The following is a 137,045-nucleotide window of genomic DNA, read 5'->3' as shown; positions in this document are numbered from 1 at the left end:
GGAATGGGGATGGAAACAAGGATTGACGATGGGAATGGGGACAGGAACAAGCTTAGGGATGGGAATCTGATGGGAACAGGGACAAAGACTGGGATGGGCATGGAGAGAGGGAAGGGACAGAAAGGGAAAGGGAGCAGCCTCCTTCCCGCATTCCCGCCGGCTGCCGGCTCAGCCGGCTCAGGGAAGGAGCAGCTTCCCTACCCTCGGCTGCCCCGCCTGGGTGGGGAGGGTTTTTCCAGCACTGAGGGTTTGCAAGTGAGGCACCAGAAAGCCGACGGGAAGGAGCAGGTAATTTTTATCCCCATGAACTCAGCGCTGTCACTTCACTTGGAAAACCCATGGATTATCCTGCTGTTTGCTCGTGCCCTTTGTTCTTCCTCATCCAGTTACCCACAAGAGGGATGGGGAGACCTGGAGGAGCTGGGCAGTGTTAATGGGGCACGTTGGGTCTGATAGGAATCAGGTCCAGCTCTATCTCATCTCTGCTGGAGAAAAAAAAAAATCTCATTTTCTTTGGCTTTGCTGATTAAGGTTTAATTACCTTGAATGCAAATGATTCATCAAAGGAACACAGATGATTTTTTTGTGAGAAGTTCATGTGTAGCCTGGGAAGGAAAGTGTTTATTGATGTGCTCTCTGAGCAGGTTCTGCTCAGTGTCAGGCAAAGCTTTTGGGCAGAAATAGGGAAAAAATTACCTTTGCTCTGCTCCCAAATCGCTTTCCCTTCCCTGAAAGCTCTCCCTGAGCACTTGACAGCATCACACAGCCCATTGCACAAGTGACTTATATTTTCCTGCTCTCCAGGTCTGCAAACCTTTTGCTGGGAATTGCCCAGACTGGGGGAAAATGGGGCCTTTGCTGGTTTTCCGTGTTCTTTGTGTGAGTTCATATGCTGGGAGATCTGATTGCAAAACCAGTCCTGGATTGAGGGAGACAGAATTCCAGGCAGGTGTTCCCACTGCACTTGGGGAGCCTCTTCTTTTCTTTTGGGGTGTGTAACTCCTTTATCTCGCTTATCTTTCCTAGAGATGCCTCTGTAAGCCCAGAGTGAGGCTTGTAGGAACTATCTGATCCCCCAAAATTAAAGGGAATGACAGTGTGGGAACACAGCTTGGGGCGCCAGTTAGCCTGTGCTAGGAAAAATCACCTTGGCTTTGTATCCTGATGGATTTAAAGCAGGTAAATGGCTGAGGAGGGGTTGCCACCATTTATTTACAATCCCAAGGGAGCTGGTCCTGCTGAGATGGGGCTATGGAGGGAAAAGGACCTCTCTGCACAATTCCTCCCCCCCATAAAAACCCCTGGCAACAGAAAACAAAACGATCCCGTGTTTCTTGCCCTTCCCAAAAATAACCCCAAAGCCTCTGGAACATCCTGTGCTGCTTATCCAGCTCCTTCCCACTCTCCCACAGATGTTTGTAGGAATGAGGTGCTCAGGGGCAGCCAAAATTCCCCTGAAAACCCCAACGTGGGGAATGGGGCCCGTGGATGTAGCAACACAAGGATGCTGGCCTCAGGTTGAGGGGCAGCCATGCATCCATCCCCCCAGGAATCAGACATTCCCAAGAGCAGATAAAAGGGATTGGGGCTGGCTGCCTGCCCATGGAAAATCCCAGCCCAATCTTCTCACCTGGAGCTGTTTGCAGTCTTCTCCCCCATTAGCATAAGCAAAGCTGCCTCGATGCTGCCTTCAATCCCACTCAGCTGCTGCTCCTGTTGGGATTTGAGGCTGGTTTTAATGTCATTCCCTCCTCCCCTGTGGCACCTGGAGCAGGACCAGCCTGGCACCTCCTGGCCATGGGCAGACAGGTCCCAGTGGCCTTTCATCAGCTGGGCACCAGCCCTGCCCTGCAGCCATCGCACCCATCCCATGGGTCAGCCAGGGAAATTCCAGAGCCAGCCATCCCCTGGGCTGGCCACTCATGCTGGATGCTGTGGGAATGATGCTTTGGCACCCCTAAACACCCACTTTTCCAGCTCATAGCAAAAAAACCCCAAACCCCATTGTCCAAGCCCCCAAACACCACTGCACTCTGCAAACACAAAATAATCGATCTGCCGGTGTTTAGAATTCATTTGCATAATGCAAAGGTATTATTAATTGCCAATTAGCAGTCAAACAGCACTAATGGCACCTGGCACAGGGAGGGACTATGCAGCTGGGCCTCTACAACTGGAAAAACACCCAGCCCTGTGTAATTAAATGTCTTCTCCAGGCTGACCCCACCCGGCTGGCCTGGGCACTTGTGTGGGAAGCTTCCCACGCTGCTGGGATGGGGCAGTGCTGGGATGGGGCAGCTCCAGGATGGAATTCTGCTGGTCCCACAGATGTGTTGTCCTTTCCTGGTGTTGCTGGGATGAGCGGGGAGGAAAGGATCTCTCCATGGTGTGTGGAAGGAGCAGCACCATTCCAGGAGCTGGTAGGAGCAACCCCTGCACAGGGTAATTGGGGTGTCTGAGGGGTGAGATGTGGCTTAGGTTTAGGCTTAGGCTTAGGCTCGGTGTGAAGCCCAGCTCAAGGGAGGGCAGGCCTGGTATTCCTCATGCAGCAGCTTGAGATCCAGCCCTGTCATAAACACAGCCATGGGAATGTGATAAATCCAGGCTGGCTCCTCAGGTAGGGTTGTTTGCTGAGCTCGGAGGGGGAGGAATGGAAAAGGCTTTTTGTGCCTTGGAAAGTGGCCTGATTCTACTTGAAAAACAGGGATTTATACTTGGAAAAATAAACTGTGAGTGTTATTTTCTCTACTTTGTTTAGCTGATCGCCTCCTAGGAGCACTGGCCGGGCAGATGTGTGTCTGCAGCAGCATTCCGTGTTCCTGAGAAACTGAGAAAGCCTCAGGCACTGGGAATATTGCTGTAGAGAGGGGGAAATCCCCACTGTGGGTGAGGGTGGTGAGGAGGTGGCACCAGCCTTTACTCCACAGGCCTGGCAGAGGCTGTGCCAGGCACAGGGGTCCTGGCTGCTCCAGGGAGTGATGCTGCAGCTCTTTCCTTACACACAGAGCACAGAACTGGCGACTTTGAGATTTTTTTTAGCTTTCTTTGGGAGGGATTTTTGGTTTGTGGGTGATGAGCTGGGGACCTCCAGGCTTTCCAGAACACTGTGGGGCTGGACAGAGCCGTGAATTCCTGCTCTGACAGCCCAAATCCCTCCTTTCTTCAAGGTAGCATCTCTCTAATCACTGGTGGCATAAAACAAGGGACTTCCAGAGTGTGCTGAGGGTTTGTGGACGTCAGGGGAGTGGGATGTGCTGCCACATCCAGTGGGAGGATTGGGGATGTAAATGGGAGGATTTTGGGGTGTAAATGGATTCAAACTGGCAGAGGGCAGGGTTAGGTGGGATATTGGGAAGGAATTCCTGGCTCTGAGGGTGAGGAGGCCCTGGTACAGGGTGCCCAGAGAAGCTGTGGCTGCCCCTGGATCCCTGGAAGTGTCCAAGGCTAGGTTGGACAGGGCTTGGAGCAGCCTGGGATAGTGGAAGGTGTCCCTGCCCATGGCAGGGGGTGAAACTGGATGGGCTTTAAGGTCCCTTCTATCCCAAACCATTCTGGGATCCCATAAATTGGGGGCGGCTTGATTAGCGGGGATGGCTGAGCCTGGGGACTCCCCCTCTGCAAAGCACCAAAATTAAGGAATTCCTTCAGAACAAGGGCTCTGAGGGCTGAGTTTGCACCAGGAAAGGCGCAAAGGGGTGGAGAAAATCATGGCTGGAGCTGAAGGCATCTGTGCCTCCCACTCTGGGTTTTTAGAGCAGGATGGGATATGGGGTGAGCCAGGATGGGAGTTACTGGGTGGGATAACGCAGCAGGACCCCGGTCCCTCTGCAAAAACCACGTTAATTTTAAGTACAGCAAGTGCTGATGGAGCAGGGGAAGCTGGGAATGCTGCTCTGAGCAGGGTTTCAGTGAGGTGACAGTTCCCCAGTGTTTTCCTGGGATGCCCGCAGCATCCTTTGTTCGGGGAAGGCCTTGGACAAAGCAACATTGGCACAGGGCAGAGTTGTGCAAACATGAGGTGGGCAAGGCTGAACAAGGCACACCTGGGATTTCTCCCTCACTGCCCATCACGGGCTTCCAGGCACTTTATTTTTAGGATTTTCTTAAAAAAAAAAAAACATTGGAAATAATCTCCTGGGATGGATGAGAGTCAGGGCACTGCATTTCATGCCCCTGCAGTAACGGCTGTCAGGGTTCTCCTTTAAACCTCCATTTCCCAGGGATCATAACAATTCAGAGGAGGGAGGAAGGAAGAAAGGAATTGCATAAAAGGGGGTAAAAGGAGCTCGTAGCCACAGCTGCTTTTGGTTTATCGTGCTCACAGAGCTCATAAACAGCTTGGGTTTGGAAGTGGAGGGGGCCAGGTCCAGCTGCTGTGGGATGTTTGGGGTAGGAGCCCAGGGATTTTGAGGGTGCCATGAAAATGTGAGCTCATGGGAGAGTGGATTGAGGTTTTGGTGATTGGGGCTTGCCCTGATAATGCCCTGCCCAGGGATGAGGCGAGGGGCTGCAGCACCTGCTGGTGCGGTGGGACCCCAAAATGGGGTAGAATCCTAAAATCCCAGAATTATTTGGGTTGGAAGGGACCTTCAAGACCATCCAGTTCCAACCCCCTTGCCATGGGTACGGACACCTTCCACTATCCCAGTTTGCTCCAAGCCCCATCCAACCTGGCCTTGGACACTTCCAGGGATAGGGCAGAGGTTTGGGAGCTGCCAGGGCAGCAAGGGACATTTTTGAGGTGGCCCAGATCCATCCCCAAAGCCGTGATTCCTCCCTCCTGCCTTGCACCGACTCCCAGACACAGCCCTGGGGAAGGGTGAGCCGGCTCTTTCCCTCCCAGTTTGCTTTAATGGAACCAGTGCCTGGGTCCTGCTGAGAATCCCAGCTTCCCCAGACTCTAGGAAGGGAGGGAGGGATCTAAACATGGAGAAAATTCCCTTCTGGAAGTGCAGGACCCCGGGCTGGGGTGAGCACTGTCTGCTCCTCCATCCACAGGGTGCCCCCAGCACCCACAGTGGGTGGCTTGGGCGCCGTGTTCACCCCGGGATGGAAATCATCTGTTCCTCCCTGGCCAGGCTGCTTTGGGGCACATCCCTGAGCCTGACCTGGCCTTGGTGTCCCCTCAGCCCATCCAGCTATCCTGCACATCCCAGATATGAGGGAATGATGTCATTTCAGGGCCACGTTGTCCAGAAACTCAATTTGGTGCTGGTCTGGGTGACAACATTCTTCCAGCGGGGTTGTTACCAGCTTCCCGAGGGATAAATACTTTCGGAGCAGGATAACCCTGCTGGGTGAAAGCTGGGGATGAGCATTTTGGCACAGGGCAGTGCCTGTGCCTGACTCACTGCTCAAACATGTCCTTTCCTCCGTGCCATGGATCGGGAGCAGTGTGTGGAGCTGGCAGTGGGAAGCGGCCGGAGATGCCGCAGCTGCTGCTTCCCAGGGAAGTGGCGTGTCCAGGAAAGGCTTCCACTGAGAGTTGCCCCTTCAAACCAAACCAAAACGATGCCTTTTCCTGCTGCAGAGAAGGGAGGGAGGGCAGCGGGAGTCATGGAATCATGGAATTCCAGAATGGTTTGGAATGGAAGGGACCTTAAAGACCACCCAGTTCCAACTCCCTGCCATGGGAAGGGACACCTTCCACTAGCCCAGGTTGCTCAGGTTTTAGATTTAATAACCAAATGTTCTATATACATATCGAAATATGTATATCCACATTTCCACAGGCTTTCCTTGCCAAAGGAGCACCCCAAAATCCTGCCTGGAAAAATACACTGCAATAATGCACCGTGGTTTTGCAAGCCCTCCAAATGCATTTGCTCACTCGCAGGTTTACAAGAACATTCCTGGTATTAATTCGCAGCTAAATAAGCAAATAAACACATGAATAAAGTGTTTACTGCAACAGCAGGGAGATATTCCCAATCCATGACTAAAGCTGTGGGGCTTCAAGGCTTTTTGGGACATGGTGCCAGCTCCAGAGTGCCCCATGGGTGCCAGAGTGCTCAGTGGTGCTGCCACTGCAGTGAGATTCCCCAGGGAACAGGACTGGGATAAAGCCCAGCCAAAGCTTGTGGTTGTTTCTGACCTGGTGTCCAGTGCTGGTTCACTGTGTGGCCCCAAAAATGGGGCTTTTAGCCCTGGGAGTGATGGAGCAGAGGGGGATTCCCTTGGGGTGGGATGGAATGAGGGAGGGGGAAGGAGAGGCACTGGGAGAAGTGGGTGGCCATAGTGGAGGGATGCAGGAATTTGGGGAACGCAGCAACGTGCCTGGGGAGCTTGGAGACCTGGGGACCTCAGGGAGCTCAGGAACCTGGGGAATCCAGGGAGCTGAGGGACCTGGGGAGCTTGGAGACCCGGGGAGTTCAGGGATCCAGGGAGCTTGGCTGCAGCTGGCTGGCTCCTGTCTGCCATTAATAAACACAAAGGGATTAACGAGCTATTTGTGGGAGCCCATTAGACAAATATTAGCCCAGCTATGGATCCTCCTGGAGGCTGCCTCAGTCCATTTCATAAAAATCGATTCTCGTTTGGGTGGGCATCGGGAGAGGCCACAGTGGCTTCAAAAAGCACAGGAATTGCACAAATCCTGCCCGACAGCACCGGCACCTTTGAAACCCCTCATGTGAGGTGCCTGTTTTGATCCAACCCCAGCATCCCACTGCCAGTTTTCCTGGGACTGGTTTTAGGCTGTGCTGGCCGCTGTGTCAGTGACCCTGGTGGGAAGCAATTCCCGCTGTCTCCAAAGGGGATTTTCAGCCCTGCTGGGACTCAAACCCTGGGCAGGGACTGTTGGCACCAGCCCCATAACCCCTTGGGGTGCCAGAGTGGGATCAAGTGGATGTGGAAGGGGTTAATGGAGTGAGATGAGCTTTAAGATCCTTTCCAACCCAAACCATTCCATGTTCCCACGATTCTGTCCCCAGCTGCTCCAGACTCCTCGAGCCTGGTGGGCGCAGGGATGCTCAGGATGAGCCCATGGTGCTGCTGGGGTCTAAGGGAGCTCTGCTTTTCCCTGCCTTGCACTCCCAACCCCTCTCCCCTTTGGCATCCATCCCTTCCCCTGCCAAATGGAGTGCTGACCTTGGCCGGGGCCGCCGGGAAGCCCCGGAGCACAAACAGCTCTTCACAGCAGCAGTAAATCATTGATAGATGGCTGATGGACACATGGGGCCACGGCCAAGCTCCGTGGGCTCCCTGGGCTGCTTTGTCCCTGGGGAGGGAGAGGGGGACGGGTGGCCTGGGCTGGCTTTTCCCTGCTGCAAACCTGTTTATGAAGCACGAGGCCAGAGCCTTGTTTCCCTGGGCAGAGAGGTGCCTGCCTGTTTTCCTTGGGGATGCAAACAGCACCATCTGCTCCCCAAAGCATCCCAGACAGTCGTGGTAGCACCAGGAAAGCACATCCCGGCAGGCCAGTGCCACCCCAGGGCACGGTGGTGGGGATGGAGGGAATGCTGAGCCCGTGGGAGCCTTTGTGTCCTTCTGTGATTGGAGCTGGGGTTTAAACGATGGGAAAATCCCAATTTAACTGGCTCAGGGCGTGAAGGTGCGACTGGGGTCGCTCCAGGAAGGGCACTGGAGGATCTCCAGCTCTCCCAGTGCGGATGTGGTGCTGGTGCAGGACCCCTCGTGCTCAATTCATGCCTGATGTCGCTGCACTTTGCGCGGGCACAGAGAAAACCCAGCCCTGCTCCCCTGACCTGCTTGGCACTGGCCCCTTATCCCGGCTTTAGCCCCCAGCCATGCTTCCCTGGATCAGGTTTGGGGCAAACCCTGTGCTCCATTCCCAGATTTCACCCTGGCTCCTGCACACTCGTAACCAAACCCTGCTGCCATGGCAAATACCTGGATCCAGGTGAGCAAGGAGCTGGATCACCAGGATGTCAGGGATGGAACCCTCCTCCTTTGGAGCACCCTGATGGATACCCTGGCTCTTTGCCAGTCTTTCACCACCCGAATTCCACTTTTTTTTTCTTTTTTTCCAGCAGAGGAATTCCCAGTTTTCCTCCCACCTCACCCCACCGAGAGGGGGGGATTCTCTCATGTCTCGGGGCTGTTGGTGACCCCCTGAGGGGGCCCTTGCTGGGGTTTCTCTGCCGTTCCAGCCCTGAGGCATCTGCCCCTCTGTCAGACGGGATTGGAGTCACGGAGTGGTGTTGAAGCCGGAGCACAGACGGGCTAAAAATATTCCCCCGCTCGCTCCTGTGATCTTTCCTCCCCGTCCGCCCCTCCCCGCCGCCCTTTCCTGCTTTACAGCACAATTCTATGGGATTTCAGCAGCTCTGGCAGGCTGAGAGCAAACTCTAGGAACAACCCCCAGGCCCAGAGCCACGGAAAAGCCTTTGGGGGCCCCGGAAAACGGAAAGGATGGGGGAGCTGCGGTGGGAGGGGGGACAACGGGCTTTTTAAAGGGGCTGTGGAAATACTCTGTGGATTTGGGAAAGAGCCGGGGAGGAGGGCTGTGGGAAAACCAGGCTTACTGCACAGAAAATCCCTGCCCACCTCACCCCGGATTTATCAATAATTTGGTGATAACCCCATCTTGGCGCCCCAGGTTGGGCGAGGATGGGGGGGTTCGCTTTGGGGGACGATCCCGCCTTTCCCTCCAGCCATCCCGAGGAATCTCCCGGGCTCAAATCGCATCCCGCTGCTGCGGAGGATGCTGGGCTGGAGGAGCTGTGAATGCTGCGGGGTAGATTAGCAGAACGCACCGTATCAGCAGTGCCGAGCCGGGGGGATGCTTCCCTGCCGAGATGCGCGCTTGGATTTTCTTGATGGTTCCAACATTTGGGGATTCAGGCTGGATTTTCTCGCTTCCCGGCCTCGTTGGACTTAAATCTCAATGCAGCTGCTTTTTATTTTCGTCCTTGCCGACTCCCCAAGCAAAGGCTGGGCACAGTAAATACAGAGGGAGATTTGAAGAGCTGGTTAAATATTGTAACATCCTCCCCCAAGTAAAATCTGATGGAAAAACCCCTCTGGGAGCATCCCCTGAATTCCCAGGGAGCCTGGGGTGGTTTGGCATTGCCAGCATTCCCGAATGCTCAAGGAGCCATCCGGCTCTCCACCTGGCTCCTGAGCTGGGGTGTCCCCAGGCCACTCCCAGGGATGCTCTCCCTTTCCTGGCACCATCCAGGACTGGCTCCTGCATGCTGGGCACCGGCTTTCCCAAAATTCAGCTGGCATGGATGGAGTTGGAGCTGCCCCCATGTGGGAAAGAAAAGTGGGGCAGCACTGGGCCAAAACCCCTGAGGAGGGATCCCAGTGTGTGCTCAGGCTTTTTATTATAAACCCAATTAAAGCAGAGGCTTGATTAGATCTCTGTGAATTGGGTATTTATGGCCAAAAATCAGACGGAATTCTCCCAAACATCCCAGAAAATGCCGGAGAGGGTCCCACCAACCTGTGCTGGGGGGACAGGGACTCGCCCAGCCCAGCCTGGATAGGGAGGGAGGAAGAGCTTCCTTGGAAATCCCCGTGAAATGCAGGAATGGGAGCGAGGTCCAGCTCCTCTGCGGAGTTTATAGCAACGCTCCGGCTGTTGTGGCTCCGAGCCGGGGTTTCTTTATTTAATTTCTTCCCCTTATGGGCTGAGAAACCTTCCCAGCCCCAGCACAGCCTGCTCACAGTAGCTGGGATTTGTTTTCCTCTCTTGTCCAGGCAGGAATTTCTAAATCCCAGCTGCAGCCAGAGCTGGAGCCCTGGAATATGTTGAGTTGGAAGGGGCCCACCAGGATCATCGAGTCTGATGCTGTGCCAGGTGTCATCGAGCAGCGGTGACAACCCTGTCCCCAAATGCACCCCACAAGGCTCATGGTCAGTGCTGAGGTCCCCGTGCTGCTGCTCCAGGATAAATTTTCCCAGCAGGGCATCCCGAAAATCCCTAGCAATGGATGCTGAGCACCAACAGCAGCAAGCTTGGGTCGGCACCACTGATCCATCAGCCTTTGGGAAGGGAATGGGATGCAGAGATTGGGATGGGTTTAGTTGTTATTCTGTTGCTTTGGGAATAATTTTTATGCCACTAGCAAAATCCGAGGGAAACTATGAGATAAGAGAGCTCCCACGTCTCTGTGTCCATCCCTGCCAATGACAATGCTGGCATTGAAATTCTGGGATGGGAGACGCTCAGCTGGTGATAATGCAGGATCGCAGTGAGCCGCTGCTATTTCCTGTCCTCTCCATATAAATACATCCAGTGCAAGAAAAATCCCTGTATTTTATGGGAATGGTATTTTCAGTCCTAACCACAACACCTTTTTTTTCATTAGTATTATTAATTTTGAGACAGGCCTAGCAATGCCATTAGCTAGGCAGAAAGAAAAAAAAAAAAAACCAACCCCAAAAGAATTCCATTCTTTTTTCCATTCTCCATCTGCGTTTCCGCTCCTTGGGACTCTGAGCGAGATTAAATCCAGAACTGGGAGAGAAATGTCACCGCAGTCTTTGGGCTTTTCCTCTCCCCGAGAGGAGAGGCAGAGCGGACTCTGGCTGAGGTCCATCTTTCCGAGCTCTCCCCACATCGCAGCCTGGGATGGCTTTTCCCAGAGCGTCTCCTCCGGCCTTGGGAGCATCTCCCTTTGGAATGAGCCGAGACATTTCTCCCGGCTCTGGAGCAGCGCTCGCACCCGCGCCATCCACGTCGGTGTTTATCCATCGCCTCGCTGGCATCCGAGAGCTCTTCCTGCTGCTTTATTTAGCCTCTGCGGCAAGGCAGGCGCTGGGTTCCTGTATTCCTGTATTCCACAGGCCTTGGAATGGGGCTGGGGATGGGCTCAGCAGGACTGACTCGTCCTCCTCAGCACCGCAGCCGTGGGGCCGTGTCCCGCTTGCGCCTCCCCGCAGCCCTAAAATGTTTTATGGGTTTGGATAAATGAGACAAAGGGCGGCTTTGCCTGGTTATCCCCCTGTGTTAACTGCAGGACGGGTGCTTCCAGAGGGAGTTTTTTGGGAAAAAAGACATATCTGGCTGGAATGACAGGCCCTGTTTGGACAGGATGATCCCTGTGCCCTCGGCAGTGGCACCAGTGGCTTTGTAAGGACTCAAGCAGGAGGTGTGGGGTAGAAACCCTCTCCCAGTTCCACCTGGCATGGACAGGAGCATGAGAACGAGCCCCAAACCAAGGGTTTTCCAGCCCCAGCTCTGCAGAAAGCCAGGTTGTTTTTTTCCATGAGGAGAGCGGCGCGTTGGATTCCCAGCGCTGGTACCGTGCACTCCCATAATGTAATTACCCAGCACGATCTGTTGAGCTGCAAACAGATTTCAGCGAGGAGCGTCAGGGTGTTCACAGCAGAGCTGCTCTTTATTTAGGGCTGGGAACAAGCGGCTCTTCTCTCCCGGAGCCTCGTAGAGACTGCGGGGGCCGAGGCGGCCTCGCAGGTCAGCGCGAGAAACGCCTGTAGACGCTTAAAAGTGAGGAATAAATAACTCCTCCAAAAACAATCTCGCCAGATGGCACTTCTGAAGGAGGAGCGGCTCGGAGATGCTTTGCTGCTAATTTATGGTGCTGCTGCTGTTGCTATTCCGGGCCTGGGTCACCTATGGAGACGGGTCCGTGTGTGCATCGGCTCCGAGGGGTGGCCAGGCCTCCCAGGAGTGAGCCCCACTCGCCTTTATCCAGCTGCCAGGGCATCAGTGGGGGATTTAATGGGAATGGGGTTTAATTCTGCTCCTGCCTCAACCTGAATCCTAAGAAATGGTTTAATGTGCCAGTGGCACAGCCAGGGCTGGGGATACTGGGATGGGTGTGGGGGGTCCTCTATCCAAGGGTGTTTGGATGCCCACAGAGGAAATGTGAGTCCCTTCCCTGGGAGATCACAGAATCCCGGGGTTGTATGGATTAGAAGAGACCTTAAAAAACATCTCGTTCCACCCCCTGCCATGGGCAGGGACACCTTCCACTAGCTCAGGCTCCTCCAAGCCCTGTCCAGCCTGGCCTTGGACACTTCCAGGGATCCAGGGGCAGCCACAGCTTCTCTGGGCACCCTGTGCCAGGGCCTCCCCACCCTCACTCCCTCATATCCAATCTAACCCTGCCCTCTGGCAGTGGGAAGCCATTCCCCCTTATCCAAACTCCCTCTCCAGCTCTCTTGGAGCCCTGCTGGAAGGGGCTCGAAGGTCAATCCAAGCCGAACACCCCCAGCTCTCCAGAGCTGAGGTTCCCCAGCCCTCGGAGCATCTCCGTGGCCTCCTCCGGCCTCGCTCCCCCGCGCTCCCCGCAGGAGGATGCTCAGCTCCGCTCCTGAGCACGTTCGGGTGCCTCAAGCCCCGCAGGGACGGTGCCCGTGTGCCCTCCCGGGGGATGCTCGGGCTCTTTCCAGAGCCTTTCCTGGGCACCGTGGCGGCGGCTGCCCGACTCCCCACGTCTCCTCCGGGGCCAACACTCGGCTCTGCTGCCCGGGGCCCCCCCCGTTGCCGACCCTCTCCCCGCTGTCCCGGGCACGGCGCCGGGGCGGGAGGCGGTGCCGGTGCCGCTCGGGGCGGTGCGGGGCGGCCCGGGAAGGGGCGGGGGCGGCGGGATGGGCTGGGCTGGGCTGGGCTCGGCACGGCTCGGCTCGGCTCGGCACGGCGGGGTTCGGCTCGGCACGGCTCGGCTCGGCTCGGCTGGCACGCAGCGCGCTCCCGCAGCCGCAGGTAGGTGCGTGCCCGGCGCCCCGCACCGCGCTCGGCTCGGCTCAGCCCGGCTCGGCTCAGCCCGGTTCCGCTCCGCTCAGCTCGGTTCGGCTCGCTTTGGCTCAGCCCGGTCCGGCTCGGCTCGGCCCCGCGGGGCTGTGCCGCGGGTGGGCCCGGCGCGGCCGCTTGTTGCGCTCGGGGGCGAGTTGGAGCCGGAGCGGTGCGAGCGGCCCCGGCTGCAGGAATGCGAGTCATTTCCTCCGCCCGCCCGCGGGAGCTGCGGCTCCGCCGGAACCCCCCCACGGCCCCCGACGGCCGCGACACGGCCACGACACGGCCGCGACACTGCCACGGCCACCCCGGACCCGCTCCGGCGCGGGGCGCGCTCCAGGGGCACGCTCGCCCACGGGACCCCTCGCCCCTGGGTCACACTTGGCCACTGTTCTCGCTCACCCGTGGGCCACCTCGTCCCCTCACCCACAGGTCTCGCTCACCCATGGGACCCTTTTCCTTGGGTGACACTCACCCACAGGTCCCCCCACCCATGGGACCCCTTGCTTTCAGGTCACACCCACAGGTCCTTTCACCTGGGGGTCACCGTCACCCTTGGGTCCCCTCATTCGCGGTTTACAGTGACCCACGGGTCCCCTCGTCCCTGGGTTACACTCACCCACGGGTCACTTCACTCGTGACACCCCTTGCTCTTGGGTCACGCTCACCCCCAGGTCCCCTTGCCCCCAGGTTCCCAGGTGCCCACGGGTCCCTTTGTCCCTGGGTCACACTTGCCCATGGGTCCCCTCGCCCCTGGGTCTCACCCACCCGCAGGGCCCCTTGTCACTGGGCCACATTCACCCAAAAGTCCTCTTCCCCCTGGATCCCCTCACCTCTGGCTCACACATCCCCTCACCTGCGGGTCCTCTGTGCCTGTGCCAGCTCCTTTCCATGGGCTGTGGTGACCCATGGGTCCCCTCAGCCACAGTTCCCATCCTCTCTTGGTTCCCATACCTGTGCTCCTCTCATCTGTGGATCCTCCTGTTCCTGGGTCACAGCCCCTGTGGGACCCCGTTGTCCGTGGGCTCCCCTCACCCACGGGTGCCCCCCACCCCGTGGAGGTGCTTGGGGTGCCAGCTGGTCCCTGGTAGTGTCACTGATGGCCTTGTCCGTGTTTCCCACCGGGAATGCTTATCCCTGACACGTTCTGGAAGCAGCAAGGATAAATCCGTGCAGCTCCTAAGCTGGGCTTTATCTGCCACAGTGCCCTCGTGGCAGCAGGGAAATTGGACTGAGCTTTCCCAGGACCGTCCTTGGTGTTCCCGTGTCCTTTGACTCGCCCGTGGGAGTGAGGCACATCCCGACCCTGCCATGCCCCTGGTCCCCCGCCACCTTCGCTGCCGTCTCCCATTCCTGAATCCTCCTCTTCCTGCTCATGGCCAATGCCTTTCTGGCCATCAGGATGTTTTTCCCTCTAAGCCAAACTCTGCTTTTCCAGAGATGCTTCCGCGTGGCACTGATGGAGCTTTGCTGCTCTGCCTAATTCCGGGCTGGTTTGTGTTGGTGTTTTTCCACAGGGCTCGCTCTCCCTTCTCCGAATCTCGGATAGAGCTGGGATTAATTCGAGCTCTCTTGCCTGAAAGAGATGTTGTTCCGTTTCAAATTCCCAATCCCGAAGGCATATTGGAGTTTGGTTCTAGGTACTGGATTTTTACTATCGGTTTTTAAAGGGGTTTCTTTTTTTAAACTGGGTTTATTCAGGCTCTTTAAACCCCGAGTCTGTAAGCAATTATTCCATTACATGAAAGTCAGGATGCTGAGAAAGATTAATTCAGACCAGATGTAAAAATAAATGGGAATTTGAAATTAAGATGATGTCAGTTCCCTCCTGCTAAAAAAAAAACCCGGCAGCCTTTGGACTCCAGATGGAGTATACAAACCATGGCACTGGTTAAAATATCTGCCTGCTCCTTAATTGAGTTTTATGCTGCTTTTTTTCCCCCCCTTGGCTGAAAAGTGGGCTTAGGATATTTCTCCCAAAAAGCTTTCCCTGATTGTGCCCTGGGCATGGAAGTTGGTGGAGGCTGTGGGGTGGCCGAGGAGCTTTCCCAGCTGGAAAACTGGAGAGCGGCGCTGCTGAGGGAAGACAAATCTCCCTCTGCCCGCCCCAGGAATAAAAAAATCAGGAACTTGGTTTGGCTTCGTTTTGCTGGATTTGGAGCTGGAGGCGAGGACGCCACAGAGGGCAGCGGGAGCTCCACATAGTCCAGGCATGGATTTGAGTATTTGGGCATAAAATGGAGCTGGTTTTTGGGTTCTTGTGTGTCTGCAGAGCACTTTGCATCCGATTTTTTCCCCTCTGTGTGCACCAAGCACTGCACATTCCCCAGAGTGGGAATGGGTTTGGGCACCAATCCCGTATGGAGTGTGCCTGTGGGCGGGATATTGGGAATGGGGCTCTCCAAAAGTGCCCCATTCTGGGAAGGAAGGGTTTGCCCAGGGTCAGAGCATCTTGGGGGTGTGTTATTATAGAAAATAACGTAAATATTCATCGTTGTATATTACTAATATTCATATTTACGTGACATTATTAATTATATAATATTATATTGTTAATTAAATTTAAAATATGACTTTAACTTACAAATAGGGAGCTCCACAGTTTAGAGACTCAGGGCTGTGCTTTCTGTGGCGCAGGGATTCGGGATGGTGCCTCTGCCCCTTAGGGCGGCTTTGTGGTCCAGGGATCCTGCAGCCAAATCCCAAGGGATTTATGGCAGCTGCTGCTGGTGTGGGCTGCAGCCTGCCCACGGAGAGGGGAGCCAAGGCAATGCTCCACATCCATGGGCTTCCTTGGGAGTGATGCCTGTCATCCTGGGAGTGGGATCAGAGCTCTGGGAGGTTTGGGCTTGCTGGTGCTGGAGGATGGTTCCTAAAATGCCTGGGAACGCGGCAGGATGGGCTCTGGAGCTGGATGGGAGAGCTGGGCTGCCCTGAGCACAACCCTCTCCAACCCAGGCTTGACATTGTTCTAATCCCAAAGGCTCAGGCAAAGTTTCCCGGAAGGAAATCTGATGGAAGGGGCTGGTTCGGTAGCAGAGGAGGGAAGAGGGAGAGCAGGCGTTGTCCCTCCCTCGCTGGAGTCCTTGCCAGGAGAAATCCATCTCTGTGTCCACCCCTGGCAGAGGCTGGGACACTTTGTTTATATTTTAGTGTTCCAAAGTCAGGGAATGGAGAGGCCTGGGATGGCTCTGCTGTGGGTTGGATGGAAAATCAGCACTTCCAGCCTGGATTCTGCTCCGTGCATGACAAGAGAGGCAGGGGAGCAGTTTCCTGAGCTGCCATGGCTCAGCCTGTGTTTCTCCATGGAATGTGGTGTCCCATGGGGCTCATCCCAAGCAGGAGGGGACATCATCCCATTTTTAGGATGATCCACATGGCTCAGCCATCCCTGCCCATCGCTGGTGTCCCACTGCAGTAGCCAAAGGGGAGGAGGATGAGGAAGAGGGGGAATGTTGGAGAGGTAGAGATGGGCGAGCTCCTGGAGGAACTTTCCTTGGAGAGGCTTCTTGGGTACCCCCAGCACTCGGGGGCATCTGCTGGGGCTGGTGGGGGCTGGCCCCCCACTGCCCAGGCTGAGTTTCCAGCATCCAAATAGCTTTCGTGGCGGATGAAGTCATGGAATATTTATAACCAAGTCCTTTTTCCCAGTGAAGGTCTCTTTCATCTGCCTCTCTTCATTAGGAGGAAACTGTTGAGTTCATGAAGAATTGGAGACGATTTTAATTACGGGGCAACCGCAAGCAGGAATTAATCTGGCTTTTGGGTTCGGAGAAGCTGCATTAAGGGACGGCCCTAAAACTTGTAATAACAGCTCTGTGCATACCTGCGCCTGTGATGTGGGGTGAGACCCACTCCAGACTCTTCAAAACAAGAAATTCCTGCCCCATGAATTCATTTTCCCATCTCGCCCCGCGCTCTGGGCAGCCTCTGGCTGCGGGATGGCCCCTGCCTACGTGTGGGTCCTGGGCTGGATCCCTTCCCTCGCCCCTGGGGTGCTGCAGGAGGGCTGGAACAAAAGCCTGGCAGTGGGTTAGAATCAGGGAATCGTGGAGTTATTTAGGTTGGAAAAGGATTGTCATCAACCATTCCCCCAGCACTGCCAAGGCCACCACTGCCCTGTGTCCCCAAGTGCCACGGCCACACGGCTGTTGAATCCCTCCAGGGATGGAGATGTCTGATAGGGCTGAGTTTTTTAAAAAGCGGATATTTTGGCAAGGAGGGATGGATTTGGGTGATGGAGAAATGGGCAGGATCTGCCTGGAGGCTCTGGGTCATGGCTGGGTTGAATGTGGGGCACTGGGATGTCTGGTGGGTACCACAGAGGGACAAACCTGACCCAAACCCACAAGGACGGCAGCTCATCCGCTTCTTTAAAATCCATTTAAATCCACGGAGAGGGAAAAACGCTGCACATCCACCCAGCCTCGCTTCACATCCACGGAATCTGGGAGAAAACCCCACCTCAGCCAGCAAGTTCAAGCCGTGTTCAATCCCCACCCTGGAATTACATCCAAATTCCTATTTCCGATGAGAGCCTGCTCCAGCACCTCCGTCTGAACCGATCCCAGGCTTTGCCTGCCCTTGGATGTGTTTGCAGGACCCCGGGATGAACAAATCCCTCGCCGAGTCAGCAGCGCCAGCCCCGGCTGCTTTTCCCAGGTTTTTCACGGGATGTTTTCTTTGCAGCAGAGCTTTGCGACGGGATTTATCCCATGGCATCAGGGAGGGAGACGATATTCCAGCAGCCTGGGCCTGGAAAACACGGTGGATCGAGGAATTTTCTCGGCGTGGCTCTGGAGTTACAAGCAGTTTGCAGTGCCTTCCTATGGAATTTTAATGCTCTTTTCCCTATAGCAGGGAAAACATGGCTGGAAGACCTGGATCTCCTCACTCTGTTGATCCATGCCCAAGTCCTCATTCCCAGTGTGTTTTCCAGCTGACTTTGCTCTCTGGATGGAAAACCCTTTGAAAAACTCCTTGGGGTGGAGGTTCCTGCTTGGAGCGTGGGGTGACCTCTGTTGCCCCCTCTGCTGCGGGGCAATCCAGGGGGGCTCTCCCTGCAATCCAGGATCTTTCCAGCTCGGAGGCGGGAAGGCTGGGCTGGATCTTTAAAGGTCCCTTCCAAGTCAAACCATTCGATGCTTCCATGTTTGTGCCTCCTGTCAACGCTTCCTCCGGAGCGGGAGCGACTCGGCGCGGGATCCCAGGGAATCAAAGCCGACATTGTCGGAACGAGCAGCAGATGCTTGGAAAGAATTTGCTGGCGTCTGGCTGAGGTTGCTGCAGGCACAGCACCCTGGAAAGGGCTTTGTGTGTCCCCTCGCTGAATCCCCGCAGCTCCCAGGGCTGGCAGAGCCCCTGGGAAGCGCCTGGAATTGAGGGAATCGCCGTAGGGACCGTCTCTATGTGGTGGGCTGATGGAATGTTCCCATTCAGCAGCAGGAACTGGGATGTTTTCTATACAAATACCAAAATGTACGGTTTGGGGTTGGTTTTGTTTTTTCCCTCCAATGTCTGTGCTCTGCTGACGCCAGCTCGTGCGGTTTAATCCCTGGTGCTCTGGGACCAATCCAGGCTGCAGGAGGAGGAGGAAATGCAGTGACTGGTGTGGGGGCAAACAGCCCCGGAATGCCAGAGAGCGGCAGGACAAGGGGGAATGGTTTTAAACTGGCAGAGGGCAGGGTTAGATGGGATATTGGGAAGGAATTCCTGGCTGGGAGGGTGAGGAGGCCCTGGCACAGGGTGCCCAGAGAAGCTGTGGCTGCCCCATCCTTGGAAGTTTTCCATATTGGGCAGGGTATGGAGCAACCTGGGCTAGTGGAAGGTGTCCCTGCCCGTGTGGGGGCTGATATCCAGGAGAGAATCCCAGTGATGGATTCACCAGTAACTCAGCAGTGCGTGCTGCCGGTGGCTGGAATTCCAAGCTGGCTGTAGCCTATGGAAAAAGCTCTTGTGCACCACTGGGACTCGAGGAGCCCTCAGGGTGGGAGCAGGACACGGAGGGTGCTGGAGGTGCCCCGGGACACGGCTGCTTTGCCGGGAACCCGGCCCCTCCCCGGCTCAGCCTGTGCAAGTCCCATCACGCTGGTGCCCGGGAGCTGCCGGTGCCCGGCCGGGCCAGGACGTGCCAAATCCCTTCAGCCCCGTTGCGTGCACGCCAGGCTTCTTAATGAACCCCAAAACCAACCCGGCCATGGCGCTGCCGGCTCCCGTCGGGATCATCCACGGCCGGGCACAGCCTCAGAGCAGGGATACCATGGAGAGGTGCCAGGCACAGCCACGGTGCAGGGATGCACTGCATGGATGCCACGGTGCTCCAGCACAATGCGTGGATACCACAGTGCGTGGATGCAGTGTGTAGGTGCAGTGCATGGCCATCCAGGATGCACGTCTGTGCTGCGCAGATGCAATGCATGGCTGCCATGCTGTTCCAGCTCCATGCGTGAATGCCACAATGCATGGATGCAATGCATGGCCACAGCGCACCATCCCAAGGCACGGATGTGATGCAGGGATGCCACGGTGCTCCAACACAATGCATGGATACCACAGTGCACAGATGCAATGGTGCACCACTGCAATGCATGTGTGCCATGAGGTTCCAACTCAGCATATGGATGCCACAGTGCATGGATGCAATGTGTAGGGGCAATGCATGGCTGCCAAGATGCACAGATGCAATGCGTGGCTGCCATGATGCATGGGTGCAGTGCACAGGTGCCATGATGTTCCAACTCTGTGCATGGATGCAGTGCAAGGCCATGATGCACACGGATGCAACGCAGAGAACCCGTGATGTACCACCACAATGCATGGATGCAGTGCATGGATGCAGTACATGGCCCCAGTGCATGGGTGCAATGCATGGCTGCCAAGATGTTCCAGCTCAGTGCATGGATACCACAGTGCATGGATGCAGCGGAGGGCCATGATTCATGTGGATGCAACAATGTACCACCAGAATGCATGGATGCAATGCATGGATGCAATGTGTAGGTGCAGTGCATGGCCAGGATGCATGGATGCAATGCACCATCCCAAGGCATGGATGCAATGCATGGATGCTGTGATACGTGGATGCAATGCATGGATGCAATGCACCATCCCAAGGTGTGGACACAACGCGTGGGTGCTGTGATACATGGATGCAATGCATGGATGCAATGCATGGATGCCGTGATATGTGGATGCAATGCCTGGATGCAATGCACCATCCCAATGCATGGATGCAATGCATGGATGCCGTGATACATGGATGCAATGTCTGGATGCAATGCACCATCCCACGGTGTGGATGCAATGCATGGATGCCGTGATACATGGATGCAATGCATGGATGCAATACATGAATGCAACGCACCATCCAAGGCATGGATGCAATGCATGGATGCTGTGATACATGGATGCAATGCACCATCCCAAGGCATGGATGCAATGCATGGATGCAATGCACCATCCAAGGCATGGATGCAATGCATGGATGCCATGATACATGGATGCCATGATACATGGATGCAATGCACCATCCAAGGCACGGATGCAATGCACCATCCAAGGCATGGATGCAATGCATGGATGCCGTGATACATGGATGCAATGCATGGATGCAATGCATGGATGCAATGCACCATCCCAAGGCATGGATGCAATGCATGGATGCCGTGATACATGGATGCAATGCATGGATGCAATGCATGGATGCAATGCACCATCCCAAGGCATGGATGCAATGCATGGATGCTGTGATACGTGGATGCAATGCATGGATGCCCTGCGTGGACACAACACGTTTGAAATCCATGGATGCCACACACGGAATCCACGATGCACGCACACAACGCACAACACACGGACACGACCTCCCTGGTGCAGTCCCAGAGTTCCTTGGCGATGGGAAAGCATCGCCTCTGGATTTCCCAACTTCTTCAAAACCCCAGGAACCACCAACAAAAAGTCATCTCGGGGCACTTTTTCCCCCGTGCTGCTGCACAAATACGCAAATTCCAGGCTTTCGGAAGCCAAAGGTGCTTCCATGTAGACCAAAGCAAATATTTGGTGACAAGGGAGACACTCTGCCTGGGTGCCAGCGTAAATCTGGGGTAGGAAAAGACTGAACTAGGTCAGAGTTTAAAGTCCATCCTCGTGGTGTCACGTGGGAATTCGCGTCCTTGTGGATGGTGGGGTAAAATGTGCTTTGGGAATGTTCACCCTCGGAATTGAGAATTTCCTGGGGACAGTGCTAGGATGGATTCATCGGCTCTGCATGGCAATTCCCATCTGCAAATCCCTGTTAGTGCTTGGATTGGTTTTTTTCACCCCAGTAAAGAGTCGGAACTGGGGGGAAGGATGTTGGAAGGAATGTGGGGGTCCCCCTGTGGGTTTTCCTTACCTTTCCATGGCTGGCAGGGAAACCTCCCGCTTCCAGCACTGCTCCTTGCTGGCCCAACCGGCTTGTTCCCAGCGGATAAACTTTTATTTATTTTAATGATGCCAGAAAAGCCTTTCCTGAGGTTTTTCTGAACTCAAGCCAGGAGAATCAAACTGCTGGCTCAGGTTTCTGGGGCCAAAAACCATGGGGGTGGCTGTGGTGGGGTGTGCTCAGGGGTTTTGGGGGACACCCCATCCATGAGCCCACACCGTGTGGGAGCATGCTGGTGGCTGGGAAGGATGGGGGACGGGGATGGGGAGCTGAGGGTGCCGTGCCCAGGGCTCATCCCCCTTTTTCCCACAGGGATGGCGCCCGCGGGGCCCAAGGCCGCCCCGGCCCGCCGGTGAGGTGCTCCCCACCAGCCACCCCGAGCCCCCTGCCCGGAGCACGATGAACAAGCTGCCCTTCCACAACAACAGAGTCATGCAGGACCGGCGCAGCGTGTGCATCTTCCTCCCCAACGACGACTCCCTCAACATCATCATCAACGTAAGGCGGCGCTGGGCAACCCCCGAGCGCTGCCATTTCCATCCCCCCCCTCCCCTGGGGCTGTGTTTGCACACCCTGGGTTTGCTCCTGGGTGTCATTTGGAGCCTGCCTGGCCTCGCCCTGCCGGGGAAATGCTCATGAGTTATTCCCCCGAAGGCTGCGGCAGCGTTTTACGCTCTCCTGCCTCTCCTTGCTCGACGTGCTGCTGGCAGCAGCGGGGTTTGGGGAGGGTGAGCTGCTGCTGGCACCCCACAGCGTGGCATGAGCCCCATCCTTCAGCCTCACACCACAAATCCCTTCTGGATGGCACTTCAGCCTCGTCCAGCCCAGGGAATAAACAGGAGGGGCTTTGGCTCTGATTGGGATGGAGCATTGAATGTGAAATTCCCCCACTTTTTGTTCTATTTTTTAAAATTCACCCCCGCCCAATGTTGCTGTTGATGCAGGAAAATGTTTAAATTCCTTTCAGAACTGAAAGGGAGCTTATCAAAAAGATGGAGAGAGATTTGGAAAGAGGCAGATAATGATAGGATAAGGGGAATGGTTTTAAACTAAAAGAGGAAAGATTTAGATGAGATAATAGGAATAAATCCTTGCCTGTGAGGATGAGGAGGCCTTGGCACAGGTTTCCCAGGGAAACTGTGGCTGCCCCATCCCTGGAAATGTTATAGGTCAGGTTGGTTGGGCTTGGAGCAACCTGGGATAGGGGAAGGTGTCCAGAGGGTGGAACGAGATCAGGTGGGCACAGATGCATCCAGGGCTCACAGAAGGGATTTTTTGCAGGTGAAGATTTTGTGCCAAGAGTTACTGGTGCAGGTGTGTGACCTCCTGAGGCTGAAGGACTGTCACCTCTTCGGGCTCAGCGTCATCCAGAGTAAGTCAGCGGCTTAAGTGTGCAACTTACCCCTTTTGGTGGCCTCGTTAGGTGACGAGGAGGTCACAGCTGGGTGACCAATGGGTCGTGGTGGGAGGCAGGGGACACTGCTGATGCCCCTCTGTCCCTCCCAGACAATGAGCACGTGTACATGGACCTGGCCCAGAAACTCTACAAGTACTGCCCCAAGGAGTGGAAGAAGGAGGCCAGCAAGGTCAGCGGTGAGGTCTTGCATGGAGAGCTGACGGCAGTAAGGCCACCTCTGTCCCCGTCGCAGGTCACTTCCAGGACCCGGGAACGCTGCCGAGGGGTGGGGGGGCATTTAGTCAGTGTGGGGCTGGGGGGTGGATGTGCAAAACCACATCCCTGGGGATGGTGGTGGTGGCATCCCTGGGGTTGTCACTGCAAGTGCCACCACGTGCCCCAGCTGGGGGTGCATCCTCCAGGCTCAGTCTCTGGAGCTTGGGGTTTTTTTCCTGCCTTATACTTCAGCAGAATTTTTAAGGGCCCTTCTTCCAAGTTCTGAAATCAAATTGGGTTTTTTTCTCCCCAAAGCACCTTTTCATTATTTCAGTGCCGAGGGGTGTCCAGGCTCCGATGCTGGTGCTGAGCTGGTGGATGATGGACTGAGAGAGGGAGAGCAGCAATGAGGGGTTGCAGAACTCCTGGGCTTCTCAAACCCAACCAACCTGCTTCTTTAAAACCAAATCCCCTTCATTTCCAGCATTTTGTGGGGGAAAATGGGTGCTAAGCTCTTAATGGAGGAACAAAAATGCCATCGGTGCCATGACAGGCAAGGGCTGGCTGTGACAGACATGACCCCAGAGAGTTGAGGTGAGGGGTTGGGATGTGATGCTGGGATCCCCACAGGATTCCTGAAATCCTTCTCCATTCCAGGGGATCGACCAGTTTGGGCCGCCGATGATCATCCACTTCCGAGTGCAGTACTACGTGGAGAACGGGCGGCTCATCAGGTAGGGTGTGCCCACCCCCACGGGCACCTCCTGGCATGGCTGTGCAGCCTCGGGGTGCTGTGGGGTGCTGAGCACATCCCAAAAGCTGGGGCTGTTCGTGGGTGGGTGCTGAGTGGCTTCTCACAGGGGCAGGTGGGGACACCGCCCCCAGCCAGCAATGGCAAAGCCTTTCGGGGGGTGGGGACATCGTGTTTAGGGGTTTAGCACAGCCTGATTTGGACTTAGCTGTGGCTGGGTGGGAGCTGCAGGTCCTGCTTGAGGGCTAAAACGATTTCCATGGGTTTGGGGACACAGTGGCACCTCCACAGATTTTTTCTTGGGGGTTTATTCCACCTGGCTGGTGAAGCGGCTCCGCGTTCGCGCCGCTGAGTGGGAATTTTAACCAACGGGGAAGAGGGAGCAAAACCCCTGGGTGACGCCTCCCTGAGGGCTTCCCAGCGGGTGTCCCCTGGCTGCTCACGCCTCCCTGTGTCCCCTGTCCCTCCCCAGTGACAGGACAGCTCGGTACTACTACTACTGGCACCTGAGGAAGCAGGTGCTGCACTCGCAGTGTGTGCTGAGGGAGGAGGCCTATTTCCTGCTCACTGCCTTCGCCCTCCAAGCCGACCTGGGAGACTTCAAGAGGAACAAGCACTACGGGAAGTACTTCGAGCCCGAGGCCTATTTCCCTGCCTGGGTAAGAGATCCTGATGTGCTCCCTGCTCTGAGCTTGGCGCTGTTCGGAGCCTTCCCGGCCGGATCCCGGTCCTTGGGTTAATCCTGGTTATAAATAACCTGGGGCAGCTGTGGGGATGGAGATAGCTGCAGCTTGGGGTTGGTGTGGGGCTGGTGGGAATTCCCTGTGTGCTGTTGGGATGCTCCCCGGGGATTCCCTGCGGGCATTGGCCCACCACCATCAGGTGCAGCCCTCTGGGAACTGGTGGCACGGAATTCCAGAATCCCAGAATGGTTTGGGTTGGAAGGACCTTAAAGCCCATGTTGTTCCATCCCCTGCCATGGGCAGGGACACCTTCCACTGTCCCAGGGTGCTCCAAGCCCCTTCCAACCTGGCCTTGGACACTTCCAGGGATCCAGGGGTGGCCACAGCTTCTCTGGACACCCTGTGCCAGGGTCTGCCCACTCTCCCAGTCAGGAATTCCTTCCCAATATCCCATCCATCCCTGCCCTCTGGCAGTGGGAAGCCATTCCCCCTTATCCTGTCATTCCAATCCCTTGTCCCTCTCCAGCTCTCCTGGAGCCCCTTCAGGTGCTCAAAGCTCTCCCTGAAGCCTTTCCTTCTCCTTCCCAACCTCTTTCTTGGTTTTGTCCCAAAATCTTCCAGCTTCTCCTTTTTTCACACACATCACCGGGGAGTGGTGGCCCTGGGGCCATGTCCCCAGCCACGCAGGGAGTCCATGTGCGACTGTCCCTGCCCCAGCACAGGTGCCACCAGTGGTGTAGGCTCCATGGAATGGGCACACAGAGCACCCTTCCCACTGGGAAATCCCACTGGCAAGAAGTCACTGGCTGCTGTAATTATTTAATTTTTGCTTGGAGGTCTCTAGAACAAAGCTCCAATTCCCCCTTTTCCCTTGAAACCACCACTCCCAGGAGCGCTGAGGATGCAGCCCTGAGCGAGCCCGGGGCAGCTGGACAAGCTTCTCTCCTCCTCCTGACAGGTGGTTGCCAAGAGGGGCAAGGATTACATCCTGAAGCACGTGCCCAACATGCACAAGGACCAGTTTGCCCTGACGGCCTCGGAAGCCCATCTCAAGTACATCAAGGAGGCCGTCAGGCTGGACGACGTGGCCGTGCACTACTACAGGCTGTACAAGGTGAGCCCTGGCCCTGTGGTTGTTGGGATCTTGATTTTGGGAATGCCCTCCCTGAGAAATACAACCTGGGTTCTTCTCCTGGGAACGAAGCCGTTTGTTTGCTGGGAGAGCCGGAGGTGTTTCAGTTGAATCTTGGAATGGTTTGGGTTGGAAGGGACCTTAAAGCTCATCCAGTTCCACCCCCTGCCATGGGCAGGGACACCTTCCACTGTCCCAGGTTGCTCCAACCTGGCCTTGGACATTTCCAAGGGATGGGGCAGCCACAGCTTCTCTGGGCACCCTGTGCCAGGGCCTCAGCACCCTCCCAGCCAGGAATTTCTTCCTAATATCCCATCTAAATTTCTTTTAGCTTAAAACCATTCCCCCTTATCCTGTCAGCATGCAAAGTCGCTTTCCATTTTTCATTTGGCACATTAATCACAGAATGGTGACTGGGGTGACTGCAGGAGGATCCCTGGGCTGAGGTGGGGTGGATTTATCCACTTCATGCTGCAAATTGTATATCTAAAACCATTTCTCCCGCCTTAGGACAAAAGGGAAGTGGAGGCTTCGCTGACACTGGGGCTGACAACACGAGGCATCCAGATTTTCCAGGTAGGTGACGGAATGAAGGTGATGGCTCAGCTCAGCTCCCTGCCAGAACCCTCAGCCATGGCTCCCTCTCCTCTTTTTCGCAGAACTTGGATGAGGAAAAGCAGCTGCTCTACGACTTCCCATGGACAAATGTGGGCAAACTGGTTTTTGTGGTGAGTGCCACCTTCCCCACCTGGAGCACTGCTTCCAGCTCCAGGGTCCTCGGCACAGGAAGGACATGGAGCTGTTGGAGCAGGTCCACAGAAGGCCATGGAGATGCTCCAAGGGCTGGAGCACCATTTCTTAAGGAGCCAGGCTGGGAGAGCTGGGGGTGCTCACCTGGAGGAGAGAAGGCTCCAGGGAGAGCTCAGAGCCCCTTGCAGGGCCTAAAGGGGCTCCAGGAGAGCTGGAGAGGGACTGGGGACAAGGGATGGAGGGACAGGACACAGGGAATGGCTTCCCAGTGCCAGAGGCAGGGTTGGATGGGAGATTGGGAATTGGGAATTCTTGGCTGTGAGGGTGGGGAGGCCCTGGCACAGAGAAGCTGTGGCTGCCCCATCCATGGAAGCATTCCAGGCCAGGCTGGACAGGGCTTGGAGCACCCTGGGATAGTGGAAGGTGGAAGAGGATTGGGCTAGATGGTCTTTAAGGTCCCTTCCACCCCAAACCGCTCCATGATTCCACAATCCCCAGGCAGGGCATCTCCTGGGCTCAGCTGTGGGCGTGGGATGCCGTTGGCACAGACCCCCAGCAGGTGATGACAACCCATGGGGTTAACAAGGAGCTGCAGCAGACTGGGTGAGAATGGGAACATTCTCCTCTTCGGGGCTGTGCTAGTTTGAAAACAAACCAGGGGGAGGCACCAAGTCAGAATAACAATTTAATGTAAATTAGAGAAAATGAAAAGAAAGTAAAAGAAAACACTGACAGAGTCAAGATACAACCTGAGTCCCTGTTAGGCAGGGTGGTGGTAGCAGTCCTCTGAAGTGGTGATCCTGTAGTAGAAGGGGTCTGCTCTTCCTCAGAAAGTCCAGTGGTGGCTGTGTAGCTCCTGTCCTCTGGAAATCCAGTGGAAAGGGTTGTCTCTGGTGTTAAGAGTCCCAGATTATATCCACGATGGGATGCTTGGTTCCTCCCTCTGGGTGGAGCATCTCACAATGGGGTAATGAGTCATGAGGCCAAGTGTTGATTAGGCTCATTAACAGAAGATATTCCGGAGGGAGTTATCTGGGAGTCATTAACAGCAGATAGTCCAGAGGGAGTTATCTGGGAGTCATTAACAGAAAAAATTCCGAGGGATTTATCTGTGAGTCATGCGGCAGGACAATGATGGGCCATTAACAGCAAGATAGTCTGGGGGGAGGAGGCAAGGAAACACTGCCCCACCTGATTTCCACAGCTCATGAGGATGGTAATAGAATACACCTCAACCCAGGACAGGGGCTGATGTCTCCCTTGTCCCACCCAGGGCAAGAAGTTCGAGATCCTGCCGGACGGGCTGCCCTCGGCCCGGAAGCTCATCTACTACACGGGCTGCCCGCTGCGCTCGCGCCACCTCCTGCAGCTGCTGAGCAGCAGCCACCGGCTCTACATGAACCTGCAGCCCGTGCTGCGCCAGGTCCGCCGGCTGGAGGAGAACGAGGGTAGGTGCTCCAGGCCCCAATCCCGCCGGGACGGGCTCCCACGGGGCGTTTCCACCTGTGAAAGCACCTGGTGCTTGTGCCAGCCCCGTGCCCACACCACCCGCACTGCTGTGGGATGGGCACAAGCCCTGCGGCCACCCCTGATGTCCCAGTTCTGCCCGGTGCTTCAGCACAGCTTTCCCAGTGCCCCTCGTCCTTGTGAAAGCTTAAGGTCTTCTTGCTCTTCTTGCTCTTCTTGCTCTCCTTGTCTTCCTCTTTCTCTTCCTCATCTTCCTTTCTCCTTTTCTTATATGTTCTTCTTGTCCTGCTCTTCTTCATCCTCCTCATCTGCCTCAACTTCTTCCTCCTTCTCATCTTCTTCATCTTTTTCTTCCTTGTCTTCCTCATCTTACTCCTTGTTCTCATCTTCATCCTCCTCTTCTTTTGTTTTCCTCCTTCTTGTCCTTCTCTTCCTGTTTCTCTTCCTTCTGCTCTTCCTCTTCTTCCTCTTCCTTCATCTCCTCTTCCTCCTCCTCTTTCTCATCTTTCCCCTTCTCATCTTCCTTTCTCTTCCTCATCCTCCTCTTTCCTCTCCTCTTCTTCCTCCTCCTCATCTTCTTCCTCCTCATTTATTTTCTTCTCTTCCTGCTCCTCCTTATTTTCTGTCTTCTTCTTTCTCCTCTTCCTTGACATCTCTTCCTCCTCCTCTTCTCCCTCCTCCTCCTCCTCTGTTGGAGGGACAGCCCATCACAGAGCACAGCAGGTTTGGGGCTCCTGCCCCACCATCCCTCTGTCACCGTCTCCAGCTGTGCCACCGCACTGGGCTCGGGTGACAATTCCTCTGGGTGCCAGCGGGTCCATGCCCTTCCAGGGGGTCCGGTTTCCCTGGGAGTCGTGGGAATCGTGCTGATTCCATGCCCCCCTTGCAGAGAAGAAGCAGTACCGGGAATCCTACATCAGCGACACCCTGGACCTGGACATGGAGCAGCTGGAGAAGCGCTCGCGCGCCAGCGGCAGCAGCGCCGGCAGCATCCGGCACAAGCGGCTGTCCCGGCATTCCACCGCCTCCCACAGCAGCTCCCACACCTCCGGCATCGAGGCCGACCCCAAACCCCGGGAGATGGGGCCCGAGGACGGATTCTCGGGCACCGGTGCCCACCGCAAGCTGAAGACCTGCAGCTCCATGACCAGCCACGGCAGCTCCCACACCTCCGGCGTGGAGAGCGGCGGGAAGGACCGGCTGGAGGAGGATTCCCAGGATGACGGTGAGGCGCTGGTTTGAGTTTTGCAGTGATTTTGGGCTTGGAGGGTGCTCTGAAGGTGCACACCTGACTCCTCGTGTCCTGCAGAAATCGAGATGCTGGTGGATGATCCCCGGGAGCTGGAGCAGGCTGGGGAGATGGAGGTGAGCCCCGACATGTGCGTCTACATCACCGAGGACATGCTGCTGTCCCGCAAGTTCAACGGGCACTCGGGTAAGGTGGTGGCCGCTTCTCTTCCCAATTCCCCAGTGCAAGTCATGCCTTTGGGAGCTGGAATGAGATGATCTTTAAGGTCCCTTCCAACCCTGGTCATCCTGTGGTTCTTTGGCGTTTGGCAGAGTGGAATTAGCCCAGGGTGTCCACTGGGACATGAGGAAAAGCTGTTCACCCAATGGGTTGAAGGAGAGGTGGGGTAAAGAAAAGAGGAACCTCTCTCAAGTTGTGCCAGGCGAGGTTTAAATTGGATATCAGGGAAAATTTCTTCCTGCAAAGGTTTGTCCAGCCCTGGCACAGCTGCCCAGGGCAGTGGTGGAGTCCCTGTTCCTGGAGGGATTTAAAAGCTGTGTGGATGTGGCACTTGGAGACACAGGGCAGTGGTGGCCATGGCAGTGTTCAGGGAATGGTTGGACTTGATGATCTTCTCTGGAGCTGCACCCAGAAAGTCACCTGCATTTCCAGCTCTGTGCTGGGAGCTACTGGGAGGTATTTGGGATGCCAGGCTCCCTGGGGACAGCTTTGAATGCCATTTTGGGGCAAATTTGGGAGGCTTTGTAGGTAACACTGGTTGCAAGTGGAGCTGTAGGGCTGAAGACACTGCATTGCACTGAGGGAGCCCTTGTCCCCATGGACAGCAAGAGTGGATCCCAGCAGAGCTGAGCCACCCCAAAATAACCTTGGCACCCTCCTCTTCCTCTCTCCTTCCTGCAGGACTCATCGTGAAGGAGATCAGCTCCTCCACCTCCAGCTCCTCGGAGACGGTGGTGAAGCTGCGGGGGCAGAGCACCGACTCCTTACCCCAGGTACGTGGGATGAGGGCTTTGGGATTCCCCAACCCCCTGGGCTCCCTGGCAGACCCTGAGCCTCCTCTTGGCTTTTCTCAGACGACGTGCAGGAAACCCAAGACGTCGACGGACCGGCACAGCCTGAGCCTGGATGACATCCGGCTCTACCAGAAGGACTTCTTGCAGTTGGCCAACCTGTGCCAGGACACGGCGCAGAGCTTCACCTTCGGCTGCGCCCACGGCCTGGACGAGGACGGGCTCTACTGCAACGGCTGCCTGGCCCAGCAGTGCATCAACATCCAGGACACCTTCCCGGTGAAAAGAACCAGCAAATATTTCTCCTTGGATCTGACCCACGACGAAGTCCCTGAGTTCGTGGTCTGAGCGTGGGGAGGCTCCGACGCCGCCTTCCCCCCGCCCCGCCCCGCTCCCTGCAAACCATGGGAACCGTGGCACTGCACCGGAGGATTGTCCGGATAAGGGGCGGGATGGGGGTGCCCGGGCACGGAGTCGGTTCCAGAGGAGTTTGTGCCAAACACAAGTTGTCTTATTCCGACTGGGAGGAGCACGGCTCCGTCTGAGCCGGCAGAAGCCCACCCCTGTTTTCTCGTGGCCTCGTGGCGAGGTGGCCTCTCCCCCTCCTTGCCCCCAGGTGACTCCGGGGCAGCTGGAAAGTGCCAGACTGTCGTGTTCAAGCCAAGCCAAAGAATTGTAAATAACCCTAAAGGCCAGTATGGGATGGGAGAATCAAGCAATAACCAGCCAGGGATCTCCGGGCACGGTGATTTTCCATGGAGGAAGGCACGGCCAGCAGCTCCTGGGGCAGAGCATGATCTCAGTTTGTCCAAAAACCCGAGCTGGAGGTCAGGCCGCAGCAGTCCCAGCCAGGTGGATGATGGCTGGAAGCTCTCAGAGCCATTTGCAACTTGTTTTTATCTTTTTCTTTAATTTTTTTTTTGAGAGCAAAACCCCCAAAACCAAAAAAAACCCCACCAAAACCCACCCCCCCCAAAAAAAAAAAAGAAGAAAGCAAAGGAGGATGGAAAAAAATAAATCCCCTGTAAGGATAATGCAATAATGCATCCCAAACATTGACTATCTAGAGAATACATATATAAATATATCGAGGTATGTATGTTTATATATGTCTGGATCTTATAGACCCATTTGTGTTTTACTCCTGCTCTAAAACATCTTTTATACAAAGGATCTGCCTCTCTTCTTTCACGAACTCTGTCAGCAATCCTGTATTTTTCCTAAGCACTAAGGTGAGAAAACAGACTTTCCTCTCGAGGAGAACGTGCATCCAACCGCCTCGTCCGTGTGGCTCTTCCCGCTGCCGTCTCCGTTCCCGTTTCCCAAGGCTTTCCATGCGTCTTTCGGTGTCTTACAGTTGGAATCATTCTGCCAGAGGATGATGGTGACGTGCTAGGAAAATCCCAGGGTGGTTTCTGAGTGTGTCCCAGGGAAGCCAGACAGCCCAGGTGGAATATTTGCCGTCGGTTCCGGAGGGTGAAGCATTGCAGAGTTGATGATCACAGCACAATGCCTTTGTAGTGGGTATTTTTAATTAGAGTTTAGCCATTGACAGCCAAAGTTTTGCCATATTTTGATATAGCACCGTTTTTGGTTTTTTTTTTTTAAACTGGAAGCTTTTTCTTAAAAAAACAAACCAAAAAAAAAATTGTAATTATTTTATAAATAAGCACAATCTTATTTTTATAAGAAATGTTGGGGGAGGGAGCCGAGAAAGGGGAGCTGGTACCAAAAGAAATGGAGTGTAGCTATAGGCAGAGTGCACTAAAAAATCCCTTGGGATGTTGGGATATGGGAGAGCTGCTGTGGGACTGTGCCACTGGCACCGTGTCCCCACCCCAGAGCTTGATTTGGCCCTGCCTGAGGGGTTTTGTGGGAAAAATGTCAACATCCAAATGCCCACAGGGCAGGATGGTGATCCCTAAAGCATCCTGCTCTCCCTAAATCCCCACAGGGCAGGATGGGGTCCCTAAATCCCCACAGGGCAGGATGGGGTCCCTAAAGCATCCTGCTCTCCCTAAATCCCCACAGGGCAGGATGGGGTCCCTAAAGCATCCCGCTCTCCCTAAATCCCCACAGGGCAGGATGGTGATCCCTAAAGCATCCTGCTCTCCCTAAATCCCCACAGGGCAGGATGGTGGTCCCTAAAGCATCCTGCTCTCCCTAAATCCCCACAGGGCAGCTGGAGCGATGCTGCCTGGGGCTCAGGGCTCTGTATCCCGCTCTGGTTTGGGGGAGACCCCACCAAACACCCCAAAAATCTCTCTTTGGGTGCCATATCCATGGCTGGAATAACGTTTGTGACTCCAGACCCCATCCATGGCTGGGTTTGCAGTGTGTGCACCAGCAGCGTGAGCTTCCATGCTGGCACAGGGGGGAAAATTCCCCAAATTCATCCCCAGACTCTTTTTCCCCCCTGTGGCAGCCCCTGGGGGCTGCAGCACCACCCTGGGTGCTCTCCATGGGATCCTCACCCTGCAGAAACCCGGAGCTGGAGGGAAAAAAGGGATAAATCATGTAAAGAAATGCTCAACGCTGCTCAGAAGTGGGGAGGGGGCAACCAAAGCAGGGCCTCTCCTTTTCTCCTCCCCATCCCATTGTCCTGCAGTCGAAGCTGGAGTGATGGGATCGGAGTGATGGGGTTGGGATGTTGTTGAGGGCTCTGATGGAGCTTATCCCTACAAACAGCAGCAGTGCCAGGGAGCAGGGGGACACAGAGGTGCCATTTATTCCCAGTTATTCCGCAGGTGGCCGGGGCGGCTCTGGCAGGGGCCGGGGGTGGCCGTGCCCGCCTGCACTTGGGGCCGTTCCCCCTGCAATAAGGAGCTGTCTGTCTGCACAAAATAGTCCTTTCTGTGAAAGGATCTTCCCATCAGGGCGATGGGAGAGCCCAGTGACTGTGTTGCAAAAGGAAACAAACAAAAAAAAAAAATAGAAAACTCAAGGAAAATGATATGAAAAGCCCCGGAGCGAAATTCTTTTGTACCAATGAAGTTTGTTGTGTGCCTTTTGCAGTACGGCTGGACGTGACAATAAAGTGACAGTTGTTTGCATCACTTTGACTCTTGGAGATCTAAAATGCTCCCAGGCTTAAGGGAGAGCTGGAACACGGCTGAATTTAAGGACAACGTTGCATTTATTGCGTTCTCTGCTCCGGCAGTCCTGGCTCCAGAGAGCAGGTTAAGGCAACTCCTGCCCCAGGCAGGGCAGTGGATGGGCTGAGCCTTTCAATCCTGATTTTTGGTGGGTTTTGTGGAAGTGACAGCCAGTTCCAGCGCTCTGGAGTTGGGAGGAGGCGAGGTGGGAGCTCCTGATATACGTGGAGTGTCCGTAGTACAGATCCTGGTGAGATGCTCAGGGCGGTCCCCAACCTTCAGGAGCTGTGGGGATGAAGGGTTGAACCTCTCCTTGTGGAGCTGGCTGGGCAGAGCCTGTCCCAGCCCCCCAAGATCCCAATCCTGCTCCCCACCTCGGGCAGGGGACGGGCAGCACTCACTGTGTGATGCTTCCCTTTCATCCCTCTTCCTTCTCTGCTTGGAACCAGCTCTCCGCAGGGACACTGGGATGGGTGTTTGGGAGCAGCACCCAGCTGGGGTTTCCCAAGGGAGGGAGCTCCACAGTGTTGGTTCAAGATGTGATTCCGAGCAGGGTCCCGAGTGGATGTTTTTGGGTGGAGCACGTGGATTCTCCAGTGTCTGCTGGAGGGTTTGTGCTGCCTTTCTCCTCCACAGCACCCAGGACCACCCTCCCGTCTCCCACTGGTGCTAATTAAACTCAGAACATAACTGGCCAGTTCTTTTCCTTGTGATTTTGCCAGGTTTGCTGATCCTGGCACCTCCTTCCTCCAGCCAAGGAAAACTGTGGAAAGTACCAACACCCACAACCTTTCCGTGTCCCCATTCCCAGTTTCTGGAGCGTCTCTTGATCCTCAGTGTATTTATCCTCTCACAGGGAGAGGGTGTGGAGTGCCAGGACACAGGGAATGGCTCCCACTGCCAGAGGACAGGGTTAGATGGGATATTGGGAAGGAATTCCGGGCTCTGAAGGTGCTGAGGCCCTGGCAGAGGGTGCCCAGAGAAGCTGTGGCTGCCTCTGGATCACTGGAATTGTTCCAGGCCAGGTTGGATGGGGCTTGGAGCAACCTGGGATACTGGGAGGTGTCCCTGCCCATGGCAGGGGTGGAACAGGATGATCTTGAAGGTCCCTTCCAACCCAAACCATTCTGGGATGCCATGAAGATGATGATGAAGATGAAGAGCCTGTTTTCCCATGGAAGAAGCATCAGTAAAGCTTCCAGAGTGGTTTCTCCTGGCACACACCACTGTCCTGTGGCCCCTGGATGCAGCCATGTCCCAATTTAAGGCTGGGGCCCAGGGGCTTGGAGCATCCCTGGATGCTGCCTGCTCTCCATCCATCCCTCTTCCAAACCCCCTGGGAGAGGGACAGGGATGGAGATGTGGGGCTGTGCCCCTCTGGAATGCCCCACTGCCCCCCTCCCCTGGCACCTTCAGCATCCACAGTGCCAGGAGCATGCAGTGCCTTTTCCACAGGCTCCAGAAATAATTGCATGTTCCCAGCAAATTCCCTTTGTCCTCTATAAATATCCCTTGGCCCCGGCGAGGCAGGCGCTGACCATCCGCAGGTCTGGGGCCCTAATTGCTGATTTCTGCTAAGATGCAACATTTTCGGGGCAGGAGGGAGGAGCACAAGGGGATGAGCCACTTCTGGGAGGGGGACTGCATTGTCTGCTGCTAACTATAGCCTCCAGATTTCATCCCTGCCCTATAAAACCCCGGAATTTTCCTCAAACCAGATGGGGAAGGGTTTGTTGCACCGGCCAGCCCTGGCTGGCAGGGGTGGGGGGGGGGGGAGCTCTCCCCTCCCCTTGGGCTGTGCTTAAGAAAGGCTAAATGGGAACGAATTTAATGAATCCCCCTCCCTCTGATGACTTGACCTCCATTCCTGCTTCATCTCAGCACGGGGGAGGTCCCCAGGGGAGGGAAAGGTCCTGGAGTTCCCATCCCGGCGTGTCCCCAGGCACCCACGCTGGCCTTTTCCCTGGGATGCTCCCTGCTGCGGGCAGCCCTCCTGCTGCTCTGCCTTACCGCTCCATGCCTGACTCAAAGGCTGCCCTGGGGCCGTCTCTTCTCCAGTCGCTCCATTTCCGAATTTCGCAGCTCCCCTCACTATTCCGGGGCGGCCGGAGAAGTCGGGAGACTTTGGGTTTGTGGGGTGACCACGGGCAAATGCCACTTTCGTGGAGCCGACTGCAAAAAGATAAATGTTGCACTGGCATCCTTAGTTTTTTAATTAATTTCGTGACCAGATCCAAACGGGAGCTGCTTCCTCCTGCTGTTAAGCAGGGGTGGGTGCCTGGCCCTGCACCCTCTTCTTATCAGCCCCTCCCAAAACAATCGCGGCTGGACGTGCCCATCAGCACCACCCCAGTGAGGCAGCAGGGACTAACTGGTGAGAATCACAAAAATCCCCCGTGTGCTGGTGGCTTTTTAGGGAATTTTTGGCACCCTGAAATGATCACTGGATGCAACACTTTTAATTAACGCAGGTGCCCTGCGCCGTGCCGGGGTCACTGTGCAGGGCTGGGGGGACCCTGCCAGCTCCATGCTGGGTGTCAGGGGCGTTCCAGGCGGGTGCCAGGGCTCCAGGGGCAGCTCTGGGTGGGTTTTTGGGATGTCGGGGTGCTGTGCCAGGCTGTGCAGGGCAGCGGAGGAAATCAGTCATCGAAGGAAATCAGTCAGCGGGTGTTGCTGTGGAAACGCGAGGGGAAACCCGGACCGTAGCAGCCAGCGCGGCTCTGCCAGGACCCTGCGGAGCCTGGCCGGGGGAGGGGTGACACACAGCCCCCGTGTCCCCCGCTGCGGCCCCGGGGGGCTCCCGATGTCACCCTTTTGGGATGTTCCCACAGGGAGCTGCATCCCGCGGTGCTGCTGCTGCTGTGGGCGCTGGCAGCGCTGCTCTGGGGACACAGGAACTTCTTTTCTTATAAATCATGGAATTCCAGGGTGGTTTGGGTTGGAAGGGAGCTTAAAGCCCATCCCATTCCACCTCTGCTATGGACAGGGACACCTCCCACTGTCCCAGGCTGCTCCAAGCCCTGTCCAACCTGGCCTGGGACACTTCCAGGACTCCAGGGGCAGCCCCAGCTTCTCTGGGCACCCTGTGCCAGGGCCTGCCCACCCTCACAGGGAAGCATTTCCATGAGGACACAGCTGGGCTGGGGCAGGTGGAGGAAAGGGAAAAGCCACCTTATAAAAAACCCATCAGCTCCCTCCAAAGTCTTCCACCTGGAATCCCCCAAACTGCGGTGTGGGCTCAAATTGATTGAAAAGAAAATATAAAATACTGAGTGATCCTCCCCTGAGCTGGGCCCTAAATGGGAGCTTTTGAGTGAGGAAGGGTTTGAGGGACAGGGAGGGGTCTGGGTGTGCCAGAGGGATGGGGGCTGTCGGTGAGGGAAGGGATGGGAGAGATCCAGAGTTTTGGGGGGCTCAGGGGACATGGAGAGATCAAGGCATGGGGTGCTTGGAGTGGTGTAGGGGGTGAGAGGGGGCAGGGATGGGTTCAGGGGGGCTGTGGGTGCAGGGATGGGTGTGTGGGGTTCAGGGGGTGTGATGGGGTACGGGGGTGGTTTAGGGGTGGGATGGTTCGGGGGGGGATGTATGGGGTTCAGGGAGTGTGATGGGTGCAGGGGGTGTGTATGGGGTGCGGGGGGGGTGGGTGTAGGAAATGTGGGTGCAGACGGGTGTGGGGTGCAGGATGGGGGTACAGCGGGTGGCTGTGTGGGTTGTGGGGTTGGCACGTAGCGTGTGTGGGGTGCAGGGTCGGGGCGTGAATGGGGCGGATAAGGGACAAGGGGCGATATAAGGGACAGGAGATGGGCAGAGCCACGGAGAGGGGCCGGCGCGGGGTGCGGGGCAGGGGAGGAGGCAGAGGGGTCTGGGCAAAAGCGATCCGCACAACCCGGGGATCGCAGAGGAGAGCAGGAGGAGGAGGAGAGGAGGAGGAGGAGGAGGAGAAGAGGAGGAGGAGGAGGAAGTCGGGGCTGAGCCGCTTCCTGTAGGCAGCGGGATGAGCGCAGACAAAGCTGGGTGGGGACTCGCCGCTCGGGGCTGCTGCTGACCACCCTCCTCCTCCTCCTGCGGCCGTATCCCTCCGGCCCTCCCTCCTCCATCTCTTCCTCCATCGCTTCCTCCATCCTTCCCTCCCTCCATCCATCCATCCATCCATCCATCCATCCCAGCGTCCATCCCTCCATCCCTCAATCCCTCCATCCGTCCGTCCGTCCCGCCGCCGCCCGCCCCGCGGGGACCGGGGCACCGCCGCCCGCTTCCAGGTACCGCCGGGCACAGGGGGGAGCGGGGCTGGGGGCACTGGGAGCACTGGGAGCACTGGGAGGGCTGGCACTGCCCGCACCGGCGCACGGTGGGGCTGGGCAGGGCGGTCCCCACCCCCGCCACTCGCTGTCACTGACCCCCGTGGGGACCGAGCCGCTCCTAAATCGGCAGAAAATCCCCCCAAATCCCGCAGGGAGCCAATCGCCGCATGCCCCGACCCCACGGGGACCCCACAGTCTCGGGGGGCGATGGGGCGCGGGGGTCCCAGCCCCCGGGAGCCGGGAAGGTGCCTTGTACAGGGAGTTCAGTCTCCCAACAAAGGTTGGATTTAGAGGGTTTGATCCTCCTTAATCAACTGATTTGCCATCACAGGCAAGGCTTTCTCCGCGGATGAATGAGGCGTAGTGTTCTTTCTTTCCCGATTTTTTTTTTTTTAATCACGGGAAGGAAGGAGAAGGGAGACTTTCCCAACCCCAAATCCCCGCAGAAGCCTCAGCTGCGATCAGCCCCAGCCTGGCTTGGAGGGATTTGGGGTGATGTCCACGCAGGTGGAAGGGCATCCGTCCTGCCATCCCTTACAGCACTGTCCCTCTCCCAGCGTTTCTGCCAAAGTCCGTATTTTTCCCAGCAGTGCTTTGGGTGAAGGATTCCCGGGAAAATCGCCGGGAAGATGAGCTCAAGGAAAACTGGTCCAGGGCTCGCTTGCCCCAGTGGGAGGGGAATCCAGCAAAAAACTGCCAGAGGGAAGATTTGGAATAGATATTAGGAGGAAATTCCTGGCTGTGAGGGAGGGGAGGCCCTGGCACAGGTTTCCCAGAGAAGCTGTGGCTGCCCCAAATCCCTGGAATTGCTCCAGGCCAGGTTGGACGGGGCTTGGAGCAACCTGGGATAGGGGAAGGTGTGGATGGCACGGAACGGGATGGGCTTTAAGCTCCCTTCCCACCCGAACCTCTCAGTGATCCCACGATTCCAGCCTCCTTGGTGGAAAATGATTTATATTTAAGGAGAATCCTGGCGCACAGCGATGCCCCCTCATTAATCAATTGCTAATGAGTTCCTAATGAACTTCGAGCACGGTACCCAGAGGGCAGTGACTCGGAGCAGCAACGATCTGCCACCGCTGCTCCTGCTGCCGCAGGTTCCATGAATTATTTCTTTCCCTATTTCCCCCTTCCCCCCTGAATTGCCCACGATCCATCTCCTCACCAGCGATCCCGCGCTCCTCACTCCTGGAAAAGGGATCCTGGAAAAGGGGCTGGGGCCGTGTGGATGGATGACAGCAGCCTGGCAGCGGGCTGGAGCCAGGCACTGAGGATTTTTCCTTATAACTGGATTTCCCTGGATGCAACTGGAGCATGCGATTTTAATCCTCTTTCCTACCATATGGCCGCTGGCTGGATTGAAATATGACTCAATTAATTATTGCCAGGAAAGCCCTGGGGCCAAGCCTTTCTCCAGGAGGAGGTTTGGAGGTGCTCCCGGGGTTCTAATGGAGCTTTTCTCACCCTGTGCCGTGGGATTCATGGATGTGGCTCAGCCCCATCCCACCCCAGCTCCCGTGTTGGCCCTCCAAGGCCGGGCACCGCCCCAGCTGCTCCTTGGCACCAGTTTTGGGGCTTTTTTCCGGCATTTCCAGCCTTGCAGGAGGAGGCAGGGATGCTGCTTGATGCAACGTGCTGCCGGCTGCTCACCTGGAACGCGGGTTCGGCATCACCTGGATAACGACTGGAGGCAGCCTCGCCTCCAAAATGGGATATTCCTAGTTTGGGAGGACCTGTGGTCCTCACACGGTGCCCGCACGTGCCCATCCTCTCTCCCAGATTCCCTGGGAGCTGCCAGCTTTGCTCCCAGTGGATAATACACCAGCACGAAGGATCTCGTGGGGTTTTCTCCTCGCAGCCATGAGCTGGTGGTGGCCTCGTGGGGCACATTTTGGATCTGGGGGAGATGATAACTGAGGCTGCTTCCTGGCATGGGGGTTCTCAAGGCCAGGAGCAGGCAATCCCGGTGGGATTCCCATGGATTGATGATGGCTGCGAGCCGGTGAAGAAGCTCTATTATTATTATTGTTGTTATTATTTATTAATCCCCAAGCCCGCCTGCTGCTTTGCCATCCCGTGCCAAGTGGAAAATGCAATAAAAAGGCAACTTTGTCGGGGTGGGCAGTGCCATCCCACCTGGCAGCCCTGCGGATGCTCCCGCTGGAATTCCAGGGGCTCGGTGGTGGCTGGGGTGCTGCTTCTCCCCCTGAATCCCGGTGAGTCACCGAAGGAGGACAGGCAGGCGCTGATGCCAGCTGTCCCTATAGTAATTAGGGCTGGAGAGACGGTGCTGGAGCCCCACGGACCCCCCCGTCCCCAAAAAGTGCTGCCCAGGGGCGGCTGTCCTGCTCCATCCCCCACATCCCAGCCGGGATGCTCCAGCCCGGGACGCGTGTGGTGCCACCCGGGACCACGGGACTGCTCCCTCCCTCTGGATTGCCCCGTTTCGGGTTGGGAATAAGGGGTTCAATCCGGGAAAACACACTTTTAGGTACAAGTGGCATCAATTCTCAGCGTGACTTGTCCAAGGATCTCACTCCTGTGCCCGGAGCGTGATGGGAACGCGGGATGGGAGCGCGGGATGTGTCCGTGTGTGTTCACAGCCATCACGGGAGCAGGAGGAACGAGCAGAGGGATTAGGTTGGATTTTCAGTTTTTCTTGCTTTTCAGGCTCTTTTCTCGCTGTTCTCCCTCTCTGGGCTCAGCCCCTTCGTGGGGAGGAGGGATGGGGGCAAAGGCAGTGGGAGGTGGAACCTCATTCCACGGAACAGGATGAGGTCCATTAACCAGGGAATTTTTGTGCCTGCCTTTCCACGGTTTTATTCCCTGCTCACTCCCAGCACAGCTTTCCATGTGCATTTTTCCTTCTGGGTGCCACATGCATGGTGCAAGCCCCCCCAAACCTCTTCTTTTGGAGCAGCCTTGTCCACCCAAAATCCCGGAGGGAATGGCTGGGGGGTGTCCTGGTCCTGAAGCTCGGGATGGCTGCAGGGACAGGGGCTGTGGCTCCCGGCTCTCCGCACACGCTTGGCACGAGCTCCGTGGAGAGACAGGGAAGGACAGGATCCAGCTGCCGGGAGAACACGGATTTGGCTCCCTGGAGAAGACAGGCTTGCTCCAAATCCCCTCCAGAGTGGCTGGGACGGTGTTGGTCGGGCGTGGACGTTGGGTCAGGCCAGTGATTGATTGATTAATTAATGATGCCTTCGATTAGAGATGTGCAAGGGAATCGCCGGCGCTTGACGCAGGATCGGGGAATGAGGGAATCACGGGGTGGCTGGGGTTGGAAGGGATCTAAAAGACCATGTGGGATGGGCGAGGGCACAGCCGTGCTGAGGCTGGAGTCTAAAATCCCTCATCTCCTGCATCTCACGCAGGAATGCTGGACTCCAAGCACCAACAGGACCACTGGGAATAAAAATCCCTCCTGAAATGGCATTGGACCAAGCTCTGAAAAATCAGCACCTTGCAGCTGGATAATTCCTGGGAAGCAGCTGCACCAGCACCTGCTTATCCTCCCAAACACAATTTGTTTTCACCTTATCTCGTCCTTCCCTGGCTTTTCACTCAGCAGTTTCCTTCCCCCGGTGTCTGGCATCATCATCCTTGTTAGAACCCGGGTTAATTAGTTCATCCAAGGGAAGCTCCAGGTGCTGCTGGATCGTGGTTGGAGTTCTCAGGTGTGGGTGATGCTCTCATGCAGCATCCCCGAGCCAGCTGAGCTGCAGGTTGGTTATTCCAGGGGTGCTGCTGTGCTTCCCAAAGTGCTGCTCCTGGCACGGCCGGACACCCGGAGCTGCTGGATGAGCTCCTTTCGCTGGGCTGGTGTCTCAGTGTAACAGGTTTATCTTCCTGCCCTCACCTGCTCTCCCGAGGGATTTGGGAAGGAAAGTTGGCTCTGTCCACCCCTAGGAACAGCTTTCCTGGCTGGAGAGGTCCTGGATGGGCAGCTGCAAGAGGGATCTGTGTGGGAAGGGCAGCCTTGCCCAAGCCTTGGAGCTCATCAGGGATCCGTGCTCCTTCCTGGAGATCCCTCCAGAGGGGAAAAATCCCTGGCAGAGCATGGGATATTCCCACTGCAAACTCCTCGGTGTTGCTGGTGTCACTGGGCTGCTCAGCATCCTTCCTGCTGCTGCCTACAGCATCCCCTGTCCAGGGGGATAAATCCCTGCTCCAAAGCCTGGCTGCTTCCTGCTTTTCCTGTGCCTTCCAGCTGCCTGTGCCCATCCCTGCAGGCAGAGCCAGCAGCTGCAGCGGGGACTGCAGGGACATCGGTGCCACGGGGACATCGGTGCCCTGTGCCACCACCAGCACCTCTGTGCAGAGACACAAACCTGGTTCTGGCAGCTTCCAGAGAAAATCAGTGCTGAGAATCCCCCTGCTCCCTCTCCTCCTGCACCTGCCCGGAGCCCCAGTGTTCCCAAGGCTGGCACCTCCAGGAAAACGGTGACACTGCCGGGGTGGGTTCATGTGCTCATTATGGTCATTATGGTCATTATGGTCATTATGGTCTGGTCAGTCGGGTGCTGTCGTGTCTCATGTCAGCCCTGCTATACCGGGAAACCTCTGGCTTAGAATCATGGAATTGCTTAGGCTGGAAAAGCCCTCTAAGATCTTCAAGTCCAACCATTCCTCCAGCACTGCCAAGCCTGCCCCCAAGTGTCACATCCACACGGCTTTTAAATCCCTGCGGGGGTGGGGACTCCACCCTGGGCAGTGTGTGCCAGTGCCTGAAATTCCTGTGCCGTTTTTACCAATTCCCTTTTAATAATTGGTTTTCCCGGTTCCTTTGCCAAGGAACAGACGTGGTGCTGGGCCCCTGCAGCCAGGGAAAAGCCACCATCGTGGTGGGACCCACACAGCTCCCTGGGGACAGGCAGAGTGTCCCTCTGCAGGGATGTGGAGGAGCCCTGTTTTCCCTCGTGTTCCCATCCGAGCTATGTCCCAGAGGAGAGACCAGGAGCTGGGTGAAGTTCAGGAATATTTAACCTGTTGCAGCATTCCCTGGGATGGCACAGGGAGTGCTGCCAGGTGTCCACGAGTCACAGCCTGAGGCGTGAGCCCCTTAAGGGGAATTCTGAAGGGATGCTGGAAGGAAGTTGAAGGGATTCTTCAGGCTTCAGTTGTCTTAAAATCCTCCCTGAAGCCGTGACTTGCTGTGCAGGAGGTGTGGGTTTGGAGGAGTTTTGGGGTCATTTTGGGTAAGGAAGCACCCAGCTGTCAGCAGATGTGAGATGCTCAGCGTAGATTCGATTCCCCTTTGGAGCCTTTGGTTTTCCTTTGGAGCAGATGCAGGGAAGGGAAGGAAGGAGGATAAAGAAGGTGTTGAGAGTCAGGAGTGCCAGAAAAATGTCTCCACAGTCCCGCTGTCACCAGGAGACACCAGGGCAGTGCCAGTGTGTCTCTGCCTGTGACATTTGTCATTGTTCCAGCTTTGTTATGTCTGCAGCCAAAGGTCCTCTGCACATAAACCTTGGGAGAAACAGGCAGGGCTTGGGCTGAGTCTCCTGAGGACAGGAAAAATTCCCAGTGCCCAGAACAAGTCCAGAGGAGGCCACAGAGCTGCTCCAAGGGCTGGAGCCTCTCTGCTCTGGAGCCAGGCTGGGAGAGCTGGGGGTGTTCACCTGGAGAGGAGAAGGCTCCAGAGAGAGCTCAGAGCCCCTTGCAGGGCCTAAAGGGGCTCCAGGAGAGCTGGAGAGGGACTGGGGACAAGGGGTGGAGGGACAGGACACAGGGAATGGCTTCCCAGTGCCAGAGGGCAGGGATGGATGGGATATTGGGAAGGAATCTCTGCTCTCACCCACCACTCAAGGTAGATCAGAGCTGTCCCCATGGCCATCAAATGAGTCCATGGGGGTCCAGGTATCCCCAGGATGTCCTGCAGGAACATGGCCAGGTCTTCTCCATGCTCCAGGTCTTCTCCATGTCTCTGAGTGCCTTCTCAAGGACTTCCTACGCCCCTCGCTGGGTCTGCAGCAGTTTGGGGTCTGTAGCTGGGGGATCACAGCCTACCTGAACCTTTTCTAATTCATCTCCAGGCCTGTAGCTGCTGCCAGAGCAGCTCTGATCCTGCTGGAAAGTGCCCAAGCAGAGCTTTCCCACCCTGGGAAACGCTGCACATGGACCAGGCCTGGTGAATTCCATGGCTTTGTGTAGAACCTTGGGAAGAGGCAAGGACCTGGTGGGGACAGAGCTCCAGCGTGACCCTGGGACAGCTTCAGCTGTTGGGAAAGGCTTTGGGCTCAATTCTTGAAGCCTGCCTGCGCTGCATCCCTTGGATTTTTGAATATCCTGGAGACGTGGAGGTGTTTGTGCGGCGCCGGCAGGGCCGGCCCCGTCAAAATCCCTGCATTATTTATCAGCTGGTTTAATAGAATTGCTCAGCCTCACATCCTTGCTCAGGGATTTGTATCCGCCTCCAGTGCTTCCCTCACTCCCCACTTAATGCCAGTGGCGGCGGGGGGGACTCTCCCTCCTCCTTCCTCCCTCCACACCATGAACAAAAACAGGGAATGAAGGGAATAAAAAGATTATTTTAATGCAGCAAGCCAGGCTTAAGGAGAGGCATAAGCAGCAAATAAGGGAGGCGCTGATTATTATTTTTTAAGCCCAAAATCTAAGCCCTGTGTAAGTGTTTCTGTTGAATGACGGAAAAGTTAGGCTGGTTTTGAATCCACGCTGCTCCTACATCCTGCCTGGAACTGAGAGCCCACAAAGAGCAGCTGCTTCCAGTGCTTTTACAGCTCAGGAAACATATAGGAATCCACTGGAGCTGAGGTTTTCCCAGCAGCAGGTAGGCAGGGAAAGGTGTTTATCCTCGGGAAGGCAGCTCGTGGTGGCAAAGGCAGCGATTCCAGAAGGATCAAACCTCTGGGAGAGGACATGGAGGGTGATAAATGGAGCACGTGAGGCCACGGCATGGGTTGATCTCTGGCACATGAGGGATCCGTGCATGGGAAGGGAGGGAATCCAGCTGTCTTGTGCTGCTTAATCCAGGCTTTGCAGCCTTCCTCGGGCTTCCAGTTCTTCATCCTTTATTCTTTTTTGCCGTGTAAGTGTAAAACCACCGCCCAGGCTGGCGGCTTCTCCTGCCGCCCGCGTAATCCTGGGCTGTGCTGAGCATGTGTCATTCCACAGCCGGGATGGTGGGAAAAGCAAGGCCCTTGACTCAGCAGGAAGCGTGGCAGGGATGTTCTGCCAGTGTTTTAAGGGGAAAACAGGCTGGTTCAGGGATTCAGGGCTCTGTAGGAAAGCTGAGATGTTGTGTGTGGAGGTCAGTAAGCGATGAGGGTGGGTGAGGACGGAAAGGCTCCGAGGGCGCAGCTGGAGAGGGAAAAGCCAATTCTGCTGGTTTGCAGGAGCAGTGTGGTCAGAGAAAATGTAGGTGGGTCAGGTCTGGAGCAGAGGGAAGCTGCTGAGCACACGCTGCTGCTGCTGCTGCTGCTGCTGCCTCTCGGCCCCGCGCCACGTCCCTGTCCCAGTTCTGCCACGCCGGCCGTGCCCTCCTCTCCTCATTCCACAGGAAGGGCCCAGGTGTACTCGCTGCCTCCGTACCAGGGCCTACTTTAGCCCGGAATGCAGCAGGGCACAGGGGAAAAGGAGGCAGCAGAGGGGCAGGGAGTTAAATTTAATTGGGATAATATGGGTCAGCGCGGCGACCGAGGGGGAGCGGCAGCACCGACAACCTACTTCTGCCTGCCCGCCCAGCTAACCCGGTTTGAGCTCTGCCAGGGCTCCAGCCCTGCCTGCATCGCTGCCCCGATCCACACCTGCATCCCTGCCTGCATCCCTGCCTGGATCCCCGCCCACATCCCTGTGTCCCTGTGTACAGCCCTTTCTCCATCCTTGCCCAGATCCCTGCTCGCATCCCTTCCTGCATCCCTGGCCATATTCCTGTTCACATCCCTGCCCAGATCTCTACCTGCATCCCTGTCTGGATCCCTGCTCGCATCCCTTCCTGCATCCCAGTCTGGATCCCTGTTCACATCCCTTCCTGCATCCCTGTCTGGATCCCTGTTCACATCCTTTCCTGCATCCCTGCCCATATTCCTGTTCACATCCCTGCCCAGATCTCTACCTGCACCCCAGTCTGGATCCCTGTTCACATCCCTTCCTGCATCCCTTCCTGTATCCCTGTTTGAATCCCTGCCCCCATCCCTGTATCCCTGTCTACAGCCCTTTCTCCATCCCTGCCTGCATCCCTGCCCTCATTCTTGCTTCCATCCCTGCCCAGATCCCCACACGCATCCCTGTGTGCATCCCTGCCCACATCCTGCTCACATCCCTGCCCAGATCTTGTCCACATCCGTGCCCACATCCCTGCCTGCACCAGTTCCTGCATCCCTGGCCTTCTCCTTGTTTGCATCCTGCCTGCATTCCTGCCCTCATCCCTGTGGAGCACCCCCTCTCACAGCTTCAGCTTTGCCAGGCTGGGAAATGTCAGAGCCAGCACAAGCCACAGTAAATTCCTTTTCAAAATTCTGGGTTGCGGAAATACAGACTACACAGGGAATTTTTTCCTCTTTTTTTTCTCCTTTTATTTTTACTTTTTTCCCCTCTTATTTCCTCCTTTTTCCCTTTTTTCTCTCTTTTTATTTCTCTTTTTTCCGCCTCCTTTCATACCCTTTTTTCCTCTCTTTTTCTTTTCCCTCTTTTTTTTTTTTCCCCTCAGAAATCTGCTAAACCCTCCCCCGCTCCATGTGGAGCCTCCACCTGCACATTGGGATGTGGCCCTCAGCAGATGCTTCACTCGCTTCACGGCTGTCTCAGGGATGTGAAACCCTCACAGCCCCACGACAACAGGGTTTTACCCCACAACCCACGCCTAAAACACACCAAATCCCCCAAAATTATCACAGAACTCCCATCTCCGTGTGACGCAGCTGCTGTTGGAGTAGTGGCTCTAAAGGCACCAGCTCTGGATGCTGTGAAAAACCTGGAAATAAACAGAATCCCTGAATGGTTTGGCTTGGAGGAGACCTGGAAATCATCCAGTCCCACCTCTGCCATGGGAAGGGACAATTCCCACTATCCCAGGTAGCTCCAAACCCCATCCAGCCTGGCCTTGGACACTTCCAGGGGTGGGGATAAAGAAGGAAAATCAATAGACCAGATTGCTCCAAGCTCTGTCCAACAAGATCCTAAACACTTCCAGGGATGGGGCTAAAGAAGGAAAATCAATAGACCAGGTTGCTCCAAGCCCCATCTGACCTGGCCTTGGACACTTCCAAGGATGGAAGGAAAACGAATACCAAAAAAAAAAGGTAAAAAAAATTCCCAGCCTTGCTCCTTCCATGGTAAGGATGGGAAGAGGAACACCAGGCAGCAGCCCTGGGAATTCTCTCCACACTCTCAGCTGGGCTGTGACCTGTTTGCTGTATTTGAAGCTCGAAATAGAGCCTTATGAGTAATGTGGTTCAGGTGCTTCTCACCAATTAATTAATTCTTTTGCACGCTGGATACCTAATTAAAGCAGTCTCAGGTAATTCCTGGGGGGGGGGGCTCAAACTAATGGGGCTGCTGAACGGGGTTGTTTCTCTGCTGATGTAACTCACTGGGTGATTCCCAGCGGCTGCAAAGGGTCACTGGGCTCCCTGTGAGTGTTACTTAAAATAAAATTCTAATAAAGGTTTGATCGGGGTGAAATCATCCGAGGATGATTTCTCATCACGAGGATTTCTGCAGCCCGAGGCTTTGCCTGCTGCAGGAGGTTTTTGGGGGGAAAAAAGGTGAGGCTCTAGCCAAAAAAAAAAAAAAAAAAAGGGATTTGGGGGTTTATTTGAGCTGAAAACTGCTTTGCAGAGGGGTGGGCCCAGCAACCTGGCACGAAAATCCACATTCTCCTTCCCATTCCCTGTGGAGGGTGCCCCCTAAAAATAGGATTTTTGAGCCAAATCAGGGCAATGTCTTGTCCCAGTTCCTCTGGGGTGGCTGTATCCCCACGCCAACGAGCAGGGATTGGTAAATCACAGAACCATTTAGGCTGGAAAAGATCCCTGAGATCATGGAGCTGAACCATTCCCCAGCCTTGAATTCGGGGTGATTCATGTGAGGCTTGGAGTGGGTTTGTCCCTTTCCAAATCCTCCTGGAAATGTGGTGTTGACACAGCCAAATACCCAAATCCTCTTGGAAATTTGCTGCTGGGAGAAACAGCTCCATTTGCAGCTCTCTCTTCATCTTCCCTTCCCTTTCAATCCTCATTTCCCATCTTCCCATCAAGATCTTGATCTCGACCCTGGCCAATACTTAAGAGCGGGATGTTAAAAACTGAAACCCTAGACTGGATCTGTTAATTAACATGAAATAATAGGTCTTGGCTGCTTCCCTTAATTAAGGGTCAGGAGTTCAGAGCTGGATGAGCAGATAAGGAAGAAATTCCTGCCTGGGAGGGTGGTGAGGCCCTGGCCCAGGTTGCCCAGAGAAGCTGTGGATGCCCAAACCCTGGAAATGTCCAATGCCAGGCTGGATGAGTAACTTGGAACAGTGGAAGGTGTCCCTGCCCTTGGCAGGGGTGGAATGGGATGAACTTTAAGGTTTCTTCCAACCCAAACCAGTCTGGAATTTTATGATCTGTGTGCAGGAGATACTCCAATCCACCCACGGATTTCAGGGAATTTCCAAAGCCGTGTGCTCTCCTCTCCTCCACTCCTGTGCTGCAGCAGCCTCCAGTCTCCCAGTGGCCTCTGGGTGCTGTTTAATGTTTTATTAAACCTTAAAAACCCAACCTCACCAAAAAAAACCCATTAAACCTTAAAGCATTTTCATTTTTGGTGAAGTGCAGCTGTGGCAGGGCTGAAGCCCTGGTGGAGAGCACGGGGTTGGAGCTGGGGATGGCGTGACAGGATGTGTGCCCTGGTCTGTCCCTGCTGGGGTGTCACAGCGAGTGACAGCCTGGGCCCCTTCCCTTCTGTGTCATAGCAGGAGGAGATGCCAGCCTTGCTCCCCAGTATCTGGGCATCCTTATTGCCCAGTATCTGGACATCCTTATTCCTCAGGATTTGGATATCCTTATTCCCCAGTATCTGGGCATCCTTATTCCCCAGTATCTGGGCATCCTTATTCCCTGGTATTTGGGCATCCTTAATCCCTGGTATTTGGGCATCCTTAATCCCTGGTATTTGGGAATCCTTATTCCCCACTGTTTTGGCATCCTTATTTCCCTCTATATGGGCATCCTTTCTCCTCAACTTTTGGGTATCCCTGAATTCCCCAGTATTTGGGCATTCTTACTCCTTGGTATTTGAGCAGCCTTATTCCCCAGGATTTGGGCATCCCTATTCTCTGGTATTTGGGCAGCCTTATCCCTCAAAATTTGGACATCCTTATTCCACCCAGTATTTGGGCATCTTTATTTTCCAGTATCTGGGCTTCGTTATTCCCTGATATTTGGGCAGCCTTATCCCTCAATATTTGGAGATCCTTATTCCTCAGGATTTGGACATCTTTATCCTTCACTATTTGAACATTCTTATTCCTCAAAATGTGGACATCCTTGTTCCACCAGTATTTGGGCATCCTTATTCCCCAAATATCTGGGAATCCTTATTTCCCTCTCTATGGGCTTTCTCATCTTTCAGTATCTGGGCATCCTTATTCCCTGATATTTGGATATCCTTATTCATCAGTGTTTGGGCATTTTTATTCCCCAAATATCTGGGAATCCTTATTTCCTTCTACATGGGTATCCTTTATTCCTCAGTGTTTGGGTATCCCTGAATTCTCCAGTATCTGGGCATCCTTATTCCGCAGTATTTGGACATCCTTATTCCCCAAGTATCTGGGAATCCTTCTGGAATCCCCTCGATGTGGGCATCCTTATTCCTTGGTCTTTGGGCATCATTATTCCCCAGGTATCTGGAAATTCCTTATTTGCCCTCTGTGTGGGCATTTGTACTCCTTGGTATTTGGGAATTCTCATTCCTCAGAATTAGGGCATCCTTATTCCCCAGTGTTTGGCCAAGGTCAGGGCACACCCAGAGCCTGATCTGCTCCCACCACTGCGATTATCCCTTGTGCACCAACACTTTTTCCCAGGGTTTTCCCCCAAACAACAACCCTGGAGCAGGCTGGGGGTTTGCTCAGCTATCAGTGTATCCCTAGTGGCATTCCCATGGTTCTGGACCCTTTTTCCAACTCTGGAGCAGATCTGTGCTCCCTCCCTGTGGTACTGGGATGGCGAGAGCCAAAATCTTGTAGGAATGGTGGCAGGAGGGATGGGAGCAGATGTCCCAGCGAATGAGGGAGGGACTGGAGCAGATGTCCCAAGCTGCTGGTCCTTCACCTGAACAATCTTTATAAAAAAACTATAAAAACCCTAAAAAACAAAAAAAGGAAGTGGAGGTTGGTTCCTGTTTGTCTCGGTTTGAGCCGTTAGGGGCCTGAGAGAAAACAAACAGCTGAGGTTCCCACTGCACGCGATGCCCACGGGGCAGGGGCTGCTCCAGGGAAAAGGGACAGACCGGGAATGTGAGGCTGGAGCCTCCTGACTCCATCTGGGCTGCGGCCGTGGTCAGCTCTGGCACACGAGGTGGGTGAAGGGCACATCCCGAGCCAGGCTCTCTGCAGAGCCAATTCCAGTGCTTAGCTTTGCCTTGATAATTCCCACCCTTGGAAATGCCAGGTTGGACACTGGGGCTTGGAGCAGCCTGGGACAGTGGGAGGTGTCCCTGCCCGTGGCAGGGGGGTGGCACTGGGTGAGGTTTAAGGTCCCTTCCAAGCCAAACCATTCTGGGATCAATAACTGGGACTGAACCGGGCGCCCATCCCACCTCTCCCGTTTGGCAGGAGGGATCGGATGCTGCTGGGATAATGAAGCTGTTTCCATGGAAACAGGCTCGTTTCTCCACTCTGTCGTCTTTGAATCCATTTATTTATTTATTTATTTATCTGCCGGCGCGTCTCCGACCTGCAAGCTGCTTCCCAGGGATTTAAATACCATATTGGATATCTGGGATAAAAAACTGGCTGGGAAAGGGAATAACATCCCTGTGGAGAGGGGCTGGGAGCTGTGGCTGGAATCACCACTCAGGATTAAGGTGCTTTGCCCCAGGGAAGCCCACAGGCACAAACCGAGCTCAGACCATTAAGGAAAGAGTGAAGCATTTGGAATTTGGGTGTTTTAAGGCTCCTTCCCCAGCCAGATCTGTAACTCCCGTTGGGATCGGTGGGACCATCGCATCTCCCACCCCCTGGAAAACACGGCTCTGCTATTTTCTATTTTGCCTGTTGTATTTTTGTACTTTTCTGGGTATATTTAGCAATTTTTTTTGCAGCTGAGCCACCTATTTTTAGCCATGGCTTTTAGCAAAAGCCACAAGATGCCTGGCAAAGCCATCCAGCCCCTCATGAAGGATTCCCACGCTCCAGCCGGACGGTGACCGGCAGCATTCCCAGTTCTCCCTTCTGGATGCTGCATCCTGGCTGGTTTTGAGGAGGAAAAGGCAGTTTTTGGGAGAGCCTGCAGTGAGGATGCAGTGAGCTGGGCTGGGCTCAGCTCTTGGGAAGCGCAGGGACACGGAGAAATCCCAGCGTGAATGAGATCTGGGACAAATCCCTCCATTACAACACCCAGCCTGGAAAATTTTCTGGACAAACCCTCATTTTCTGGACCAAAAAGCTCCTTTTCTGTCAAAAAAACCCCACCCCTTTTCTGAACCAACCTCCCTCCTGGGTGATGCCTGCCTGGTAGGAACAGGCCTGATCCCTGCTCTCCCCAAAATCCCAGCTGTCCCAGTGGGATTCCCCCACTTTGCTGTAACTGAGTGGAAAATGCCGGTGCATCAGGGATGGAAAATATGACTCTTTTTGAAACCAAGGAGCAGGGAGGCTTCTGCTTTCACCCCAAAAAGGAGCTGATTTCGGGGTGGGTGCTGCTGCTTTCGGTCTTTGCGGTGAGGGAACGGAGAGGTTTCGGCCTGGCCAATGTCAGCACTTTCTGTTTCATTCCTGCTTTTCCTTTTGGTTCAGAGGGGAGGGAAGAGTTTTCTGGAAAGCAGAGAAAAAGCTCGCTGGGAGGTGAAAAAAGCCTGGAAAATTGAATCCTGGAATCATTCAGGTTGGAAAAGCCCTCTAAGATCATTCCCCCAGCTCTGCCGAGGCCACCACTGGCCCATGACCCCGAGTGCCACATCCACATGGATTTTAAATCCCTCCAGGGCTGCCAGTTCCAGTGCCTCTTCCTGCCTATTCCAATTCCAGCTGGCAGGAGAGGATGTGTTGCACAGGTTTAAAAGTGGGAAGGATCACAGCTGGGTGGGCAAAGGCCTCAGGCCCTGAGAGATGCAGGAGGTGTCTTGTGACAGCCATGAGATCTCACCCAGTGCCTGTCTGCACTTCCAGGAGTGTCAGGAAGTGCTTTCCAGGGATGCTTCCCAGGGTTAGTGCTGCCTTTGGACAGTGACAGGCCCAACCCAGTGCAAAATGTGCTTTGAGGGACCCTTTCTGCAATGGCAGTGCCTGTTTAGGGTAATTGCACTGATTAATCACCCTTAAAATCATAACATTGTGGGATGGTTTGGGTTGGAAGGGATCTCAAAGTTCATCTTTTTCCACCCCTGCCATGGCAGGGACACCTTCCACTGTCCCAGGTTGCTCCAAGCCCCAATGTCCAACCTGGCCTCAGACCCTTCCTGGGATCCAGGGGAAATACCATTTTTTTTCAACATTCCGGAGAATTCCAATCCCCACCCACACAGACCCTGAGCTAAAACCCAGCTAAAAGAGGAGAAGAACCTCAAGGAGGTGGTTAAGCTCTGATTCCATGATGGTGACGGATCCAGTACAAGGCACCCGGATTCCAGGATCCTCTCTGCTCCAGAGCCTCTCAGCTCAGCTCTGTGCAAAGCAGGCAGCAGCTGGTGCTGACGAGGAGCTGGCAAACGAAGCTTAATTACTCCTGCAAGCAGAGCTGGCAGCTCTGGGGTGCCAGAGCCCCACAGGAGCCCAGGCTGGGAGGGGAGAATGGCATGGCAGCTTAGCAGGAGGGCTCAGCATCAAGAAATGCTCCTTTTGCGGTGGCTTTTTTTGGGCTGGATGTGCCATTTGGTGTGGGAATGCATCCAGGAATCCAGGTGGAGGAGGGCTGCTTGTCCCTTGGCCCAGAGCAATGGTGGCTTTTAGCTCAGAGCACTTTAAACCCTGATCTCATCCCATCAAGCTGCTCCACATCCACATTTGCTGCTCCACATCACAGGTGAAAGATGAAGATTTTGGCAAAGCTGGAATGAGCGGACACAGCTGCATCAGGGATCTGGGATGTGCCTCACTGTTTGCCCACCTAAATCCCGATTTTTGATGCCTGTTTGGGCTGGGTGACAGAGGAAAATGTCATCCAAATGTATCAAAGGCTCTTCATTCAGCAGACAGCAACAAATGAGGTGGTTTTTTTGGAGCTTAGGGACCAACTGGGAAAAATCAGCAGCAAAACTGCCGTGCCCAGACATTTATTGCCAGCATTTTCCATGGAATCCCAGAATGGGTTGGGTTGGAAGGGACCTTAAAATCCATCTCATTCCAACACCCTGCCATGGGCAGGGACACCTTCCACTATCCCAGGTTGCTCCAAGCCCCGCCCAGCCTGGCCTTGGACACTTCCAGGCTCAGCTTTTCTGGGAAACCTGTGCCAGGGCCTCACCACCCTCCCAGGGAAGAGATTTAAGCTGAGCTGCTGGAGCATCCTCCTCTCCTTCAACCCCTGGTTCCTCTTTACTCATTGCAGTCAACTGAACACCACCCCAGAAAATATCCTCAGATCCAAGGAAAAATGCCAAAATATTTGAGCGTGGCATTTAGAGGGAAGTTGATTTTCCAGGCATTGTATTTCCTGGCAGTGACATCCCTCCCTGGGCAGGCACAGGGATGGGAAGTTGCAGAGCCAGGGTTGGAGATGTGATGGATGCAGAGAGCCTGCCGGACCCCATTTGGGGAATCTGGGCATTCCCAGGATGGTGGAGTGATGGCAGCACTTGGATACAGGTCACTGAGGGAGCTGTGCCAGCATTATCCCAATTAATCAGCAGGTCCCCTCCATCAGAGCTCAGCTCCTGGCCCCAGCCAGCAAAATCCCAAGCATGAAGCTGAAACCAACGTGCTTCCCAATATTTCCTGGTCTTCCCGTTACCACAGGGCTGCTCTCACACCCGGGAAGGAGTTTTATGGCATTCCCAAGGGAATTCAGACAGCGCCTTATTTCCCTCATTTAATGGCACGTGCCATGCCTGGATAATGGGATTCCTGCCTTGGAGCCCACAGGTTAATGAGTCCTTACTCATTATGTTCATGCTAATGATGTTTAACACGGCCAGGACATGGATATTGTCTCGTTTGGGCTCTGCACTGTAATTGCAGCTCGGGATCTTGCCAGCTTGTTTGGGTATTTGTCTGCTGTGCAGAGGGGCCGTGGGTTATTTCTGTGTGTGGAAAGGGGGGAATTTGTTTAAAGGGATGCAAAAAAGCTGGAGAGGGACTTCGGATGAGGGCCTGGAGTGATAGGACACAAGGAATGGCTTCCCACTGCCAGAGGGCAGGGATGGATGGGATATTGGGAAAGAATTGTTCCCTGTGAGGGTGGGGAGGCCCTGGCACAGGGTGCCCAGAGAAGCTGTGGCTGCCCCTGGATCCCTGGAAGTGTCCCAGGCCAGGCTGGACATGACTTGGAGCAGCCTGGGACAGTGGGAGGTGTCCCTGCCCATGGCATGGGTAGAATGAGATGGGATTTAAAGTCCCTTCCAACCCAACCCATTCCATCCCTCTGTGATAAATCCAATCCAAACAAAAAAACCCATGGGAGTTTGTGTTTACTCCTGGTGGTCCCACACCTTCCCGGGGTCACAGTGGGGTCTCCTGACTTTGGGATTTAAAAGCTGCCTTTGTGGCTGCCCTGCTGCTGCTGCAGGGCTGTTTTCCGGGGTGGGACCTTCACGAGCTCACTTTGAAGTGTCACCTGCTGCTTTTTTGTTATCCATGGTGGAAGAAACGCCCCAGGTTTCCCCAGGGGTGGAAATGCCCTAAAACCATCCCTGGCCCCAAACTGGTTCTCGTTTCTGCTTGAAGCACCTGCAGAGAGGCGCGGCCGAGGGTGTGGTGGCTCCTGGGAGGCTCCTCTGAGGTGGCTGAGTTGCCCCAGAGTCCCCAGCATTGTCCTAGCAGGCCTGTGCTCATAGGTGACCCCTCCCACCCTTCCCTCACCTTACTTTTGGGGCTGTTTTCCCCATTTTAGTGCCCCTAGGGCTGGATGCCTTAAGAGCAAGGGAGGGTTTCCTCACAGGAGGGTGGCAGCAGGGTTGGATATAGAGAATTATTTAAAGGAGCAGGGCTGTAAGAGCCATGCAGATGCTCTCAGCAGTCCTCCCTGCTCCCACAGATCCTAAACATGGAGTGACTGAAGTCCCTGAAGTGATTCCCTGCCACTGGAGCAGGTCCTTTGCATGGAAGGGCATAACACGGAATCATTTAGGTTGGAAAAGCCCTCGAAGATCGAGTCCAGCCATTCCCCCAGCACTGCCAAGCCCACCACTAACCCACATCCCCAGGTGCCACATCCACACATCTTTTGGAACACTTCCAGGGATGAGAATTCCACCAGGATGGCATTTGCTGCCTTAGGAAAGTCTCTGTGGCACCCAAACCGTGCAGCAGCAGCAGCACCTTGGTTGAACCTGCCCCAGCTTTCCCAGCTGCTGTGCCAGAGCCACGGCACACTCCATGGCTTTGCAGGGAAAAGGAAAAGCTGGAGGGATGCACTCTGCTGCTCAAACCCTTCTCCAGCCACAAAATAAAATAAAAGATGGGAGAGATGAGATAAACCCACCCAGAAACAACGCAGGGGCTGAGCTGAACCTCCAGCGCTGGCACAGAGCTGGGCCTGGGGGGAGCACATCCAGCCAGGAGCTGGGGCTGGCACTGGGAGCTGGGCTGGAGGATTTTGGCAGCATTCCCCAGGGGATGCTCCTTCCACCCCAGCACGAGCTCCGTGTCCCAGACAGAGTTAAATCCCTGCCCTGTCCCTGCGCATCCTCCAGCCCGCTCGGCTGCCGGGGCTGCCAGCAGCCCTGGGCTACTTGCCCGCTGACTGAAACCTCTTCCTGTGCTGAAAACCTCGCTGAATGCAAACAAAAAATGTCACTGGGGGGCTGGGCTTGCACGGCACGGGGCGGGGGACACACGGAAGGAACCCGGGGTGCGGCAGCCGGCGTCTGCGAGGGACTTCTGGGGTCCCTGGTGCCGTGAGTGATGCTCCCATGGAGCCGAGTCCCATTTTCTGTTCTCTTTATTTGTAGGCAGTGAAGGGCCAAGAGGAGCAGAGCTTCCCTTAGAGGCACAAATCACCGGAGAGATCGGCTTCTGGTAAAAATTAACCCCTCCTTGTGCTCCCCTCCTCGTCCTCAAACCCCGGCTGGCCCTGGCGTGGTTCGTTCTCCGAGCACAGGCACCAGTGCCACGGTGATTTCTTCGGTAAACCCCTCTCTCTCCAAACGCTCTAAATCCCAAAAGATGAGCTTGAGCCCTCAGCTTTTCCTTAAAATACCACAATTCCTTTATTTTAGGGCTTGTCCCATCGCCCAGGGGTCTCGCTGTATCCTGCTATTGCAGGACATCCCAAAAAAACCCTCCATTTTGGAGCTGGCAGGCAGCCCCAGCCAGGCAGGAGCACTGCTGGAAAAGCCTTGCTGCTGGAGGAGCTGGATGCTGGGACTCTGCTGCCTCTGCCAGAGCTCACTGCTGGGAGAAGGTGCCGGAAAAACATCCGGGATCCAGCCCGCCGTGGCCTTAATGAGCATCCCCCGCCTGCCTGGGGTAGAAATCTCGAGAAACAGGAAACTCCAGCATCCTGTTTAGCATCTCAATGTGCAAACTGGCAGCAGGCACAAAGCGAGGCACCGGGACACACACTGGGCACCGGCACGGGCTGGATGATGGGCAGGGAATGAGTCTGGCACGGCAGCTCGGGCTGCTGGGGGAGCCTGTTGCCTGATTTCTGTTGCTGCCACAGGTTTTCATGGAACAGCAAACACCAAAGCACAGCTCAGCTGGAGTCCTGCTGCTGCAGGCTGGGCTCTGGCCAGTGCCACTGTCACCTAAGGGGCATCCCTTAGGATGGGGGACGATGGGGAGGGCACCACTGGCACTGTGTCCCTCACCCCGTCATTCCAGTGGCTCTAACACTCCACACGTGCAACCCCAACCCATCCTTTGGGGGCTTGCAGGGCTGGGAGCAGCCCAGCAGCTGATCCCGGTGTGTTCCTGCCCGCAGCCCGTCCCGGGAGCGCTCCTGGCCTGCCCATGGCTAGCAACAACACTGCTAGCATAGCACAAGCCCGCAAGCTGGTGGAGCAGCTGAAGATGGAAGCCAACATCGACAGGATAAAGGTAGGGATTCTTGGGAGCTGCCTCTGGCAATGCTGGGAGGTCCTGGCTGCTGCCCAAAGCTCATGGCAGGAGCTGGGATGTGGAGCCAGGTGGTGTTTGTGGAGGATGCTCTTCCAAGTGATCCTGATGGCCCTGGCTGAACAGAGGGAGATGCTCACCCGTGGGATCATAGAATCCAGGAATGGTTTGGGTTGGAAGAGAACTTAAAGGCCATCTTGTTCCAACCCCCTGCCATGGGCAGGGACACCTTGCACTAGCCCAGGCTGCTCCAAGCCCCATCCAGCCTGGCCTTGGACACTGCCAGGGGTGAGAGGCAGCTGGAAGCATCACCTGGAACCCCGCTGGGTGGTGGGAAGGAATGACTGTCCCCAGGGCATCTGAGCTCCTTGCTAAGAGCTTAAATCCAGGGAGAGAAGTGCTCCAGGGCTGGGATGAGCTCTGGTGGTTTGGGAGCTGCTGCCATGTCTGGAATAAAGAGCAAGGTTGGTGGCTGAGGGCAGGAAATGCTGCTGTGGATGTTCCTGCCAAGGGATGCGTGGGAGAGCCAGCAGGGATGCTCGAGTCAGTCCTTGTCAGGTGAAGGATGGGGATGGGGGGAAGGCTGGGAAGGCTGGGAAGGCTGGGAATGGGAATATGGGCTGACAGAGCAGCTCAGAGCCCAGAGGTGAAGAACCAGCTCCAGCAGGGATGTGCTGCCACGGCGTCGGTCGGGTTCTTGCCTCAGATCTGGGGTTCCCTGCCCAGGGATGCTGCCAGCTCTTCCCTGCTGGTGGCACCTCTCCAGGTGCCGTGTCCTGTCCCTAACACAGGGCTCCTCCTTTTCCAGGTGTCCAAAGCAGCAGCAGACCTGATGGCGTACTGCGAAGCCCACGCCAAGGAGGACCCTCTATTGACCCCCGTCCCGGCCTCAGAAAACCCCTTTAGAGAGAAGAAGTTCTTCTGCGTGATCCTGTAAACCCTGGAGGAGCCTGACGGGCACTCAGGCCACCCTGAACACTGATGTAGAGTTTTTAGGAATGGGGACGACCTGCTGGTCTGCAGAATTTAAACAAAAATAAGTAAAAAACACGGCCTGGAAGCTACAGAGATGTGCATGTTTAAAGAACCTGGCCACCTTTGGGGGAATCAGATGATCTGCATTGCAAGGCAAAAGATCTGAAGTCTGTAGAGTTGCCTAGAAAGAGAAAAAACAAAACAAAACAAAACAAAACAAAACAAAACAAAAAAACCAAACCCCAAACCCATGTAAAGAATAAATCCGTGTCACTTTTCTGCTCACAAAATTGTTTGATTGTTCCGTATTTGAAGCACCAGAGCTGTGCTGAGCAAAGTTAACTGCTAAGGATGTGTATAACCTTCTTGGAATGACGTTGTTGGTTCCTTTCCAAGCTAATATTTTTGATTTGTCAGATATATAGCGACAGGTGAGGTGGCCGTGCTGTTAACTCAATGTTTGGTCTTGTGCTTTTTCATTTCTGGCTTTAGCGTAGCAGGGGGGGCCGAGGGGACACCGGCAGCTCCTGCCTGTCCCCCACGTGCTGGCAGCTCAGCAAACCCCACTTTTTACCATTCTCTCTATGGTTAGCTTTGGTTCTGCAAGTAAAAGTGGTTCCTGTGTCGTGCTTGGTGCTCCATACCCCTGTGATGACATTCAGTGGTAGTGCATGAGAGTTTGATTCCGTTCATCCGCTCCAGACTTTTCTTTTCTCGCGTTTGGCACCACGTGCTGGTGGAAGAAGCCGTAGGGAGGGAACAGAGGCGATTCTGAAAGCAAAGAGAGCTCCTGAGATGCCTTAGACGTGCCTGAAATACCTCCTGCCACAGGGCAGGTGCCAGCCCGGCTGCAGGGCGGGCCAGAAATCCGAAAATCAAAGCCGACCACTTCTTTCCGGGTCTTTCCTTTCTCCTACACCTCTGTGCCTCTGCCCTCCTCGCTTGGTCCTGCTCTTTTCCCGGTTCCTGGCAGCACTTCCTTCCCTTGGGGCTGGTCTGGAATGTTGCTGGGATGTTGTTCAGTGCTGGGATGCTGCTTTGTGGTGGGATTCTGCTCCCTGGTGGGATGCTGCTCCACCATGGAATGCTGTCCCACCATGGGATGCTGCTCCACAATGGGATGGTGCTCCACTATGGGATACTGCTCCATGGTGGGATACAGCCCCACTGTGGGATACAGCTCCATGGTGGGATGCTGCTCCACCATGGAATGCTGTCCCACCATGGGATGCTGCTCCGTGGTGGGATGCTGCTCCACCATGGAATGCTGCCCTTTGGTGGGATGCTGCCCCATACTGGGATAGTGCTCCATAATGGGGTGCTGCTCCATGGTGGGGCACTGTCCTATAGTGGGATACTGCCCCACGAGGGGATGCTGCCCCACCATGGAATGCTGTCCCACCATGGAATGCTGCCCCACCATGGGATGCTGCCCCACCATGGGATGCTGCTCCATGGTGGGATACAGCCCCACTGTAGGATCCAGCTCCATGGTGGGATGCTGCTCCAAAATAGGATGCTGCTCCATGGTGGGATACAGCTCCATGGTGGGATACAGCTCCATGGTGGGATGCTGCCCCACAATGGGATACAGCTCCATGGTGGGATGCTGCTTCACCATGGAATGCTGTCCCACCATGGAATGCTGTCCCACCATGGGATGCTGCTCCACCATGGGATGCTGCTCCATGGTGGGATACAGCCCCACTGTAGGATTCAGCTCCATGGTGGGATGCTGCTCCAAAATGGGATACAGCTCCATGGTGGGATACAGCTCCATGGTGGGATGCTGCTTCACCATGGAATGCTGTCCCACCATGGAATGCTGTCCCACCATGGGATGCTGCCCCACAATGGGATGCTGCCCCACAATGGGATGCTGCTCCATGGTGGGATGCTGCTTTATGGTGGGACGCTTCTGCCCCTTCCTTCACCCACCGCCTCTCCCATTCCCGCTGCCCCCTCACCGCCTTGGGAAGGGCCAGGGGAGCAGCCCTGGGAGCCGTGGGGCCGCCCCTTCACGGAGGTGCCTGATTCCCTGTTTACACATGGCCTGGGCTCCGGGCCAGGCTGGGGAGTTATTCCCAGGCCTTCTTCACCCGCTCCCAGCTCTCGGGGGATGCATGCCACCTTTTTGGGCTCCTCCTTGGGTCCATACTTGTGTGGATGTGGCTGGTCTAGCAACTCCTGGCTTTCCCCACTCATCTGTCCTCCTGGGAAACTTTGGGAATCGTCCAAATGTGGGGATTTAGGTACAAAATGAGCTGGGTGTCACAAAGGGGTTTGGGGGTCTGCGGTGACCCTGCTGAACCAGTTCTGAATCAGGTGTGAGCTTAAAAATCCCTGTGGATCCGGGAGGGCAAAAGTCTTTAGGTACCTTTTGGTGACTCTTTCTAGCCCGTAAAAAAGTGCTTTTCAGTTTTTCTACCTTTTCATACTCTTTTTCTAGTTCTTCTACAGAGAAGGCCAGCTCTTCTCACACTGGACTCCAAACTTTTGGCATCTGGGAATGTTTATAAGCCACAAGATGGTCCCAGCCACCCCCCAATTCCCCCAATTTTTGATCTTTTTACTACAGCTCCCGTAGCTTTAGGATGAAGGGTGGATGAAGCGGTTTGCTCTGCAGCTGGTTTCACTCTTGGTGTTACCAGGCAGAGATGTAAAAACCCCATCCTGGGTTTTGCCTTTTCTTTTGAATCTGATTTATTGTCACAGAGAGTGCAGCGCAGCCGCTCTGACCCGGGGCTCCCACCCCCCCCTTCTCAAACGCTGTCAGAAAAGTGGTTTGTAACAATTTTTTTAAACGACTTGCCTCTTTTACAACTCGAGTTCTTGATAACTTAGATGATGAAATAAACCTGCATGAATACAGGGGAGCGGGGAGGGGGAGATTTTGAACTAACCCAAACTACTCATCGAAGGTGTTTTATGTTGCTGGGCCTGATTTTCTGTTGGCCGTGGTGTTGCCCTTGGTGTGCTGCCAGGTATTTCACCCCAGTATTTCTATTCACACAGATCTGCCTTTGCCAGCCAAGCAGAGATCGCCTGCCAAGGTTGTTTCCCCTCCTCACAACAAAAATCCCAACCACCCCTCCATCCCCGTGCTGGATTTCCAGCCTGGTCTCACACAACATTCCACTACCCCCAGGCTTTTCAAGAAAAAATATCTGGAGTACTGGAAAAAGGACTTTTATTGTCTGCAGAGGTTGCTGGTGGCAAGTCTGTCTGTGCTTTGCCACCCTGCCAGCAGCAGGATTTTGGGGAGGGGGTGGTTGCAGGCGAAAGCCAGTCGTGGTGTAGCGCATCCCCATCCCACATGGTCTGTGTACTCGTTGGAAATAAACTTTTGGATTTATTTCAACCCTTTGGAGATGCTGTTCTCTGTGTGTCGACCTCTGGGGAGGTGGGATCCTGGCTTGGTTGTGGTTGGATGCAATTCCCAAGGGGGTTTCCCACTCAGGAAGGGTTTAGCAGGAGTTTTGGTGCCTGTCAGGGAAGGAGGGTGAAGCCTCTTGGGGTTCCAGCAGCTTTTTGTTCCCTCAGGATGGGGCAGGTCAGGGGAGAACAGGCTCGTTCAGGGTGGGGCATTGCTCCTTGCTCAGAAATTGAGACACCTAAAATTCCCAACTTCATTGTCCATCCCTTCTCCTCTCTCCTTCTTCTCCCAGCCCTGGCACTCAGCACAGGAGCAAGACCAGAGGAGGCTGTGGAGATGCTCCAAGGGCTGGAGCCCCTCTGCTCTGGAGCCAGGCTGGGAGAGCTGGAGAAAAGAGGGATCCAGGAAGACCTCAGAGCCCCTTCCAGGAACCTTATAAAGGACAGATTTTTATAGGGCCTGGAGTGACAGCAAAAAAGGGTTTTAAACTAAAAGGGGGTTGACTCAGACTAGATGTGAGGAAAAAAATTTTCATGAGGAGGGTGGGCAGGCCCTGGCACAGGGTGCCCAGAGAAGCTGTGGCTGCCCCTGGATCCCTGGAAGTGTCCAAGGCCAGGTTGGAAGGGGCTTGGAGCAACCTGGGACAGTGGAAGGTGTCCCTGCCCATGGCAGGGGTGGGATGGGATGAGCTTTAAGGTCCCTTCCAACCCAAACCATTCCAGGGTTCTGTGATTCCATGATTCTTCCTCATTCTACTGCCAAAACACCTCCTGATCACAGAATCAAACATCCTCTGCTCCAACCAAATTCTCCACATCCTTAATTTTCCCCCTGGTTCCACGGGACCCTCAGTGGGGGAATATTTTCCCAGCAAAGCTGCTGGACACACTTTGAGGCTGCTTGGCCTCAGCTCATTCCTGGGGCTGGGAACAAGGTGGCACCATGGGTTCTGAAATAAAACCACCAGCACTGATCCCAGCATGGATCTGTGCTGATATCCCAGTTTTCCAAGCATCTTGACAAGCAGCAAGACCAACTCCCAGCCCCTCCATCCTTTTCTGTGTCCATCAGAGCAACTTAAAAGCAAAATGGTGTCACAGGGAAGGAACGAGCCAAGTCTCTCCTCGCCTGCCAGGCAGCTCAGCTGTTCCAAACCTCCCTGGCTCCCTTCCAGCTCCAACGCTTGCTCCCTTCCATCCTCACCTCCCCAGGCTTCAGCTCCGGAGCAGCAGCACCTCGGAGCCAGCAGCATCTGCCGAGCAGGAGGAGGTGTGGAGCTTCCGTGGAGAGCGTGGGCGAGATGCTGCTCCCTGCGCTGCTCCCAGCCCTGCCCGGCTCCCTAATGAGAATAAACCCATCTGCGCTAATTGCGTTCATTAGCTGGAAGCCCAGCAGCTCTGCAGCGGGGAGAGGAGGAGCCCAACCCATCTCCTGGGCAGGGATTTGTCCCGTGTGTTGCTGCAGGAAGGGCTGGAGCCACCAGGGAATGAGGGGATTCTCAAATCCGGGGTGAAATCCAGGGATGGGTTGGGAAGGGCTGTTCTGAGGGGGATGAAGGCAGGAGGGGTGGAGAGCAGAGGTTTCACTGCGTCCATCCTCGTCACTCTCGGTGGTGTGGACAGTGTGTGACACTCGTGTGGCTGAGGGCACCGTGGGGATGGTCCCAAGCTCCTTCTCTCCATGCTGGAGTTGTTGTGCCTGTCCTGCCCCTCTGCCTGTCACTGCTGGCTCCAGCTGTGAGGTGCGAGAGGGACACGTCCTCAGGAACTGCAGCGACAGGAGGAGGAATAACAGGTTCAAACTGAAAGAGTGGAAGTTTGGGTTGGATAGATGGGATTCCTGGCTGGGAGGGTGGTGGCACAGGGTGCCCAGAGAAGCTGTGGCTGCCCCTGGATCCCTGGAAGTGTCCAAGGCCAGGTTGGACAGGGCTTGAAGCAACCTGGGATAGTGGGAGGTGGCCCTGCCCATGGCAGGATGGGCTTTAATGTCCCTTCCAACCCAAACCATCCTGGAATTCTGGGATTCCATTAAAACTGAAGGAAGCTGAGGTGACAGGGAGTCCCTGCCCTGCTCAAACCACTCCAGGAAGAAGCTGGAGGAGATCCAGTGGATGGGAGAGGAATGGCCCTAAAGGGAAAGGGAGGCAGAAAGCCCCCCTGGGTCATGGAAGGGGTTGGCTCATCCCGATGCCATCCTGCAGTCAGTGCCAGCTGGAGCGCTGGGAAGGGCTGGCACGGAGGGAAATGTCGGGATGAATATAGCATTGGCTCGTCACGCTGTCAGCACCCGGCTGCCTGCACAGTGCCACCCCAGCCACGCCGGGCGGGGCACGGGGGCGGCCTCGCTCCCAGCCGGGGCTCATCGCCTTTTCCAGGGAAAACCGGCCGGGAGAAAAACCTTCAACTGGCAGCCTTCACCTGGCGGCTCCCCAGTACAGATCGCTGCTCCCCAGTGCTCCCCAGTACAGATCACTGCTCCCCAGTACAGATCGCTGCTCCCCAGTGCTCCCCAGTACAGATCACTGCTCCCCAGTTCAGCTCACTGCTCCCCAGTGCTCCCCAGTACAGATCGCTGCTCCCCAGTACAGATCGCTGCTCCCCAGTGCTCCCCAGTACAGATCGCTGCTCCCCAGTACAGATCGCTGCTCCCCAGTGCTCCCCAGTACAGATCACTGCTCCCCAGTTCAGCTCACTGCTCCCCAGTGCTCCCCAGTACAGATCACTACTCCCCAGTACAGATCACTGCTCCCCAGTGCAGCTCACTGCTCCCCAGTACAGCTCACTGCTCCCCAGTGCTCCCCAGTACAGCTCACTGCTCCCCAGTACAGCTCACTGCTCCCCAGTGCTCCCCAGTACAGATCACTGCTCCCCAGTACAGATCACTGCTCCCCAGTGCTCCCCAGTTCAGATCACTGCTCCCCAGTACAGATCACTGCTCCCCAGTGCTCCCCAGTTCAGATCACTGCTCCCCAGTACAGATCACTGCTCCCCAGTGCTCCCCAGTTCAGATCACTGCTCCCCAGTACAGATCACTGCTCCCCAGTGCTCCCCAGTTCAGATCACTGCTCCCCAGTACAGATCACTGCTCCCCAGTGCTCCCCAGTACAGATCACTGCTCCCCAGTACAGATCACTGCTCCCCAGTGCTCCCCAGTACAGATCACTGCTCCCCAGTACAGATCACTGCTCCCCAGTGCTCCCCAGTGCAGATCACTGCTCCCCAGTGCAGATCACTGCTCCCCAGTGCTCCCCAGTTCAGCACAGTGCTCCCAGTAACCCCCACTGCTCCCCAGTTCAGCTCAGTGGTTCCCAGTGCTCCCCAGTACAGCACAGTGCTCCCAGTGCTCCCCAGTTCAGCACAGTGCTCCCAGTAACCCCCACTGCTCCCCAGTAGAGCCCAATGCTCCCCACTGCTCCCCAGCACAGCACAGTGCTCCCAGCGCTTCCCAGTAAGAGCTCCGCGCTCCCAGTGCTCCCAGTGCAGCTCCCAGCTCTCGCAGTATCCCCCAGGACAGCTCCCGGTGCAGCTCCCAGTAGTCCCAGTACAGCTCCCAGTAGTCCCAGTACAGCTCCCAGTACTCCCGGTACAGCTCCCAGTACTCCCGGTGCAGCTCCCAGTACTCCCAGTACAGCTCCTAGTGCTCCCGGTACAGCTCCCAGTACTCCCGGTACAGCTCCCCGTAGTCCCGGTACAGCTCCCAGGACTCCCGGTGCAGCTCCCAGTACTCCCGGTGCAGCTCCCAGTACTCCCAGTAGAGCTCCCAGTACTCCCGGTACAGCTCCCAGTGCTCCCGGTACAGCTCCCAGTACTCCAGGTACAGCTCCCCGTAGTCCCAGTACAGCTCCCAGTGCTCCCAGTACAGCTCCCAGTACATCCCAGCGCACGCCCCAGTTCCCCGCTGGGCGGACACCGTGCCCAGGCCCCGCCCACTCCGGGCAGGCCCCGCCCCCTTCCCGCCCCACCCCATTAGGCCCCGCCCCTTCCATCCCCGCGGCCTAGCCGCCACTTCCCCTCCCGGCAGCCCATTCCGCCCTCTGATTGGTCGAAGCCGCCGCCGCTCAGCGCTCTGACCAATGGGCGAGCTGAACGCCGGGCGGGGGGCGGGCGTTTCCGTCCTTCCGCTCCGTGCGGTGCCGTCGGCGCGGCCTGAGCGGGGGAGGCGGTGCCGGCACCGGGATCGGCACCGGGATCGGCACCGGGATCGGCACCGGGATCGGCACCGGGATCGGGGCCGGCTCCGGCACCGGGACCATGTTCCGCCGCAAGCTCTCGGCGCTCGACTACCACAACCCCGCCGGCTTCAACTGCAGGGGTGAGGGGCTGCGAGGGGGCCGGGGGAGGCTGGACATTGGGGCTTGGAGCAACCTGGGACGGTGGAAGGTGTCCCTGCCCATGGCAGGGGTGGGATGGGATGGGGTGGGATGGGCTTTATGGCCCTTCCCACCCAAACCATTCCATGATTCCATGAGTAGATCCCATCCAGAGCCAAAATCTCCCGGCTGGGCTTCGAGGGAGCGGTGGCATCCCAGAGCGGTGAGCGGCTCCGTCCGGGTTCTGTTCCCGCTCTGAACATCCCTGCGTGCGCCACAGCCTGGGAACTGTGGCGTTCCAGCTCCCAAATAACGGGATTTTGGGTCAGCAAGCAAGAGGAGTCAACAGCGAAGGGAAAAATTGTGCAGCCGCAATATTTATGTCGTGTTTTGTGGGAGGAGTTGGGGCTGATGTTACATGCGTTGTGTTTTTCCTGAAAACAGAGTTAGAAAACCAGTTTCTCTGTTATTTTTTCAGCTTTCTTTCTTTGCTTGATAAGTTGTAATTGTATTCCCAGTAAAAACAATCTGTTGGCTGATGCCTTTTAATGAGGTCAGTCAGTTGCAGCCAGTTTGAAAAATGAAAACCACTCAGGGTTGATTTTGGGTCGGAGAATCCACAATTTTAATGGGTTTATATATATATATATATATAATATATATATATATACGTATGTAAGGTTTTAATGGTAAAAGTGCTCACAGGCATCCACGCTTGTATGAATTGGATCAAAACTTAAGATCTTGGTTAATTCCTGCCTTGTTTCCTCCTCCCCACAGATGAAACAGAGTTCAGGAATTTCATTGTCTGGCTCGAGGACCAGAAAATCAGACACTACAAGATCGAGGACCGAGGGAATTTGAGGAACATCCACAGCGATGACTGGCCCAAATCCTTTGAGAAGGTATTTCCTTGCTCCAAACAAGTGGTGGTGTAAATGATCTTCACCAGCTGCTGCAGCTGTGGAACGGAAATAACTGGGGATATTTGTCCTGTTGGTGAACTCTTCTGTTTCTAGGAATTGAAATGAATTATTGAAGCCAAACTGGGGGAGTTTTATTACAATGGGAGGGTTTTGTGCATAGTTTTCTCTCAGCTTTGTTTGTTCAGTAGGTGGAGTATCCATCCTAATCTGGTTGGGGTTGGTTTTTTTTTTTTTGCCTGATTTGATTCAGCCCTTGAAGCAGAAAGAAGACTGACTGCAAATAAACAGATTTATTCTGCATTAATGCTGTACCAAAAGGAGGTGGATGAGTCTCCTGCAGGCCTTGCCAGCATGTGGGGGAAAATTCCTGCAGCTCATCCCTGCACCTCCTGTCATTCCAGATGGATTTTCTGGCTCCAGACGGACTCTGGGTGATCTCCTCTGTGCTCCTGAGCATTTGGAATCACCACCAGGCTCTTGAGCTTTTCCTCTTGGTTCCCATTTCCTTTCTCTGTAATTCCCAGTGCCCATTCATCCCACTTTTTCCCCCCTGGAATCACTTGCTGTGCTCACTGCCCAGGAGCTGCAGTGCTCAGGCTTTGCAGGGGGAACCTCAATCATTCCAATATCCCGTAGGAAAATGAAAATATCTGGAATTCCTGGCAGCTGGTGCTGTTGTGGTGTCAGTGGTGCCTTTCCTGGCTTGGCTGGACTCTCCTCTCCATAACTGCCAGGGAATCCCTGCTTTCCTGCCCCTGGCATCCTTTTCCCAGCTGTGTGGCTCCCAGAATGTCACCCCATCCCTGACACAATGTCACCACGTCCCAGTTTTTGGGAGCCTTGGCAGCAGCCAGGGCTGGATCTCGTGTTTTGGGTTCAGAAGAGCACAGACAGAACCTCAGCCACTTTCTGGCCCCTCTCTTGTTTCACAAAATCCCTAAGAAAGTGAAAATTATTACTTCTGCTGCTCCAGGGAATCCTCTGGTTTGTGGAAGCCTTAGGCAGCTTCATTCCAGGTAGGAAGATTTGCTCCAATTTGTTTCCCCTTCCCTTGTTCCATTTGCTCCGTGACACGAGCAGAGAGCAAAGCAGAGGGATTTTGGCTTGCCTGGGTGCAGTCTGACAATAAATAACATACACTAAAAAGGAAATTCCATTGCCAGATGTCAGATCTGATTTGGATTGGAACACTCCAACACGGATCAGACGCCACAGCAGGAATTTCACAGCGACACCTCTTGTGGATTAAGATTTTCTGTGGGGCCTGTGGGAAGGTGACTGCTCACACAGCAGTTCTGTGCCTCCAACTGATTCATCCAGGTCACTGAAATCCATTTTTGTTTTCTCTTTGCTCCCCAGTACATGAAAGATGTGAACTGTCCCTTCAAAATACAGGAACGACAAGAAACGGTGGATTGGCTCCTTGGCTTGGCTGTGAGGCTGGAGTATGGAGATAATGGTATGAGGGAGTTCATTTAATACCTCAAAATGGGAGGGGAATGGCGGTTTCTGATTAATTTCACAGAATCCCAGGATGGTTTGGGTTGGAAGGGACATTAAAGATCCTCCAGTCCATGGGCAGGGACACCTCCCACTATCCCAGGCTGCTCCAAGCCCTGTCCAGCCTGGCCTTGGACACTGCCAGGGATTCAGGGGCAGCCACAGCTGCTCTGGGAGTTCCATTCCCAGCCAGGAATCCCTTGCCTTTGGTTTGGAAAGGCAGTTTTCTCTTTGCAGCATTCCCAGTGCGGGGTCACTCCCTCCATTCCTCGGAGCATCCATTCCATGTTCCATTTCCCTTGGAGACAGTTTCACCCCAAACCTTTATTGTCAAAGATGTGCTGTCCCCGTGCTTTGGGACAGCTCCATCCACTGCAGTGTCCAGCCTTCCTGGGAGCCTGGCTAGAGCTGGGAATTTGTGGGCAAGGAGCCAAGTGTGTTGTCTCCTCCTCGAAGTCTTCCCAGATTTTCTTGCTCTTTCCTCTGGAGAATCACAGAGAGATTTGGATTGAAAGGAGCCTGTAAAGACCTTCCAGTCCAATCCCTCTGGAAGGGGCATTTCCAAGCAGGCCAGGTTGCTCCAAGCCCCATCCAGCCTGACCTGGAACACTTCCACGGAGGATGTCCTGCACTTGTGCAGGTGCCTCAGGTAGCGCTGCAGCAAGACAGGATTTTCCTTCAGCTGGGAGAGCAGCTTGGAGGTCTTGCAGGAGCATCCATCCTTCCTGCCAGATCTCTGGAAAGCACAGGGTGACAGGGACAGAGGGACCTCAGGCCTCTCCTGGAGAAACTCAGGCCTGGCTGAGCTGCCCCAGGGAGCAGCTTGTGTGGGAATCGTGGAATGGTTTGGGTTGGAAGGTCCCTTAAACCCCATCTCATTCCAATTCCCAGCAATGCTCAGCCTGCCCTGGTTTTCTCCTCATGGCCCAGACCCACCTCTGCCTGCTGGGGCTGGGCAAAGTCTGGGAGGGACCTTCCTTGTCCCCATGCCCTTACCCCCTTCCCTCACCTTTCTCCAGCAGTTCCTGGCTTTCCTACAGAGGGAACATCCAAGGAAAAGCCCCAGGAGCAGCAGGCACAGGGCTGGGATGCTCCAATAAAGCAGCTCTGGCGTGGTGATGCCCTTGTGGGCAGCACCCTTCTCCTGCAGCTCCAGGGGAGGCACATCCCACACCAGGGTGGCCCAGGAGGGTGGGCAGGAGTGGGTGGTGCTGCTGGGATAAAAACAGCTGAGCCCAAGGGCCATGAACAGGAGCTGCTCCAGGCTGGGCATCCCTGGAATCCCTGCTCAGGCCATCCCACGTTGGCACCCAGAGCTCTGCAGGGTGGGGACATGAGCTGTCACCCTGCAGTGTGTCACCAAATGTGCTGTGATGTCACAGTGCCCTTGCACACACCACTAAGTGCCCTGGGCAGGGACACCTTCCCCTACGGAAATTCACACTATTTTTTAAGTTTCCATCAAAATCAGACAATGCCAAAAGCATCTTTCACTTCTTTTAACAAATAAACCACAATTTCCTGTGCTTGTTTCCGACCCACTGTTGCTCTTCAGCTCCCCTGGGACTGGAGCAGCATAATTGCATTTGTTATTTTATTTACCCACATTTACCCCAAAAATTGGCCCCAAAAATGCAGGAGGTGGGAAATCTGGGACCCCAAAGTCACCTCAGGAACCCCCAAATTTACCCCAGAAAATTACTTTGGGTGTAGCCAATGCCATGGTAGATATTCATCCCCTTCTCCCTGGGGGATTGCCTTTATGAGAACTTACCCTGAGGTGCATTAAATGCATTATATTTAGCACTGCATTTATTCAGAGAAGTTATTCTTAGACCCCCTTTTTGTGTTTTTTGCTTTTTTTTTCACGAGGAGTAGATGTGGAACCCTTGGGAACTAGGACAAGGTTATGGAAAAGTGGAGTTGAATCTCCCCAGTCACAGCAGTTCCATCTCCTTGTGGAGGGAGTGGGAATACAAATGTAATTACTGGTGGCAAAATAACAACAGCCAGAGCGTTGTTTTTCCATGACCTTTAATTCCTGCAGGGCTGAGCCCTGTCCAGGACAGGGATGGGAGATAAATCCTGTGCTCAGTCCCCTGTGATGGGCAAAATGAGCTGCCTGTTCCTTGGGATTGTGTGGAAAAGGAGGAGTCAGGAGATCCCATCCTCCAAAGGTTTGGAAAAGCCCTGTGTGGGCTCAGCTGGGTGCTGTGAGACAAACCCTGAGCTGGAAGAGTTTGATTTGCTCATCAGGACCAACATCATCCCATAATTGTTGATCCCTGTGCTCCTGCTGGGGGCAGAGGGCCCTGGCAGTGGAGCTGCTGGGTTTTGGAAGTGGCAGATGTGGGAGATGCAGCTTGTTCAGCCTTCTGGGGTGAGGCTGTGCTGAGGAGCATCCTGCCCTACATCAAAGTGTGGGGCAGGCTCTGAGGCTGCCCCTGGAATCTCTCTGCAGATGGGAGCTCTTAGGGCAGCTCATTGGAGTGGCAGCTTTGGGGTCATTAATGGGGAGCTCCAAAATCTCCATTTATAAACCCACAAGGCTCTTGGGCAGTCACCAAGCCCCAAAAATCCAGCTGTAACACCACAGCTAAACTTCGAGTTCTTTTTGCTGCTGATTTTTGTGTTTGCCTCTTCATTTTGCAGCTGATAAATACAAGGATTCCACCCCTGATGGTGCTAAAAACACTGAGAACACAGCAAAAAATGCAGAGCCACTGATTAACCTGGATGGTGAGTGTGCCACAACCTCTGGATGGGAACGTGCTCCGTGTCCTGTGTGTTCCTCAGATGAGAAGCTGATTATCCCTGTGATGTGGATTTTTTAGAGCCCCATTTGAAGCTTTAGGAATGCAGAGAGCTGAACATTTTTTTGCTCTGTAAATCAGAATTACTGATTGTAGGTGAGGGAGAAATAGCAAGATGCCTTAAAAAATAAAAATATCCAAGGAAACATGGTGGCAGGCTGGGTACTTCCGTGCTGTCAGGAATTTCATGTTCAGACTTCCCCAGCTGTTCCTGTCATAATAATTTTAATTTTTTTTTTTGCCTTCTGGGCACAGTCACAATAAATGGAAATGGTGGGAAAGAGCTGCTAAAATCAACCCTCAATCTTCCAAGTCTTTTTCCATTCCTTCACCTACAAAAAAGCAGGATTTGATCCTGCCCTCCCCCAGCAGCAGAGTTCTGCTCTGCAGGGATAAAAATGCACAAAAGGCAATATCTGCCTGTAATTTGCTTTATTTTCAACACTTCACCTGTTCATGTAGCCCAGTGCTGATTGCTCTGTAGCCAAATTGTTTCTTCACTGCTGTGTATCCATGGCCTTGGAATCCTGGAATTAAGGTTGGAAAAACCCTCTAAGATCCCTGAGTCCAACAATTAACCCAGCACCTCCACATCCACCACGAAATAATGTCCCCAAGTGTCACATCCTTGTTTTTTGAACACTTCCAGGGGTGCTGAGGAATTGTCCTTGCCCATCCTTAAGAGCAATCCAATACCATGGAGTCAGGAAGCCAATTCTGCCTGCTGGAATCAGTTAAACCGAAATAAATCACCATTTATTATTAATGAGAACATTTGTTTTTCCAGTGAATAATCCTGATTTCAAGGCTGGAGTGATGGCTTTGGCTAATCTGCTTCAGATCCAGAGACATGATGATTACTTGGTGATGCTCAAGGTGAGTTTCCACTTCTCCCACCTCCTTTTTTTTCCTTCTTTTCCCCAGTGCCTGGTGTGTGTTCATAGCTCCAGGTGCAGTTACTGATAAATAGGAATTTTTAGGCAGAGGTTGGAAAGAAAACCCTCATCTCTGTGTGGCTTTTCAAGCAGATGCAGAAGATAAATCATGGAAATTTGCGCAGGGAGAATTATCCTGGGAAACAATTTTAGCTGAGTTCCTTAAGGAACATCCTCAAAGGAGAAGGTTCTGTTCCAGTGCTAGAAATTAAGAGGAACTTGAAAATACAGAAATTAATGATGCCAAGGATGTTTTAAAACAACATCCAAGGGAGGAGCCACAGTTACAAGTTTCCTTTTTCTTTTGGTCCTATAAACCATTTACTCCTTGTCATCAGTCAGTTTAATTTAGTTCTGGCAATTAATTAATGCTTTTAAGTGGCCTAAATAGGCTGATTAATTTTCTAAACCATCTTTTTTTTATGCCTTTAAGAACATTTCTGCCTTTCTGGTGGAACTGTATAGATTTTGGGTCAAAACCATACTGTTTTAAATAAAAAAAACATCATTGATGAGAGTTTAGCAATCCCAAGTTCCTCCTTGATCACGTGGGAATAAATTTAGTTTTGTTTGGCATTGAAATAAAAGCATGCCACTGAAAGAAAAAAAAAACCACCCCATGAAATTCTGGTCATGACAATAGTTGTGATATTTGTTCAGTTTATTCTGGAGAAACCAAAAGCTGTGGGTATCGAAGTTTATTTCATGTAAATCTGTAACTCTTGGGAGAGTATTTTGAGAGTTTATATTGGTTTCTTAAGGAATTCTCAGCCTGCAGTTATTCCATCCACTTTTTCCCTCCTTCTCTCCAGTATGGTTTCCTACTTTCCCTTCCCAAAATACCCTTCTTCAGTCTTTAAGGAGGGTGCAGCTCTCCTACATCAACCCCCTACAAAAAAAACACCTCAAAACCCTATAAAAAATGAGTGAAAAAGGATATCAGGTAGGGAGAGGAGACCCTGGGAATGGTGATGTTGAGGATTTGCAGCATGAATGAGCTCAGCTCTTACCCAAATTCCTTTAGATCTTTTCCCAGGGCTGGCAAACTTTCCTGGGTGCACCAGTGTATAGTTCTGTATAACTGTATTTATATTTCTGTCACTATTTCCACATTTCTGGTCTCACTTTTTTTTTTCAGACAGATTTGGGCAAAACCAGCCTGAATTTTCTTGCTTTTCATTCCAGCAAGAGTAGATTCCTGCAGTGAAAATCCACGTGCCAGGAACAATGCAAAGCTGGTTTGGGGCTTGAAATTATGATATTAGAAAGTGTCAGTCAAGCTCTTTTAATTGTCCACCACTCTAAGTAGGTTTGCAGGGAATTTCTGATCCCTGTCCAGGCTTGGACACTTGGGAGTGGATGTTTTTGGGGAGCCAGAGGGTGCAGGCACACCACAAACATCTGGCCAGGGTGAGCAGAGATTTAGATCCCATTTTCCTCCTTTAAATCTGGCAAGTTGATCACAAAGCATCTGTGGGACACAGTTGGATATCCATTTCCTAATGCCAAAGGCACTTGGAATTCTCTTACACAAGGTCTGGTTTCACTGCTGGAATGAAACTCCTCATCCAATCATTCCTTTGTCCAGGCCACTTCCTCCAGGGAGAGATTTCTAGAACTATTTCAGTGGCAACTTTCTGGTATCAGCTCAACTTTACTCAGGACCAAAACTGGGAGAAATCCTGGGGGGAGCTGCTTCTGGCACATTTGGCTACTCATCAAGGAAATGGGGAATGTGTTTGACAGAGCCAGTTCTTCTTCCCTGTGGAAATGTGCCTGCATGGTGTTGCTGCAGTTATTTTTGGAGGCATTTTGAGCTGTAGGTATCAGTAACTGATAGCTCTGATAAGGATTTCACCCCGTGTGCCAGAGCCAGGGGAAACAGATGAGCACCAGGATTATCAAAGTCAAGGCTGCTCTTGTTCCCAAGGGTAAAATGAATTCCTTCCAGCTCTCAGCCTTTTCCAAGCCTGCCTGGGAAGCCTTGCTCCAGGTTTCTCTGCACATGGGACGTGGTTCAGCACCTCCTAAAAGATGCTGACAGCAGGATTTCCTTCCCAAGACAAGATTTCCTTCCCAAGGCAGGATTTCCTTCCCAAGACACGATTTCCTTCCCAAGGCAAGATTTCCTTCCCAAGGCAGGATTTCCTTCCCAAGGCAAGATTTCCTTCCCAAGGCAGGATTTCCTTCCCAAGACAGGATTTCCTTCCCAAGGCAGGATTTCCTTCCCAAGGCAAGATTTCCTTCCCAAGGCAGGATTTCCTTCCCAAGACAAGATTTCCTTCCCAAGGCAGGATTTCCTTCCCAAGGCAGGATTTCCTTCCCAAGACAAGATTTCCTTCCCAAGGCAGGATTTCCTTCCCAAGACAAGATTTCCTTCCCAAGGCAGGATTTCCTTCCCGGAGAAGCTGCATTGCTGCAGAGTTAAAGGTGTCAGAACTCAGGCAAATAAGATAGGTGCTGCTGCTTTGGGGTTGTGATCAGCTCATTTTGGAGCCATGGATTTGTTTAGGTTGGAAAAGACCTTTAAATCATGGAGCCCAGCCATTCTCCCAGCACTGCCAAGGCCACCACTGCCAGGTGTCCCCAAATGCCACATCCACACGGCTTTGAGATCCCTCCAGGGATGGGGACTCCACCACTGTGAAACCCTTTCCAATGCTTGTCCACCCTTCCCCATGAAGAAATGTTCCCTCATATCCAATCTAAACCTCCCTTGGCACAGCTTGAGGCCGTTTCCTCTGGTCCTGGCTCTTGTTCCCTGCGAGGAGATCCCAACCCCCACCTGGCTCCTCCCTCCTGTCACCCTCCTGAGCCTCCTTTTCTCCAAGCTAAAAATCCCAAGCTTTCCAGGCTATTGCTTGGATTTTGCAGCTTCTGTCCCAGCAGTGGCAGGAATTAATGGGCTGAAATCCATGTCCTTGTCACTTCTGGTTAAGTTGCCTCGCACACCTGGGTAAGATCCAACATGCCAAGATTATTCCTAAATGGAAAGGTTTAAGGGCTGAAAGAGTTTTTTTAAAAAAAATCCTTCACTAAACTGGGCTTGAGGTTATAATTTTGACTCCTTTTCCCTTGGAGTGATTGAGAAGTGCATCAAGAGATGAATTAATTCCTGTCCCTTTCCATGTTTTTCCCAGGCAATTCGGATTCTGGTTCAGGAGCGCCTGACACAGGATGCCATAGCCAAGGCCAGCCAGTCCAAGGAGGTTTGTACCCACACTGCCTGTGGCCAGAGTTAATTATTCCATGTTAATTAATGAAATATAGGTCTGTCCCTTCAGTCAAAACCAGTTCTGTTCCAACATTTCATTTAGGAGAGTGGAGGAAGCTTCCTTTATCCCAACCATCCTGATTCCAGCAGATCCAGGGGATTATGGAGAGCAGTACACAAAGCTCTGTTTGTTCCACTTGAATACAAAGATACCTGTGTGGGAAATCATGGAATAGCTCTTCCCTGAGTTATTTTCCAGAGGATTATCCTGACTGTTCAGTGCAGCAGGCCTGTAGGGTGAGGAGAAATGCACAACCTGGCTTTTCCTTGGAATTAACAGCACAGGCTGCATTAAAAGGTTTAGACATTCCTTGTATGGAATGTTTTGCTTCCTATGGACACCTCGTATGTGTTCAAGGAATGGGATGCTGGAAATCCAACTCCTCCCCGCTCTCTTCTCCAAAAAAAAAGGAGTGGTGAAGGAATTTCTGCCCTTAAACTCAGATTTTGCAGAATTCTTTGGTGACCACGAGCTGTCTGTTGGGAAGATGTTCCAGGGGCTGACTGTGGGTTTGCAGTTTGTGATTTCTTCAGCATTCCAGTTCTCCAGCTCTTCTCTCCAGAGCTGGGAAAGGCTGGGAAAGGCAGCCTCACCTGCCCTGCAGGTGTATGAGTCTGAGTGTCCCTGCTAAAGCAGCTGGATCTGCTCAAAGAGCCCAAATTCCTTCATTTTTTTTAGCAGCTCACAACAATCCATGATTGATTGATTGATTGATTGATTATCATCACCCTACTGATGGTATTTTCCAAGTGGGAATCACAGGTGCTCCAAGCTGCTTCAGTTACCAGAAGCATTGCAAGGGTGAATCAAAGCTTTGGACTTGAAAATCCATAAAACTGTTCAAAGAGCAGGAAAACAGGAAAGCAGCTGAGCCTGTTGTCTTCATTTTAGGTTCTGCCACGTTAATAAAAAGCAGCTTTTAGTTGGTGTTTTCATAGCTGCACAACAGGGATCAAAATGGGATTTTCTTGGAGGAGCAGGGAATTTTTTTCCTGCCAGGGAATTGTTCATATCTGATAGATCTTCAAAGCATCAGCAGGGCTGAGATGTCTCTGTCTGGGGTATCACCCAGGAGTGTGTTTTCCTTAGGAATGCCACATTCCAAGGGGTGTGGAGAAAAGGGGGGGGTGGTTAGAGGTGGGAAAATCTGTGCCAGGAGGGACCATCAACATCATCATGTGCCAGGGGAAAGAAGGAAATATCTCCAAAGCAGAGAGGATGGCTGGAGTGGGAGTAAAAAGAAAGGAAAATCCGATCTGTGCTTCAGGTTTTGACTGATTTGTAAATAGCCAAAATTCGGTGTAGCATTCATAAATCAAATTTTTAGGGAATGAGGCTGGAAATGAAGTTGTCTGTGAAGTTCCAGATCTAAAGGTGCTGTTTTTTGAGTTTATTCCCTGTTCGAAGCTGCTGCACAAAGAATCGGGAGCTCGTTGTATTTGTAGGATGGGCTGGGGGGATTCCAAAGGCAGCTTCCCAAAAAGGATCAAACTCAGGGAGTGTGGGAAGGAGGGAGGGTAAGGAATTTGCTGCTGCCAGGTGACACTGGAGGAACCTTGGGGGATTCATTCATGAAGAACTGGGAGGAAAAAAAAAAAAAAGACAAAAAAAGGACCCAATTTTTCCTGCTCGTGTGACTCGAGAACACCCCAGGCTGGCTGGGAGCTCTTTGGAACCTAAAGTCCAAACCTCATTTCTTAAAAAATCCCTCATTTCTTAAAAAATCCATGTAGGAAGCCTGATTTTTCTGGAATCTTTCTGAAGTGGCTTTAGTGGCATTTTGATCACCAGTTTCAACAGTGGAGACGGATTTTTAGGATTGAAGTTGAACGTGGATTTTCCTATAAAAACCATGGAAAAACCCCACTTTTTGCAAATGAGTTGCTGCCAGAAGTTTGTGTTTAGTGTGGGTTTTGATCAACTCAGATTCTTTTTTCTTTTCCTTGTGTATAAAAGCCTTTAAAGGAAATTTTCACTGTCTAAAAGCTTTACAGCCCCATCGCTGCAGAATTTAATGGTGTTGAACCCCGATGTTTTTGTTGTGCAAAATGCAAAGTATTTGGCAAACGTTGGAAAAAAAAAACCTCACTGAGGGCAGTAAAAGCAAATCCTAAGATTTGGAATGCTTAAATCTGATTTTAAGTGCATGTTGGAGCTCCCTGAGTAATGATTTAGTGTGACCACTCCTCTGCAGCTGGACAGGGCAAAGGAAACAGAGCAATGACCACTAATAAACTTTGCCTTGGAGTGTTTTAATAGAGAAAATGTTTAGAAAACAGAAATATTTTGCTTTATTCCTAAGCTTTACGCTTGAGCAGATGCTTCTGGGGACGTTGTGAGCTCAGCAAAACTTGATTACAGAGAATCCTTGCAGCTCTTTGCAGTCAGCCCCTGCTCGAAGCCTGGCAGCTGTTGAAAGGCAGAAGTTTCTAAGAAAGCCTGGTTTTGTTTTCCTGGGAAGCTGCTGGATTGGGGGATGGCTCCCAGTGCTGCTGTTGGCCTTTTAAGGATTGAATGCAGGCACTGTGTATCCAATGGGGGATTCTGAAGCAGGAAGATTTTTCTTGAATACCACCCCAGGTTTGGTGTTTCAGGACACAAAGGGAGATGTTTAATCAACCACGGTGACTTTTCAAACTTGTCACACATTTTTATGTAACCAAACCTTGTATTTTCTGCCCCAGTTACCTGCTGCAGTTTGATTTTATTTACCAAACCTCTGAAATGACATTTTTAACATCATCTTTTTTTTTCTTTTCCTTTTCCAGGGTCTGCCTGTTGCTCTGGAAAAGCACATTCTTGGATTTGACACGGGAGGTGAGCGCTGCTCCTAATGTGACTTTTAAATGGGAATGTTTGCCTTTGACAAAGTTATTACTGTCAAAGCCAGAGCTGATGTGGACAGTAAAAAACCCTGGAGTGGAAAGAATTCCTCCCTCCCAGCTGGTTATTTATGAGCACTCCTGAGCATTTTGGGTTTGGAACAGCAAAGCCCAAATCCAAGCTGTTTGGAATCTGTTTAAAATAACAGCTTTTAATGGCAGCCCAAGGAATGCATCCCGCTGTTTGTAAATCCTGCTGCTACCAGCAGAGGACAGCTGTGCTGCTTCCATGGATTTCAGCTGCCTCTTTTCCCTAAAATCCCATCGAGGCAGCTCAAGTTGGCATGACCTGATGGATTATTGATAGGGAGGGATCAGCCAGGTGACCTGGGGCTCCACAGGTCCGCCTTCACTTTGGCTCCACATCACCTAAATCACTCTTGGAATGTTTCACACCAGCCTTGGAGTGGGAGGTTGGAATGAGATGATCCTTAAGGTCCTTCCAGCCCAAACCAACCTGTGATTCCCTCATTCCCTGGCCCAAAGCTGGGGAAGCTTTGGAGGCCACCCCATCGGGAGGGAAAGTTGTCCCCTATTTCCAGCCTGGAAACCAGCAGTGGGAACCAAGTGCAGAGCATTAAAACTTCCTTAAATCCCCCCAGTGAGCTGAAAACGATGGATAAAACAATGGATAAAATTCCAACTCCTCTCTCTGCCCCTCCCCAGATGCTGTTATCAACGAAGCTGCTCAGATTCTCCGCCTGCTGCACATCGAGGAGCTCCGCGAGCTGCAAACCAAAATCAACGAAGCCATCGTGGCTGTCCAGGCCATCATTGCTGATCCCAAGACTGACCACAGACTGGGAAAAGTGGGGAGATGAAGGGAGAAAAGCCTTTAGTCCTGTGTGTGCTTAGTGCAGTTAGGAACCACGTACAGCTCCCACCCTGGCATGCAGTTGGAAACGGGATTAATTTGCCTGTTTGGGAAGAAAACGGGGAATTGAGTTCTGAGTTCTGATGAATTACCAGGTTTTTTGCTCGAAATAAATGAAATTGAGGAAAACAAATTGTTCTGGTGAGCTCTGAGTTTGGCAAATAGGACCTTTTTTTTTTTCCCTGTGTCTTTTTCATTGTGTTTGGCTTTGTGGTGAGGGGAATGTTACATAAAACCTTCTTTTCCTGAGGTGCTGCCCTAGGAACAACTTGCTCCTGGCTTGCTTGCTGCTTCCCCGTGCTGAAATATTCCCCTGCCACTAAAATACTGAAAAACTGAATCCAAAGGGAAACTTAAACCAACCTTTTTTATTCAATTATGGAAGTAACCTAGAAAAAGTGAAGCATTACAATGTAACTGGTATTTCTGAACATGTCTTGGTCTACACTGGGCAGGTCTAGGAAGGCACTTGGAAGACCCAACAAGCATGAACAGATCAATTCTAGCATATTCTTCTAATATAAATACTAAAAGACATGCATGGAGGCAGTGGTGAAAACACAGAATCATCCTCTGGAAAATCTTCAACGCCTTTGCCACATCCCATCCCCGTTCTGCAGGATTTTGGAGCACACACACAGTCTCTGGCTTCAGGGCTGGTGGTTATTTAGACCCAGCAATTTACTGCATTCACAGCTTCCCACAGGCACTTAATTTATTTTGGATAAAAGGACCTCTTGGTCAGATTGTCAGAACGATGAAAAATGAACCCATCCTTCTTCCAAAAAAATAAAACATTGGAGTGAAAAAAAAAAACCCTACAGTTTAAATCTTGCACGAGCAAGAGTTTGAATCATGGCTTGAGCTTCCCAGGACCCTTTTTTTTTCTTTTTTGGTGATATCTCATCATTTTCCACTTGGTAAAAAAATACAGTAGTAAAGTCTTGAGGTATAACTCGAAAAAATACTTGAAAATCTTTTGCAGGAAAGCAGGGCACTTCATGGGCCTCGGTGAGGGACTCTTCCCCCCTTGTATGCAGTGACAGTTCTGTGGGTCTGAGACTCTCCTGGGTGCAAAGATTGTTGTTTCCTTGAAATTGGAGTTGCTATTTCCTGGCTGCAGGGGGAGAAATGGAGGTTTTTAGTGCATCAGGCAGCCAGCAGCCATCAGAATTCACGAGGGGATGGGGTTTGGGGTGGGTTTTACCTCCAGGGCAGTAGGGATAAACTGCTGTTATCCCATAGAGGTGGGACCGCTGCTCTGGAAGATACTCGTCAGTGAAGGAGCCAGTTTCTTTATTGACAGCTATCACCCCATCCCTGGTGGAAAAAGGGGAAGAAGTGTTTTATTCACCTATGAAACTTGGGGTTTTTTTCCCTTCTTTATGTGTGTTTTAAGAACAGGCAGCTGAAAAGCTTGGTATGAACACCTGCAGGACAAGTGGGAAGAAATTTGCCCTGTAAAATCCTCCTCCAGCTCATTCAGTGCATTTCTCTCTGGTGAGGCAGCCACAGAAAAGAGCCTTCCAAGGAGAGATTATCTCCCTGAGAGTCTCCTCCAAGCGTGGCAAGCCTTTAAGTGTTTGTTGTAATCCAAGACTGGATGGGAGTTGTGAGAGCTTCCAGCTGGAGTGGGAATAGAGGCGAGTTCCTGCTGCCGAGGCAAAGGGAACGGCTGAGGACAGGATCTTTCCTTGGACCTAATCGAGATCCAGACACTTGAGCCAAGTTTTAGCTTAACCCCCCCCAAACCACTGTTTTATCCCTCCCAGGGAGCTGGGCTTGTGTCTAAACAACTGCTCCGTGCTGAGATTTACAAGCAGATGTTGCTGAAGCCACTTTCAGCTCTGCAGAGACCCACGAGAGCTCTGGGGAAGCTCCAGGATTTGGGAGCAGGCTGGGATTCCTCTCAGGGAGGGAAGCTCAGCATTCCCAGCCGTGCAGGGGTTGGGTTTTTCCCTGCTCACCGTCTCCAGTCCGTGTGGTAGAAGTGGTTGGCGTAGCTGATGATGCTGAAGGGGTAGTTGAGGTTGCTCTGGATGACGCGCCGGCCTGTGCCATCCGGGAATGTGCATTCCAGGTGCTTGGTGCCTGTTCAAACAACCAACATATTCCCCATCCCACTGAAAATGCCACCCCAAATATGTTCTGTGTATTTCATAGCCCCACAGGGATCATCCAGGGCAGCTCCTGGCCCTGCACAGACACCCCAACAATCCCACCCTGGGCATCCCTGGCAGCGCTGCCCAAATGCTCCTGGAGCTCTGGCAGCCTCGGGGACGGGACCATTCCCTGGGGAGCCTGGGCAGTGTCCAGCACCCTCTGGGGAAGAACCTTCTCCTGATTTATTACATTTTGAAACAGCTTTTCAGCCTAAAGATGTAGAATCATAACATTTAGGCTGGAAAAATCCTCTGAGGCCAAGTCCAGCCATTCCCCAGCACTGCCAAGGCCACCACTGCTCCATGTCCCCAGGTGCCACATCCACACGGCTTTGAAATCCCTCCAGGAACGAGGACTCCACCACTGCCCTGAGCAATAACATTTTCATGAAGAAATATCTCCTAAAATCCAATCTAAACCTCGCCTGGCACAACAGTGGAGCCCACAGGTAGCACTGGGCTGAAGACATCCAGGTTTTTCCCTCAAAGCTCAGTGTGACATTTTCTGGTCCATCCTTGGGGACATTACCTGCGTCTGCCCAACACAGCAGCTTGGAGAAGGGGTCAAAAGTCAGGCCATTGGGCAAACCAATGTCTGTGTGCACCAGGACCCTCCTGTTGGCTCCGTTGACAGTGGAAGTTTCGATTTTGGGAGCTTCACGATTCCAGTCCGTCCAGTAAAGGTTGCTTGGGAAATAATGCACAAACAGGGCACAAAACAGTAAGGAGTGGTGGGAGATTATCCTGGTTCTTGCCAGGAGCAAGGCCTGGTTTTCCCCTTATCAGTGCCTGAATCAGCTTTATCTGATTAGGAAAAAACCTCTCCAAGCAAAGCAGAACGATACCAAACATGTTTATGACCCAAACTGCAGCTCCTTGACGAGGGCGAGCCTTAGGAGTAGCACATTTTGTATCCCAACAACACCCTGGAGGCACAGCCTGTGTTTCCAAAGCTTTTCCAAATAATCTACATCCTGATACTGAAACAGCAGCTTTAGCCAAATCCTGTATTATTAAATAAAAGAGGGGCTGGGGAACAGAGCCAATCCCTCCTACAGGGCGTGCCGGGTCAGGACGGGGCCTCGGCACGGCCGAGTTTTGCACCTTGCAAAGCCCCGTGTCCGAATCCCTGTGGGGTTTCTGCTGCTCACCCTCGGACGGGGTCCACGGCGATGGCGCGGGGGTTGACGAGCTCGGTGTCGAAGAGCACGCGGCGCTCGGAGCCGTCCAGCCGGGCGCGCTCGATCCTGTCCAGCCCGCTGTCCGTCCAGAACACGGCCCGGCGCAGGTGGTCCACGGCCAGGCCCTCGGGGCTGATGAGCCCTGCTGGGGGATGGCCACGCTCAGGGAAATGCTGCTCCAGGATCCCTCAGGAATCCCCAGCCCGAAGCCGAGGGATGGGAGGAGCCCGGAGCTGCGGTGGGAACAGCAGATGTGGCTTTGGGCAGGTGACGCTGGGGACACAGTGGCCACACCTGAGCTGATGATGGTCTCTGGCTCGGAGCCTGGCTCCAGGCCCGCCCGGCTGATGGTCCGGCCGGCCACGTCGGTCCAGTAGATCATCTTCTCCCGGCAGTCGTAGTCGATCCCCACCACGATGGAGCCCTGCCAGGGTCGGGAGAGGGACACGGGGTGAGATCCTGCCAGGAGCATCCATGAGCTTCCTCATCCCAGCAGCCGGCACTGAGAGCTGCCTGGGACACGCTGCAAGTGGGGAGCGACACTCAAATCCCATTTCCCCAGCTAAAACCCGCCCCGACGGGTTCCCACTGCGCCCTCCCGGCTGAATCCCGCAGCAGAGGATTTTAGGGCAGCTGGTGCAGGCTCACACCCACATCCAGATGGATTTGACCCCTTTGCCTCAAGGAGAGGCTGCTCCAAGAGTGAAGCCAGCCTAGGGAATGACCTTCAGGATGGGGAGAGGGAATACTTGGCAAGGTCTTTCACTTCCCCAGGGTGCAGGGAGGGTCGTGGCCCAGATTTCAGTGTTCCTCTGCCTTGGTCTGGCCTGGCTTCAGATGCACATGGACACGCTCCAAGGGGAGTCCAAGGAAGGAAAAAAAGGGAAGTGTGCAGCAGAGCTCTGCAGCTGGAAGTCCGGGCTGTGACCAACCCTGGAGAGCTCTGGGAGCTCCTGAACTCCTTCCCTTTGTGAGCAGTCCCAGCTCTGGGATCTGTCCAGGACTTGCCTCTCTGCTGGGGACGGCTGGAGGGAGGTGAAAATAGAATCCATAGGATCCCAGAATGGTTTGGGCTGGAAGGGGCCTTAAAGATCATTCAGTTCCACCCCCTGCCATGGGCAGGGACACCTTCCACTAGCCCAGGGTGCTCCAACCAGGCCTTGGGCACTTCCAGGGATCCAGGGGCAGCCACAGCTCCTCTGGGCACCCTGAGCCAGGGCCTCAGCACCCCCTCAGTTAATAATTTCATCCCAATATCCCATCTAACCCTGCCCTCTGTCATTGGGAAGCCATTCCCCCTTGTCCTGTCACTTGTCCGAAGTGCCACCAGGGCAGCCAGCACAGCCAATGTCCCCAAATACCAACATCAACCCTCAGGAGGTGACCCCTCAAACTCTGACAGCTCAGACAAGTGGTTCAGAGAGAGATGAAAACACCGAGTGGCAGCACCAGCCTGTCCCAAACTCCCCCCGGCATTCCTGCACCCCATCCCCATCCCAAGGATACCGTACATGCAGGGAGAGCAGGGTCTTGGCCGCCTCCTTCTGCAGCCGGGTGCCGTTCAGCGGCAGGTACCCGATCTGCTGGCCCTGGGCGTAGAGCAGAAACGTCCCCGTGGCTGGTGGGGACACGTCAGGCCGGGGCTCGGGCCGGACACTGGGCGGGGCGACACTGGGCAGACCTGGCACGTCGGAGGGCACAGAGATGGCTCAGGGAGCGTTGTCCCCTCGGCTCCACACCCGGAGCGGGGCGCGGCGCCTGAGCTGTAGGTGTGGCAGGGTCACTTCGGGGTGCTGGGCTCTTACAGGGCGGGGTGGTGCCGGGCTCGGAGCGCGTTCCCGGGATCTCCCGGCCGCTCTGCTCCACGCACCAGCAGTAGCCGCTGTCCCCGTGGCACTGCAGCGGGGTGAAGTCCCCGCTGGCATCGCACTGTGGCACGTACTGGTCCCCGCGGGGGCTGCCCCCGTAGTGCTCCAGCAAACTCTGCCGCCAGCGCTCGCACATGCTGGGGGGCCGCTCCGTGGGCTCTGGCATGGGGAAGGTGACAGTCACCCCCTGTCAGCCTCCCCACTCGGGGCACTCAGAGCCCCGTGTCCCCCTCTCCCTGCTGGCTGTGCCCCCACGCCGAGGATGCTCCCCGGGCACTGACCTGGGCTCCCGCAGCGTGGGGGGGTGGTGCCCGGCGATGTCCGGGTGCCGGCGATCTCCTGCCCCGCCGCGTCCACGCACCAGCAGTGCCCGGAGCTGCCGTGGCACTGCAGGGGCCGGTACCGGCCCTGCTCGTCGCACTGGGGCACGTGGCCGTCACCCACGGGTGAAGGCCCCGGTGGCACCTCCCGCGGGTACATCCGCGCGTGTTCGCAGGGCGTCAGCTGCTGGATGGACTCTGCCGGCGGCAAATGCCCCCACCCCGGGCTCAGGGGGTGCCACGCGGCTCCCCTGGAGCCACTTGGCACCGGGGTTTGGTCCTGCTTCACCCCACTCTTTCAGCACCCCTTGGTTTGGGGGAAGGAGGGGCAGGGCTGCCCCACTCCAGCCCACTCCACACCCCATAGCTGTCCCCTCCACAGGCTGACACAGGAGGTGGTCCAATGGCCACAGCCACTGTAAGCCCATGGGCCAGGGCACCGAAAACACCCAGGAACCCCTCGATGCACCCACTTGAGAGCACCCTGCCCTCAGTGAAGCCGCAGAAAGGTGGTTGGGGAGAGGGGCACAGAGTCACAGAATCCTTAGGGTTGGAAGGGACCTCTGGAGAACCTCCAGTCCAATCTCCCTGCCAAGGCAGGGTCACTGGAGCAGGTGACACAGGGATGTGTCCAGGTGGGTTTGGAATGCCTCCAGAGAGGGAGACTCCACACCCTCCCTGGGCAGCTTTTCCAGGGCTCTGCCACCCTCAACATAGAGAAGTTCTTCCTATGTTGAGGTGAAACTTAGGATGTTTTAATTTATGGCTGTTTAGTTTATGGATCCCCTCCATTCACTGTGGCCCCACTGTCCCCGTGCTGCTGGTGGCTGGACTGAAGTGGGATGCCATTGGGATGCCAGCCAGGTGCCCAGGGACCTGACCCCGCTCCCCTCACCCCTGGAGGGTGTCACTCACTGACCTGGGCTCCCGCAGCGTGGGGGGGTGGTGCCCGGCGCCGTCCGGGTGCCGGCGATCTCCTGCCCCGCCGCGTCCACGCACCAGCAGTGCCCGGAGCTGCCGTGGCACTGCAGGGGCCGGTACCGGCCCTGCTCGTCGCACTGGGGCACGTGGCCGTCACCCAGAGGTGGCACCTCCCGCGGGTACATCCGCTCGTGCTGGCAGGGCGTGAGGCGCTGCGGGTTCCCTTCTGCCAAAAAAGAAGAGGAGAGTGAGGCCGGGGAAGCTGTGCCAGGCAGAGAGGGCACGGGGGGAGCGGGCACCTCACCATACGTGCACTGGAAGCCGTCGCCCGCGTAGCCGGGCTGGCAGCGGCAGGAGAAGGAGCCCGGGGTGTTGTAGCAGGTAGCGGCCGGGTGACACGGGCTCTCGGCACACTCATCCACGTCTGTGCAGAGGGAAGATGGCACCAGCGGGGACAGGGACACCCCGGCAGCTGTGGCGTGGGGTCCCTCCCATGCCCACCTTACCGGAGCAGTGGATGCCATCGCCGGTGTAGCCGGGGAGGCACTCGCAGGTGGCGCGGCCGTCGCCGCGGGACAGGCACCGCGCCCGGTCCCCCGGAGCGCAGGGGTGCCGCCCGGCCTCGCAGGGGTCACTTGCTGGTGCCAGCGCTGTGGGGACAGGGGAGGGGTGATCAGGGCACGTCTGTGAGGCACGGGAGATGGGGACACCCCGATTGGGGCCAGCACTTACGCACACACGCCCGCCCGTCCCCCGCCGGCCGGTACCCGCCGCGGCACTCGCAGCGGTAACTGCCCGGCACGTTCAGGCACACGGAGAAGGGGCCGCACTGGCTCAGGCCCTCGGAGCACTCGTCCACATCTAGGGAAAGGAGGAGACACCGGGCACCCCGATGGTGGTGGGACACCCCCATCTTCAGGGTCTGGCTGCTCCTGGGCTGACAGGGAATATCCTGCCCTGTGCTGCCCATCTCGTGTCGGTCACTGAACTTAATCAACTACAGAATTAACTTTCTGATCAGCTCAAAATAGAAGGGAAAAAAGAACAAGACTGCTTTTGGGGTATAGTTTTGATAAAGAAGCACTCGTTCGAGGCACACCAATATTTGGGGCTATTTATGATGTAAAACTACAGAGATCAGATTGGTCACTTCATCTGGGATTTTGGGAGAAGGAAACCTGTTCCTCTGGAAAGGCAGGATCCTTGAACTCCTCACCAGCATCACTGTGCAGTGCAACTCACTGGCACTGGGCAGCTTCTTGTGGAAAGGGACTCCAAATTTGGAAGATAAATTTGCAATGTGAAGTTTGGTGTGATAGCAAAGCGGCAACGAAGCTGGCTGGATTTGTGAAACACAGGGATTCTTTTTCCACTGGTTTTGCTTTTTTCCCATCTCTCCTTTTTTTTCTCCTCTTTTCTTTTTGCTGTTCTTTTCCTGCACTTCCCCACGGACCTCCAGCACCCTGCCTCAGTTTCCCCCCATGATTCATCTACACACTTGGTGAAGCTCTGTGGGAGCTGTGACATCCCAGCATCCCAAATACCAGTGACCACCTTGGTGCCTGCTGGACACAGACCCACCAGTTCCCCCCCAGCACCCAGTCCCCGGCCCCACTGACCTCGGCAGCCCCGTCCATCCCCGCGGTACCCGGCCGTGCACTCGCACGTGTACGCGGTGCCCATGCCGGGCTGGCAGTGCGCCGGTGCCTCGCACGTGTGGGTGCCATCGTGGCACGGGCTCACCCCAGGATTCTCGGCATCATCTGCGGGCACAGAGGGATGTAGGGGGGAATAAGAGATCTGGGAGACACAGGGAGTGACCATCCCCACTTATACCCGATGCAGCCATCAAAGGTGCCACGGCGCCTTTGTCCCATGCAGGGAACCACGGCCGTGCCACCCCCACCGTGCCAGGAGTGCTGCAGCTCGAGCTGCTTGGAAAACCCCTCTTTCCTGGCTGATTTTGGGCAACGCGAGCACACGGCAGCTTTGGGAGACGGCAGCATCCCCACTGGGGGCTGGCACCCTGGATTGGCACCCGGACTGGCACCCGGGGGTGGGTGCTGGCGCTCACCTCGTGCCGGGCCGATGCGGGCGGCCAGGGCGTAGCGCAGGACGTGCTCGTGGCTGTCGAAGAGGGCGAAGGCGCGCGCCACGGAGAGCTGCTGCCGCGCCGGCAGCCGCGAGTGCGGGCACCCCGAGAAGGTGATGTTCTGGCGCAGGCGGTAGGACAAGGTCTGGTTGGCAGTGCCCGCGGCCACCGTGTATTCCCGCTGGCCTGAGGAGGTCACGGCTGCCGGACGGCACGGAGAGCCCCGTGGGATGTGGGAAAGATTGTGTCAGCGTCGATGTGGCTCGGTTGTTTTTGGGAATTTAGGGGTGGTGTGTGAGGAACTGAAGCCAGGTGAGCACAGGTCTTACCCGAGCTGGAGTAGGAGTAGAGTTCCTTGTAGGGAGTGATGTGGACGGTGACGTTCTCCGGCAGGAATGGCACCTCGCCCTGGATGTGTGTCCTGAGGCTTAAATAATTGTCTGGCCCCAGGCCCTCGGCTGTCTGAGTGACCTGGACCATCTCCCCGCCAGGGTAAAACGTCACCTCCAGGTTCTGGGTGAATTCAGCACCTGGGCAGGAAAAGGGAACGGGCACCATTTGTAGGGACAACCCCAAAGCGTCCTTCCCCCAGCCCATCCATGGGGGCTCACAGCAAGAGGTGACAGCCAGCTGAGAGAGGGATTGGAGAAGCCACGGAGCTGCCCTGACCCCCTCACCACCCACCCCAAGGAGCCACCCCGCAGAAGCCACACCCCTCGGAGCGATGGCACATCCCAAATCCCCGCTCACCCGTGATGCTGAAGCCGTTCTCAGAGCCGGGCTCCTCCAGGGCAAAGAGCCACGTGAAGAGCCCCCCGACAGGCAGCAGGGGCAGCAGGGCACGGGCAGCGGGCTGGGGCACCCCGCTGATGGCCGTGTAGGCTCTGCCGTCGCTGCCCACGATGTAGGCGTGCAGGTCCACGTCCTGGAAGCGGACGGACGCCCGTCCCACCCTCAGGCTCCCGCTCACCTTCCCGTTGAGGCGATGCACGGCCCCTGGGTGGGGAGACGGGCACCCCTGGCAGCGGCCACCCAGGCACGGGCTGCCCGTCCCCGCCGCCCGCCCCGCGTACCTTCGGGCAGGCACTGCCGCCCGTTCCCGTAGAAGGTGGCCCGGCAGTGGCAGCAGAAGCCGGCGGCGTAGTCGGTGCAGAAGGCGTGAGGGGAGCAGCGCCCGTGGTGCTGGGCACACGTCTCCTTGCTGGCTGCGCTGTAGGTGAACACTGGGGACAAAGGGAGAAGGTTGGGGACGCGGTGACAAAGCCACCCCTCGTGGTGGGTGGGTGCCTCGCCTTCTTGGCCCCAAAAACACCACGAGCCAGCTGGCAGTGGCGGTTCCCAAGGGAGCCACCCGGGATGCAGAGGGGCGGTGGAAGGTTTGGAACCTGTTCCCTGATTTCAGGCAGATCTGACAGAGGGCAGGAGATCAAATTCCTGAGGGTATTTTTGGGAGACAGTTGGCTGGCGACGGGGCTCTGCTCCCCTGGGCACGTGCCACGGCGGCTCCACAGCTGGCTGGGTGGCGGGGAGGGCAGCAAGGCCAGCCCTGGCCTCGTGCTGGGACCTGTCCCCTGAGCATCCCACCCCCTCCCGTGCTCCAAGCCTCCCGCCTTTTCCCATGGCAAGCCCGGTGGGCAGGGCTGTGTGGCTGCAGCAGCCCCTTGGCAGAGGGACTGGGCTGAGAGGAGGCGCTGGAAGGCAGCAGCTTTGCAGGAGCAGCTCCAGCCCACCCTCCTCCAGCACCAGCTGCTTGGGAAGGGGTGAACTTGCAGCCAGGGGCCATTTTTAGGGAGCCACCCGCCACGAGCCATCCCTGCTCGGTCACTGTCCCCATTGGGTCATCACCCCATGGGGTCATTGTCCCCGCTGGGCCATCACAAGGGCTGTGGCCACTCACCATCAGGGTTGAAATGCACGTCCTCCTCCACGCCGACGCCGTGGTGGCCGGAGCTGTAGGAGGAGGGGTTGGCAGAGTAGCTCTGCTGGGCGTCCCTCCTGCCGGGGACAAAGCCCAGGAGCACCGGGGAGCGGGAGCCGTGGCTGGGACGCTGAGCCATGGACGTGTGGCCGGAGAGGGGGCGGCTGTAGCCGGTGGTGCCGGGATTGGGGTGCTCAGGGGGGCTCTGAGGCACGGCAGGAGCGGCTCCCTCGCTGCCCCCTGGCTCCACGTGCTCCACGCCGCCCACGTGGAAAACCCACACGCCGGGAATTCCCGTGTTGCTCTCCCTGTGGACACAGCACACACAGACATCATCGCAGGCACGCTGGAAAAGCCTCCCCAAAGGTGACACCACCCCTCCAGGACCCCAATACAGCTCCCGTGCACCTGCGGCAGCCCAGCACCCCCAGCTCACTCCCCAAATTTTTCCAGGCTCTAAAAACCTCCAGGGCTGGGAGAAGGTGACCCTGCTCCCCCTGGCCATCCCCACAGCCCCCAGGTGCCACCCACCTCTCCAGGCTCCTCAGAGCCTGCTCGCTGCTGGCCAGGCTGTGGAAGAGCCCGTCCCTCTTCGGGTCGTCGCTGTCCCCCCAGCTGAAGCCCACCCTGGCTGGCAGCTCCAGCTGGACGTTGTAGGACTCCTTGGGTCGCGTCCCCAGGAACTGGAGGCCGCCGTTGGGGTAGAGGAAGATGGTGTAGGTGTCCTCATTGTTGTAGGCTATGACTGCCTGGAAGGTGTTGAGCTGCCAGAGGGAGAGCGGGACAGATGGATGGCATGGAGGGGCAGGAACACGGCAGGGGAGGGAGCAGGGATGTGAGAGGCAGCCCCACACACACCACAGGGCATGCAAGCACCCCAAAAGGGCCCTCCAACAGAGAGCACCTCCATGGATCCAGGCTGGGAGAGCTGGGGGTGCTCACCTGGAGAGGGGAAGGCTCCAGGGAGAGCTCCGAGCCCCTTGCAGGGCCTAAAGGGGCTCCAGAAGAGCTGCAGAGGGACTGGGGACAAGGCATGGAGGGACAGGACACAGGGAATGGCTTCCCACTGCCAGAGGGCAGGGATGGATGGGATATTGGGAAGGAATTCTTGTCTGGGAGGGTGGGGAGGCCCTGGCACAGGGTGCCCAGAGAAGCTGTGGCTGCTCCTGGATCCCTGGAAGTATCCAAGGCCAGGCTGGACAGGGCTTGGAGCAGCCTGGGACAGTAGAAGGTGTCCCTGCCTGGATGTTCTTTAAGGTCCCTTCCAACCCAAACCATTCCAGGATCAGCCTGCAGAGACCTCCTGGGGAACAGCAGGAGCTGGGGCTGCTCCTGCCCAGCCAAACCCAAAGTGCCACAACCTGGGAAGATGCTCAGCATCCTCCCAGGAGCCCACGGCACAGCCAGGCCACCCCCTCAGTGCAAGGGTGTCCCAGGAGCATCCCTGGCCCTGTAACCCCTGCACAGGGTTGGCACTGAGTCCTGGGAGCCCCTCACTCCTGTCCCGCTCGCACTGACACTCCCCTGCTCCATCCCATCAGCACCAGAGGAAAACCCACACCCCCCGCTTGTCCCTGAGAACATTTTTAGCTCGGTTTCCTCCGGAAAAAACATTCCTGTGCTCCCAGCTTCCCATACATCCCGCTATAGGCAGGCTGGCCTCCTGCCCTGCCAGCCCTGCGAGCCTTGGGGCCGTGCCAGGCAGCGGCACCGTGGCCACAACCCACGGCCGGGGAGGCCACGGAGCCAGCACAGCCCTCCCGAGCCGCCCGACAATCCACACCCTCCAAATGCGGAGAAACCAACCCCAGTAAATAACCCCAAGCAGGGAGCAGCCCTTCCCACCGAGCCCGCAGGAAAAATGATTAAACTCCCCATTTTACCCCCGGAGCAGCGGGAGGGAGAGTGGGGGGCTCCCCCCCACTCCACCCCCACAGCACCAGCCCCGATTTTGGGGCGCAGGGCCCCCAGAGCATGGCTGGATTTCCTGGCAGCCCCGTGGGATATAAAGAGCCTTGTTGTGCCTGTCACACACTCGGGCATTCAGAGACCCCGAAAAGGCGGCCAAAAAGCTGGAGCGGGGCGGGATAACCTCCCCTGCCCCCGGGGCTGGATTCCTCCCCCACGCAGCAGCCGACTCACGGCAGCAGCTGCAGGACTCATTCTGCCTTGGGGTGGGTGGCGAAGGGGGGACATGCTGGTGACATCGATGTGCTGGCATGGTGGGATGAAAGGAAGGGGGGGAAAAGCTCCCGGCAAAGAGCTGCAAAGGGCAAATTCCAGCCCAAAAGGGCAAGTTTTGCTCCTACAGAAGTTGGGTCAGGCTTGTCCCACTCTGCAGCCTGGGAAAATGTCACTGCAGGGACCAGGAGCATGTCCCAAGGAGTTGGAGGGGACACAGCACTGCCAGACCTCCCACCCAGGCAGGACCCCCAAAGAGGGGATTTGGGGATCCTCTACTCCCCATTTAACCCAGTTTTCTACTTCTGAGGCTCAAAAGGGATTAGCCATGACTTTCCAGAGCAAGACTGGGAAAGACTTTGGAGTCAATCCTGGTTCTGAGCAGCAGGAGGGCAGCGTTTCCATAAATGCTGCATTCGGTCGGGGAAAAAAAAGTGGTGTTTGAGGAGGTTTTTAGCAGTTTTGGCGAAGGGGGAGCTCAGCAAAGCACAGGCACAAGCTGCATTTCAGCGAGTTTTGAATGAAGCTCTCCCTGGAGCTCCTCGTTTCCAAACAAGACCGGTTTCGTTTTAAAGCCTGATCCAAACTTCTCAGAGAGGGGAAAAAAACTGGGAAGAGAAAAGAAGAGGAGGCTGCGTTTCCGATGGCCGCGAGGTCGCTGCGAGGCCCCTGATGGCATCTCTTCAGCTGTTTTCCCAAGTTTTAAATGAGAGGAAAAAATGTGCCTTGCCTCCTTCCAAACCTCAGCTTCTTGCCTCGCTTGGCTTCCCTCTCGGCAAGGCGCTACCGAAGGGCCCAGCAACGGGGGGATGGCTGGGGATGGCTCCTGGTGGCCCTTGGGGACGCGCTGGCTGCTGCTGGGCTTAGGGTGAGAGCCCATCACCCATCACACAGTTCTGGGTATCCATCACCAGAGTTCTCCTCGTGCAGCTCATCACATTCAGCTCGCCGGAGTCCTGGCAGCTGGCGGAGCGTCACTGTCACCTCCTCAGCACGTCATCGGCCCAATGTGACAGCTCATGACCGGCGTTTTCGGGGACAGGCAGCGCTGCAGGTCCACCCACGCAAGGGCCTTATCAGCCCCGTGGGTGGAGAGCACAGGTCACCCCCCCCTGACCTGGCAGACCACCTCTGAGCTTGTTTTCCAGGCACAAAATCAGCCCACGGTGGAAATTCCAAAGCCGGTTCCTCACCAACAGCGTAATCAGCACAGGGGCAGAAGGAAGGACCAGCCCCGAGCCACCAGTGAAGGTCAGGAGCACAAGGGGTGACCTAAACCAGGGCCTCCCCCAGCTGCCCCCAGCCACCTTCTGCCCTGCAAAGCCAGAGCCACCAGCACCAGAAAGCTTTGTGGGAAAAGAATCGGAATCCCAGAATGGTTTGGGTTGAGGGGATCTTAAAGCTCATCTCATTCCACCACCCCTGCCATGGGCAGGGACACCTCCCACTGTCCCAGGCTGCTCCCAGCCCCAGTGTCCAGCCTGGCCTTGGACACTTCCAGGGATCCAGGAGCTTCTCTGGGCACCCTGTGCCAGGGCCTCCCCACCCTCACAAGCAAGAGTTTCTTCCTAACATCTGATCCCATCCATGTGAAGCCTCTCTTCCTTCCCCTATCACTCCATGTCCTTGTGCAAGCAACTCCAGCCATGAAGGCAACCTCTAAACCTCTTCTGGCCAACAGCCCCGCCACTGGCACAGCTCTGAGCAGAGGGGAAAAGCTCCATGTTCCGCTTAGTGCTCACCCAAGGATGGGTGGAGCCACCATCCAGCTGCTCAGAAAGACAAGACTCAGCATTTTGGGTGTCACATGAGAAAAACTCCTCCTCTCATGCCATGCAGGATGGGCATCCGAGCTCAGCCCCTTGGCCTCACCTTCAGGGAGGGCTCGGTGTCCTGGGAGAGCTCCTGGTAGGCACCCACGTCCTCCCAGGTGGCAATGAAGGCATTGGTGGGCACGAAGGAGCCAGCAGAGCGAGGGAACCCGGCCTGGATGTATCCCACAGCCTGCTCCAGCACGTCCCGAGAGTCATCCTGCCGGAAGTAGATGTTCCCTCTGTCCCCGGAGGTGTCGAGGTCGGCCAGGAAGGGGGCGATGACGGGGAAGTCTGTGGGGAAATCGTCATCCACGTACTGGGTCTCCCTGGGGAAATCCTGGGTGGAGATGACCCCGTTGGTCCCCACCTGCAGGGAGAGCGGCGCAGGGTGCTCAGGAGCTGCAGAGGTGCCACCACCGCTGGTCCCCTTGCCCTGTCCCCCCCTCCTCGGTGCAGTGGGGCAAGGGGGCTGAGAGCCCTGAGGCCGCGTGGCCCCATCCGGCCGGGCAGAAAACAAAGACCTCGGGCTTCTCCATCCCCCAGGGAGCTGCAGCTCAGGGGCCATCCCAGCTGCAGCCGCTGCTGGCGGGGGAACAGCTGCGGAGGAGAAAGCCCTCTTGTTCCTCCACAGCCGGAGACACCGGGCAGGAGACCGCGGGAAGGGGGAAAATGCATGGATGGATGGACGGATGGACGGATGGAGAAAACACACGTGCGGTGGGACAGCGAAGGTGCACATGGAGGGGCAGGGGCGGGGAGGAGGAGGAGGAGGGGATGTAAAGGCTGGGGAGGAAGGGGGTGAGTGTGAGAAAGGACGGAAAGATGGAGGGGTGAAAAGCCAGAAGGCAGGAGGGATGGTGGGACAGAGGGATGGAGGGAAGGACGGAGTGAAGATGGAGGGACGGAGGGAGATGATGGAGAGGAGGAAGCGGGGCACGGAGGAAGAGGGGCCGGAGGGAAGGAGAGGGGAGCGGGGCCGGGGCCAGACGGGACTCACGTAGAGGCGGCGGGCGGCGCGGCCGTAGAGGCGCAGGGCGCGGCGGAGCAGCACCCCGGGAGAGCTCTCGTCGTCCCCGGGCCGGAGCCGGGCATCGCCGCGGGCCGGGCCGTGCGGGAGCAGCCCCGGGCGGGGCAGGGCTGCCCCCACCGCCAGCACCGCCGCCAGCACCGCCGCCACCGCCCGCATCCCGACACCGGCCACGGGAAACCCGACGGCGCCGAGCGGACCTGCCCGGGAGAAGCCGAGCGGAGACGAGCGGAGCGGGACGGACCGGACGGGGCGACCCCGGCCCGGCGGAGCCAGCCGCGGGGCGGGACGGGGAGTAGCCCGGGAGGGGCGTGGCCAAGCAGCACTCGGCCAATCGGGTCTCACCCCAAAATCCGTCCCGGCTTGCGGCCCCCCCCGTCCCGCATCCCCGCGCATCCCCCGGGCCGGTACCGGCATCCCGGGGGCAGCGGGGTACCACGGCGGCCGTGTCCCGAGGGAAGGAGAGTGGGATCTTCGTGCCCCGCGGCCCCCCGGAGCCCTGCACCCCCCCGGAGCCCTGCACCCCCCCCGGAGCCCTGCATCCCCCCCGCCTCGCCGCAACGCCCCCGGGGTCGGGCCCGCGTCCAGCCGGGGTCGGGGCCGGGGTCGCGGCGTGGGCGGGAGGCTCTGGCCGCTCCCCGCTCGCTCCCTTGGCTCCCGCTCCCTTGAGCTGGGAAGAAACGTGACTCCTCATCCACAGGGGACCCGCGGGGGGAGGACGGGGGCAGCCATCGGCCAAAATCCGTCGTGCACCTCGACTGGCAGGCGGTCAGCCAGCGGCCCCCCACGCACGCAGGGCCGGGCGCGGGGTCAGCGCTGCTCATCCTTTCTCTGTCCCATCATCCATCATCTCCCCCCAGAGAGCTCTGCAGAGATCGAGGACGGTTCCCTGCCTTTGGGTTGGGGTGTTGGGGTGGGAGCACCCACAGCGGTGGAGAGGAGGACGAGCTCAAATCCCGACAGCTGCACTCCATGAGCGCTCCTGGAAATCCGGGCTGGGAGCAGCCAAAAGCTCTGCTCCAGCTTCCCGGAGCGTTTCCCTCTTCCCTGGCCTGGAGTGCTGCATCTGTCCCAAGACAGATCCATGCCCGAGGAATGCCAGATAACAAGGAGGGAAGTGTCAAACTCCTGTAGGCTGTGTCGAGAAATAAATCAGGGACACATTCATGGCATTCCCGACAGGAATGCTCACGTGGGAAGCAGCTGGACACCCTCAGCCCCATCCATCGCAGACACAGGGATTTGTCACTGCCGCCCTGTCCCCTCCATCCTAGGCAGAGTGCAATCCTCTGCATCCCGCTCATCCCGGAAAGCAGCTCCCACCCGTGCTGAGATTGAGCTGGTTTGGAATTCTGGCTGTTCCAGGGAGTGTCACTGCCGGGGCCACATCTGGAGAAGCCACTGCCCCTGGGCTGCAGGCAGCTGGCTGGCTCCAGCCCCTGGAAGGAGCCGCCTTGCCTGGCCATGGAAAACCATTAGGACATCGAGCAGGGTCCAGGCCAGCTGGACACAATCCGCAGCCTTCGAGGAGTTCTCCGTGCCAAAAAGTGGCTTTTCTTTGAACCTCAAACACCTCCGTGGCTCTCCAGGGAAACTGGGAGCCGCAAGGGGCCAGCAGCACCTCTGCCTAGTGAGAGATCCCAGCTGGGATGTCCCTCCCGCGGGGAATGGTGGCACTTGGTGGCACCTTGGAGGTGGCAATGGGCAGAGGGGGCAGGAAGTGGGGGAGGGAAAGGAAGGAAAACCGTGCTGCTCCTTGGGGTCTTTGGGGGCTGTTGAAAATCCAAACCACGGGCCCTGAGGATCCTCTGGACTGGGAAGGAGGAGCTGCCAGGCTTCCTGAAATCTTTAGGGTGCTATAAAGTGCCTTTTCCCAACTCCAAAAAAAACAAAAGTGGCAGCTGGGAAGAGCTGGAGTCCTGCCCTGGCCTTCGGAGCAGAGTCCTGCTGGCATCCCTGGGGCTTTGGGAGCCTTAGCGGGGATGGGAACAGGGATGGGGATAGGGATGAAGAAGAGGATGGTGACAAGAAATGGGATGAGGGTAAGGATGGGAACCATGATGTGGATGGGGTCAGGGATGATGATTGGGGTGGGGAGATGGGAATGGGTAGAGATAGGGATGGGGACAGAGATAGGGATGGACACTGGGATGGGTGTAGGAATGGGGATGGATATAGGGACAGGGATAAAGGTGGAGACAAGGATGGGGATGGGGATGAGGGTGGGCAATAGAAAAAGAAGAGGAAGATGGGGGAAGGGACAAGGATGGGGATGTGGAATAGGTCTTGGGAGGTGGATGGGATTGGGTATAGGGACAGGGATGAGAATGAAGATGGAGATGGGGACAAGGATGGGGCTGGGGACAGGATATGGATGGGGACAGGGACAAGCTGTGCTCGCCCACACCCTGTGCTGGGAAGGGAGGTGGTGCAAGGACTGCTCCCTGTAATCACTTCCATGTGCCTCAGCAGAGCCTCTGGCTGCAGGGTCCATCCCTTCCCTTAGCTTGGGCATAAAAACAATCCAGAGCCATTTCCTGGGAGGCATTTTGGGCAGAAACAGATGTGCTGACACTATGAAAATGGGGGAAGCTCTGGGATGGGGCTGAGGACGGATCTTGCCCGACCTTTCAGCCCCCACCGCTGAGACACTCCCAACCCCTGCGCTAAACTGGGAAAACCAGGACAAACCACTGGTCACACTCCTGCCAGATGTGGCTGCCAGAGGGGCCGGCACCTCCCTGTCCTGCTGAAGGCTCACCTTCCCGTGGGCTCCCAGCGAGAAGCAGGAAAAGCAGAGGAATCCCTGGCTCAGAGACTGCTGAGGCAGGAAATCCCGGCAGCCTCTCCCCCCAGCCTGGCAGCGCTGGGATCGCTGAGCCCCTGCAGCCGGCAGAGATAAGGGGAGCAGCAGGAAACGCGCACCTCTCCGGGGGCAGCCAGGAAAGGAAGCGATTCCCGGTGACGGGAGCGTGCCTGGGGGCTGCAGCACACAGCGAAGGCTCACAGGATGCACCGGTTGGCGCTTTGGGATGTTTGGAGGGAAGCAGGGCTGGTGTGGAGCTGGGATAAGGGCAGGGATTCAGCTGGCGCTGGCACGGGCTCGGCCAGCAGTGTCCCGGTGCCAGCTGGGTCAGTGGGTCACTGTAATAATGCCCTTGGAGCGTTTCTCCTCCTGGATATCGGGAACCAGCCCTGCTCCAGGTCAGGCTGTTTGGCAGGAAGAGCCACAAACCCGTGCCTTAAACACTCCTGCGGTTCCTGCAGAAAGGGGCTCCCGCAGGGAGGTGGCTGTGCACCCCTGAGCTCCCTGGATCGCACCAAAAAGTGTTTTGGCCTCACGTCTTAAGAAACAGAGATGTCTGTGTGGTGCCCCCTCACAGAATCATGGAATTGTTTAGATTGGAAAAGTCCTCAAAGACCATGGAGCCCACCCATTCCCCCAGCACTGCCAAGGCCACCACTGCCCCATGTCCCCAAGTGCCACATCCACATGGCTCTAAAATCCCTCCAGGGATGGGGACTCCACCACTGTCCTGGGCAGCTGTGCCAGGGCTGGACAACCCTTTCCATGAAGAAATTTTCCCTAATATCCAACCTAAACCTCACCTGGCCCAGCCTGAGGCCGTTTCCTCTTTCCTGTCCCTGTTCCCTGGGAGCAGAGCCCGACCCCCCCCCCGGCTGCCCCCTCCTTTCATGGAATGATAGAAAGAAAATCCCTCCATCCTTAATAACTGGAATCTGCTGGGTCATACCAGCCCATGGGACAGCAGCATCTCCGAGGCTCTATAAAACCAGACAGAAGGAAGAGAAACCCCATTAGCTGCCCCCTTGCCTGGGAAGGGAGGCACAGCCACGGGTTTGAGCTCAACCCTCAGGAGCCATCTGAGACACCCCAGCTGGTGCCCAGCTTTCCAGCAGCAGGGAGGAGCTCTGTGCTGTGCCAAGGACAAAGGGGGACTCTCTGGGTGGCCGTGCCCCTCCTCTGGGGTGGCTCTGCATCCCCTCAGGCCATCTCAGGGGATTTCTCCTGCTGGCTCCATCTCCCTGCCGGCCCTGTGGCTGTTTCCTTTCCCGGGAGCATCCTGAAGGAGCTGAGAGGGGGGCAGGTCCCCCCCAGCACAGCACCCAGCTGTCCATTTTTGGGAACAATCCTCATTAATTTTGCTCTCGATTCCTTGACTCAGCTTCGCCTCAGGACTCAGCACCTCCTCATCCTGGCCCTCTGCAGGGACCCACTTCCCAATGGATCCAGGGATGGACCCACTTCCCAATGGATCCAGGGCTTGCTGAGGTGCATCCTCAAGGACAGCCACCCCTGCTGCAGGTGGTTTCCCATGCAGGGTCCATCCCACACCCTCCAGCTGTGACCCAGCACAGATTTTTCTGCTCTGGGAGAGAGGTTTTCCCTATGGAGAGCTGGAAGGATGGGGTCCAGAACACCACGGGGTTCATGGAAAAACAAGATTTTTATAAAAAGAGGGTTTCTTGGCCCTGGGCAACTCGGCTGGAGCAGAAATGTGGGAAAAGGAGAGTGCATGGAGAGGAGGCTTGGAGCAACCTGGGGTAGTGGAAGGTGTTCCTGCCTGTGGCAGGGGGCTGGAATGAGATGAGCTTTAAGGTCCCTTCAACCCAAACCACTCTGGGATTCCAGGATTAAGCTGCTGAGTCCTCCCAGCTGGAAAGCAGAGCTCGGATCTCCCAGCACCCCGGGGAGCCAAAGACTCACAGGATGAAAACTCCGCTCCCACATGGAAAAGTTTTCTGAGACATCTGAGCCCCAGCCCAAAGGACTGCTCCAGGTTTTAGAATGTATTTTAAGACACAAAGGTAAAGAAAAGGGTGTTTTTTCAAGCTCTGGGGCTCTCCTTCCTTCCTTCCTCTCTCTAAATATTGCTGCAAAGCTGGTTTTGCTCCGGCAGCTGCCGGATGAGCGTGCGGAGCCCTGCGAGCCCCCGGAGCTGCCGGGAGCTCAGCACGGAGCTCGCAGGGAGCTCCCAGCCCTGCCTGACACTGACTGATTCCTGCTCCCCAAGATTAGCCACAAGCTCCTTATTTGGTCCAGGCTCCAGCAAATTCCCTGGCAGAGGGGATTGCATCTGCAGGCAGAGCAGCCCGGATGGGTTTGTGCTGGAGCACCGAGAGGGTTCACACCAAAGATAAAATCAGCCCAGCGCCTGCGTTTCCAAGGAGTCTCGTGTTTTTCCCTGCAGCACAAGGCACAGCAGATGCACAGTGCCTGTCCCCATCACTCTCCAGAGCACAGAATCATGGAACAGAATCACAGAATTCCCTGAGCTGGAAGGGACCCACAGGGATCATCCAGGGCAGCTCCTGGCCCTGCCCAGACACCCCAACAACCCCACCCTGGGCATCCCTGGCAGCGCTGTCCAAACGCTCCTGGAGCTCTGGCAGCCTCGGGGCCGTGCCCATTCCCTGGGGAGCCTGGGCAGTGCCAGCACCCTCTGGGGGAAGAGCCTTTCCCTGATATCTGACCTAAATGCCCCAACACAGGTCTGATCCTGCCCCATCCCAGGGCTCTGACCCCGACACCCGCTGGGCTGAGCTGCTGCAGCTTTGGGACACTTCCTCGGGCGTTTATACCCAGAATCAAGAGTTTGCTGCAGATTTAGGCTTTATTTGCTGCATGGATTAGGTGCCCCTGGGATGTGCCCAGCTGGAAGAGGACAGGGACCCACAGAATCCCGGAATGCTTTGGGTTGGAAAGGACCTTAAATCCCATCTTGTTTCAACCCCCTGCCACGGGCAGGGACACCTTTGCCTAGACCAGCTCCTGCGGAAGCTGGGATCCCATGGCCCGCCCTGGGAGCACCCTCAGAGATGGGATTCAGCCCTTCCCACGGCTCTAACAAACCCAAGTCGCCCCCCAAAACCTCTTTCCAGCTCATCTCTCCTCGCCTGACCTCCTGGGGCCTCCAGCCCTGACCCCTGCAGCCCCCGAGGGCTCGGGGGTGACTAATCCCAGCAATTAGCCTCGTTCCCTGCATTTATCTGCTTCCCGTCTTTGTCTCCCACTGACAGCCCCTCCGAGCAAATCTGCTTCCAGCCACATTTCCCCGGCTCCGTCTCCCCCCGCCAGCCTTTGTCCCGCGGAGCCTCTCGGGGCTGGGTGAAGAGGTTATTCCCCCCCGACACGTGTCCCTCGCATCCGCTGTGACCAAAAAGCAGCGCCCAGCAGCGCCGAGGTCACCCGGGCCCGGCAGGACCCGCTCCGGCTGCAGGCGGGAGGATTTGTTCTTTAAATTGAAGACGGATGCAGCCCCGGCGGCGTTTCAGGCTAAAAGGGATTTTAGGGCTGAGCGATCCGGCTAAATGGGGACAGAGGGCTTGGGGTGGCTGGGAATTCAATGGGAAATCGCGGAACACATGGGCAGCACATTTGGGAGCTGCCTGCCCCGCCCTCCTCGGGACAGGCTGTGCATCCACAGGGGAGCTCCACGGACACACGGAGAGTCAGAGGGATGGAAGTCCTCACATGTGTGCGGTTCACAACCTTTCCATGCCTAAAGCAGCGAGCCAGCCCCCTGCGTTTAATTATTGTCATGTTTCCTGAGATTTTATTTTATTTTTTAGTTCAGGATTCTTCTCCCATTAAACTGAGCTTCAAAATTTTGGGGGGGATTTTAAATCCCCGAATTAAAACAAACAAACAAACAAACAAACACCCAAAACAAAAAAAAAGAAAAACAAACCCTTCAAAATCCTTCAAATCTCCTTTAGGTGGTTTTTCCCCAACGAGGTACAGGCATCTCAGGAAGGAAGGAAAAAAGAGACAGAGAGATGGAGGGAAAAAAGGATGGATTTGGGTTGAATGGGACCCTAAAAATCATCCAGTGCCACCTCCTGCCATGGCAGGGACACCTTCCACTATCCCAGGCTGCTCCAAGCCCCATCCAGCCTGGCCTTGGACACTTCCAGGGATCCAGGGGCAGCCACAGCTGCTCTGGGCACCCTGTGCCAGGCCCTCACCACTCTCCCAGCCAGGAATTCCTTCCCAATATCCCATCCATCCCTGCCCTCTGGCAGTGGGAAGCCATTCCCTGTGTCCTGTCCCTCCATGCCTTGTCCCCAGTCCCTCTCCAGCTCTCCTGGAGCCCCTTTAGGCCCTGCAAGGGGCTCGGAGCTCTCCCTGGAGCCTTCTCTTCTCCAGGTGAACACCCCCAACCCTCCCAGCCGAGAGGCTCCAGCCTTTGGAGCATCTCCGTGGCCTCATCTGGACTCGCTCCAGCAGCTCCACGTCCTCCTGCTGTTGGAGGCAGCCCTTTAGGTGGGATCGGCCGGGGAGCGCTGGGCACCGCTGCCGGGAGGGGAGGAGAAGGAGCGGGATGGGGCGGGGAGCGGGGCCGGTCCTGAGTCCCGGCGATCCCGGCGATCCCGGCGATCCCGGCGATCCCGGCGATCCCGGCCGCTGCCGCCGCCTGCCGCCCGCACCGGGACGCGCACCGCGCACCGATGCGACAGCCGCACCCACGGACAGCCCCCCGTTCCCGGCGGGACCCCTCGCTGTGCCCCCGCACCCCGCGCTGGTCCCTGCTCAGGCACAGGTCCCTCCCCGCACCCCGCAGACACCCACGGGGGGCACAGCCGGGACCCAAAGGAGAGGATCAGGGCTGCACCCTCCCAGCCCGGACACACCCCGGGGCCCGCGGTGCAGGTGTCCTCCTTCCCTCTTTCTCCTTTCCTTTCCCTCCTCACCCCCTTCAGCCCCCCCTTTCTCCCCATCCCAGGGGTGATCCCCTCTGCTCTCCTTCCGGACTTCCAGGGCCCCCCTCACCCTGGCCCCAGGCCCCTCCTGTCACTCCCTGCACCCCCCGGATCCCGCCCCACAGCCGCCCCCTGACTCGCCCTTGGTTATGCTGGAAACGCCACCGAGCCCAAAACCACTTTCCTCGCTCTTTCCGGTCATCCCACGGCTGGGACAAACCCTGCCCCGGGCTGGGCTTGTGCAACTGGGAAGCGTTGCTCCATCGCCCCTTTCCTGCCCAGCGCCTTCCCACCGCGGGGTTGCTTTCTTTCCCCTCGTTTTCCTCCCCCTGGTAGGGTGCGATGCCCGCAGCCCCTGGAAATGCGGCACGAGGAGGTGGCTGCAGCCCCTGGACCTCCCACGGGACGAGCCCGCGGCTGTCGGCAAAATTCCCAACTTCCCAGGGCTTTTTTTCCCCTCCAGGGCGAGCCCGCAGCTGGAAACCATCGGCGGGATTGCAGCCGGTGACTCAGAGCGGCTCTGGTGTCTTCCGTGCACCAAAGCTCCCCTCTGCTGGGGAGTCACCGCCAGGACGGGGGGACACGAGGAGCAGCCCTGTCTCCATCTACCAATTTAAATCAGGGGGTTTGGATGTGTTTAAGATGCTCGGTGCATCTTCCCAGCAAAAAAACTCCCATTGTTCCAAAGGAGGAAAAAACCCCAACGTGAGGGTTCCCCATCCCTGTGCTCCGACCCCTGGACACCTGACCCCGGCTGCCTCCCCAGCCTCTCAGCGCATCAGATTGGCAGCGGGAGCACCGCCTGCCCACGCCAGGGAGCTGTGAATCCCCAAATCCCGCCGTCTGGAGAGAGTGAAAAGCTGAAAGCCTGTTTAGTCTGGGGAAACCGGAGCTGGGGAAGACGTGGGAACAACTGGGAAAGGACCCCGCGGAGGGGAAGGCAACGCTCTGCTCCAGGAGCAGGGTCCCCGGGAAGGGGAGCGAGTCTGGGATGGGTCGGGAAGCACCAGGCAGAGGCGATCCAGCGCTCCCGGGCAAGGAAAAGGCTCTTCCCTGCAGGACTCTCCCAGCCGGGTTTGCTCCGCATGGGAATGTCCAGCAGGAGCTGCCAAAGCCGCCGTTCCAGGGCAGCCGCATCCCCGCATCCGGCTCCCCGCACGGCGCTGCTGCCAAAGCCCTCCCCGGCTACGGGCTCTAAATTAGGGTATTCAGACACCACGACAAACATTTCCAAAGGGAGCGCTGAGCTGGAGGGAGAAAATCCCAGCGCGGCCGCCCCGAGTTGTGACAAAGAGCAGGCGGACACGGCTCCTCCGGGCAGCAGCGGCTCTTTGGGAAAAGCCAAGCTTGGAAAAAACACGGCACAACTCTGGAGCAGGCACCACCCCTCGCCAAAATGTGGCAAGGAGAAGCCGTAGGGAGTCAACAAAAGTTTTGGGGGAAAAAAACCAAACCAAAACCCAATTAAAATTCCTTGTGGATACTTCAAGTTTTTCCAGCTCCTCGTTTGTCTCTGGGTTTCGTGGCTGCTTTTTCTTCCGCTTTGGGTTGTTTTTATTCCGGTTTTTCCCCCCCTCTCTCCACCAGGAATGTGACCAGCCAAAGAGGGTCACGTCGGAAGCGTGACGAGCGGGAGAGATTCGTCATCCGTGGTGATGAGACTTTCTCCAAATCATTTTCCCCTCCCCAAATAGCTGCAATTTATGCAAATGAGCCCAAAGAAGAGCTAAACGGGGACTCGGTGCAACCTGGCTGCCCACGCCGGGTTCTCTCCCAGGGGAGAGGGAGGAGGGAGATGAGTCTGCGGTTACATTCCCGGCTGGACACCTATCCCTGGCTTGAGGGATCCATCCCTCTCCACAGAGAAGGATGGGCACCGTGGTTGGCCGCAATCAACATCAGATCCTCCAGCAGCAGGGGAAGGAATCCAGGTGAAATCATCCCCCTGCCCACCCGTTCTGACACCATCAGCCACACCTACACTGGGTGGATGCCTCCTGTGCCTGCTCCCAGAGCCTCAGATGGTCCCTACAAGTCCCTTCTCCATCCCAGGCTTTCCCCATCGAGCACTGCAAGGTCAGGAGCAGCAGCACCCCTGGTCCTTCGGGGTTTCCAGCCACAGCTGCTGCAACCGGGGGCAGCACCCACCTCCAGAAGGGGCTGGGTTTTGTCACAGTTCTTCCTTCTCCTCCTCTTGCCAAGCATTGAATTGCCGCTGAATTTGGCCTTCCGGTGGCTGTCAAGGGACTTTCCAATGGTGGGGGAGCAGCCCAGAAGTTCAGCCTCTTCCCCAGTCAGAGCAGATGTGGCAGTGCGGAGTCACCGCTCAGCCAGCAGCGGATCGGATCCCTGGGACCATCACAGAATCCCGGAATGGTTTCAGCTGGAAGGGACCCCAAAGCCCACCCAGTCCCAACCAGTGGGCAGGGACACCTCCCACTGTCCCAGGTTGCTCCAAGCCCCGTCCAGCCTGGCCTTGGACACTTCCAGGGATCCAGGGGCAGCCACAGCTTCATGGGCACCCTTTGCCAGTGTTTCCTCCCTGGCGTTTGCAGCGTCGCAGCAGGGCTGGCACAAATTTCTCCAGGGATCAGGACAGGGGTTGTGCTCCCAGTAAATCAGCTCTCCAGAGGTGCTGGGCTCTCCTTCCCAATCTTCATTCTTGGGAAAACCTGAGGGATCTCACCACGTCTTCCCCCTGCTCCATGCCGCTGGGATTCCCGCAGGGAGCTGACAGCAGTCGGTGGGACCAGGGTGCCGGCTCAGCTAAGGAAGGCAGTGGGTGTTTTCCAGGAGCTGCTTTGGACGATATCGCTCGGATTGCTTCCCAGGGCAGGCTGAATTTCCTCTCCCTCGGGCCCCAGGCAGGAAGCAGCCTCTGGGTTCACACTCAGCCCTAACGAGGGCAGCACTTCAACACCAACCGTGGGTGAGAGCTGAGCTGCAACGAGTTTTATCTTGATTTCTTCCAGAGCTGAGATTTTCACTTGCACTGTCACAAACAGTCCCTGCCCTCACTGCTGAAGGAATCACCAACTCCCTTCACGCAGCAGAACTACAGCCCATCACTAAAACCTGTTATGCTGATATCTGACCCCTTAGACCTCCCTTCCCACCCCTGCTGTCATCTTGATACTTCCCTGTGCTTCGTGTACACTCATCCCGAGTAGCAAAAAGTGGCCTGAAAGCAGACAGCCACAGTTTCATGCTTATTCATCATCACATGCGTCCTGCGAGCTGCTGTGCGTGTTTTGCAGCCGCGTTGCTGCGGTCGGAGCTGCTTTTCCTGGAAGAAGCTGTGGGGGCTCCTCCCGGAGTTTGCTGGTGGGACGGAGGAGCACTGCCAGGGGCTGTGGGGTCAGCAGCGGCACCAGCACATGGCACACCCGTGGGATGGGCCGCGGGTAGATGTGGCACCTGCTCGGGCTGAATCATATCACAGAATCCCAGAATCGTTTGGGTTGGAAGGGAGCTGAAGGATCATCCCGTTCCGTCGCCCTGCCGCTGGCAGGGACACCTTCCACTGGATCAAGGTGGCTTCTGTCCTGTGATGCCCACAGAGAATCAGCCCCAGTCCCCCTCCCTGGGCCACCCGCGGGTTCAGCCCCAGCCCTCGGCCCTGTCAGCCCTCGGCCCTGTCCCCCCTCCAAGGGCTCAGTCCCCCCTCTCCCGTAACTCCCCCCTCCGTGCTTGGACCCAACTCCCTCGCCCGGGGCTCAGCCCCGTCCCCTTTCCAGCACTCCCCACCCCCGAGGGGCTCAGCCCCAGCTCCCTTCCCTCCAGCGTCTCATCCCAGAGCCCCTCACCGTAACCCCCGGCACTCACTCCCGGCCCCATCCCCTCCCTCTCCCCGGGAGCCTCGGTTCTCCCGGGGGAGCAGCGCAACCCCCCCCCTCCCCGCAGCCGAGCTCCGACGGCCGGGGCGGGCCGGCGGCGAGAAGGGGCCGTCCCGGGGGCCGTGCCCGGTTGTACCGCACCTCCCTCCTCTTCCTCCTCCTTCTCCTCCCTCCCTCCCTCCCTCCTCGGCGGGGGCCGCCCGCCCCGCCGGGACAGTCGCCGCCGGCAGCCGCGGCGCGGTGCGATCCATCCATCCCATCGCATCCCGGTGCTGGACATCCATCCCATTCCATCCCATCCCGGCGCGGTGCGGGACATCACCGCCGTGCGGTGCGGGATTTTATCCCACCCCGCTGCGGTGGAGGACATTGATCCCACCCCGGTGCAGCGCGGGACACCCCGAGGCGGAGCGGGGCTTCCCTCGCAGCCCATCCCGGCGCGGGCGATGATCCCGATGGAGACGGAGGGTTACCGCTGCCGCAGCAGCCGCTACATCGAGAGCGGCCAGTCGGCCGTGCCCAGCTCGGTGCTGTTCGCCGCCGGGCTTTTGGGGAACGTCCTGGCGCTGCTGCTGCTGGGCCAGCACCGGCGGCGGTCCCGGTCGCCCGGGGGCCGCCCGCCGCGGGTGTCGGCGTTCTACGTGCTGGTCAGCGGGCTGGCGGTCACCGACCTGCTGGGCAAGTGCCTGCTCAGCCCCATCGTGCTGGCCGCGTACGCCTACAACCGCAGCCTCAGCGAGCTGGGGCCGGGTGGCCGCGGCGAGGACGAGCCGGGGGTGCTGTGCCAGCTCTTCGCCTTCCTCATGGCCTTCTTCGGGCTGGCCCCCACCCTGCTGCTGCTGGCCATGGCGCTGGAGTGTTGGCTTTCCCTGGGGCATCCCTACTTCTACCGGCGGCACCTGACCCGCCGCCTGGGTGCCGCGCTGGGGCCGGCGGCCGCCGGGCTGTGCGCCCTGTTCTGCGCCCTGCCCCTGCTGGGCTTTGGGGCGCCCATGCAGTACTGCCCGGGCACGTGGTGCTTCATCCGGATGGCCGGCGGTGGCCCACGCCAGCTGGTCTTCCCCGTGCTCTACGCCAGCCTGATGGGCTTGTTGGTGTTGGCCATCGTGGCGTGCAACGTGAGCAGCATGCGGCACCTGTACGGCATGGCCCGGAGGCAGCCCCGCCGCGGGACCCCCCCCGCCGCCGCCCCGCGCATGGAGGAGCTCGACCACCTCGTCCTGCTGGGGCTCATGACCGTCCTCTTCACCGTCTGCTCCCTGCCGCTCATCGTGAGTAATCCCGCTGCCCCCCGCCGCCAGGAAAACCCCCCCCTGCGCCGGGGAGCGGGGGTGCTCGCTTTGGTGCCTCACCGGGGGTCGGTGATTGCATTAAATCGCTTGGGAAAATACCTTTTCTCAGCACCATCGCCTCTCAGGGAGGTTGGATTGGTGATTTGACCCCCCTTGGAATAGTCCCCCACCCTGTCCATGGGGGTCAGGGCATTGTTGAGCACCCTGGAATTTCCCCCCCCCCCCCGCCCCACCAGCTCCTGCCCCTGGGAATGTGGGGGGGTGCTTTGCCCCCCCTCAAACACCCCTCACCCCATGCCCCAGGGCTCAGTCGTTGAGTTAATCCATTTGGAAAAATATCCTTTCCTCAGCACCATCGCCTCCCAGGGAGGTTGGGTTGATGATTTGGCCCCCCTGGAACAGTCCCCCACCCTCTCCATGGGGGATAGGCCATGGCTAAAGCACCCTGGAATATCCCCCCCCCCCCCACCAGCACCACTCAGTCCTGGGAGGGTCAGAGCACTAATTTTGGGATAAACCCTGACACCACCACCAGCTCGTAGGGAGCCAAGACTTCGCCTCCTAAATACTCCCCCACTCTGCCCACAAGGATCAGGTCATTGCCTAAAACTCCTTGGAATAACCCCAACCCCCATCACCACCACCCACTCCCAGGGGGGGCAGGGGTTGCTTTGGCCCCTTGGAATAAACTCTGGAACCACCACCCCCTCCTGGAGATGCCGGGGGGGTTCATTGCTTTAGTGCCCTGTGAGTAACCCACCCCTACCACCCTCTAGGATCCTCTCCAAGGGTCAGGTTATTCCTTTAATCCCCTTGGAATAAGATCCCCCCCCCGCCCCCCGGCTCCACTATCCCATTCTGGGAGGTTGGCCCTCCTCAACACCAGTACCACATCCCCAGTCCTCAATTTATTTAAATTAATTCAATGAATTAAATTAAATTAAATTAAATTAAATTAAATTAAATTAAAAGTTGTCCTTTAACCCTCATGGAATAACCCCCCAGCACCACCACTCTGTGCCAGAGGTACTGGGGGGGGGGTGAGGTAATTACTTTGTCCCCCTTCTGAGTGTCCCCCACTCTGTCCCAGGGATCTGACTGTTGCTTTAGCCCCCGTGGAATAACCCCCAACACCCCATCCTGGGATGGGGGAAATTAATCCATGGCTTTAATCCCACTGGAATTACCACAACAACCCCACCACCCTGTCCTGGGGGCTGATTTATTGTTCAAACTTCCTTGGAATATTTGCCCCCTCCACCCCACCCTGTCCCGGGGAGGGTCATTCCATTGCCCCCTCCCTGGAATATCCAATCCCAGCACGGCATCCCCAGGGGTCAGTTCATTGCTTTAATCCCCCTGGAACACCCTTCTCACCATCACCACACTGTCCCAGAGGTGTTGGAGGGTCAGGTCATTATTTTAGTCCCATCTCAGTGTCCCCCCCACCCCATCCCAGGGATCAGTTTGCTGCTTTAGCTCCATTGGAATAACAGCCCTCCCATCCCATCCCATCCCATCCCATCCCATCCCATCCCATCCCATCCCATCCCATCACCACCCCTCCGTTCCTCTGAGATGTTTAAGGTTTAGGGGGGGTCAGTTCATTGCATCAGACCCTCAATAACCCTCATTCCCACCCCATCAGACCTTCAATAACCCCCATTCCCACCCCATCAGACTTTCAATAACCCTCATTCCCACCCCATCAGACCCCTCAATAACCCCCATTCCCACCCCATCAGACCCCTCAATAACTCTCATTCCCACCCCATCAGACCCTCAATAACCTTCATTCCCACCCCATCAGACCCCTCAATAACCCCCATTCCCACCCCATCAGACCCTCAATAACCCCCATTCCCACCCCCGTGTCCCAAAGCTGCTGGGTACATCCAGCTCCCTTTGAACCCCACTGAAATACGCCCTGAAATCCTCTCACTTCTTCCCCAGGGATGGGGGTCCCGCTGGTGGGGTGGAGGTGGGAGACCCCCAGCATGAGAGAGCCCTCGCTGCCCCTCCCCTCCCCCATTCCTGGGCCCAGATCCTGCAGTTCCACCTTTCCATCACCCTCTGCGGGCAGAGTTGGTGCCACAGGAGGGGCTACCCTGAGATCAGGGTGGGGGGTGTGCGCTGGTGCTGCCACTGCCTTTGGTGACGATTTCCACATCCTCTTCCTGTCCCCTCTGTCGCCTCTGGAACCGGATCGTGAGGTATCAGCCACCAGCAGCCCTGGCACCACTGGGCTGGTACTGGTTTTGTGACCACCCCAGTGGTCCTCAGTCAGGATGAATCCCTGAGTTAGCCAATGGATGCCAGGTCCAGTTTCCATGGCAGCACCAGTGGGGGGTCAGAGCATCACCTGCCAAGGTCGGATGATTTCTTCATCCATGAAACCACCCCGGTCACCAGGGCCACCTTTCCAGCTTTAACATCCTGCTGGGAACACAGCATCCCTGTGCCACGGCCATCCATGATCCAGCCCCACTCCCAGCCGGGTCTGCAACCCACAGCACATCCTGATGCAATCCATGGGGATACTGAAGGGTTAAAACTTCTTTTGCTGCCCTCACGGGGATATTTTTATCCCCACCGTAGCAAGACCTCCCCTCATTCCCCCCTATTTCCTTGACCTTCCCTAATTTCCCCCTATTTCCTGGATTTCTTTGCCAGATCCGGGCGTACATGGGGGCTTTTGCCGCTGACTTCAACGAGAACGCCGACCTGAGCGCGCTGCGCTTCCTCTCCGTCAACTCCATCGTGGACCCCTGGGTCTTCATCATCTTCCGCACCTCCGTCTTCCGCACCTTCGTCCGCAGGGTCTGCCGGAGGCTCGGCTCCCGCAGGGCCTCTCTGAAAGGCTCCAGCCCCGGGGCTGATGGCCAGTTCTGTCCCCCGGGCTGGTGCAGGACAGACGCCCCGCAGCTCGGCATCCCCTGAGCGCGGCGCTGCTGCAGAAGCCGGCGGCTGCTGGCGAGGATGAGGAGCGAGCCTTCGGCCCCGCATCCCTGCCCTGGAGCATCCCGAGGCGGCACAGGGCGGTGGCAGGCAGGGACAGCGTCCAGCTCGCTGTGAGGGACGCTGTGAAGGGATTCTGTCCCCTCCCCAAGCTGCGTTTGGCCCCGGAGAGGAGCCGGGGCGGGGCTCCCGGGGATCTGTGAATATTCCGAGCGTTTTGTGGAGGGTTTGGGGAGCGCCCGGCTCCAGGAGAGCGTGAGGGATTTGGAGTGTGGTTCAGGGCAGTGGGGACGCACAGGGAGGAGAAGTGTGAGTGTGTCCCCTTGGAATAAAAGTGGTTCAGAGCCCTGTTTCATCGCCTTGTCCTGTGCATGATCCCATTCCTTGCCAAGGGCGTTTATCCGGAGCTGGCTTGGGGTGTCCCCAGACTGGGTGAGGGGCAGGAGGGACTCAGAAAGCTGAGCAGCAGCTCCTGGTGTGACGAGGAGCTGGGTGCAGGTGGGATCCCTCCACGGGATTCCCATCATCCCTCCCTGGCACACCCCCCATCCCTTCCCAGGATCTTCCCTATTCCCGGGGCAGGGCTGTGGTTTATCTGCTCGTCTCTGGAAAACTGATTCCCCCGAGCACCGATGCTGCATTTGTGTTCCTCAGCCCTACCTGCTGTGCTGTAATTATCTAAATTCAGTATTTATGACCACCCTGAGCCTTAATGAGAGCAGTAATTGAGAGCAGGCAGAGCCCGGGACGCACGAGCTCCCGGTGCAAGCGTGCAGGAGAGCGATCGTTTTGATGGAAGATCCATTTCCGCTCAACCACACGGATAAGCTGGATTTAATTTCTGCCTCAAGTGACCATTTAGGCCAAAAGCATTACGATGACCAACTGTTTAGTGCCCTTGGAGGAGACAGAGAGTATTTCTCTCCTCTGTTTAGCTAAGCCTTGCAAGGTGTAGCTGTGTTCCTGCCCTCTCTCATGTGATGTTTACTCTCGGTGTCAGATTCTGGTTTTGAAGGAACAATATCTTGGAGCTTTTTGGAGGTGACCTGCTGGGGTTAGCTCTGGCTGTTTCTCCCAGCTGCAGAAAAGGGCAGAGCTGTGTTTGGGGATATTTTGGGGACACCTGTGAGCTGCCGGCTTGGTGCCTCTCCTCGGGGTTTTCTGAGGAGAAAGAAGGAAGTGAGGGTTGGTTCATGGATTGGTTTCATGTTACTGCCATGGTATCGACTTGGAGATGGCTCACGTGGGGTTGCAGAGTCAACAGCTCTGAGCCTGCACCGAGGCTTTCCCGGGATCTGTTCCACCGTGGCCGGATGAGATAATGGCCCTGGAAAACCTTCTTGTTGTGCCCCCTACACTGGGACCTCCTGCCCCAAACAGATCCGTGCTCCACTCGGGACAGGTGGACCAGGCATGGCCAGGCTGGGAGTGTTCAGTGATGTAGAATCATGGAATGATTGTTGAGGTGGGAAGAGATCTCCAAGGTCATGGATCCAGCATTAGCACGAGCTGGGGGTGCTCTGTGTGTGCAGGGCATCGTCTGCCCGTGATCCCAGTGAGGATTCACTCCTGGAGAGAGGCCTTGCCCCAGGAGCAATCCCTGCTGCAGGAGAGATCTCTGGCCCAGGGAAGGTCCCTGCCCCAGGAAAGGTTCCTGCCCCAGGAGAGATCCCCTCCTCAGGAGAGGTCCCTGCCCCAGGACATGTCCCTGCCTCAGGGAAGGTCCCTGCCCCAGGAGAGGTCCCTGCCCCAGGAGAGGTCCCTGCCCCAGGGAAGGTCCCTGCCCCAGGGAAGGTCCCTGCCCCAGGAAAGGTCCCTGCCCCAGGAAAGGTCCCTGCCCCAGGAGAGGTCCCTGCCCCAGGAGAGATCCCTGCCCCAGGGAAGGTCCCTGCCCCAGGAGAGATCCCTGCCCCAGGAGAGGTCCCTGCCCCAGGGAAGGTCCCTGCCCCAGGAGAGATCCCTGCCCCAGGAGAGGTCCCTGCCCCAGGGAAGGTCCCTGCCCCATGCAGTGTGTGTTTAGATCCCAGGGTAACCATGATCGGTGGAAATCAGTAATGAAACTGACACAAACCACATCAGGTTCTTCATTAAGGTGCAAAACCAGACTCCAGCCGAGCCCCAAGACGATGCAAACACCGCATCACCGACCCATCCCTGAGTTCATCATCACAGGGGAGAAACCATGGAGCCACGAGCGACCCCATCCCTGCAGCATCCCCGCTCCCTGGCTGGGGCCACACGTATCCCAGTGACCTTGACAGCTCCTCTGGCTTGGGCAGCACTTTTAATCGGGGTTCTGCCCTTCCTGGTGTCCTACAGCAGACCTGCAGTCTCCAGCCAGCCGCTGCTGCCTCCGGGCGAGCCAAGCGGCGGCTGCAGCCAGCGAGGTTTGGACGTGCGGCTGCAGCCAGGGCGGCCTCCAGGCGGATAAATCCTCGCTCCCCGGTGTTCCCGGGGCTGCCGTGTCACCGTCCTCGCCAGAGATGGCAGCACGTCCCCAGCCAGGGCCGGGCTCCCAGCTGGCCGAGCACGAAGAGCGAGGAGGCCACGGATGTTCTCCACCCCAGGCTGGTCCCTTGGACACCCCATTTTTCAGTGCTTCAACACGCACAATTTGGGGCTTCAGGGGTTATGCCAAAGTGTAGGTCTCCTTCTTCTTCCTGAGTCTTGGAAAGATGAAAATAAAAGGAAAAGAAGGTGTAAATTAAATAAGAATTGAAATAAAAAAATCCCGGCAGTGTGCGGGTTGGTTGTAAACGTTGCTAAATAGGAATCGAAAAAAGCCCAGGGGGCTCCGGGAGCTCCAGCTGAGCAGGGGAGAGCGGCTGAGGAGCCCTCCCTGATCACATCCTCCCCCAGGCTCCTCGCTCAGTCATTCCCCTCGGGACCCCTCCGTGCCAGATCTCTCCTGTGCCAGCCGCTCCCGAAGGGCCGGACCTGATGCTTAATGGAGGCAATAAAGAGACACTGCTCAGCTCCAGGCTGGAGCTCCAGGCCAGCGATGCTCTTTTGGGGGCTGTTTTATGTCCCTGTCACCCTCCAGCAGTGCCAGCTGCCCTGTCCCACGCTGTCAGTGCTGCCACTGCATCACTCTCCCTGCCTCCCGCTCCTTTCCTGGACATCAATCACACCCAGGGTGGGTTTTTTTTTTTCCAATTCATGAAATCCAGGCACAACTTTACTCAAGCTCATTTCCCTCATTTTGTGTTTCGTTCTTGCAAAGAGCCCGTTTTATTTTTTTACTGCCTGCCTGCATTTTTCAGCTATTCTGGAAGCTGGGAGGCACGTGCCTGGGCAGGCAGCAGTGCCAGGGCTGCCAGGAGCCTCGGCCAGCCCAGGAGTGGCTTCATTTATTTTTTAACCCATACACCCAGGTGCTGGTACAGGACAAGCCAAAGCACCAAAACCTGGACCTGCCATGCCAGCACACAGCCCCGCTTTTCCAGGAGAGGGAAGGAGGCTGCTGGAAGCACTGGAACACGAGATAAAGGATGGGAAGGCTTTGGAAGAAAAGTGTTGTCTGGATTTGTTAAACACAAGTCAGGATGGGGGTTTGGTTGAAAAGGGATGAAATTGTCTCACCATAAACAGGAGGGATGGAGTCCTCCATGCCCCTGGTGCCAGAGCCAGGGATGGAGCAGGATCCCAACACCCTCCCCAACCACAGGCAGCAAACTCCAGAGGCTGAGTCCTCTCCATGAAATTCACGGAGCTTTCCTACAAGCCCAGAGTGTTTTCTCCAACTGGGCCAAGCCTGGAAATCTTCTTTTAGGGAAGACAATGCCAACAAACCTTGGGAGGATGTATGAGGGGCTGGAGTGTGACCAGGGAAGGGAACGGAGCTGGGGAAGGGGCTGGAGCCCCAGGAGCGGCTGAGGGAGCTGGGAAAGGGGCTCAGGCTGGAGCAAAGGAGGCTCAGGGGGGACCTTGTGGCTCTGCACAAGTCCCTGACAGGAGGGGGCAGCCGGGGGGGTGTCGGGCTCTGCTCCCAGGGAACAGGGACAGGAGGAGAGGGAACGGCCTCAGGCTGGGCCAGGGGAGGTTTAGATTGGGTATCAGGGAAAAATTTCTCCATTGGCACAGCTGCCCAGGGCAGTGGTGGAGTCCCCATCCGTGGAGGGATTTAAAAGCCGTGTGGATGTGGCACTTGGGGACATGGGGCAGTGGTGGCCTTGGCAGCGCTGGGGGAATGGGTGGACTTGATGTCTTAGAGGACTTTTCCAACCTAAACAATTCTAGGGTTTGATACGGCCCTCGCTAGAGGCGAGACACACGAGCTAAACATGGAAGCAAAGGGAAGAAAACAAACACTTCCCAAGGCAGGACAGATTGTACCAAGCAGCCTGTTCCTGGTTTTGAGCTCAGAAGGGGGAATGAAAAAAACAAAAGCCCAGCAATTTTCCTATTATTGCAGAAAAATCCCATCAGAGACAACTGTCAGTGGAGAAGCCTGAAGCCCCAGAAGGGTATTTAAGGCTCCATTAGCTGCCAGGAAAATGAGCTCCAGAAGAAGCCAAAACCCCTTCCTGAGCTGTGACACGGAACGCCAGAAAGGAGGGGGAGGCTGGGAAAAGCCTTGGAGCAACCACCCTACGGGGTGCCTGCTGCTCGGAAGAGGTCTTGGATGGGCAGACTGCAGCTGCCTGGATGGATCAGGACAGGATTCAGCCTCAGCTGAATTTGTGGATGCCACAAAGGAGGGCTGGACGTGCCAGGGTGGCACCCAACCCTGTGGAATCAAACAGGGTGGCTCCCACCATCGGATGTGTCCATGTGCTTTGGTGCTCTGCTGGATCAGGACTGGAAGCAGGGTTCAAAGAGCTCCTGGGATGTGTTTTCCTGGCCCACCTGTGTTGAGGTGGGATGGTTAAAACGCCGTCCCCACCTTCTCACCCATTGCTTTGACTGTGGGAACAGAGCTGGAGCTGTGGCTTTGCCACCTCACCCTCAGCTCATCCTCCCCGCCTCGCTGAAGAGACCTTTGAGCTGTGTGAGAGAAGAAAGCAAAGCCAGGACTAGGAGAGGCCCCTCAGAAATGGAGGTGCTGTCACCAACCGCAGCTTGCCCGGCCCTCGAGCCTGCCGTGCCCCATATTTCCTTTGCGAAGTTCCTGTTACAAAAGCACGGTTTTAAAAATAACAGCCAAAGTCACTCGTGTGTCTGCAACCTGCTGTGCCCCTGCTGGAGCCACCTGCAGTGTTTCACTGTGGTTTGGGGGACCAGGTGTACGGGGTTAATTAAAAATTGAATTGTTACAGTTGTTGGAACAGCCCCAGGGCCACAGGAAGGAAAAGATTTTCTGTCCTCGAGAGGTTCTGGAAGTGACCTGTGAAGCAGCAACTGCTTAAATAAAGGCAGCTTGAGTGAGGGCTGGTGTGCTGAAGGATGGAGAAAGCATCCAAGGCCACTGGGCTTGAGCATGTGGATTTCCCATCCCTGGATGTGTTCCAGGTTGGATGAGCCTTGGAGCACCCTGGGATAGTGGAAAGTGTCCCTGCCCGTGGCAGAGGCTGGAATGGATGGGCTTTAAGGTCATGGCCAGACAGGCTGCACCCCTTTGGGGACCTCCGATGCCATGTAGGAGAGGGGGACGATGGGGACATGGCATGGTGCAGCCATGGGGCAGGGAGTTCTCCATGGGTTCCGGGCACCCTCTGGGGCCATGGGAATTCCCCTGGGCTCAGCTGGGACTCCGGGCTCAGAGGGCTTTGGAGCCAGCACCGGGGCTCGGTGTGCCTTGGGACTCTCAGGTCACACTGGAGCTTGCTCTGTGCCTCGGGGCTCCCAGAACACCGCCGGGAATCTCTGACCATGTGAGGGGCTGCTGGACCGGCACTGGGATTCCCGGATTAGCACTGGGACAGACTGGGGGCTCAGCACTCCCGGAGCCACACCGGGACTGTCCGATCTATACTGGGATTGGCCATGAAAGCGATCCCGGGCCGGCACCGAGACTCCTGGAGCGGCACCAGGACTCCTGGAGCAGCGCCGGGATCGGCTGTGAGAGGAGGTCCCGGTCTGGCAGCGGGCTGATCGTGTGCGGGGCTCCTGGTCCGACACAGGGACTGGCCGTGCCTGGGGGCTCTCAAAGCCGCACCGGGCTCCTGGAACGGTACCGGGACTCTCGGACCGGCACCTGGGCTGGCCATGCGAGGGACTCCCGAAGCCGCACCGGGGCTCCTGGACCGACAACGGGGCCGACCGCAGAAGCCGCTCCCGGTCGGGCAGCGGGGCTGGGCGTGCCGGAGCCGGGGCTGGCTCAGACCGGGGACTGTCCCAGACATCCCGGGGCCGCCCCGGCACTCCCGGCCCGGCCTCGAGACTCTCGGACCGCACCGGGACTGGCCGTGTCCGGGGCTCCCAGACCGGCACCGAGACTGGCCGCGTCCGGGGCTCCCAGACCGGCACCGGGACTGGCCGTGTCCGGGGCTCCCAGACCGGCACCGGGACTGGCCGCGTCCGGGGCTCCCAGACCGGCACCGAGACTCTCGCTCAGGCCGGGGTCGGTCCGTGCGCGTCCCCCGCCTCCGCTCCGACCATCCCCGGGTGCGCGGGGCCGGGGGGGCCCGGGGCGGTGCCGGGGGCCCGGGGCGGTGCCGGGGGCGGCGGGCGGGGCGGTGCCGTCGGGGCGGGCGGTGCCGGTGCCGGTGCCGGGGGCGGCAGCGCAGTCGGGCGTGCGGCGGCGGCGGCGCGGGATGAACGGGACGGGCCGGGCGTGCGGGTCCGGCGGGGCAGCGCTGCCGGCCGGAGCTCGGCCGCTGATCAGCGCCCTCATGTTCTCGGCCGGGCTCCTGGGCAACCTCCTGGCGCTGGGGCTGCTCCTGCGCGGCCGCCGCGGGCCCCGGCAGCGCCCGCTCGCGCTGTTCCACGTCCTGGTGCTGGCCCTGGTGGTCACCGACCTGCTGGGCACCTGCTCCGTCAGCCCCTTGGTGCTGGCCTCCTACCACCACAACCGCACCCTCACCACCCTGGCCCGCGGAGGGCACATCTGCCTCTACTTCGGCTTCGCCATGAGCTTCTTCGGCCTCGCCACCATGCTCATCCTCTTCACCATGGCGCTGGAGCGCTGCCTGGCCCTGGGGCGGCCGTACTTCTACGAGCGCTTCCTGAGCCCCCGCACGGGTCTGGTGGCCCTGCCGGCCATCTACACCTTCTCGGCCGCCTTCTGCTCGCTGCCGCTGGTGGGCTTCGGCCGCTACGTCCAGTACTGCCCGGGCACCTGGTGCTTCATCCAGATGCACCTGGATTCCCACCAGAGCAATGGGGAGGTGGCGGGGCTGAACGTCACCTTCTCGCTGCTCTACGCCACCCTGCTCCTCTTCCTCATCCTCGCCGTGCTGCTCTGCAACCTGAGCGTCATCGTGAACCTGGCCCGCATGCACCGCCGCGGGCAGAGGACCCGCCGGGTGACCACCCTGGAGCAGCCCCGCGCGGCCACCGGCTGCGGCCGGCGCATGTTCTCCATGGCCGAGGAGATCGACCACCTCCTGCTGCTCTCCATCATGACCATCACCTTCGTCATCTGCTCCCTGCCCTTCACGGTGAGTGCGCCTGTCTGTGGGGTGAGCCAGGGTGAGGTCCCTCTCCCCGGCACCCACATTTCTCTCCCGGCCTTAATAAGGCTCCCCCCAACTCTGCTGGCCAAACCTTGAGGGTTGAGGTCAAAGCTTTGCTCTTCCCAAAGCTTGGGAGGTCCCAGCTCAGCCATGAGCTTGGCAATTCGCACATCACCTGGGGAGTGGGGGGGATCACTCCCTGTATCCCCAGTGCCAGGAGGAGGATGGGGTGTCAGGATCACGGGGTGGTAGGAGGATGGAGTGGTAGGAGGATGGAGTGGCTGGAGCAGAGGTGCTCTCCCACCCCACAGAGGCTCCGAGGCCAGGCAGTGTGGCTTAGGCAGGGATGAGGTTGGAGTCCCCTCGACCACATGGCAGCACTGCAAATCCTGGGATCCAGGAACTCATGGTGCGGGTGTGAGGGATGGCACAGCAACCAATGGCACTTCTGGAGATGGGATGAAGGAGCTGCTCTGGGCTGGAGGCAGTGGATATCTGTGCTGGGCGGGATGAGTTATCCCAGATTTCTGCGGATGGAGCTGGAGACAGAGGTTTCTGCTCGTCTGCAACAGCACCGAGGCGCGGGCACAGAGATGGGAGATTTCTGGGAACAGAGATCTGGCACAGCAGCCACAGCACGTGTCTTCCCAAGGGATATGCCCACATCCCGTGCCCCATCCATGCATGAGACTTCCAGCAGAAATCCAGGATCAAAACAGCCAGGTGAGGAAGCGGAGAGAGCAAATCCCCTGACTCTGTCTGGGCTCTCCCCTCCCAAGGGCCACTTTTCATCCGTCCAGGTGCTTTTACACCAGGAGCATCGTGGGCTCCGGAGCACCTCCGGCCACTGCCCGTGTGTGTGACCCCCCCCAGTGCAGGAGGTCAGTTTGGTCCCATTAGAAGTGACCCCATCAAGGCTGGGAGCACAGCCAGTGGTAATTTCATACTCTTGGTGTTAAATAGACTCTGCCTTCCCTTCGTGCTCCCTTGCTTTTCCTAAGGGAAAAGGAAATAACACAGGCTAAGCCGAGCCGGGCTGGCAGGGTTTTGGGACAAAGGAGTAATGTCCAGATGCTCGTGAGCATCCCAGGAGCCTCAACGGCCTGAGAGACACTGTAGCTCCTGACAATGAACCCACACATGATGGGCAGCTCTTCCCGTGTCCCAAAAAAGGCCAGGTTTGGCTGCTGTGGTCATTACGAAGTGGAACCCCTCGGAGGGGACACGTGGGCAGGGCCCTGGGAGTGTGCTTGGGGCAGAGGGGCTGGGAAAGCGGCACTGGCCGGGATCCCATGGGCCCTGTGGTGGCAGATACAGCCTTATCCAGAGCCAGCTTCCCTTTTCCCATCGCCCGGCTCCCATGTGGGGCTGTGCTTTGGCAGCGGCTCAAACCCAGCTGCCTCCTTGGGGTGACACTTTCTCTCCTGTCCCCGGCTGCCCACAGCCGCCACCGCTCCTCCCGGGAGCAGTGCAGGCACACGAACTCATCGGGCCACACATTCCTTCCCAAAACACCCCAGAGCTTGGCAAGGCTGCGCGCGGCCACCCCGTGCCCTGGGCTGCGCCACGCTGGGGCGGTACCCAGCGGATCCCGGGGATGCTCCTGCTGCCCATCCCCATCCAAGCATCCCCCCAGCCCGGAGCGAGGGGGTGGCGGGTGACCCGAATGAGTAAGGAGCGCTGAGTCACCCTTCCAGGAAGCCCCGCGGGCTGTGATGAGTCGGCACTTCGCAGGAAGGACCGGCCAGGTCCTGCACCCCTCATCCTCTCCGTCTCCCACGGTTATTGCTGCCCTGTGGTCTCAAGGTGAGAGCCACCACTTCCTCCAGCAGCCACGGGTTTAGTTGTGGCTCTAAATGAAGCAGAGCACGGGGCTGGCTGTCATTTAAAGGTCATTTAAATCCGTGGAGTCGACAAATTTGCTGTGACAGCCTAAATCGCCCCAAAAGAGCTTCCTGGGGGCCGGGTCTTGGGAATTATTGCTCCCTGTGATTTCTTCCTGGTTGAGGGAGGGGATTGTGAGACCCCACTGCAGTGCTGTGTCCAGCTGTGGGGTCCTTCCAGCACAGGAAGGATGTGGAGCTGTTGAAGCGAGTCCAGAGGAGGCACCAAGTTGATTAAAAGGATGGAGCAGCTCTGCTGTGAGGAAAGGCTGGGAGAGTTGGGATTGTTCAGCCTGGAGAGGAGAAAGCTTTGGGGTGACCCAATTGTGGCCTTCCAGTACCTGAAAGGAACTAGAGGAAAGATGGAGAGAGACTCTACAAGGGCCTGGAGTGACAGGACAAGGGGGAATGGATCCAAACTGACAGAGAGGAGGTTTAGATGGGATTTTGGGAAAAATCTCTTTCCTGTGAGGGTGGGGAGGCCCTGGCACAGGGTGCCCAGAGAAGCTGCAGCTGGACATGTCCAAGGCCAAGCTGGACAGGGCTTGGTGCAAGCTGGGACAGCGGAATGGCAGCGGGGTGGAACGAGATGATCCTTAAGCTCCTTTCCAAGCCAGCCCGCTCCCTGATTTTGCAGATCCGTGCCTACGTGAACAAGTTCAGCGGGGACGAGGCCGACCACGAGTGGGACCTGCTGGCCCTGCGCTTCCTGTCCATCAATTCCATCGTGGATCCCTGGGTCTTCGCCATCCTGCGGCCGCCGTTGCTGCGCCTGCTGCGCTCGGTGCTCTGCTGCCAAGTGACCGCCACGGCCCCGCACGGCCGGACCGCGGCCCCCGCCGTGGCAAAGCTGGCGGCACGGCTGGACCTCTGCGGGCAGCTCCAGGAGAATCCTGCCTCCTGACAGGGGCTGGGGAAGCTCTGCCTTAGGGCCCATAAAGAGACGTGGCTGCTGCAGCCTGGGCCGGGTGGGGGTGGCTCAGGTGCCACCTGGGAAGCCCCTGGAAAGCCGCTGTGGCCTCTCGCAGGGACAAAAGTGCAGCGGGACAAGGTTGGAAGGGCTGATGAGTGCCTGGGTGCTGCTGTCACCCTCAGGGTTGATCCCACCTGGAGAATGGCTCAGCCCTGCTGGGAAGGGGCGGTGGGGAAGCATGAGGGGTTTGCTATCACCCCACAGCTGGGAGGATGTTGGGAAGCAGAGATTCCTGCTGGTGGGCTTCCCAGCCAGGTCTCCGTGGTTGTTTGGGATGCAGGCAGGGCTACGGCTCCTGGAGGTGGGGCTGGGTGGCTGCAAACACCCGACAGTGTCCCCAGATCCATAAGGATTGGGAAGGAGAGGAAGGGAGCAGTTTATCCTCAAATATTCCCCCCTTTTTTAGGCTGGTTGCCTGAAGAAATGCACTTTTTCAGGGGCAGGTCTGTGTGCTCGTGTCTGTCTGTCTGTCTGTCCCACACCCCTGAGATTTTAGGCACTGGTGGGTCTCTGAGGGGCACCAAGGTACTAAAAAAGCCAAATTTTGGCACTTCCCTGGTGCTGTGATGGAGTAGAGCAGCCCCTCCTCAGCACCCGTTTGGAAATTCCCTTTGTCCCGTGATTTTTGCAAGAGCCAGCGAAGGGAATAAAGAGCCTGACCAGGGAATGGTCACAGCCATGAGCTTTACCCACACCTGGGGGAGGTGCTGCTGGTGGGGTTTGGGTTTGTCCTTGACTGGGACAAATGTTTATTTAAAATACTCCCCCCCCCAAAAAAAAATCAATAAAAGCAAAAAATCCAAGGGCAAAACCATCCAGCTCATCAATCCTGCCCCGTTGGGCAGCATCCTTCAACACCACTCCTTTGTTTTCTGGGATTCTTTGGGACTCCAGGCTGGTTCCTGCTGGGATGAGGAGTGTCTGACTCCGCATCCCAAGGCCACCACTGCCATTAGGAATTTTCTGGTGGCTCCCATCTGAGCAGCATCCAACGCACCCAGCGGCGTTTGTGCAATTCCAAGTGAGGAGTCTCATTTGGGAGCTGCAGCTCTGCTCAGGGAGCCCGAAGGTGCTGAGATTTGGGGCTTTTCCGTGGTCTGTGAGTGGAGGTGATGTAAAAAGAAAGAGTTGTTATTTAAATAATAAATGTCTCTCAAAGGAGCCTGCTGAATCATGCGTGGGTTTGTGCTTGTGATGCACCTCGGGGTAGATCTGGAGGAAATGTGTCGGATGTGGGGTGAAGCCACGAGAATGTAGGGAGAGGGCAGCAGGGGAGGCTTGCAGGGGGGAGTGGGTGCCTCCAATTCCCTAAAAAGTGGCAATAAACTCTGTTTTACAGATGTAGAATGGCATGTTTTTATCCGAGCTACAGAAATGCCCTTTCCTCTGAGCTCCTCCCCGAAACCTGCCTATCCCACGGCCAGCAAAAGGCAGGCAAAGCTCCCACCTGTTATCAAAACACAGCCCCCAAAATACCCACCCTAAAAAAAGGCAGAATTGAGGTCACTCCTGTCAGGCAGCCAACATCCACAGGAAGTTTCCTGGCCTCCCAAATGCGTGTGGGCAGATGTCAGGCAGGGGCTGCTGCTGTTGCTCAAGCGGGTTTTTGGCAGCACCCTGTGGCTGGGGGGCTTTGGAAGGGGTGTGGAATTTTTGGGATAGGGTTTCTGGGATGTCATTAATCGTGGTGCCAACCTTGAGAACCCAAATTTGGCACCATCCCACCCAGCACTTGGGAGGGCACAGTCATCCCTTCCCAAATTATTCCCTCATCCATGCACAAAGCAGGAGGAAAGGCACGTTCTGGGCTCAGGGTTTGGTGCTCCCATCGTGTTCCAGGGTGTGCTCAGCTGGAAAAGGAGCCAAAAACTTTGGGAAGAGCCGTGGGTCCGTGAGCTTTATTTATCTGGATGGTCATGACCTGGTTGCTCACGCTGGGATTTCAGGACCAGTTGCCTAATTCTCCTCTGAGCCAGAGGGAATGGCTGCCTGGGGTGCAAAACATGGAAAGAAAATTTTTAAAAAATGGGAAAAATGTTGTAAATGGCAAAGAGGTCACATCCTGCAGGGACCAGCATGCCAAGGAATGTGGCAGGGTGGGAAGAGAAGCCAGCAGGATCCGTGGCAGCAACCTGAAGGCAGGATTCTCCCAGAATCCAAGGATTCACTCCTGCCAGCCCCCAGCTCCTCTGCTGACCACTAATTGCCAGCTGCTTGTTTTTTTGGGAGGTTTATGGCTCCTCATCAGGAAATGCAGGGCTGGGAGAGAACCTCCCAGCATCCATCCCCTGGGATCCGCTTTTTGCTGCAGCAGAGTCACTCTCCCAACAATCAGGGCAGCAATCCTGGCAAGTGGGCTCAGGGAAATGATCTGGATCACATTTAATGCCAAAATAAAAGAGAAATTGGTGCATGCAAGGAGAGGAACCCCTGAAACCTGATGGATCCAATGCGGGCTACACCCTGAGCTGGTGGCCAGGGATTACCCCCAAGCTCTGGAATCAAAAAAACTCCTTTCCCTGCTTCCAAAGGAAAAAAAGGATCTTCACCAGAGCTCTGTGAGGACAAGGAGGACCATGACTCTCTGCATCCTGAGCCGTGAGCCTGCACAAAGAGCTGCTTTCATTAACATCATGCAGGAGCCTTTGCAAAAGGCAAATTAATTTTCCTCTCGTCAGCTCCCTCGACGTCTGCTCGGCTCAAATGCAAGATGACAAAGTTTCATTTCATTGTCTGTGCTGGTCCTTAATGACTTCTTTAATCGCACAGCGGAAAGCTGCTGGTGCAGGGAAGCTCCAGGCAGGTCTTTACGTCTGCAATTCCATCTGGGAATCCGCTGCCGAAGAGGAGAGAGGGAGAAGCCATTCCCTGGAGACAACAGAGGGCATCAGCTGCCCCTCGGCCTTCTTAAAAATGGTGAGACTTTCCACAGTGGCTGGAGGGAGCGGGAAATTGTGGGATCCAAAGGATTGGGATCTTCTCCAAAATCTGTCATAGAATCATGGAATGGTTTGGGTTGGAAGGGACCTTAAAGCTCATCCCATTCCACCCCCTGCCATGGGCAGGGACACCTTCCACTGTCCCAGGCTGCTCCAAGCCCTGTCCAACCTGGCCTTGGACACTTCCAGGGATCCAGGGGCAGCCCCAGCTTCTGTGGGCACCCTGTGCCAGGGCATCCCCACCCTCCCAGCCAGGAATTCCTTCCCGATATCCCATCTAACCTCTGGCAGTGGGAAGCCATTCCCCCTTATTCTGGCAGTCCAGGCCCTTGTAAATAATCCCTCTCCATCCCCAAATGATGGTGATGCAACACAATGATTTTGGGAAAAGGGAATTTTGGGAGAGTAGAGAAGAAAGGAAAAGCACTTCCCTCTTGTTCCCTCCTTTCCTGGCTTGTTTGGAACATCTCCTCCACTTTTCTGTGCTCTCAGCAGGGAGGAAACTCTCATTTTTTGTCTGTTTTGGCCGTGGTTTTACTGGGGGACACAAAAACCCCTCAACCGAATTCAGGGGGATCAGGAAATGGGGGCAGCATTTGGGAACACCCTATAAAGGTGGGGATGGGATGGGATGGGATGGGATGGGATGGGATGGGATGGGATGGGATGGGATGGGATGGGATGGATGGGGTGGGATGGGGTGGGGTGGGGTGTGGTGGGGTGGGGTGGGATGGGATGGGATGGGATGGGATGGGATGGGGTGGGGTGGGATGGGATGGGATGGGATGGGATGGGATGGGATGGGATGGGATGGGATGGGATGGGATGGGATGGGGTGGGGTGGGGTGGGATGGGATGGGATGGGATGGGATGGGATGGGGTGGGATGGGATGGGATGGGGTGGGATGGGATGGGATGGGATGGGATGGGATGGGATGGGATGGGATGGGATGGGATGGGATGGGATGGGATGGGATGGGATGGGATGGGATGGGGTGGGATGGGATGGGTGCAGTGGCATGTCCGAGCCCAGCATTCCTGCGGAGCACCTCTGGAATTGCTGCTCCAGTCCGTTGGGAGGCTGGAAGCAAAGCAGAGCTGCCTTTCCAGGCCCAGGACGGGCAGGGAGCCCACCTCCCTGGGCTCCAGAAGGGTGTGATCCATGTTAAATTGGATTAAATTCATTAGCCAAGGAAGTGATTTAAGGGGACATGGCATGGCTGGGCTTCCCATCCGGCTCTGCAGTGGTTCCAGGGCTTCCCATGACACAAGGAAAAGCCACATTTGGCTTTGCCACAGCTGCCTTCTGCTTTTGCAGCTACTTTTGCTTCTCTGCATCCCCACATGAATCCTTTCCTCTGAGTCCTTCAGGTCACCCCATTGTTCCTATTCTGCAAGAGGGATCAGCCTTTTCCAGGGGTTGTTTGTGGTATCCCAAACTTCACAGGTTTCAAATCAGAGCCTGGAGCCCAACACTGAGACCCCAAATGAGTAATCTGTGGCCTGTCCCCTGTCATTGTGAGGGTGATGAGACCTTGGAAGCAGCAGGGCTGGGCAGAATTACCTGAAGTGAAACCAAATCCACCCAAGAGATCCAGAACAAACTCTTGTGTGGGCACAAATTCCTTGTGCCACATCAGTTTTACCTGGGAATCCTGCAGTGGAATCCAGGGGCTGGGATCCCTGCATCAACATCACCACCCTCCCAGTCAGGAATTCCTTCCCAATATCCCATCCATCCCTGCCCTCTGGCACTGGGAAGCCATTCCCTGTGTCCTGTCCCTCCATCCCTTGTCCCCAGTCCCTCTCCAGCTCTCCTGGAGCCCCTTTAGACCCTGCAAGGGCTCTGAGCTCTCCCTGGAGTTGTCTCCATGTGAACACTCCCAGCCCTCCCAACAGAGCCTTGAATTTTCAAGTTTTTATGCAATAAATGAACAATAATACTTTTCATTCTGGCTTTTGGGTTCAGCATTGCAGGGGGGTGAAGGTCTCATGTGAGTTGTCCCCAGATTACCATAAACTCTCCATTTCTCAAGCCTAACAAGTTTTTTTTTAGCTGTGGGTGTGGCCTCCTCACTTAGAAGGGCTGTGCTCAGGCTCTTTCTCATGTAACTCTGTTTTACTCTTACTCCGACAGAAAAACAACAACCTGACCATCCTGGTCTAGTGCAAGGTGTCCCTGCCCATGGCAGGGGGTGGAATAAGATGGGCTTTAAGGTCTCTTCCAACCTAAACATTCCATGATTCCATGGAGGTGCAGCCCTCCTGCTGCTCGCTCTTCCTCGCAGATGGAGCTGGGTGTGCCGGGAGGGTGAGCTGGAGGATGCTGGGGTGGGGTTGGACCCTGTGTCCCTGCTGTGCCTTGCTCCATCCAAAATGCACATCCAGGCAGAGGGCTGGATGGAGCACAACCCCCCTGGGTTTTTTCATCCAGCTGGGGGACGTCCAACCAGAAAACCAACCGGAAGGACTGGGAGAAATCCAGCCAGAGCTCCAAGATGATCCATAACTGACTGAAAACAGAAAGAAGGGAAAGTTTTACGAGCCTGACTGGGACGTGGAGCTAAAAATACAGCGGCTGTGACTCGTGGAGGGACCGGGAGTCCAAGGCCACCGCTTGTTTGTGCACTCCCAGCGCTCCTGGTGCTCACCCCCGGAGAAAATCCTGTCCCTTAAGAGCATCCAGATGAGGTGTGAGGGGATTTATATCCTTGCTCTCCGTGCTCTCCGTGCATCCAGCAGGGAGGGGATCGCGCTTCCCCGCTGCCCACGGGCTTTTGCAGAGGTTTGGAAGGGGCATATGGTGTCCCTGTTTGACAGCCTGGGGCGGGCAACGTGCTGGGGACACTCCTGGAAGTCGCCAGGGTTTCCCATGCCCGGCTGCTTTTTTTTAAGCAGCTTTCCCCGAAATGTGCAAACATCCACGTCCATCAAATGCACAGGGAAACGCCGCCCATCTGCCAGCGCTGGGGCTCTTCCCAAAGCGACCTAAATCTTCCCATCCAAGAGACTAAACAGTGTCAAACTCACAGCGAGCATCTGGCTTTTACAGGGGCCACAGGAGCTACGAGGCATCGTGGAGCGCGGTGGATCGCTCACCATCCCGCCCCGAGTGATGAACCTGTGACCTCTCCCAAAAAACCCCACTTCTTAGGAAAAATCAGGGCCCTGTCAGCAGCCTCGTGAGCTGGGCTCATGTGAGGAGGAGGGCAAAGGTCCTGGGGTTTCCGGGCAAGTCAGACTATAAATCTTTGTAGGGTTTCACGTCCCAGCGCTGTGGCTCCAGTTTTGTTGTGGTTCATGCTGGGCCGCCCCAGAGGCAGAAGGTTCCATTTTGTGGCTGAATTAAAACCTCTCTGAAAAACCACCTGTAAATCTTGTTTTTCTGAGCAGCTGGGTTGTGAGGGAGCTCCTGCCACAGTCAGAATTCCAGCCCTCAGGTCTGGCACGTCCCCAGATCCCTGGAAGTGTCCAAGGCCAGGCTGGATGGGGCTTGGAGCAACCTGGGCTAGTGGAAGGTGTCCCTGCCCATGGCAGGGGGAGGATGAGATGAGCTTTAAGGTCCCTTCCAACCCAATCCATTCTGGGATTCCATACTCTGCCTCAGTTTCCCCTGCATGATGTTAGGACAACCCACCAGAGCTCCTTGAGCCCATCACCCTCCCCAGACCCACTCCAGCACCACTCCCCTCACCACCCTCCTCCCTCTGCACTGCAATTCCTGGAAGGTTCTGGATAAGCAGCAGAGCAGTGGTTGGTGAAACTGGGATGGATAAATCCTCTATGGATGCCATTTATTGGGAGCCCGTTATCCCAAACACCGCGGCAGGGACAAGGTTTTATCAATCTGCTCATGTGGGGGCAGGAGGAAATGGTGAGGGCCAGCACAGATGTGAAACATCAAAGCAGACACAGTTTTGAACAGAGTTAAAAAGAAAAGGATCTGTTTACAAGAGGCCGTTCCAGGGTGGTTTGGAGCCTGTTTATCCCTGGATATTCGTGCTACCAGAGTTTGGCCCCTCAGTGGCTGGAGAGCGACGGGGTTTGTCATGGGGAGTGGATGTGTACATGAGACAACATTTATTTGTCATGAGCAGCTGCTGCTTGCTCTGCTCCAGCCCTTTTCCATGCCACTGGGGCTGGGAATTGCTCGTGCACAGCTGTGAGGTCTCTCCGAGGGCCCTGCAGAGGCTGGATTGAGCCGCAGATCCATCGGGATGAGTCCTCGGCGGGCGTTCACTCCCAGGAAATCAATGCCTGGAGAAGGCAGGAGCAGCCCGTGCCCTGCTGAGGGGCTCTGCCAAACTCCCTGGGGCTGCTGGAGGAAGCTGCTCATCATCTTGGAATGATCATGTGATGCTGGCACCCTGGGTTTAGAGAATTTAGGTTTCTGGGATCTAATATCTATATATATGTGTAACAACATGGAGGATTTGGGGTGTGGATTTGTTCCTTCATTTTTTCTCCTTCTTCTTCACAGATCTGAGTGTTCTGGTATTGGTTCAAAAAACCCGCACTGCGGGTCATGAATAGATAGTTATTGGATTATAAGTAAAAGCAAATTACTTGGTATTTCATAATTGGTTGATTTGGCCTTTAAATGGCCTTGGACCATTTTCCACCTTGTTAACTAAGAAGCACATCCCGGGCAGCTTGTGTAGATAAGGAATAATAAACACCTAAGTCCAAAGAACAACCTAGCGTCGTCTGCCTTTTAATCCAAACCCTGCGTAAAAGAACTCGCGATTGAGAGAGACAAAAACGAAAACAAAGAGAAAAATAACAGCGCCGGGCGTCGGTTTTGGAAAGCTGGGGAGCGCTCCTGCTTCCTGCAGCATCCCGGGTCAGCGCCATCCCCGGCACCCGGCGCTCCCCTGGGGCTGTTCCCGGAATCCCTCCCCTCTCTGCTGCAGGACAATGCCCTGATGTGGATGAGGAGGAGCACGGAGCCTCTGCAACCCTCGTGCAGCTCTGCGAGTGGGGATGGGGTCATGGAAAAGGGGGCAAGAGAGAAGGGAAGGGGGATAAGGGGTGGGGAACAAGGGGAAGGGAAAGGGGGAAGGGGAAAGGGAAGAGAAAAGGGAAAGCGGGCAAGAGAAAAGAGAAAGGAAAAGGGGACAGGGAACAAGGGAAAGGAACAGGGGATGGGAAAGGGAAAGAGGGCAGGCAAAAGGGAGCAAAAGAAAAGGGAGGGAGGACAAGGGACAGGGAACAAGGGAAAGGGGAAGGGGGAGGGGAAGGAGAAGGGGAAGAAAAAACGGAAAGGGGAAAGAAAACAAGGGAAAAGCTTCCAGGCTCTGTCCTGGTGTGTGTGACCACTGGAATTGCTGTGCCCGGCTGGTTTCTCGGTGGTGGCATTTTGCCATCATCCCTTCATTCATTACCTTTTGCATTCTCCAATTTTGGCAGCCAAATCAGCCCTGGAGGCCTCAGCATTCCCTGCGAGATGCTCTGGGAACTGGAGGCTTGGGAGCATCCCGGGACAGCAAAACGCAGAACCCCTGACGTGCCTGAGAGGGCTCAGGGATCAAAACCAAACACCAGGACATGCAGGGGCAGGACATCCGCTGGTTCAAGCAGCTCTTTCCCCCTCAGAGATCTCCTTCCCCGAGTGGTTTGCTCAGCACTTTCCTCCTTGCTGGAGTTTCTGCTCAAACCAGGGCGCTGTGGCCGGTTCTGCCTCCTGGGCAGGGCATTCTCCTGCCAGGGCATCCCACTGGCACCACTTCCAACTGCAGCACGGAGCAGCTGGGCTCAACTTCAAGTAGCCAGTGCTCCCACGGTGCCAAACACTCCTCCAGAGCTTCACAAGAGCTATGCCCTTAATTATTCATGGCTGTGGTTAATGCGCGGCAGTTGTTGGAATAAATCAGGATTTGCAACGTTTTTAATCAATCATCTCCCTTCCAGAGGAGGCTGGAGGGCCCTGGGGTGGCACATCCCTTCTGTTTGGGAGCACTGGAGCAAAGATCCAGCATCTGGCAGCTTTTCAAGGGACACCAGCTCTGCCTGGGCATTGCAGGGATGCTCTCAGGGATATCTGCTGCCGATGCCCCCATAACTCCATCCAAAGCCCTTGGAGCGCATTCCCCACCCCCTGCCAGGACAAGGATTGAGGTCCAGTCAGCAAACACCATCACGTTGCTGCTTTTCTCTATTTTTTTCCTTCTCTGGGGAGAGAAGATGTGTTTTCTCACATTTTTCTGGAGTCATCATGTGTTTTTAGAAGGACGTGCTAAGCCAGGGAGGATTTCTTCTTGCGGGCGTGGTTTCTCTCAGACTCTCCTTCACACAGCAGTGCCCTGCGCATTTTTAAAATCCTATTTAATTGCTCTCTCACCCCTGCTTGGACTCACTGGTGCCTTCCTGGGAGTGGAAGGCTGCTGGCAGCCCACAGGGCCATAACTCATAGGAGACACCTTTGGGGTCCCCATCCTTGCAGGGCAGATCCTGTCCTAGGGGGTCACTGTGGGATCCCTGCCCTGGCATCAGGGTCCCTGTTCTCCCATGGGTGATCCCTGTCCTTGTAGGGAGTCATTGTGGGATTCTCATCCTGGTAGAGGGTCTAAGCCCCTTGTAGAGTGCCCTTGTCCCCCTGTGAGGTCGCTGTCCTTGAGCAGGGCATCCCTGACCTCTTAGGGGATTTGTAGGGGATGGCAGCAGCTGAGGGGAGCAGGATGTCTCCCACAGGGAGCCACATTCCAGGGGGGACAGCCAGGATGGAAGGGGACAAAGGGTCGGCTGAAAATCCAGTTTTTGGGATGTTCCCAACCCAGACCAACAGCTGCTGTGGTCTGGAAAATCCCACACAGCCTCATGTTGGGGGCATGGGAGCGGGACGGGGCAGGCAGAGGTCACTGTGAGAGGGCAATGGCCAGGAGAGCAAGGAGGAGTGAGCAAGAGCTGAGCTCTGCAGAGAATAAAGTGACCAATGTCAGCGCTGCCAGCTGGGAATGGGGGCTGGGAGGGACAAAAAGTCACCTTTCTCTTTCTGGGCAAGAAAATGGACCTGTCTGTAAGTCCAAAAAGCCATCTCCTGTCACAGAATCATGGAATGGTTTGGGTTGGAAGGGATTTTAAAGCTCATCTCGTTCTACCCCTGCCATGGGCAAGGACACCTTCCACTAGCCCAGGTTGCTCCAAGTCCTGTTTGGACACTGCCAGGGATCCAGGGGCAGCCACAGCTGCTCTGGGCACCCTGTGCCACGGCCAGGAATTCCTTCCCAATCTCCCATCCAGCCCTGCCCTCTGGCACTGGGAAGCCATTCCCTGTATCCTGTCCCTCCATGCCTTGTCCCCAGTCCCTCTCCAGCTCTCCTGGAGCCCCTTTAGGCCCTGGAAGGGGCTCTGAGCTCTCCCTGGAGCCTTCTCTTCTCCAGGTGGACACCCCCAGCTCTCCCAGCCTGGCTGCATATCCCAGATATCCAGCAGCAGGGTGTTCCCAGCACCACTGGACATTCAATTTCCCTTACACAGGAGGGTGGGGGCACAGAGGAGTTTGGACTATGGTGGATCAATGGAGTGGGAGAGAGCAGAGCAGCGTTACACAGTCCTTGCATCCGATGACTCAATTCCCAACCATCCCCAGGATCTCAGAGGGATGTTGCTCAAGAAAAAAAATTCATGGAAAGCTGTGGAGGTCCAAAGGAAATGGACAACAGGAGGCTTGTGATTAAATGGCTTTAACTCACATCCTAAAGACATCGATCTATTTGGGGAGCTGTGTGGGGACAGGAATGTGTAGGGCTGGCCCTGCTGGCTCACGCTGAAGATCTCTTTGTAGCTTGTCTCCACCAGCAGACATGAGCTGGGATTTAGGGAATGAGTCCAAGGACAGGGGAAGCCAGAGCAACCTCAGCTGGCGATGGCTGATGGTTCCCAAAAGCCAACCCAGCCCCTTTCTGAAGGGACCCCCACCCCCAAGGCACTTGGGGGTTATCCAGGGATTTATCCATGGGTGGGGTACCCACCTTGTGGGGATGAGGGATGTAGGGAGTGTCCTCCCAGGGGGAAAAGCTGGGAATGGCAGCCAGCTGGCCCCTCCGACACGGCAGGACACGGCTTGCCAGGGGAATAGTTGAAGCTCTGCCATCAGGAGCCAGGGCTGGCTGGGCTGTGTTGGGAAGCCTTTCCCATTCCCTGGGAATCAGACTGCAGAGAGAAAGGAAAATATGTGAGACCTGTCCCAGCTAGAGCAGAGTCCTTAAAACAGCGCTGCTGGCTGCGAGAAAGGAAGAGAGAAATCCCTGCTGGGGAAAAATTCCAGCTTTCTCTCTTACTCAGCCCAGGCAGCACTTGGTGACCTGTGTGTCATCCCTGGAATCTCGCTGCCTTCCTGCATCCTCCGTGGCCAGGCTGCCCGAGTGGGGAGTGACGCTGGCACGTGGCAGTGCCCCATCACCCAGAGCCCTCTTTGCTGTGGGGTGGCATCGCTGGGTCACTGCAGCCCCAAAAAGCCACAGGACTTCCCAGGCCATGAATCAGGAGGGATTTCCTCCGGCCAGGGCAGCGCTGCCCCGGGGTGACACAGCCTGAATCACATTCCCACCCTCCCATTTCACTCTCCATGAATTCCTCCTGAGCTGCTTCACTCCCAGGGAGAGAGATCCCTGTTTGCCCAGTGCCAGCACTGGGGACAGTCCCTGCTGGGCATCCCCATCCTGGTGGAGCGAGGGACCCATCTGTCCCCAGTGCAGAAAGCTGCACACACCAGTTGCAAACTGGGAGAAAGGACTGGGTGTCCCTCTGGATGGACAGGGAGAGGGAAGGATGCCACCCTCACCCTGCCCTCCTCCTGCTGGGGGTCTCTGCCGCAGGTGCCACCCAGGATGGCCACCCTGGTGTCCTTGGGGATGGTGACGGTGCCCCACAGGAGGTGACCCATTCCAAGGCTGCAGCATCATGTCCGAGCTGGAAGCCACAGACATTCCCAACGCCTGTCTCCAACGCCACTGGAAATCATGGAGTGAGCATAAACAGACAGGTTGGGTTTTGGTGGCTTTTTTATTTACGGAATTTTGGGTTTTGCTGATACCCCAGGGATGGAGATGAGTGGGAACGTGGAGCACCACCAGGTGGGACCCAGGGACATGGGAATGTCACAGCTGGCCCTATAATTAAGCCAGCATTTAATTAAGGCTCCAAAAGCACTCTGAATGCATCCCTGGTGAGGAAGACTCTGGTCAGGAGCTGTCTGGCCTCAGAGGATGAGAAGGAATGGAACAGGATCCTGCCTGCACCCGGAGCCTGTGCAGCCTCACTGCTCCCTCCTCCCCAGCCCGAGGGGAAGAGCAAGGGGCTGCAGGAGGGGCAAGAAGCTTGGAGCTTTTGGGATTTGGGGTCCTCAGTCTCGGAAGCCGGAGCCCCTGAGGATGTTGCCAGCTCATCTTTTTCATTCTCTTCTTGAAAGGAGGAGGAAGGATGAGTGTCACCAGGGTGGGGACCCTGGAGGGGACAGTGGCCAAGTGACTCAAACCGGTCGTTCCCACCCTGGTTGTCCTCTTAGCTCATTCCCAACACCTGGAGATGGGTTTTGTCACCGTGTGTCCTTTTGGGGGCTGTGCCCTTCTGGGGGAGTGTGTAAGGACTCGGGGAGAGATGGTGGGATTCAGCAGGAGGGAAATGCAGGACCCCTGGGATGGTTCAGGAGGAGGCAGGATTGGGCTCTGGACACATTCCCCTGACAAGGAATCCCACCCAGTCGTTCCTGCTGCCTGTCCCTGCTGCCTGCTTGGATTCACACCCAGCTCTGGCTCAGTGGGAGCAGGCTGAGGCTTCTGAGCTCCAAGCTGGGTGTCTGGAGCAGGGAATCTGCTCCATCCCTCTGTCACCTTGTGCCCTCCAAAAACACACAGCCCCTGTGAATCCAAAGGGGCTGATTCCAGGGAGCAAATGAGATTATCTGGATGCTGGTACCCACATTTCAGCATCCCTGTATTGACAAGGAGGATGATGCTACCTTTCCCCTATTCAGCCTCCAGGTCCATGGGATGGGATGTCTCCAAAAGAAGCCCCACAGATCCCCCCCCGAACCCCCCCACTGCCACAGGAAGGGTGATTCATGGACAAACACTGGTTGTGCCCCTTTCCCATCTCTGTCCCCCGTGTCTGGGAGCTGCTCTGGGCTGGGGGACTCCAGCTGCTGTCCACAGACACAGTTCCAGCTTTGCTCCTGAAAGCTTTTCCAGCTATTTTTGAGCAGCAACTGCCTTTTCAAATATTTGCCTTGGTGTTGGTGCCTGGCCCCACTCACAGCTGGGGCTCCCTCTCTGCTCCCTGCTGTGCTAAGCTGAACTCTCCCAGCTGCAGCATCCCTCACACATCCATATCCAGGATCCCACCCCTCCCCATGGGTCACTTCACCCACCCATGTCCCCCACAGAAGGTCCAGGATCCACAGGGAGTCACCTCAGCCCTCCAGAGCTTCCAGTGCCCAATGTGAGTCACTCACAAGCCCAACTGCAGGAAACTCCAAGACTTCAAACCCAGCAAGAGCCTGAGGAGATGCTCCATGCACGGCTCCAAGGCTCTGCTCTCCCCTCTCCTCCAGGCAGGACTGCTCATGGAGCAAGGCTGGGATAGGGACACCACGGATTTCATCCCCAAGAGCCTGCATCTGCCCTGGGGACAAGAGGAAATGGTCTCGAGTTGCTCCAGAAGAGGTTTAGGCTAGATATTAGGGAAAATTTCTTCATGGAAAGGGTTGTAAAGCACTGGCACAGCTGCCCAGAGCAGTGGTGGAGTCCCCATCCCTGGAGGGATTGGACAGATGTGTGGATGTGGCACTTGGGGACATGATTTGGTGGGACTTTGCAGTGCTGGGGAATGGTTGGACTCGATGATCTTAGAGGTCTTTTCCAACCTAAATGGCTCCAGGATTCCACGATTCCATGGCTTTGCCCTCTCTGAGGCTCCTGGGTTTTACTCTTTGTGGACCCACATGCAGAGTGAGCTCGGGCAGAGGCCAACGCAGAGAACACCACCGAGTTTAGCAACAGGACCATTTGTGTTGCCGGCAAGCCAAGAAATCCCAGCTGATGGGCTCTTCCCCACTGGAGAGCCTAGTTTGCCCTGCAGGGCTGGAGCAGGGCTGGAGCAGAGCTGGAGCAGAGCTGGAGCCTTCCCACCAGAGCCGTGCTGGGGAACCGTCCCGTGCATTACCACGGAGCTGAATCATGGGCTTGCAGCCGCTCTTTCAACACACAGGAGGAATTTGGCAATTCCACGGGCTATTAATAGAGCCAGGCTGCTCTCCTGGGCCCCACGCCGTGCTGGAGGGGTGAGGGAGAGCAAAGCAAACTCTCAGGGAGGTGAAGGACTGAGTTTACCTAAGGAGAGGTCGGGAAATAACCTGTCGGGGAGCAGGAACCGCAGCGCTGCTCTCTCCCCACTTATCGCTCCCTGTCTCCACGTCGGCTCTGCCGAGCCAAGAGGGAACAATGGACAATGAACAACCACGTCCCAAAGGGGACCTGCCACCTCTGCTCCCTCCACGGCCCCATGGAAGCCCGGGGGCTCCCGCTTTTTGGGAGCAGCAGGAAAGGCACTGGGAAGGGATTACCGTGGGATGGTCTGTGGTGGTTGCTGCTCTTCCAGCCCGGACTTTGATTTCACCCTCTGGGTGCGAGTCACGAGCAGTGAGGCCCCTGCATGAACCTGGCTTGGGAATGGAGCAGGAGGGCACAGCCACGGGTGCAGTGCCAGGAGAGGCTGCAGGCTGCAGGTCTGGGGGAAGGGAGAATACAGACAGAAGGTGGTCTATGAGGAGCTGCTTTGGATTGCTCTTCCCAGCTCCATCCCAATCCCCATCCAGGAGGATGGAGCCAGTGGTGTCCTTGAGACCCAACTCCTGCCCATGCTGGGCATGGGGCAGAAGGGATGGAGACCCCATCCTGGCCACCCTGCAAGCTACGAGTCAGGGGTTGGGGGTACTTGCCTGGGCCTGTTGTATTTTTACCAGTGGAAGTGCCAGGTGGAAGAGCCACCCAAAATAACAGGGAACCCCATCCTGCTCAGCCACCACCCCTTATCCCACATCCCAGCTCCATCTGGCACCTGCACCCTCCCTTCCCCAGCACAGCTCCTCAGCCACCTCTGACTGCCTTTATGGCATCGATCGTTCCCATCCCACCCCGTGACCACCATGTCTGTCTGTCCGTCTGTCCCCAGATTGTCCCTGTTGGGTCCCCACCACCCTCCCCAAGCTGACAGGCAGCAGGGGCATTGTGTGGGCTCGGGGAGCTGCTTTGGGGGCACACACTGGGGTGGGGACACACTGGCAATGATGGACACACCAGGCAGCTGCGGGATCCTTCTCCATCCCCTCAGGCGATGCCAAGGAACCACATCCAGGGTACCAGGATGGATTGCGTCACCCTGGATGTCCCCAGGGGTGAGCTGAGGTCTGGACGAGACAATTCCAGACACCCTCAGCAGCAGCCCAGCCTCACCTGGCAACTCTGGACAAACATTCCCGGACACGCCGCCGGCAGGGCCCTGCGGCAGGGGCGGGTGCTCCAGGGCAGGGATCACAGCCAAGACGTGCTGGAGAGGAACCTGCCCTGCAGGGAAAGCATCTCTGCCAGGCTGAGCCACCAGATGGGATGGCGGGACTGGTTCTCACTGTCCCCCAGCCCTGCCAGCCTCGCTGTCCCCACCCAGCCCCAAGGGGCGTGAGCCAGCTCACCAGATCTTGTCCTGCTCCACATCCTGGCAGCGCTGCTGGAATCTGTCCAGGCAGATCTGGCCTTGCCGTGGCCCTGCTGCTGCCTGGCAGCATCTCCCTCCTGGGGACCGTGTCCTCTCCTGCCTCCTCCCTGCTGCTGCTGCCTCTTCCACCATCCTGCAGCTGTATCCCAGACCGGAGCCTGGCCACGGAACGAGGCTTGCCAGGAGGGACTGTGGCCATCCAGCAGTGGTCCAGGATGGGCTGAGAATTTGGAGGTTCTCGGCCGGTTTGGAAAATCCATCTTCCATCACAAGGGCTTGTATCTCACCACCCTGGTTCTGCTCAAAGGGTGAAAAATCTGGGAGAAATGCTGATTGCTTCTGATGTCCCATGGTTTGGAGATCAGAGGGCACCTCCATAATGATCCCTCTGAAAGCTTTTAAACATGGAAAACACAACACACACCTTTAATATTCCCTCTGCCCTGCAGTGAGCACTGCTGCCAGCCTTCCTCCCTCCTAACCGAGGATGATGATGGCTTTGTGGGTGATCCTTGAGGATGGGGAGAGACCAGAGAATCACAGAATATCCTGAGTTGGAAGGGGCCAACAAGGAGTGCATGGAGAATTTCCTGTGGTTTTGGACAATAAATTGTTTTGCTTTCGGGACAAGCACATAATCCTTTTTTGGGGGTGTGTGTGTATCTTTGTTTGATCTTTTGATAATTTAAACACCCCTTGAAAGGCTCCTGAGCACATCCAAATGTCCCCTGAAATCAAGTCCTAGCAGAAGAGTTTGGTCTGAAAGCTGTAGTTGATCCGTATCAGTCAGGAAATCTTCAGCTGAGCCCCCCCAGCACCACTGAAGGAGGAAGAGCTGTGGTTTACCCACACAAACACGGCTTTTATTGTTAAATGCTTGAAGAAGGAGCTGATAACATCAGTGTCCCTGGTGATCTCACCTCACTTGAGCAGCAGCATTGCTGACAACAGGGGCCTGCTGATGCAGACCCCAGCATCCTGCTCCTCCAGCCTGCTGGGACAGGACAGATCCCGCTCCTCCAGCCTCCTGGGAATCACTCTGTCCCTCACAGCCGCCCCCCAGAACACGAGCTCTGCCTCCTCTGCTTCGCTTCTCACCCAAGGCTGTAATTCCAGGCCAGGCTGGATGGGAATCAGAGCAGCCTTGTCCAGTGGAAGGTGTCCCTGCCCGTGGCAGGGTGGGACTGGATGCCCTTTAAAGGTCCCTTTCAACCCAAACCACTCCGTGGCTCTGATTCCATGAACACCCTCGGAGTGTTTCTTTCCACCCCGCTCTGTCCCCAGAGCTGGAGTTGTTGGA

At 56.2% G+C, this 137,045-nt stretch overlaps 6 protein-coding genes across 14 annotated transcripts; 5 read left to right on the top strand and 1 right to left on the bottom strand.

Moving 5' to 3' along the window:
- Window positions 1-12,558: 12,558 nt before the first annotated feature.
- On the top strand, window positions 12,559-32,799 carry FRMD6 (FERM domain containing 6). Of its 5 annotated transcripts, none has more exons than XM_069018646.1 (15): window positions 12,559-12,640; window positions 14,188-14,310; window positions 21,405-21,590; window positions 22,374-22,464; window positions 22,599-22,678; window positions 23,362-23,438; window positions 23,928-24,114; window positions 25,097-25,252; window positions 25,781-25,846; window positions 25,930-25,998; window positions 27,294-27,468; window positions 28,377-28,712; window positions 28,797-28,922; window positions 29,637-29,728; window positions 29,810-32,799. In XM_069018646.1, the coding sequence occupies exons 3-15, from the start codon at window positions 21,492-21,494 to the stop codon at window positions 30,092-30,094; spliced, it is 1,839 nt and encodes a 612-aa protein (XP_068874747.1). In that variant the 5' UTR covers window positions 12,559-12,640; window positions 14,188-14,310; window positions 21,405-21,491; the 3' UTR covers window positions 30,095-32,799. The 5 variants fall into 5 exon arrangements, with proteins under 5 accessions (XP_068874747.1, XP_068874743.1, XP_068874746.1 ...); XM_069018642.1 differs by having other exon boundaries at window positions 22,599-22,741; XM_069018643.1 differs by having other exon boundaries at window positions 12,615-12,644; window positions 22,599-22,741.
- A 4,224-nt stretch (window positions 32,800-37,023) lies between these two features.
- On the top strand, window positions 37,024-58,544 carry GNG2 (G protein subunit gamma 2). Of its 4 annotated transcripts, none has more exons than XM_069018640.1 (4): window positions 37,024-37,100; window positions 55,419-55,485; window positions 56,393-56,508; window positions 57,335-58,544. In XM_069018640.1, the coding sequence occupies exons 3-4, from the start codon at window positions 56,422-56,424 to the stop codon at window positions 57,461-57,463; spliced, it is 216 nt and encodes a 71-aa protein (XP_068874741.1). In that variant the 5' UTR covers window positions 37,024-37,100; window positions 55,419-55,485; window positions 56,393-56,421; the 3' UTR covers window positions 57,464-58,544. The 4 variants fall into 4 exon arrangements, with proteins under 4 accessions (XP_068874741.1, XP_068874739.1, XP_068874742.1 ...); XM_069018638.1 differs by lacking the exon at window positions 37,024-37,100 and adding an exon at window positions 49,532-49,669; XM_069018641.1 differs by lacking the exon at window positions 37,024-37,100 and adding an exon at window positions 49,532-49,669 and having other exon boundaries at window positions 55,419-55,593.
- A 6,438-nt stretch (window positions 58,545-64,982) lies between these two features.
- RTRAF (RNA transcription, translation and transport factor) lies at window positions 64,983-78,524 on the top strand. The gene is made up of 8 exons (XM_069018637.1): window positions 64,983-65,188; window positions 65,967-66,091; window positions 67,472-67,571; window positions 70,265-70,351; window positions 71,213-71,301; window positions 74,501-74,569; window positions 77,404-77,452; window positions 78,184-78,524. The coding sequence occupies exons 1-8, from the start codon at window positions 65,128-65,130 to the stop codon at window positions 78,336-78,338; spliced, it is 735 nt and encodes a 244-aa protein (XP_068874738.1). The 5' UTR covers window positions 64,983-65,127; the 3' UTR covers window positions 78,339-78,524.
- A 215-nt stretch (window positions 78,525-78,739) lies between these two features.
- On the bottom strand, window positions 78,740-94,150 carry NID2 (nidogen 2). The gene is made up of 22 exons (XM_069018636.1): window positions 93,846-94,150; window positions 92,907-93,215; window positions 89,385-89,617; window positions 88,833-89,161; window positions 88,009-88,158; window positions 87,686-87,931; window positions 87,265-87,465; window positions 86,918-87,136; window positions 86,463-86,606; window positions 85,576-85,704; window positions 85,350-85,493; window positions 85,148-85,267; window positions 84,842-85,069; window positions 83,884-84,120; window positions 83,540-83,761; window positions 83,246-83,415; window positions 82,029-82,158; window positions 81,705-81,876; window positions 81,083-81,240; window positions 80,359-80,482; window positions 79,599-79,711; window positions 78,740-79,508 (listed from the first exon to the last, which is right to left on the bottom strand). Exons 1-22 carry the CDS (start codon window positions 94,032-94,034, stop codon window positions 79,498-79,500), a joined length of 3,978 nt encoding a protein of 1,325 aa, XP_068874737.1. The 5' UTR covers window positions 94,035-94,150; the 3' UTR covers window positions 78,740-79,497.
- An 11,550-nt stretch (window positions 94,151-105,700) lies between these two features.
- Window positions 105,701-110,025, top strand: LOC138110936 (prostaglandin D2 receptor-like). Its single transcript, XM_069016087.1, has 2 exons — window positions 105,701-106,707; window positions 109,402-110,025. The coding sequence occupies exons 1-2, from the start codon at window positions 105,883-105,885 to the stop codon at window positions 109,666-109,668; spliced, it is 1,092 nt and encodes a 363-aa protein (XP_068872188.1). The 5' UTR covers window positions 105,701-105,882; the 3' UTR covers window positions 109,669-110,025.
- A 6,343-nt stretch (window positions 110,026-116,368) lies between these two features.
- Window positions 116,369-121,353, top strand: LOC138110935 (prostaglandin E2 receptor EP2 subtype-like). Of its 2 annotated transcripts, none has more exons than XM_069016084.1 (2): window positions 116,369-117,227; window positions 119,763-121,353. In XM_069016084.1, exons 1-2 carry the CDS (start codon window positions 116,382-116,384, stop codon window positions 120,027-120,029), a joined length of 1,113 nt encoding a protein of 370 aa, XP_068872185.1. In that variant the 5' UTR covers window positions 116,369-116,381; the 3' UTR covers window positions 120,030-121,353. The 2 variants fall into 2 exon arrangements, with proteins under 2 accessions (XP_068872185.1, XP_068872186.1); XM_069016085.1 differs by lacking the exon at window positions 119,763-121,353 and adding an exon at window positions 117,554-117,931.
- Window positions 121,354-137,045: the final 15,692 nt, after the last annotated feature.

Source organism: Aphelocoma coerulescens, chromosome 5 (assembly GCF_041296385.1).
Source record: "Aphelocoma coerulescens isolate FSJ_1873_10779 chromosome 5, UR_Acoe_1.0, whole genome shotgun sequence".
Classification (NCBI taxonomy): Eukaryota; Metazoa; Chordata; class Aves; order Passeriformes; family Corvidae; genus Aphelocoma; species Aphelocoma coerulescens.
This window is presented reverse-complemented; position numbering and strand designations above follow the sequence as displayed.

What these genes read in the sequence shown, in the direction of transcription:
- FRMD6 (XM_069018645.1), top strand. Translation starts at nt 21,492, where the DNA reads ATGAACAAGCTGCCCTTCCACAACAACAGAGTCATGCAGGACCGGCGC. An exon ending in CCCTCAACATCATCATCAAC is followed by an intron (nt 21,591 to 22,373) that starts GTAAGGCGGCGC and finishes GATTTTTTGCAG; the next exon opens with GTGAAGATTTTGTGCCAAGA. An exon ending in CCGGCTGGAGGAGAACGAGG is followed by an intron (nt 27,469 to 28,376) that starts GTAGGTGCTCCA and finishes CCCCCCTTGCAG; the next exon opens with AGAAGAAGCAGTACCGGGAA.
- GNG2 (XM_069018640.1), top strand. Translation starts at nt 56,422, where the DNA reads ATGGCTAGCAACAACACTGCTAGCATAGCACAAGCCCGCAAGCTGGTG. An exon ending in CCAACATCGACAGGATAAAG is followed by an intron (nt 56,509 to 57,334) that starts GTAGGGATTCTT and finishes CTCCTTTTCCAG; the next exon opens with GTGTCCAAAGCAGCAGCAGA.
- RTRAF (XM_069018637.1), top strand. Translation starts at nt 65,128, where the DNA reads ATGTTCCGCCGCAAGCTCTCGGCGCTCGACTACCACAACCCCGCCGGC. An exon ending in GGCCCAAATCCTTTGAGAAG is followed by an intron (nt 66,092 to 67,471) that starts GTATTTCCTTGC and finishes TTTGCTCCCCAG; the next exon opens with TACATGAAAGATGTGAACTG. An exon ending in TCTTGGATTTGACACGGGAG is followed by an intron (nt 77,453 to 78,183) that starts GTGAGCGCTGCT and finishes GCCCCTCCCCAG; the next exon opens with ATGCTGTTATCAACGAAGCT.
- NID2 (XM_069018636.1), bottom strand. Translation starts at nt 94,034, where the DNA reads ATGCGGGCGGTGGCGGCGGTGCTGGCGGCGGTGCTGGCGGTGGGGGCA. An exon ending in GCGCCGCCCGCCGCCTCTAC is followed by an intron (nt 93,216 to 93,845) that starts GTGAGTCCCGTC and finishes CTCTCCCTGCAG; the next exon opens with GTGGGGACCAACGGGGTCAT. An exon ending in CCGCATCGGCCCGGCACGAG is followed by an intron (nt 86,607 to 86,917) that starts GTGAGCGCCAGC and finishes CTGTGCCCGCAG; the next exon opens with ATGATGCCGAGAATCCTGGG.
- LOC138110936 (XM_069016087.1), top strand. Translation starts at nt 105,883, where the DNA reads ATGATCCCGATGGAGACGGAGGGTTACCGCTGCCGCAGCAGCCGCTAC. An exon ending in TCTGCTCCCTGCCGCTCATC is followed by an intron (nt 106,708 to 109,401) that starts GTGAGTAATCCC and finishes TTTCTTTGCCAG; the next exon opens with ATCCGGGCGTACATGGGGGC.
- LOC138110935 (XM_069016084.1), top strand. Translation starts at nt 116,382, where the DNA reads ATGAACGGGACGGGCCGGGCGTGCGGGTCCGGCGGGGCAGCGCTGCCG. An exon ending in TCTGCTCCCTGCCCTTCACG is followed by an intron (nt 117,228 to 119,762) that starts GTGAGTGCGCCT and finishes CTGATTTTGCAG; the next exon opens with ATCCGTGCCTACGTGAACAA.